The sequence below is a fragment of the Populus alba genome, chromosome 7, assembly GCF_005239225.2.
Source record: "Populus alba chromosome 7, ASM523922v2, whole genome shotgun sequence".
Lineage (NCBI taxonomy): Eukaryota > Viridiplantae > Streptophyta > Magnoliopsida > Malpighiales > Salicaceae > Populus > Populus alba.
In genome coordinates, this window is record NC_133290.1 from 12,754,724 (window position 1) to 12,868,142 (window position 113,419).

Here is a 113,419-nt window from a genome sequence, read left to right on the forward strand (position 1 = left end):
CAAACTGTCTAATAAAATTCTTTGGTATTACCTAAATAAACTACTAACTTTGCCTTTTGAAAAATATTTTCGGCTTATAAAACATTTTACAGAAAGAATTGAGATTCTCCTATGCTTATAGAATTGAAATTTTCAAAATCAAAATGATAGGATATGATTTTAGTATTTGTTGAAAGTGGCAAAAATAATTAAATGGATATAATTTTGCTTAATATTTTTTCTCTCTCACCTTATCCAATTTATGGCACCCCTGTGAAAATCTTACCTGCACTATATTCCAACTATTTCGATTACTATCATCACCTTGTGGTCATTGTTGTCCTGTCCTAAGAAACCCACCCCACCATTGCCTTTGCTTTTGCCACTGCTGTCACCATCCTACTATCACCACCACCACCATCACGTCTCCTCCTCTGCCACCAGCCTCACTGCTCAGCAGCACCATAATCACCCCACCAAAAAAAAATACAGTTGGATACAGATAGGCTATTTATTATCCGGGGACGAAATATGCCTTTAAACCTCGAGGTTGATAAATAACAGAGGGAAGAAGAACAGGGCAAGATGCGTGAGAATGAATCTGTGGCAGTAGGTTGGGTTCCTGAACAAGAAGGGCTAGAGCCTGAGCCGACAAGAGCGGAAACCTTATATATGGCTGATAAAGTTTGACAAAGATCATGTTGAGGGATGGCTTCAAAGTCTTAAAATTGGACAATAAGGCCTGCAGGTGTGCAAGTGGAAATGCTGGGTATGATTGCTTTTATGTGCATACAAATATAACCAATATGTAAGTAACCTTTTTTTTTTTTTTTTTATCAAATATAAAATACATGTTGATTGTGGAAATTCTTTTACATGGTAGTGCTAAAAGCTAAGGATAACCAGGCACTCCATGCAAAACGTTTCTACATTTTCATAAAGAGCAAGAGGAAACAACTAGGAGTAGAAATACTTTGACAATTGAAAGACCGTCTTCCATCTTTTGAAGCTTCCTGTTTCAGTTAATCCTTCTTGAGCAAATCATAGAAAGCCTGTGGTTTTCTGTACTCTGAGATGCACAGAGTCTGAAACCAAAAATACTTCACGGATCAGTCCCTATGCATAAATAACATGAACATCTTGTAAAAAGACTTTCAAATTTTAAGACAATCCGATTGCCTGGGAGCTTTGCAAAGACGATTCTTCCTTGAAACAATTAGCCAAATAGTTATCTTAAATGCTACATGGAAAACACCATCACTGGTGGTGGAAAAGATAATAATAGTAGCACATCATGCATATGGCTCGACATGAATACTTGGAATATCAAGTTTGCAAGCATTTTTAATATGCATCTTAAGAGTCAAATTGAAAGAAAAGGAGAGGAACATTATACAAATCTAAATCTTAAAACATGATAAATTGATAATATACCTGCATAGCATAAGCTATGTGGATTAATGTTGGTTCAGACCATGGCCTTCCAATAAATTGAAGGCCTATAGGCAACCCTTTTTTGTCATATCCAACCTGTGTTACATATTTCAGGTTAATAGAAGAAAACTAGCCAAATAAAATAATGAGCAGGAGCTAGCATTGAAGATCATTACCGGAACAGTAACTGCCGGTAATCCCAGAAAATTTCCTGCTATCTGATACCGAACTAGCGCAGCTGCAAAAGTAAAAGTGGGTCAACATGATTACGAAATTGTACTTTTATTTGACTTGTTGAAAGTTTATAGTGAAGCCATTTGAGGGTTCAAACATTTTCGTTGTACATTTTTTGTTAAAATCTTGCCATGCCATGAACTTCTTACCTCCATTTATGTAGTCCAGCTCACCAGTCTCGAGAGCATCATTCAAAATAGGGTATGCAGTTACGCTGTCGTATAAAATAGATGAACATCAGGCATAAGCGGGATGAAAGCGCATTTTGATGTCGAAGATAGTAGCTTCATACATGCAATACTGTCTACAGTATAGGATAGCAACTATAGAGTGCAATTTGAGCCCTTTGAAACAAATACGGGAGAGCATGCATCAGTAACATTTGAACAGGACAAATAAAAGGAGAAATCAATACCCTACTGTTGGTGTAACAATGACATCTGCTTTTGTAAATATATTCCTGTGAAATTGTATCTGGCGGTTCCTGCAAATGCATAGGATCTTGAATCATTAAATGTAGTCATGAAATGCAAACAACTAGATGAAGAATTATGTAGGAGTCAAAATGACAAGTGATTTGCTGTTAACTAACAAGTAAACTTCACCTACAGGCTATCTATTTCCCAAGGGGATTCGAAATGCTGATGATAAGTGAATGTCTAATTGAAGTTTAAATATGAGCTGGAATGAAAAATCAATGAAATTGACTTGTGAACTCATTGATAGAATTTATATGAAAGTATAATATCTTGAGAACCAGATACACTGCTAGAAATCAATCCAGAACACTAGCAGGGGATTGAAGGGAAATGATCTTAAGCTTCAAGAACTTTTGCGTGAATCCGCTACTTGTGTTTAGGAGCTCGAGACTTTTACCATTACATGAAACAATGGCCAGCTAAATAGTAGAGTTACTTTGCCATAGATAACTAAATATTGCTAGTTAGTACTGTGCAGATTTGGGGTGAAACAAAAGTTTTTGCCACTGATGTACTGAACACAAAGCTTCACCAATGAAATATTTGAAACTAGAAGTCATCACAAGATGAAAACCAGAAAAACTAAAATGAAATGCAGCATATGAAGGCTCATCATGTTGTTATGTATCTTCAAGTCAGATTTTCGGAATTTACTGACGCTGGAAGCTGGTATTCCATTTATGATCCACTTTAATTTCAACTGTCACCATGCCTTGTAATTTATATATAAAAAAACAAAGAAATGTAGCCAGTAATGTACCTAAGTTTCTGAGCCTTTATATAATCTTCACCACTGAAAGCACCATAAACACTAAGTGCTACCCTTACGTCCCATCCTGACTCTGCAATATCCCTTTTTTCAAGAGCACATAATATCACCATCCATGTTTAACAATATTTTATTGGAAAGAAAGATGAAAATGTGGTAGCCAGAGACAACTCACAACTTTTCTAGATAAGAACTAAGTGCAGCGGTGCACTCAGATCCAATTGTTAAATAATGTGCGAGGCGCATCGCCTCTATGTCTGGTATGGTAACATCTACAGTCTTGCATGCAAAAGACCATATAAAGCATTAGCAGACAATGTACAATGGCCAAGCTGGTCAAGAGCTTCCTTGAAAATTGAAGGCCTAAATTTCTTCAAAGAAACATGCAGAAAACTTCATCATTGCATCGTATTTTGCACAGGATGATATATTATCTATACCTTCCAACCATGCTTCTCAGAAAGCTTGTGCAATGCTAGGGAACAGCATGTTCTAATATCCTCACTGCAATCATTAAACCACTAATGGATCCATTTCGTGGTTCAATAATCAAAGGAAAGAATCAGAAGAATGATCTGGTACAGATAAATGGATTTTTCTGCATGATTATAATTCACTTGAAACAAGAATATATGTGAATCCAAGGTTGATAATTTACTAACCTCCCCGTATCTTGCCAGTGTGATGTCTGACACTGAATTTGTTGATTGTAGCATTGGGAAATACATCTTTGGCTAATAGTTTCAGAAACAGAGAAGGAAAGATTTGTGTTTTATCAGATGTTACTCTGAAGCAGTTAACAAGGCCACTTCCAAAGAGTGCTCAGAAGGTAGGAGTTTAAACTTAAAAGAAAGTTGCGGAGCAGGTTCTTACTGGTGGTATAACAGAGGTTTCATGGGATGGAACCGGGCCATTTATAGCTGCATAACTGGAGAAATAATGTACTTTGAACTCTATTCAAATTTATGAAAAAGGCATCGAAACATATAATTGTAACTCAGAAAAAAAGTTCAAATAAAGAGATGACACTGACACGATAAATGCATCCTCTATTGTGCCTGCTAACACTCCTACCATCCCCACTGTCCAGTTCAGAGGAAGAACACTGAAAAAATGGAAAATTTATCTTCACAATATTGAAATTTCATCTGCGTTGAGAAAACCAAATATTTCTGAAATAAAATCAAGATAGAAATGAGCTCTAACCCAGAGTGAGGTACACGCCCGAAAGTTGGTTTGAAACCAACAACACCGCAAAGAGCTGCAGGCATTCTCACGGATCCTAATTACATTATGATGAAAGGTGTGTATACTTAGATATTATTGACATGATACATGGTGATATGTTTCACAATTTTGCAGAATTTTCTGGATAAATGGCAGAACCTTCCTTCACAAATAAATTTATTAATTTGTTAAAAAAGTCTGTCTATATGATCTTGGCAAGCTGCAGAAAAAAATATTTATACAAGAATATTAAGATTTCTAGGGAAAGTAAAACAAGAATATTGGGGTTTTCTTAAATTATTGGTTCAAGTGAGAAAAAAAATATTTATATACTTATTCCATATACAAAAGCTAAAGTTATTATATTTTAGAGTTAAAGTTTATTTGTAAGTTCTTTCATTCTCTACATTTATTGGCTAGAGAGTGGTTGCTAAAGAGGAGAGAAAATGTGAGTTTTGGGTTACTTTAAGATATTGGATGAGAAAGCAATTTTGTGTGGCATTTTATAATTTTTTATTTTTTCATAGTGAATTTATTTGATCATCTCACTTGTGGAGTAGGTCTAAGTTGCTTAATCATATAAATTATTTGTATGTTTTTGTTAAATTGATTGTACTTGTTTTTTTATATTTCTTTAATTGTTAATTGGTTTGAGATTCTTGGGTTGTTTCCACAACAAACTAATATAAGAGCTTGCCTAGTTATCAATTGACTTTCATGATGATGACAAAAGTAAAATCAATAGTGAAGTCTGATATTGATAAATTTAATGGTAGGAATGACTTCAATTTATAGTGTATTAAGATGCATGCCTTGTTAGATCAACAAGGTTTATTTAAGGAACTGAAAGATGTAAATATTTTTTTTAAGGGAAGGGATGATGAGGAGAAAGAAAATCTCATGGAAAGGCTATTCAATTTTGTTTGTTTGATGAGGTTCTAAAAGAGGTTGTTGATGAGACTAAAGCTACTAGATTGTGAAAAAAGTTGAAAACTTTTTACATGACCAAATCCATGACGAATTGATTGTATCTTAAACATCGGTTATATACTCTTAAGATGAAAGAAGGTATGCCCATTAAAAACTATCTTTATAAATTCAATAAAATAATTTTAGATTTGTGAAATGTTGATGTTAAGGTTGAAGATGAGGATCAAACTTTGATTTTATTATGTTTGTTACCTTCATCTTATGATTATTTTGTTGATACTTTGCTATATAGAAATAATAGTCTTAGTTTTGAATATGTAAAAACTTCTTTAAGCTCCAGGGAGTTGAGAAAATGAGTGTCAAAGATTTATAATAATGATTATGCAGAAGGCTTAATTGTGGGGTAGAAAAAATAATAAGGGTTCAGGTAGTGAAGATATGCCAGATCATAATCAAAGTCTGGAAAAAATAAGTGCTTTGAATGTCATGAAGTAGGAAACTTTAGGAAGAACTATTTTAAGCAAAAAGATAAGATAAATAAGTAAAAAAAAACCTTTGATGCTACAAATGTCACTAGTTAATGGAGAATTTCTTATGATGCTAAAAGTGTTTTGACTATGTTTATTGGTAACTCAAGTGATTAATAGATTCTTGATTTGGCACATTTTATATTGTCCTAATAGAAATTGGTTTGATATTTATAAAGTTATTAATGATATTGTTTTATTATGAAATAACAAAAGACTTTCTATTATTAGCACGTGCACAATTCTAAATGTGTACAATTCTAAATTCCAATTCAAATTAGAATGATATTTCTCATTTTAGAAATATCTGGTTTGACATTTCATCAATCTTTTATTACATTGGCTTTCACTCACTGCTAAACCTAAGTATATTAGATCTGGTATCTTGTTAGACTTGTATTACCTTGAATTCAACTAATGGTTGAATCTAGCATGGGTCTAGCATATCGCTAGATCCATGATACTTTGGGCTCGACTAGTGACTGATCCCAAGTATATTAGGTTTGACATCTTATCAAACCTATGTTTTCTTGAGTTCAACTAATTATCAAATCCAACCCCACCTTATTATAGAATTTCTCAAATCTTAAAAATATATATAATAAAAATAATTACCTTATCACCTTTCTACATGAGAGGCTGGCATGAAAGATTAAATAGGTGATGTTTTCAACATAGATAATGATAATAAGCAAATCTGGACTTAGTTTCCACAAATGCAAGAATAACATCTCTAGAGAATTCTAGTTCCAACTTTTCATTAATGTAAAAATAAATAAATAAAAAGATCTCTATACAATTCTTTCAACCGACTTAGTATGTATATTAAGTATTTGTGTTAGGGTCTGCAGCAAGTGAGAAGAATAGGTTTAGAAAAAAGTGGTGTGCGTGCTGTAAAATAAGAACTTGTGAGTGCAAGAGAGTGAGATTTAAGTGGTGTGTAGTGCCGCGACTGTGAGAAAAACAGTGGTGAGTGATAAAACAAGTATAGCTAGTGAGTGTCTAAGCTAGTTGTGGTTGCAAGTGTCTTTGTATAAATAAAATTCTTGTCTATTTTGCTTTAAATTCATCAGTTAATATCTTCCTCTTGGCGTGTCAGTGAAATTCATAAACTGGGAAATAACAACAGCAGATGTTATTTTTGTGTTTCTCAGCTTAGCTTCTGTATTCAGTTAATCTACATATAAAATCACAATACGATTACTGTTTAGTGAAGGATGAATTTAAAGTACCTCCCCCATCAACACCAAGGGCAACAGGGCAAAGTCCTGCAGCAACCACTGCAGCTGATCCACTAGAAGAACCTCCAGATATCCTGCCAGGATCGTATGGATTTCTAGTAGCCCTGCAACATTCATAATTGTGGAGATACCATCATTTTCTTAGACCTTTCTGAAGTTAAACAGAGAAGAATAAACTACATTTGAATTTACAGGAAAAAAAGAAGAGATTGTACTGTATTTTTGTTGTGGCTTCCAAGATTTCTAGCAGGATATTATCAAATTTATAAGAGGAGAAAAGCAGAGTGTTTGTACCCATAGTGAGGATTTATTCCACTTGTTCCAGCGCCAAGCTCATGCATATTGGTTTTTCCAATAATTACCACACCACATGATCTGAGGCGCAAAATGCAGAAGGCATCACCTTTGCAAGGTCTAAATTTGTGCAACCACTTAGTGCCACCTAGAAAAATCAATGTGATATATAGCATCAGTGAAAACAACAACAAGAAGGAAGTGTATACTAATAGAAGAATTAAGCAGAGAAATTTGTTAAACCAAAATGGTCAGCGATGAGTTACCTGTTGTTGGATAAGGGCTACAGTCTATTTCATCCTTGATTGCAACTGGAACTCCATCTAGAACTGATCTTGGCTCCCCTGGGTGTAACAGAACAAGTATGAGTTTTGTAGCATGTTCATAGCAACTACTTTAATATAGCGGGCTAGAAGAAAATAACAAGGTTCAGGAGACTACAAGAATGAGACCATCAATAAATTCAGACCCAATATTTTTCATAAAACATATAGTGCACTCTTGCTGGAAGGATGATTATCGAACTTGCAATATATTTTTTCATGTGCAAAGATTGACTCATGAGTTTCGATGAAGCCTACCTCTTTCATACCGAAGAGTTGATTCTTTAGCCTGCCTTAAAATATCTTCAGCATCATAATTAATAAAGAATGCCATGTCCAGTGGAGGACCGGAAGATTCATGGATTGCAGCTACTAGGCGTTCTGCAACCTGTGCTAAGTGGAATAACGTCAAGCACTTATGGGAAACAGCTTTGAATTTTTTTACACGAGAAGCTTGACGGCAACAAGAAAAGAGACTGAAAGAAAGCCTTTGAATCACGTAATTAGACTTTGAGGTTTCAAGTGTTTGTGCAAGTTACAGCTTCATTAACTTCAAACAACGACGGAAAAGAACATCTCATGAAAGAAATGACGTACCTTGTATGGAGTTATTTCTCCAGAGCTATATGCTTTAGAATAATCCATTATTGTCCAGCGACGGGAAGATGGCTTCAATTCATTAACAATCTTCTCTGAAGGTAGAGGCAGACAACCAATTGCCTGCTGAACTTGTTCAGATGGTGATAGATCAGAATTTACGTGTTTGACTTCTTTTTCATTGAGCTCTGCAGTGATGAACTGAAATCAAAATCTTTCTCATGGAACTCCAATGAAAGCAATATAAATGGCTGATCATGTTATAATTGTTTGAAATCCTGAAAGATCAGGGTTTTCTCTTCTAGACATGCTTGATGCTAACTTTTTTTGTAACTATAACCAATTTACAGACTGAATAGTACCAGAGATAGTAGAAGAGGTGGAAACTTAAAGGTAGTGAACCTACCTTCAAATGGATGCAAAGGGACATAGACAGGTGATTCCTCCAGCTCTGCATTTGTAACAAGCTGAAAGAGTTGCAGGCATTCGTGAGTCTTTGACATAGAATATCAGAAAGAAATGGTGTAATAAAGGTTGTTCTTTTTGTGATGTCAAAATGAGGCCTTAAAGCGTGACCTCATATACATATGACCAGCTTGCAAGATTTGTGAACGAGTAACAAGCCCTCCAATGACATGATGAAAAATCTGATATTTTAAATGTTCCACAACTTATCTTTGTTTTGCTACTTTCTAGCTCAAGCATATTTGAAACACATAACAATTAGAAAATCAAGTATTCTTTCCTGGATTTTATGAACATCAACTGATGAAAAATTGAATGGCTGAGGCTTCTTTCTGGTACCGGGAGTTTGGTTTTGACTTTATTTCTGAAACCTCAGGTGGCATGGATTTCGAATTATGGTTTATGAGTTCGTACCATTTCATATATTTGTTTTTCAGCTACCAGGAAGCTTGCATTTGTGCACATAAAAACTGCTCATGGCTGAATCATCCTATGCTTCATTTGTCATTCTCTAGTAATCCACAACTTTTGGTAGTCCAGTGAATCGGGATATTCAACAATGTTCCGTGATTTTTCATCGGAAACTGGATGCAATGCAGAGCAAATGGATCGCAACTTTATAATCTTTTTTTCTTTTCTGAGCTCTCATCATCATCACTATCACCAGCAATGCCGCAGCTGCCCCCACCATGATTATTACTATTGTTATTTTAGTATCAGTGGTGGGATTTTATATGAATCAATATTTGATGGAGGCTTTGAGATAAGAAATTGCATTTGCTAATGTTAATTAAGACATATTCTTGAAGTGTGAGTTTAGTCAACATCGTTCAGTTGATAATGCCACTATGTGTTTATGAGGAATTCTGCTGGGATATTTCGAAGGATCACAATAAAACAATCTTTAATGGCTGTCATTTCAACAGTTTCTTGCGAAGAAAACGAGGGCTTGCAGCTCTGCAAGTAGGCAAGACTAGGTATTTAAGAATTTGGCTGTGGAAGAGTCAGCAATATGGTTTGTGAAACAAAAACAACTATATACTCAACAATCCCAAAAGAAGATCAATGAAGTGAAGATGACGATATGCACTTTATCCTTTGGCCAGGTGGCCTTGCAGCTACCAAGCTCCAACGGTGCCTTTAACAATAAATAGCACCATTAAAAACCCTATGGCAAGATTGTAGAGTGGTCCTGTCCACACCAGTACAGCCATATGGGGACTATAGCCATTGAAGGAGCTTACTTTCATACCAAAATTAATGGCTAAAATCAGCTTAGGTGATGTATCAAGGGAGCACACCTAGTTTATACTGTGTCGCTGTCTAATCTCACTACCAAAAGAAAATCTAATTCAGCATTGTAGCATTGTACACAAATTTTGGTTATTCTGAATTTACTTTACATCTTGGTTAGTTTGTCAAACAACAATTTAAAAAAATATATATATAAGAAGAAAGAACAAAAAATGGGGTCATAAATTCAATGAACTATGCGTACATTCTGCATACTCATAACCTACCAATAACAACTACCTTGGACTATTACAAAAATATGGGCCCTCGTATAGTATTAGTCTTAAAGATGACAATTCAGAAAGAAGAAATTTGAGAAAGCTGCATACTTGGAAGGAACCAAAGCAGAGATGCTAATGATGTTTCTTGAAATGGTTTTGATTATAATCACTGATTAGTAAAAAAGCTCGACGCAAAAGGGAAAGGAGATGTTGACAATTAACTAGAAGGGAAATGTAACAGATCAACAGTTGCATAATTGATCATTCATAGGAGGATGAAAAAGATGCTAGGAACAGAGTTACAGTTTAAGATGACGAAGAAACGAAAAGACATACCTTGTGAATTAGATTGTTTCTCTTCAAGATGTACAGAAGGAATGGTCCGAAAATTCGCGACTCTAGAAACCAGGCGAAAATCTTGGCAAGAAATCCAGCCATGCGAGGAGCTTATGAAACAAACGCAAACTTTAGCATATAGTGCACGTACCATTTATCAACGAGATGAAAATAAACTCAAACACAAGTAAATGCGTTGATATAGGCAAGGATAGGCATATACACAAGGACATACGAGTGTTAATCAAGACCTCAAAATAGCATGCTTCTGCTTTTGGTAATTCTGCTTTTAATTAAATGATGAAGAAAGGACAGGAAGCGTAGTGAAACTAGTCTAGACTCTAATTAAGAGTATTTGATTTCACCATCACTGATTCCAGTCTTAAATTGCGAACATTGAATAATCAAACAAACAAAAGTACTTCAGAAAGTTGTATTCAAGCAACCTGTCTTGCCAGAATTTCGGTCTAAACAGAGCGATTAATTACTGTTCCAGACCAGACCAACAAATTAACAGTCAGAATCTTAACAGAAAAGGACATACAAACATGATTCACTTGATTGTTATGTTCCGTTGACTCAAAATTCTCTGCCTACAAAATGATATAACATTATATGAATCTCAATACTGAGACAACAAAACATTAAAACTCGTCTACAGATTCCCGTGTTAGCAGAAAACAGAAAGATCAATCATAGCAATCAAAAGGAAGAACATGAATGAAGATGGAAATGAAAACCTTTAACATTGGCTTTTATATAGGATTCATCACTATCAGGGCCAAGATTAACATTCTCAACAGGCTTGTAAACCACACCCTTAGCTCTGAACAACCCCATGAGAAAGTTGGTAGGTTTTAGGGAATGAAGCAGTACTGAATACTGACAGAGGTTAGCATGACAAAAAAGAAACCACCACCTCAAAAGGGTACATATAGACAAGAGCTGAGACCAAGAGGGCGGAGATGACAAGGAAAATGCTGTAGTTGTAACTTGATTGAAAGCTAATATTGAGCTGCTCCCTTCGTAGATAGGTATGGAAAGAAAGCTGTAGACAAAGAAGAGAGAGAGAGAGAGTCGTTTTCAGGTAAGGTAGGATATTAATATTGGGCTGAGAAAATCAAAGAAGTTGATGGACGTTAGCAAATTTTGTTTTCTTGGCGGGTTGTAACTGCCAGATGAACTCGTTTGGTTTCTTTCCTTCTTGTTCTTGCTAACTGCCTCTGTCGTGTTCTTTTCCTCCATCATATGACTATCTCAAGCTCTTCTGTGTTTCTTGTCTAATATTCTAATCTTGATATACTCCTTCACTCTTAACATAATAAAACATAGATAGTTATCTCACTCAACTTCGTATTCTACAAAGAACGAGTCATGAGGTTGTTGGATCAATACATATATAAAACAATATTTTTTTAATTTGTTATTATAATTTTCCGGTTTTAATTTGAATTGAGTTTATACATATCAATCAAGTCATGGGTAGATAAAATATAAGCAGATCAAAAATTAATTGAACTTGAAACACAAGTCAAACTCTGGTTAGAAATCTTTCAAGGTAGCCTACTAGATGTATAAGCTTGTTTGGAAATGTGATTGTGATTATTTTTTAAAATATTTTTCATGCTGAAATATATCAAAATAATATTTTTTTATTTTTTAAAATTAACGCATCAAAATGATTCAAAACATACAAAAAAAAAATTAATCTTTTACAAAAAAAAAAAATTTAAAAACATGGTTTACACCGTTTGAAGTTGATTAGCATAATTTCATGTAACTGATACTTAGAAAAATTGAATTCTGATTTAACAAAATCTCTAAGTTTGAAGTTGAATCTTGATTTTTTAAGTAAAAGATTTAGATTTGAGAATATTTGTTAGAAAAAAGACATTAATGGTAACTGAGCTTCATTAATGATAATTATTGAGCTACAATTCATTAACTAAATCTATATTTTTCAACTATGTATTAAATGCTTTTGCATCACACACTAATTGCAACCAAGTTCACTTATGACCAACTATTTATTAATTTCATTTATTAGAATTCAAAATTTGTCTTATTAGATAGCTCGAGTGATATTTTTAAAAGTTATTTTTGTTACGGAAATTATATAATTGCTACAGAGTCTTTATTTAAAAGATAGATATGCGAACAAGCTTTTCAACTGTTAATTCAACTTTTAGGTCATGTAATTGGGTATTGTCGTTTAATTATATTTTTAAAAAAATAATTAGTTTTAAATTATTATTTTTATATTTTTTGAATCCTTTTGATGTATTAATATTAAAAATAAATTTTTAAAAAATATATTATTTTGATATATTAAAAAAAAACACTTTGAAAAATAATTTTACCATGCTTTTAAACAAGCAAATAATTAACATTATTAGCCTTAAACTACGGTTATGTAAAAAGGAATAAAATAATCATAAACTTATAAATATATCTTCTTTTTTTTGGTAAAAACACAATACCATTACATTCACCACATAAGACTTGGTGCATTATGGTCCCAATCTATTTAATTAGGATAAAAGTTCGAGCCACGAGCCCTCACTCCTATATCAGTATAGGTTATTTATACCGAACTTAACGTGTGCGTCACGGAAAGTTTCTTTCGAACGCCCTCGAACTTGAACAATGTATCAAGGGAAGTAAAGTCAACACTCGACGGTCTTGTTAACTAATATCGTTTGATGGGACAGCATTAGATTGCTAATAATACAATAAGAAATGAGAAATGTGGTAAAACCCAGTCACAAGTTTCCGATGCAGAAGAGAAATTCTTCACCCCAGGGATATAGAAATAGTTCAAGATTCGACGTGTTTCCATGGTGGTTACAACCTTCACCAAGAACCGTGATCAAGAAGCGGCTTCTGCAACCTCACTCCGACCAGTTACCGGAGGGCGTTTAATTTGTTAGTTTCGAGTGCAAATCTTCCTGGCTTGGTGTTTAGGGCTTCAATTATGGCCACTGATAAAAAGTTTTCTTGTTCCATGGACTGCAAGAAATTGATCTGTGCACTCAACACTCCTTGTCTGTAGTCAGTTGCATGAAGTTATAAATCACTAGTTTGGAGGGAAAGTGGTATTCTCAGGCCATCTCTTTTACTTTCAGTTGGTGAGCAGTCTCCATTAAAGCAGATCTCACTACAGAGTTGTCTTAGATACAACCTCATTTCCAAACCCTTCACGTTTGTGGCGTTAGTTATCTATTCAGCGTTTAGAAGACGTTCAACAAATGACAAGACTTCTTTTCAAGGAGGAGAAAAGAACCATCATGTTGTTGAGTGACGAATGAATAGGATGCATGTGATCTTACTCTTGTATTGATGAGTCAACAATTCTTGTTATAGATTTTTGTAAATAAAAAATCTTACAAACAAAATGGATCCAACAAACATGTTAAACTTTAAGGACTTGAGCTTAATAATATTGATCTAATTCAAGGTAGTGTAAGTTTGACAAACATGTCAAACTCCAAGAATTTAGGTTTGGTAGTCAATGAGACCCAATATAACATGAATCTGATAATCATGATAAACTCAGAACATTTGAATTCAACCATTACCTAGTTTTAAGACTATAAATACATATATATATATATATATATGATCCTATACGATTTTCTAAATTAAAAGTATTGTAGGCATGATATCTCTCCATCTAGAACAATATGTAATGACTTTTATATACCCATAGATGCACACAAAATCTTTTAATAGACCTACATACTTATCATCTTATTAATAATATACAAGAGATATTTGTCCAATTTAAAACACTAAACAACCTATTATTTATATATTTTAGATTTTAAGACATCATCCATTATTAACTCGATTTTCTGGTAAAGTTGAAAGGAGCATGCCTATAGATTAGTAAATGAATTTGTGGCTTCAAGGGCACTAACATGCTCCCTGCTTAAGAAGTCTCCATGTCCCTTTGAAGTGAAGAAGAGAACCATTCTGAAGACATGCGAACAATATAACAATCAGGACCTACTTTTTATTTCGATCACATGAATGCACGTTGGTAAAATATAGCTTTCAATCTCAATCGCCAGACCCTCTGTGTTCTATGTCATTTTTATTTCCATAAATGTTCATTATTCCATTACTATATGAAAGTATGACATAAGAAAATAAAATATTTCGAGTGTAAACAGCATTACGTGCCAATGTTTATGACAATTAATTGCTTAATTGAAATGGGAGAGAGGATAAACAAACTCATCACACTGCTACTATTGCTTGATTTGTGTGACGACATCAATTTAGTTTGAGCTTGATTTTAAGCCTTCGATACAAAGATTTTTGCAACATTTTGGAGATCAAAATGGGGCTCGGGCCATGATTGCCGCTCACAACTTAACCAGACAGCTGTAGTATCCGATTGTTCCCATGCAAGCATCAGCAGAAGCCACAACAAAATGGAAGTCTAAAGCACAAGAACGATTCCATGTAGTTTACCTTTATGCGTTTTCGACTGATATTTTTGGCGTTGCGTGACTTGTAATTTGCTCCATTAAGAAGAGTCTTAAAATTGCATCAGTTTAACAATGATTCCTTGCTTCCACTTGTTTTGGATCATAAAATGGAAGTAAAGATCTTGTTAATGAAACTCACCATTCAGAATTTCATGTGTGATAACAAATCTAGATGTGGGAACTAGGAAGGACAGGGGATGGTGAGAAAGAAGAGGGTATGCAAACAACACGATATGTTTGGATGAATAGGGAAAAGGATGGATGAACAGAAATGGAGGGGAAGAGAAGAATGAGGTACTAACTCCATTTGGTTGGGTGACTAGATACCGAAATCTTGCAACAACAAAAATACCAAGGACTGAAAGGGAACAGTCTGCTGGCATTATAATGGCTTCCTTCTCTTTTCAAGTCTAATTTGATAATCGTCAACACTTCATTCTTCTCATAGTTTGAAACAAAATACGATACGAGGATGCAAATTAAGCTCATTGTTGCAAGGATATCCTCACATTGAGTAATGTATGGGATAAGTAAAAAAACATGCTCTGTAAAACCATGAGGCTTTTAAAGCTTGCTTTCGTAAATGATGTGAAAGAGTCTACGAGCCTGAGAGAACCTTACTGAGGGTGCTCTGTATTGATGCAACTGAATCTACAGCTGACTTTGTAAGCCAGCTAATTCCCACTTTAAGCCGGTGCTCATCTGTTGGTAATCTAATCAAATAGGCTATTTTCCTCGCTGCAACAATGGGAAATTTGTGGCTATAAATTAGGATAAACAAAAGAGACCAGAGATGTTCACCGCATTGAAATAGATTATTACCAGCGTGGCCAACAGGACCCTCTAAGGTTAGTCCTTCAATGAAACTCGGTGAAAGAGCAGCATCATTTCTTCCCAGAGTCATCATTTCACCTAGATTCTGAAACCTGGCAATCAAATACAAATGATGCAACTTCATGTAAATGATATTTCTGTAAGTAAGCTAGTTGAAGACATTCCATAAGACAGACTATAATCACAGAACCTAAATGGCAACAAAGGCCGGTCATTAATCGCTGCCCACAAATTCCAACCAGTAAAATCTGCCTGCTGGAAAGCAACCTGATAGGTGCAGCAGGAGTCAGTGAATGGGGGTCAGTGGTGTGGAAATTTTCATATTGAAAAATGGAAAAGAGAGCATTTTCTTCCCACGTCTAAGAAATTTAAATAATACAATACCTGAGCAGTTGCTGGAAGAATCCTTCCATTCATGTCCCTAAGAGCAGAAGAGTCACCAAGTGCAAATATGCGTGGATGGCCCTTGACACGGAGTGTTTCATCTGTCTCTGCTTGTCCCCGGCCATTTAGAGGAAGCTCATGGGTCTTATCATAGGGTTCCAATTGAGGAAGTGGGGGTTTAGACCCAACAGTCCATAACACTAGATCTGCCTCGAGAATCTGACTCTGTAATCCCCTTTCAGCAGGTTGAAGTTCCAAAATATATTTCTCAGAACCATGTTCTGCTAGTGATTTCGGAAATACCCCAGCATCTGTTGGCATTGCAGAACCTTCCAAGTCACTCTCTTTCCTGATACAGCGTACAAAATAACCCAATAGAAGCTGGACTTTCCTGGATGAAAGAACCTAGTTCCAAGAGCAAAAGCTACGTAAATTTCAGAGTGCTGATTGCAGGTAAACTTATAATTTAATCAAGGAAAAAATTAGAGCACCAGTGAGAATGATAAAAACTCCAGATTCCAAAAGCAAATAGATTGGAACAATCAAGGACTGAAAAATGAAAATGAACTCAGCAGCCTTTAACAGCATTTCAAGAAAATGAAAATTTTCTCAGCACTTTTTTTTATTTATTTGGAATTAAAGGTATTGCTGTCAATTAAAAATAAAATGAATATATCTGAAATTATGAGAGAGTAGTCAAGGAGGTATCACTAATTCATGTCCCTTTGAGCATGTAAAAGTGTAACTAAATATGCATGTAAAAGTGTAACTAAATATTGCACCAGTAAGATCTTTTTTTAAAAAAAAAAAAACATGTTTTCCTGATCCAAAATCTAGATATCTTACTTTAAGTGCAGCTTCCCTATTGCCAGGAGGGGCAGTTGGCAAGATAGTAGTGTTCACATTAATGGCTTGTACTAAACCTCTATCTTGTAGTCTCTCTGATACTGTAGCAGCCAACTCAACTCCAGAGTAACCACAGCCGACAACAGCCACACGAATCAGAGAGTCCTTGCCAAACTTCCTCCTCTCTAATTCTTTCAACTTATTGTCAACCTTCTGCAAAGATACCAACAAGTAAAGGCAGTGAATACAAATGTCCTCCCAATTGTGCAATGCATGAAGTCAAACAGCCAAACTCTTACACAGGCATCCTCAAGAGTGGAGAATGGAAATGCAAATTCTGCAGCACCTGGTACAGTATCAAGTTTAGCTTCAGCCCCCAAAGAAAGAACCAACCTGGCTGCCCAGGACAAAAGAAAGTAAAATCAGCAAGGAATTTGAGATTTGCTTAAAACGTAAGCAAGAGTCAATTTACTTCGAAACTGATCAACAGCACCATATAATGTCAACAAAGCTCCTAAGGTGCCAATGGACATTACATTTCATATTTTTTAGTGTGTATAAGAACATTAGCACATTATTGCTGATCCTTTTTTCTTCTACAATTATTTATAGATCAAATAAGTTTCTCCACATTATCAGAGCAGAGAAAGAGCCCATTTTCTTGAGGTTTTTTTTTTAATAATAAAAAGGAAGCTTGAATATACACAAAATTATGGCAGAGAGGATGAATGAAGCAGTACCAGTCATATTCAATAAGAAGGCCGCTTTCAAGCACCACAGTTCCAGAACAAGATCCTGTTGACCCATTCATGCCCAAGTGATCAGCAGGATGTAACATCTTTACTCTATCTTGGAAAAACTGTATGCCAGTGTTTGCAAGCAATTCTGAGAATCGGGGAGCAATTTCCCATGCATCCACCTCTGCATTAGATTTAATCACCCATTCACTTAGATAATGACATTTATAAGGAATTGTCACTAGCAATACACAATGAACAACATACCTCCAGATAGAAGCTCATACAACATTGGTTTGAAAACAAAACGTTCAGACTGATCGACAAGAAGAACCTAGGACCAGAATTTACAAACATAAAGCTGTTAATAACAGCACCGAGTTATGAATATACTTTATGTTCTTAAGTTCTCCCTTCTCTACTGTAAATTATAGTCAGAGATCATTGCAGCAATGAAAAAATCAGAATTATTTAAATGATCAAAAAAAGCATGCTTGTGTGTGCACATCAAAGCTATATTAATAAAATCTTACCTGAGGCTTCTTGTCGTCAGCCCAAATAAGTGACTCTAGTCTTAAAGCAGTATATAAGCCTCCAAATCCACCACCCAGTATACACACCTTTGGCTTCTGTAACCAAAACCACAATCTGTTATTTAAAACACATCATCTCTCAGAACTAAAACTTGTAAGATAGTTTCAAATTTGCAAAAAGACAAAAGGCCACATACTGTTTACACATCATCCAAGCATATGTGCGTGTGGAAGTATTGTCATACTCGAATAAAAAAGATATTCTCATACCTACTAAATTTGCGAGTTCAATTACATCAAAGCTCGTGACTTTATATTAAGACATTGAATTGATTTTACGGTTGAGAAACAAAAAAACATACATAAGAGAAAAAATGCATTTTTTGTTAACAAAAAGAAAAATATGCTGAAATTACAGTAAGTATATCAGAATTCAAGCCTTGACTTTAGACGAACTCCAGTTTAGCGCAAGTAGAACTAAAGAACTAATACAAGAAACTTTGAAGACCCTCTCGCTTAAATTTAACAAAAATCAAATCAAGAAGATTACACAATTCTACTGCACAAACAATCAAATGCAAATAAACCCATGAGAAACAACACCATTGGCACGGCCAGTGTGTTAAAAAAGCAACAAACTTTACAAAATGGAGAAGATCTTTTCACCACTAAGGAAAAGTCAAGAGATTTAAACTTCACAGATTCGCATAAATAATGACCAAACATTAAGAACTAGGGAAAAAATACTAATTAAATATGCAAATAAAAAAAAATGATAAAAGGATTGAAACTTTGACCTTATTATCAGGCCATGTATAAATTCTCTGGGGAGTTTCTTTTTGAGATATATCTTCATTGACTGGACTAGGAGAAGCAGCGGCAGCAATTCCATTTCGAAATCCAATTCCTCGCTTTTCAAATAATAAAGAGAAATTGATGCTATGTGAATTTCGAAATGATACCTTGTTCCATCTATTTGCATTTGGAATCCCTTTGCAGGCATAAAATTTAACAACTTTAGTGAGTGTAAGGATTTGCAGAGAAAGCACTGAACTGGGAAATGAGGAAAAAAGAAACGGTTGAGTATGAGATAAAGAAAACTTACGATTGAGAGGCAATAGAGCTGAAGCAGCTAAGGCCATCACAGAGAGAAGGGGTGAGGAACTGCGGAAGAGAGAGATGGGAGTAGCAAAACAGGATTTATCTTTTTGTGGAAACGGCTTTGAAGCGTGTAACAAGCAAATCCATATTTCGAATCTTTTTAATTTTTTTATGAACTGATTTTTCTTCTTTTTTTTCACCGGTAATGCTGTACAAATAAATTTTTTTTATAGAAACAATAATCTTTTTTCACATTTTGTTTTATTAACATGAATATCCAAACTTAATTATACAAACCTCAATTAATTTTATAAAATCTAAAATTAATAATTATATAAATCTTCATTATCCATCATATACATCAATTCTTTTTCCTTGCACGGTTGGTGGGCAAGATATTCCTAGGCATTGTTTTTCTTTTTCTTTCTTTTTTTGGGGAATTTCACAACTTATATGAGCATCAAAGAGTAAATAGGAAAATCATGAGATTTTCTTGATAAACTAACATTATTGTTTTGGAGTTTTATTTTTGTGAGCACTGTCAACAAAGTGTTTTTCTTTATTATTATTCCAATTATATTGTATGATTCCCAAAACTATAAAAGAAAAATTAAGCATGCCTGGGTCTTTTGAATTAAAGTATAAGTTAGACTATGCTTGATTTGATTTGGAATGGTTATCTTTAGGCCTCCCAGAAAATAAAAGCATGTTTCTTCCTTGAAAAGAATTCCTCTCACGTATTATTTTTTTTTTTAGGTAACCCGGGGTGTCCGGGCCAGCTTGCGCGCACCACAACTAATCCCCCGGCTCACTGAACATCCTGCAAGCTCAGTGAGCATGTAAGGCACCGCGGGGATGACAGGCGTACACAAGTAGAGCTTGAATCCTGGTGTGAAAGAAAAGAACAAGTCCCTCCAACCACTAGGCCACAACCCCATGTGTCCTCTCACGTATTATTTGGAGAATGGTTTAGGTGCCTCCCTGCGAGTAATGTTTCTCAGGTTTCTCTTTGGTTTTGGTCAGTCAATGGAAACAACAAGTTGAACGATGAAGAATCTACATGAACTATGAGGTTGTAACCTAGTGGTTGAAGGGACTTGTTCCCTTCTTCTACACTAGGGTTCAAGCCTCACTTGTGTACGCCTGTCACCCCCGCGGTGCCTTACATGCTCACTAGGCTTGCAGGATATTCAGTGAGCCCGGGGATTAGTTGTGGTGCGCGTAAGCTGGCCCGGACACTCCGGGTTACCAAAAAAAAAAAGAATCTACATGGACCAAGATGTTATAAGTGGTTCCCAAAGGGCATGGTGTGATGGCAAAGGGTTTGAGATCTGCACAACAGATCTCAAGTTCGAATCAGAGCGTGCACTTCTTGTGAGAGCTTGGGATAGCCCAGGTTTTACTCTCCCATCTAGATCCATAAAATATATTTTCCAAGGAGTGAGTTTCCTCGAATAAAAAAAAAAGATGTTATAAGTGGCAGATACATATGCCAGCCCTCCGTTCTGTTCCAAGATGAATGGATATTATTGATAAAACAGATTTGTAGATGTTGTACTTCTGGAGTCAGGGGACCCTCCATCAAGTTCAAGTTTCATTCTCTTGGTGGGTTTGAGATGTTAAATATGCATCAGCTGCCGGCACCTTCATTACAGGTTTGAAGACATGCAGCCACACCATTCTCCGGCAGTAGATCATCATGTGACTTTCAAAGGAACACGAGGACAATTTTGTGTTTTCAAAGGCTACATCATAAAGTGGAAGATGTAGCCTTGTATGGTTATGAATATGAATCAAGATCTTAAAGTGGAAGGTGCGGTCTTGCTTGATAGCGGTTGCCGGGGTCTCACAACAGTTCTGCCCTCCATTTCTGATTCCAGTGGCGTCTGAGAACTCTATCGATGCAGCTCCGCCTTCAAGGTGGCAAGACATTCTTGGTCAAGCATATTTGGCACTGCTCTACTCCAGGGAATACTCTGTGAGGTCGTGCTTTCTCTCCGACAGAACATATGCATATCCTTCAATTCCTTGTGCCAGAGTAAGGAAATGAATACAGAAGCTGCTAAAGCCTCGGAAATTCAAAGATCTTTCTGGTCATTATTGAATGGAAGTGGTTATTCACATAAAGAAATGAGACTTTCAAAAAGGGAATGGCTACTTTTGAGCTGCATCTTTCTCCACTAGTCTGTGTTTCAAGGGCCTGAGTCTCTTATACATGGGAGTGCAAATCATATTTCGCATCTCTCGTGGATGGGAGTGGATGGGAGGTAGATTGTGTTTTTTTTGGGTAAAAAACATGTTTTTTTAGTTTTTAAAAATGTGATTTATGTATAAAAATTACAGTATCTTTGCAAAAATGACACCATATCTCTTAACTAAACACACTTAAGTCTAGTGAAATTCTAATGCAGAAAAAATTCATCATCAGAATATATATATATATATATATATATATATATATATATATATATATATATATATATATATTAGGTTGTGTATTTTGTTTTCTTTTTCTTTGAAGAAAACCAAAAATAATCTTGATTAACAATTTGAATATCTAATGCAATAAAATTTGATTTTTCTTTCTTATATAATTATAGTTTCTTATATATCATGTTTTTATGAAAAATTTCCTTGAATCACCAAAAGAAAATTTAATTTCTTAAAAAAAATAAAAGATAAAAAAAATTGAAAACCCTATAAAAGGCTAAAAAATAAATCAAATAGAAAAAAAAATTTAAAAGTTTATAAAAAAAAAACAACAACAACAACAAAAACAAAAGAAATGAACCATGAAGAAAGCAAGATGGGAACCTGGACGACCAAAGTTCAATAGTTTTTCAGCCCTTCTCCTTAACTACTCAGCCACGTAGACATTTATTATTTATTTACGCCCAATTTATTTTTAACCTTAACCATATTGTGTTATTGAAAAAAGAAGAAGCAGGCTACGGGCGGCCTACTGCGGTAGATGAGTCTAGTTTTCTAGAAACTGGCCCCCAGGTCTGGTTTTTGTTTGGATTAAAATTTATGTTTAACTAAAAACATCTAATAAATAAAATATCTATTAAATACTTTTATAATCTTAAAAAACTTATTTTTTAACCAAAAAACCTCCAAAATGATTCATAAACAAAATATCAAATCAGTAAAGATTTTTCTTTCTTTACCCTCATCTATTTTTTTAGGTAAATTTAAGATTGAAAACAACCAACATTAAACTCTTTTTATTAAATGAAACTCATTAACACTAAAATTGATAATTTTTATAGTTAAAATTGATATCAACCAATTATTTTTCCTCTTTTCTATTGGAATATGGTGACTTTATCTCTCCTATCTCACTTATAGTGATTAAAATGTAAAAAAAAATAAATTTTGAGATCAAATTTGAAATTAAAAAACTTATAGGGACTATAAAAGTAGGAAAAAAATATTAGGATTAAAAAGAACTTATTCCTTTTAATTATATATTTGTCATGAGTTTTCTCTTTATTTTAAAAAATGGTTCCCTTTCATTAATTTTTTCTTCTCTTAACAATATTTGACAAATTAAAAATAAAAAGATGTAATTGAAAATAAATTGAAAGACCGAAATGAATTTATTTTTGGCAAGATTGTACATTGCTATAGTGTTTTAGTGAACCGAGTTAGTATATTTGGTAATATGTCATCCAATTCTCAATACAAAAATGTTCATCAATTGATATATATCCGAATTGTTTTAGATATTTTTCCCTTGATTCTCTTATCAATTTTTTTTCTAAGAATATGTTTTTTCCTAAAACTTAAAATATGTAGATTATATGTAAAGTATATATAAGAAAAAAGAACTCAATATACAAGTGATAAGGCTCAAAATCCAAGATATTTATGAACAAAGCTAATAAGTTAGATAATTGATTAATCTCTTAATTCAAGCAATTTAACCAATTCTTTATAATCAAGGTATTTAGCGAGTTGATATGAAAAGCTCAAAGGATTGGTAAGTGGTAGTGGGTGATGCCTGGCAAGTCAAGTGATCGGTAGCTTTGTTAGTAGCATGTAGTGTCTGGTAAGTCAAGTAACCGGTAACTGATATTTATAAAAGATTCTTTTTAATGTACGTGGAGACTCTCTAATAGTAAAGTTAGTAACTTTATTGAAAAAGAAAATGCAATGATATATTTGACTTTAAGGATTCATGATATATTTGGAACACATAAATCTTATCATTTTGTGGTGAGAAAAAGCTAAAGTGTAATTTTACGTTGTGATATTTTAAATTGTATTATATTCAAAATAATACGTATTGGATCAATATAAGATATGTATTGTTGATCCAAGCGTGTTGGACTCGGGGAGCGCTCCCGAGCCTGAGCACATTGGGCTCGGGTATAGAAGCCCAAGCCCGCGAGGGTGCTAGTTATGTCATGCCCACACCCGAGCTCACTTTCATTGGGCTCCCTGTTGTACTTCGGGCTTGGGATACTAAGCCCGAGCCTAATGGGTGTTCTTGTTAAGTATATTTTAGGGGATTTTTTTGGTCTATTTTTAAGAGATTTTTTGGGTCCATATTTTATTTGTATCCATCAACAAGTTAAAGAACTAAATTTAGATTTTCCATTGTTTAATCAAACACATAATGTTGTGAGGATGATAATCATCAGCATGTTGTGTTTATAAATTCGATCAACTTCTTAGCACAAGTCCATGAAGAAATAATTTTGAGAGCTTATTTTTTAACTAATCCATATCTACTTACCTTAAAGGTTTGAATTTAATCTATTTTTACATATTTATGCAAGTTGAGTTGAGATATCCCACTATAATAAACTGGCTTCGTTTGAGCCAAGGGTAATGGTGGTGACTTTTGGGCTTTCATCCTTGTTTGGTTAACTGTTGTGTGGAGATCATGTGATCCCATGCTTTCAATATTGGTAATGACTTCTATATCATATAGGAGTTAGGTGATTTGGTTTCGCTACCAACTTTTTACACATATATATATATATATTAAAAAATAAGATTTAAGAATGTTGGGTATATCTATAAATAAAAATTTAAAAGCCTTAGACCTAGCATTGCAGCCAGACCCAAAAACATTGGGTGTGGCAGTAACTTCTGGACTAAGAGCCTTGGATCTGGCTACAATTCCGAACCCAAGAGATCTATCAATAATATTTATAATATTAATAATAATATTTAACTTATCTAATCCAAGTTCTTATATTTTTTTTAATATCTTCAAAAACAATGTATGGTTTTTTTTCGATAGTAATACTTTTTTTTTTTCAAATTTATTAATAATAATAATAATAATAATTTTAAATTTTATCCTTCAAATCAAATTTATGATTGTTTTTCAATATTAATAATATTTTTAAAATTTTTTTGAATATCATATTAATTATAATAAAAATAATAATTATAATTAATATAATTATAGGGACGCATGACCCATTAGCTTTGAGTCCTGACGCCAAACCCATTAAACCTTGAGTCTGGAAACTCGACCCAAGAACCTTGAGTCTGGACAAAGGACCTATTAGCCTTGGATTCGGACGCCAGACTCAAGAGCCTTGGGTCTTAACATCGGACCTAAAGAGATGTAGGTCCGGATGCGGGACCCCATAGATTTGGGTCTTGATGCTGGACCCGAGAACCTTAGGTCAGACATGGCTGCACAACCCAAGTGACTTAAGTCGGACACCCCTTTCCAGGCCTAAGTTACTCGGGGACATATCAATTATTTTTTTTAAATGTAAAAAAAATATTAAGAGTATAGATATGTTTTAAACCCCTTAGGTTTGATGGTCATGGCAGACCCAAGAGACCTGGATTTGTCGACCATGCAAGACCAAGCAATTTCTTGAATAAAAAATAGAAAAGACAACACCCCCTCATGCTCCTTTTAACAACTACAATGTGGTTCACAGTGCAAGTACTTTATGTACATAATACCAGCACAATGATTTTTCAACGCGTTTTAAAGTATAATTTAATATATTTTTATATATTTTTTCATCATTAAAAGAGCTTTAACCTAAGTCTTCAGAAGTGTTATAACTATTATTTTTAAAAATATTTTTTTGTTAAAAAATATATTAAAATAATTTATTTTATTTTTAAAAATTTATTTTTATCATCAATATATTAAAATAATATAAAAATATATAAAAATATTTTTTTTTTCCAAGCATCATGTAAACCGCCATCCCAACATGTGCGCGCTTAGAAACTCGAAACTCTGGCGCATTAAAAAGCTTATATCACTATGGCTATGGTGAGGTATTGTACTGTCCCCCGGCCGTCATGGCTGTAGTTGGGCAACTTGTCTGAAGATAACATTGAAAAGAGCCAATCACCTGCGCGCATGGCACGCTTGTGGTGCCGTAAAAAGTAGGCGTCAGCATAAACAGTAGGCGTCGGCATATTTTAGAAATGTCCTAAAATATGGAACAATTAGTGCCTTTGTGGTGGAGTTTTCGGATTATTCTTATCTCAAATATTAAAAATAACATCATTTATCATATCTTATAATTGATTTTAAAATTATTGATTTGATTTTCTTATAAAAAATAATTATTTATTTTAAAATGATTCTAATCTTACACTAATTTGGCGACGTAATGATTCATATTTGAAGTAATAAAAATAATTTTAATTCATTTTATGTAAGGAAAAAAAAAGGTTAAATTAAGATATAATTCGTTCTTGTTTAAATTATTAGCCATGGAAAAGTGAAAAAAAATAAGTATTTTATTTAGTTTATTTGCTTTTGTATTTTAAAAATAAAAAAGTAACATTGAGTGTTGAGGAGTGTGGTTGTGATTGTTTTTTAAAATTTTTTCTACTTAAAAATATATTAAATTAATTTTGTTTATTTTTTAAATTTTATTTTTGATATTAGCACGTTAAAAAAAAACTAAAAAAATTATTTAAAATATTTTTTTTTAAAAAAATATTTTTTAAAAAAATATAAAAATAAACATTGTTTAGTTTTTCCTTGCCGGAAAAAATAAAGGTCTGGTGTCAGACATTGTCTTTCCCAAGGAACAACTTGCAATGTGGAGACCGCTGGCAGCTGCTTTCTGGCTGTGATGTCAAAGTTAAGATCTGAACTTTATTGATTTCATTCGCTCTTATCTTCTGATATTTAAATAAAGGGTAAATTAAGCGGACACACGAATTAAACAACTATTTTTATTAGATCACAATCTTAGTTTTTCACGTAATAAAACATATTTAAATAGTAGATAATTATTTAATATTTTTATTAAATTGTCTTGTTGAATCAGTCTTAAAATTTTCTAATTTAATTTCTTTTCTAAGCTAAATTTAAAATTGAACGGTATGAGAATCGTTTTAATATAATCCAATTAACATGGTCAGTTTGAAAAAAATTTAATTATCTAATTAAAAAATTTAAAAATAAAATTAAAAAAAAATGTGAGATTGACATAAAAAAACTCCTGATGTAATTTCTTAGTTAGCCTAATTTTAAAATTAAAACTTGTGATGATCTAGTTGACCTGTGTTTTAAAAGTAACCTAATCTTCTATTTTTAAAAAAAATTAAAGATAAAAAAAAAATAAAAAAAAATAAAACTAACAGAAATTTTTTTTTTTGACTTAATTTCTTATTTAGCTTTAGTTTAAAGTTAAATTTTGTAAAAATTACTTTAATGTAATTTAGTTAACTTTGTCTATATAAATTCCATTTAGACAACTGTTAAAAGATAATTTAAAGATAAATTTGAGAAAATAAATGATAAGATTTAAAAATAAAAAAAATAAAAGGAGGTAAATTAAAAAGAAAAAAAGAAAAGAAAAAATAGCTTTACTGCTGTTCGTATGACAATAAAGCTGCATGATTATATTAATGTAGAAGTAATATGAATTCAAGAAACGAAGGAAGAAAATAAGTTTTCTTAACCACAAAGTAAACTCTCTGTGGATTTTTCTGACACCAATAAGGACAAATATAATTTAATCTTAAAAAAGTTTTTAAATGGAAATGAAATTAAAACCTACAAAAGTTCCCGGGTGTACAAATTGCAGCCACTAAAAACAGAGATTTTGGAGCCTCTGAATTCCAGCCACTAAAAAACTGTCCAGCCCGTGACCTCACCTTAAAAAAAAAAAAAAAAAAAAAAAACATAGGTGATTTGTGTCTGAAAGCCTGGGCTCATGCCTCTCTTTTTTTGAACCATTTTTTTTATTTTTTTTTCTTTTTAAATCTGGAGTCAGGTCACTTGCAGTAGATAATCATGAGCAGTATCGGAGAATCCACCGGCCTTGCTAACTGTTGTAAGGCTGTTTGGCAACCAGCTGGCTGGCTTTTTCATCTTTTCTTTTCCAAGAAAAACATGGCTAAGGTTTTTGGGGCATGACCACTCCGATATTTGGGTCCGTCAGTTTCTTTTATATATAAAAGCAACGTTTGAAGCATTTAATCCACAAACTGCATCTTTAATTTTCTTTATTTGTGTGGGCTATCGACTAAATTCTTGAATTTTGTTTTAATTGATAGAGTAGGCATACATATGTTTGACATTTATCTTGGTTTGTTTGGGGTATGATTGTAAATGCTTTTTAAAATATTTTTCACTTGAAAATATATTAAAATAATATTTTTTTATTTTTTAAAAAATTATTTTTAATATCAGTACATCAAAATAATTTAAAAATACCAAAAAAAATATTAATTTGAAGCAAATAAAATTTTAATTCTTTTAAAAACGCTTTTGAAACGCAAAAACAAATGGAGTCACTTTTGAAGGATGCAAGTTGTAATTAAAAAAATATATATTTAATTAATATTTTAAAGATTTTTCTAATAATTTTAATGTGTCGGTAATAAAATTATAAAAATTTAAAAAAACTTTATTTTAATATATTTTTAATTAAAAAAATATTTTTGAAAAACATTTTACACTATACTATCAAGTATACACAAAGTATAAGGAATGATATAAATTAATGTTCAACTTATAGGTTTTTTTTTCTTTTTCAAAGATAGGAAATATTATTGATGAAAGCTGAATATAAAAGGATTTTGTAGTTTTAAATGTGCATCTATGACAAATAAAAGAGCACTATATCATTGATTTGCACTATGTTATAGGTCGGATTATTTTTTAAAAAAAATTTGTAAAAAAATATTTAGATATTGTTAATGTTTTTTCTAGATGGGATAGTGACCTGGTCAATTTAAAGGGTCTAAAATAACTCAAATGATCAATAAAAATATAGTTTGACTAAAAAATATTTAAGATGATATTTTAAAAAATATATTGAAATGACAACATGTTAGATCAACTTGAGTTTAACATGTCAAATTTACAATCCAAGTCATAAGATTATGATAATTTTATAAAAAATAAATTATAAAATTTAATTTTCAACTAATCTAATGTTCAAGGATACAATTGAAGACAAGAAAAAAAACCCCGAGTCAATCCAAATTAATGTATTAAACCCATGACATGGACCATAAAATCAAGATAACATCGTAGAAAGCAAATTAAAAAAACGATTAAAGTCAACATTGTTTAACCCATCAAACTTGTGACTCTTGATATTACTATATAGAAAGTAAATCAAAAGAAATTACAAAGCACAATTTCCAATCAAACAAATATTAAAAGATAAAAATGATTTAAAAAAAAAACTAAAAAAATGACTCAAGTTGACTTGTTAGACTCATGACTTGGGTCGTGAGATCAAGATAATCTTATACAAAGTAAACCAAAACAAATTATAAAGCTGGATTTTTAATCAATAAAATATTAAAAGATAAAATTAAAAAAAAACTCCAGTTAAACAGATTAATTCACCAAACTCGTGGTCTTAGTCATGAGGTTATCTTAGTGTTCCAGTTGTCAAGTTGGTGTTTTTTCTAACTTTGATTGGATTATGATCTAAAATAATTTTATGTTGAATTATATTAAAATAATATTTTATTATTTTTTAAAATTATTTTTAATATTAACCTTTTTCAAATGATTGAAAACATAAAAAAAAAAAGTATTTTTTAAAATTTAAAAGAACACGGTTTGGACGCGTTCCTGAACATGTCAGTTTCGTCGATCTATATAAAGCGCGCATGCAGACCTGGGAGTTGCTTCCATTATCTTGCACACACTACTAGGTGGCTAACTATCGAGCACAATCATGTCCAAGCTGGCAAGTAGTGCTGCATTCCTTGTCTCCACCTCGACAAACGGCTCTCCTTCCCGTGAAACGTTTCGCAAATTCTTCGAGTGCTGGCTTGGAGAGCAAAACAATTACCTCGAACAACTCATCTCAACCTGTAAAGATTATGATCACAACAGAAAAAACTCCCCCCAGTCATCTCAGGCAACCCTCCAGCCTCTTATCAACCGTGTTCTTGAGCATTATGAACATTATTATAGATCCAAGTCAAGATGGGCCAAAGATGATGTGTTATCCATGCTCTCTCCTTCATGGACTAGTACTCTCGAGCATGCTTTTCTTTGGATCGGTGGGTGGCGGCCCACTGTGGCTTTTCACTTGCTCTACTCAAAGTCAGGTCATCAGCTTGAGGCTCAACTCCATGAGTTGATTTGTGGGTTGGGGACAGGTGACTTGGGTGACCTTTCAGCTAGTCAACTCACCCGAGTTGATCAGTTGCAGAGGAAGACTGTCAGGGAAGAGAACGAGCTGACTGAGAAGCTTGCAAAGCATCAAGAAACTGTAGCAGACTCGTCTATGGTGGAGTTAGCACATGAGGTGAGTTATTTCTTTATTATTAATTCTTTGTGTTCTTTTTTAAACTTGCACGATGCATGACACCCAGGAAGGCGTGTTCAGGTGACTGAGTTATTGAGGAGTGAGAACACGGGTGATGAAGTGGAGGAAGAGCGAGTTGAGTCAACTCTGGCACCTAAAAAGGATGGATTGCAGGAAATCCTGCAGATGGCTGATGATCTACGGCTGAGAACTATTAAAAGTGTTATCGAGATTTTGACTCCAATCCAAGCCGTTCATTTCTTGATAGCAGCGGCTGAGTTGCACTTGCGCCTTCATGACTGGGGCAAGAAGGGTGATTGGGCACGCCGCGTCCACCACTGACATGCGATTTATTAGTGGATAATCATCCATGAATTACACCCATATTTGCTGTTATGTTGACATAATTAAGAAATGGGGAGACTGATTTTGGTTTTAGAGGCAGGATAAGCAAGATGCGCAGTAATGTTTAATTATATTTTCAGATTGAATCTATGTTTACTATGTATTATCAATCAGGTGCTTTGAGTCCTCAAGCTCTGGCATTTTAGTTTAATATATGATGCTGCGAGTTAATTTCTCCAACTTGGCTTTGGCTATAATTGAAGTTGTTTCGTGAGATCGAATTAATTTCACTAACGACTTGTGATTCTCTTTGGATTTTATTTTTGTCCATTGGTCTTTTGATGAGTGAGAAAAAATATTGAAAAATCAATTAAATTGAAGAAATTTAATTTTTTTTTAAAAACAGATAAATTTAATTTTATAAGTTTGAAATAAAAAAATCAAATTAAACTTAGATTGAAAAAAATTAAGTTAAATAAGAAAAAAATTGAACCAAATAAAAAAAATCAAGTCAAATTGGTTTAAACTGGTTTTTGTTTAAAAAAATTAAATTGAAATCAGTTGGTTTTAATTGGTTTTATTTTTTTTTAAATTTAGTTTAATTATTATTTTTAGATAAAAATTTATCCAAAATGAAAATAATTAACTTTATGCATTCGAAAAATAAAAAAGAAGAAGAAGAAGCAGCAGCCATTCACCTCATTATTTTATAGCACGTGCTTTCGGTATTCTGATTTACTCTTAAAGTTTTCAAATTCTCCAGACAGAAGCTCTTTCAAGTGTGTATATATAGAAAAAGGGAGAAAACATTGGAAACTAACACATCATTAATATTTTCTTTAATTATACAATTTCTATAGCTGGAGTATATTTTCAATGTTAATGATTTTTAATTATTTTCAAGATGATTTTACATGATATTGTCAAATTATTTGCCCTTTCAAGTTTTTTTTCTTAAAAATAAATGATTTTTTTTTTTCCCATACAAAACGCCCAACTGATCTTGGACCGTATCAATTACAATGGGATAGCTTCTTTAATTTTCTTAAATCTCAAATCCTTTTCTTTGAGATTTTGAGTATATAAATATGTAATTGAAATTTCAAATCTGTCTTTTGATAGAGTTTTTCACACACACACACACACACACACACACATATATATATATATATATATATATTGTATGTGAGAGAGAGAGATGGAAAAAAGATATGTTTTTGAATAATTTTGAGATGAATTTATATGAATTTAAAACAGGATGGATAATGAAATGTTTTATCTATTTTCACCATCTCTGTTTCACTTTTATTATGATATAGTAACCAAATATACCATAATGTTTTTATAAATTTAGTTTTATTAATAACCAAAACCCATGTATCCTTTTAAATGATTTCTTACTGGTTTCATAGTAATTTTTATAATTTCCCTAAGCTATTTTTGGCTTCTTATCTTCTTTTTATGTTACGGGCACTAGACTTTTTATGGCCTTCACGTCATGTTTTTTTTTAAAAGGTCTAGAACTATTTTGTTAATAATCCATGCTAATTCAATTCGTTTACTATTTTGTTATAACTTTTTATTTTTATTTTTTTAATGATAAATATTCCCGTCAATTTACATACACCTAAATGAATTCTCTAAAACACTAATATTAATAAATATATAATTTTTTAATAATTTTAGATTCAAAAATCATAACATTTAAACTAAATACTTATTTTAAGTATTTCAAAAATATTTTTAAAAAATTTAATTTTTTAATTTTAAATTAATATGTTTTTAATATTTTTAAATCATTCTAATATACTAATATTAAAAATAATTTTTTAAAAATAAAAAAAATTATTAATATATTTTTTAAATAAAAAATATTTTAAAAAACAATAATAACTACGCTCCCAAACACACTATAATAATCACAACCAAAAGCAAGAGATATTTGAACTGTTTTCCTCATCACCATTTGTCATTGTCGTCCTCCTCCTCATCATCTTGTTCACCCCTGTTTTACTAAAGACAAGAACTGTCAAAACATAAAATAGCATCATCAATATGTTTGGTGCACCTACGAAAAGGCAACAATACAAGACAACCCATCTGTATCAAACTAGCTGAGTTCACTATGGAGACATCTGAGTGAAGATTGTGTGTGCTTTTTTATTTTGTATCATTGCTAAAGTGCACAGAACGCCATTTCTGACAGCCATAGCCGTGAGACAGAGCTTGAGCATGCTAAGACAGCAGGCACAAATCGCCAGTGTATCGACCCTCTCCTTTGCACCAGTCACGCAACCTTTCCTTGCAACCACCTCTTCAACATCTTTGATGCAGCTTTTGGCTGATCCATTGGATCCATTGTCTTACTTTTTTACCTTCAACAACGAATGGAACTGTGGGAGTTTGCTCCGATCGACGGCTTTCTTCCTAGATGATGCCAATGCAAGCACATCAATAATGTAATCACCATTAAAATACAAGGTTAATTAGACCAGATCTATGATAAAAAAAAAAAAAAAGATTTTTACGGGGAGAAAATGACTATAAAAATGAGAAAGTGATTGACATAAAAAGTTGAAATTACTTGCAGTTTTTTCATTTCTTAATTTAGTTACTCGGTTATTCTGCTCACCCTATTTACGAGGAGAAACTCATTCCTCTTGTGAGAACCGGTAATAAGTCTACCCACTAGAGCTCCAACTCAAAACTGAGTCAACTCGCTCACCCCCAAGACAAGGAAAAACAGCATGTTATATTTATCACTTTCTAACTACTATTCATGTAATATTTTTATCATTTTTATGTTATTTTTTCAATTTATCTCTAGTATCCAAGTGTTGGATCACCTTGAATTTTTTTGTAGTACCAGAGAAAAGACTGAAAGCTTGTTGTATATCTTAAGAGAAAAGATTCAAAATATTAACAATATACTGAGTTTAGGAATATACAATACAAGAGAAAATTTCAAGTAACGAAATTTAAATTTAGAATCATCTATTCATAAAAAAGAAAATTTAAGAAAAAACAAACAAACAAAAGAAATGATAGAAATCGAGTTTGGTAAATTGCATATGTAAATTCTTTATAAAATATAGAATCAACAACAACAAAAACTATATATCAGAGATGGTGTTTTTAACCGGTTGTTTTCCTTTTTATCTCCAAAGAACCAAGAATCATGTGAGAAGTAAATCGACGCACTTTACAAGCACATGACACAACTTAACTACCATGCAACTATAGTTTTTCAGGCAAGGACGACGACGGCGACGGCGACGGCGACGACGACATAGACACTAGCAACCAATTAAAATATGGAGGACTAATTTATAACTGCTTTTAGAAATAGGGACTAAGAGAATGATTTGGTCTAAGGACTATACTAAAAAGAGAAAACAGGGCAAGGACAACTTTGACAAGTGGGGGACAGCATATTCTGTGGTGACATCCACTCCAACTCTCCAGCATAAAGCAAACCAGACAGACTGGAGATAAAAAACAAACTCTTTCTCTCACAGTGCCTGGAAAATTGTAGATCAAAGATCCATCGATCTATGGGAGTTGCACCTGATACCATTCTTCCCTTACTACTTCTTACTTCCCTTCAAGCCGAAACCAAGAAAGGTACTTTTTTTCCCTTTCTTTCAAGTTCCTTTCTTTTTGGGCACTTGTTGATGTTTCGAGTAATGACTTCATTAACTTAGTTCATCTGGGACAGGCTTGGATTTTTCGATTTGGCTATGTAGAATTGTGGATTGTTGTCAAATACTTAAGTTTGTGGGTTTTTGGTTATTTTTCCATCTCTGAGTTGAGCTTGTCTACTTTGATCTTTCCAATTTGGAAATGTTTTTTTTTTATCCTCGCCAGTTCAGTTCTTTATTTTGTCTAAGCCAATAAACGCTGTCAGCAATGTGTTTGACGATTTTTATTTTGCATGAATCCATCATTCATCAGCTTCTTGGATTGTTGTAGGTGTGAGTTGCCTGAGATTTTACGTTGGTATCATTATTGACGCTCGTGGCAGGTTAAGAATTGGTCTCATGAGTGACAATCAAGAAGAGAGAAGATTGTTTCTTGTTTACTTGTGTTTATAGTATTCTAGTTTTGAGCATCCCAAAACAAGCTCATGGTAAAATTTTGCATCGTCTCACTGTGCTTCATCACCCATTCACATGCATTAGGGAGTTGAAAAGGTCTTTTTTTCTTCTTGCTTGGCCTGTGAAAGAACATCGTTTTGCTTGTGTTATGCGTAAACTGCTATCATGCTCTTTGTATTTTTGTAATTTTTTGTTCTGTTCTTCAACTGGATACTGCCAAATGCCTTGTCTTAGTTGTTTGTGCTTCGCTGTTGTTTTCACTCATCAATGCATAATGATTGTGCCATGAAGAATTGATCATGCCTCGATTCTAATAAGAATTATTTTTCAGTTTCCAGTTATACACTGTGGTTGAATTGGTAGCATAGTGGCGAAGAGAAAGGAAGGTATTCTCTATGCCTTTGCATGTGGAAAGGGTTTCATCTGAGAGCACAGCCCATTGCCTTAAGATAGTGCTGAAAGTCTGCGCTGTCTTCAATAGAAATTTGCAATGGAGAAGTTGGCTATGGGCTTGAGTAAAGGAAATTAATATAAAAAGTTGCAGGAGTCCAAACTATGAAGTTGTTTTAAATGCAAGCCTCAAGCTAGTGTAATGGGTAAGGAAAATTTATCACAACCAATCAGTGGTGGAATCATGAATAATGGTCACTCACCTGGGAAGAGTGAAGATTCAGGGACTGACTCACGTTGCAGTCTAGATGCAGGTATGCCAACATGCCGTGTGTGCCAATGTGCTGAATCTGACAAAAGGGGAGATGTTGCTTTGGGATTTTTGGGCATTGTTCCTCCATTGCAAGAAGCACGTAAAAGTAATGGAGCAGTAAACCCTGAAAGCAGAGAAGTCCCCTTGGACGCTGAAGCTGGTCAGTTTCATAGCAAAAATACTGGAAGAGAATCAGGGCTGGTTGAGTTCATCGGTCCTGGAGGGGAGGTTTTCATTTGTAATACGGATACAGATTTAGAAGCGGGTTTATGTTGCCAGCAAGACTTGTTAATTGAACTTGGCTGCTCATGCAAAAATGATCTTGCCTTAGTACACTATGCATGTGCACTCAAGTGGTTCGTCAATCATGGATCCACTGTTTGTGAAATCTGTGGACATGTTGCAATTAATATCAGAACTTTGGACTTTAAAAAGGTTATGGTTGCTTTGAAGGATTACGAAGCATTGAGGGAAAGGACTGCCACTGGAGATCCTAATCCTGCTCAGGTGCATACTAGTGCAGGTGTAGATCCTGATGCTGTTGCTGCTGTTAGAAGGCAACGGCTAAGTGAAATTTCATTGTGGTTTAGTCCACACAATAATCACAACAATAATTATAATAATAATAATAATAATTCTACTGCAGTTTCACAGGTTGTTTCTGAACAACCTCTGAATACTGTCATGGAAGATGTCCCTGCTGAGAATCCTGCAACTAAATGGGCTGTGGAAGCTACTGGTATTTTACTTGCTACAGGGCTTCTCACTGTTACTCTAGCATGGCTTATTGCTCCCCGTGTTGGAAAGGTATGCTGAGCTCAGCTTAATTGGGGTAAACTAAGACTCATGTATACATAGAATTGTTTTTCTATTTTTCAATGTTGGTATTTTAGTTCAATGTATTTTGTTACTGGGTTGTCTTACGTGCCACTGTTTCTATGAACAAGAAAATTTCACAAGTGCCTATGCCAATCCAGTACCAACATGGCAACTGGTAAAAGTAACAAGGACATCAGTGTGAAATTCATTAATTTTTGAATAAACCAAAGGAACATGTTTTCTTGTATTGCTGCATGTTGTTTGGCTGTGCATATATAAAGCTTTGTTTCCATTAGTTGGTCACTATTAGCTAAGACCTTGAATAGGAAACACAAAGCATCAAAGCAAAAGTAGCTAGACAATGGAACATTCTAGGATTCATCCAACAACCTCGTATGGGTGCGTTGTTTTCAAAGTTAACTTAGAAACTTTATTAAGACCTTCAGATATTACAAAGGAGATAGAAATTACAAGTAATAGACAATGCATTCGGAAATTATGCCTATATAGATTCTTAAGTTGGAAGGTTGGTTATGTTCTCAACTGCATTGCCTATCTGGCATAATGTCTGTGATCTGGTTCAATGACACACAATAAGTGTTGATGGTGACATTCCCTAGAATTTGAGATTTATCAAAGTAATCATAGGTGGTTGCTGGGTTTGTGAGCTAGCTTTAATTGAAGAAGGGGTCCAGGGGGGTGACATCAAGGGAAATAAGGGAACTGGATTAATAGTGAGCCTTCTACACTGTTTTAATGGGTTGGGGTCAGATGGAAGGGTGGCACGGAGAAGTTGCAGTATAGGCTTTTGGAGCATACTACTAATGCTGAGATTTGAGTACTTTTGGCGACAGACTGTCCTTGGAAGGACATCTGTTGCCCATGAGCTTCCCCAGAGTATAGCATCTTCCTTTAGGACTGCCAATGGTTAGAGGATTTGGCTTCTTATGGATGGATGAATAGAAAAAACATTGTTGTTATTGGTAAATGGGATGGAGAATTGGTGAATCCTTGAATGCTTCATTGTCCGGCTACTTTTGCTTTGATGCTCTGTGTTTCCTATTCAAGGTTGTTGAGTCTTTCCAAATTAGTATCTGCTGTTGTCTACTTGGCATGGATGTTGGTAGTTGGAATGATCGGCTTCTTTAGACAACTGACTCTTTGTGTCTGTTGATTATAGCTCTGTGCATTATCTTTGATGCTATGAAAAGGAAACCTAGAAAATCATGCCCGGGCCTTTTATGCATTTCTCTCTCTCTAAATTCTCAAGTGTTGGTGTTGAGATAAAATTGATAAAATTCTGATGTAGCACTTTGGGGGAAAGTGCGCTCTATTAAATAGATGAAATTGCATCACAGAGGGAACTTTGATAACATTTAATATAAGAGATTTGGATATTCTTATTTCTTGTTTTTCTCTTTCTTGTCGTGCCAATGAATGAATCACAATTACTTGAGGTTGCTATAGGAAGTTTTTTGATAAGGATGTATGCAGTGAAACATTGTTGTCATCAACGTTCACCATATGAAATTCCAATGGCTAACAGATTACCAAATTGGTAGCACAACTCTCGTTTGAAAGGGGGGCAGTCAGTTCAAATTCATCCTCGCTCCTTTGCTAAACTGTTAAATTATAAAAATTCTTCTATTCTTACTCTCATTTACATGAGAAGAAACAATAGTTACATCTAGTGATGATTCTTCTCTCTTGGCATTTTTGGAGCTATTTTATTGTCTAATTGGTTTGTTGCTCTAGATTCTTTGTATGTGCCCCTGCAAGTTATTTGATGTTTGTTTTGGTTGCAAGAGAATTGTAATGACTTTTGTTAGTTGTATTATGTGTTTTATGCAACTTATTCAGCTCCTGTGTTCAGAAAACTGCCAAAAGTGGTCTTCATATTCTCCTTGGAGGTGTTTGTGCTCTAACAGTGGTGGTCTTCTTTCGCTTTGTAAGTAACTTATTTTTATTCTTTCTGACTATGGATTATGGCATAACTGCACTTGATCTATGAATGCATATTCTTAGTGGTCTTATGAACCAAGTACCTTGGCAGATGGTAAGAATCATGATCCTCAGGTTTCACAGAAACCTGGGATTATAGAATGGCGGTCTTCTGTTCAATATAACAGCTTTGAGAGAGTGTGTTGATACACATGGCTGAATGAAACCTGAAATTGTTTGATAAAGTGGTGCAGACAGAAATGATTCAAGGAAAGTAAATTCAGATTTCTGAATTTCAAAGTTGCAGTCTAGGTTGGTCATTTGATATAGAGCTTTGTTGGAGCATCATAGTCTTACATGGTCCTAATATATCTTCATTCGGGTCAAGTAGTTGCTGCTCCTGTGTTTTTATAATTTTGGGTAATTTCCATTCGTTCTGAAAAGTAAAATCTGGTCATGGTTTCTTGTTAATGGTACGTTTTTTAATGGTCATAAGTCATAACTTGTGGCTTTTGCTGTGTATTTTAGAGTCAAAGCACTGAAGGGCATATTTAGAATTCCAAATCCAGAGAGGCATGGAAATGCTAATTGTCTAACAGAAAGATATACAAATTGTCAGTTTATGTTCAATAATAAATATTGAGAATTCCAGCAGCTTTATGCCCATTGCGAGGCTGTAATTTTGTTCTTCCTTCTTTGTGATGGTTTAGGACGAAACATTAGCTTGAAATTTAGATTCTTTGGAGTTCTGTAGCAGCAAGGACTTAGGCTTTCGTTTTTGAGCAATAGCAAACCATTTTAAGAAATTAGGTCTTGTAGCGTGCTTTTGGCAGTAATTGAATGTCAAGGCTGCAAAAATGCTCGGTGTGAAAGGGGTTTATAATGGTGAAGATGGTGGTTATATTATTGATTCGAGGACTAACATGTGATTTGCATTGTATGGCTTGAGTGTAAATATTTGAGAACAAACGCTTACCTAATATGCTTGTGCTCTAATTCTCTTTGTAAAATCTTGGTTCTATCCATTTCTTATTTTTCTTGGTTACTCTTACAGGAAAAAAAATAAAATTGTGCAAGATTCTGATACGTAAATGATCTGGACTGATGTTTATGCCCTTACAACTTGCAGATTGTGCTGACCAGAATCAAATATGGACCTGCTCGCTACTGGGCAATCTTATTTGTCTTCTGGTTTCTTGTGTTTGGCATATGGGCATCACGGACACATGATGCTCATACGACATAGTTTCTTGGAGATCATAAATGCATGGAAACTTCTCTTCCAGGTTGTGTTTTGGTCACCAAATGGAAAAATTTGAGCAGCAGCGGCCTTTAAGAACTTCATTATGATGCCATTCAAGACCTTGTAGATCATGTGTTCTGTAATTCATGTGAATAGACAAGACCAATACTTGCCATAGAATGTTGTTAGCACGAGCTGCCATATTAGAGAAACATGATTTTTATCTGATCGTTTTCATTGGCTGATTTGTTGTTAAACTTGTTCTGAGAGAACTTTACAATCCGAGATTCAGCTTCCTCAACCAGAGGCTTTCAGGGATGGTATTTTCATCGCCCAAATGGGTTTGCAAACTCTGTATCTGGTAGCATGAGTTGGAGCAAAAAGTGAGAACTCGGACTCTTTGTGCCCGGAATTTATATGGAGGAGACCTCTAGTTCCCCATTTGATTGTCACAATCTGTACCTTATGAAACAGAACATGGTGGATGAAAATAGAACTGTGTAGTGTTTTGCCAGAATTTGGGTCTGTACCACAATTGACCTACCTACAAACAGCCTAACATGAAAAGTCCTTGGCTGAATCATAGGCCTTCTGTCTGGCAATATTGTCGATTGATCCGTTCATCGGAGCTATGGCAGCTGGAAATGCTGTGGTATTAAAACCATTAGAAATTTCTCCGGCTACATCTCCACGGCTCTGAAAATTATTTGAGGAATACCTTTACACATCTGCTATAAGAGTTGTAGAGGGAACTGTTGCTGATAAGACTTCATTACTTGAGCAGAAGCAAGACAACATATTCTACCCATGCTCGACACTAGTAGATTTCATATTTTGAAATGCTCTGGCTACACGGGTTTATGCAGTTTGAAAAATTAAATTGAAATGGTTATTCTGGAAATAAGTTAGTTAGTTAATTAGGTTTTAAAGCCATTAGAGAGTGATGTTTTTACATTAATTAGGTTTTTCTATAAATATAGAATATCTTGCCCTCTACTTTTCTCAGCATTGTTAACAACACACCTATAAATTTATATTGGTAAAGAAAAAAAAAAACTACCCCTCAAATCATAGCAATTTCTTTCTTCTGAAAAGTTTAATAAATTTTTTATTTGATAATTCATATATATTATTATCAGAGGCCGATCAATTAGACAATAATCTTTGAAGAGTTCATAGAGCTCCAAAAAAATAAAAAAACTTATATTAAGTAATATTCTTACAAACCCAAATAAACTTATATTTTCTAATAAAATCAAAATAACTTTTTTAAAAAGCATTAAAATGACTGTTTCCGCAGTATTCATATCTGTTGAGAAACCCAACATACAAGACAAAACATGATTGCATGACTTGTCCTTCTATTGAGAAAGATTTCTCCAACCATGTTCTTGGAGACTCACAGATGATGCAGGAAGGGATATTTGGGCCATTCCGTCCTATCATCACTGTGAGACGATATGGGTCAAATTAAGATCATTTAATCTGTGATTTGATAAGATGAAAATGTTAAAGACAATATTTCTGATAAATTTGAAACCAAAGCACACTTGTTCAAAGACATGAATCTTTCATTGTTCAGTTAGGGTGGTTTTACAATCATTCTCATACATAACAAACAATAAAACTATAAAAGTAATGTCAGACACTCGATTGTCCACTGTCTTTTGGTTTTTGTTTTAAGAAACTGTTCTCAAAATTTTCACTAGCCATGCTGTAAACTTTCTTTTTGGCCATCATCCTGGAACTCTGATACAGACATCTATGTTGGAGCTCGAAACTTAAGATCTTTTCAAGGATGCTATGATGACGCATGAGGATGTAGATACGCCATCAACTCCTGGCTGCAATAGGAGAGATAATTCAAACTCTCAATCTCATGGATGATTGCTATATTAGGAGCTCACTTACTGCTATACCAGCCCGTTGTCTGCAGCTATACTTTAAACTGAAAAATTGCTTTCTTTTTTAGAGAATATTGGTGCATTTAAGATCTTCAACAGCTTCTTGCAGCGACCTTGTCTGATGGAGCCTTAACTGGACAGCCTGCACAGCAATAGAACTGTTTTAAAAGAGCTATCTATCAGCTTTGTGAATATTCCTCCCCAAGTACTGGCTATGTTATATTTCTTTGGTAGAATTTTCAGGGGTTGGAGATTTTATTAATATAGTTCCCTTAACACTCTCCATTCCACCACCTCTCACCAAATTGATCCATGAGATTAAATCATTCAAAATGAACAGCAGGGAAATAGGTAGCAAGGAGGCAATAACTTTTCCTTGAGTTAGACTATAAATAAAAAAGAAGTATGCGTATGCGTCTGTAACGAGCATGCTTTCATTTTTATTGGCGTAAAGAGGAGGGAGTGCTCAGGTTTATGCAGTTTCCTGTTACTTACCTCATGGTGCAAGCACGGAACTTGCCTACCAGAATTTCCAAGCAATCTTAGGACTCTCTTTTCTTATTTGTTGTTGAACCACCAACACTGAAACTGGACATGTGGTATCTTCCGAAGCTAGCAGGTCCCCTATAGGCCCAAGCTCTGGCAAATCAGTCCATTCTGATAGGCCCGATAAAGCTTCAGAATCAGTTCCATGGCTGCTGCGTCCTACCATTATAAGATCAAGATCTCCAACCATTGATTTAATTGTGGAAGATGTATCAGATCCATCTCTCACCTTCTTCTCAATGTAATTTATATTAGTACCCCCTGACATTTCAGATCTCAGCCTTCTCATAAGGTCTTCATCTATCATAAACTGCCACCTTTGATGGGCGTGATCATCGTGCCCGATGAAACGCACGACTGTTAGATGGACTTCGGGGCTTCTTGCCATCCTTAAGGCATACGCCAATGCCTCCCTGTCATCCGGGCCTCCAACAAATATTGTTGCCACTCTATATGTCGCTGATGTGTTAAAAATAGAAGATAAGCCATGTGTTCTAGTGCGATCGATAAGAATTCCTACAGAACAAGGGGCCAATTCCAATACTTTAATGTTCAAATTCCTCAAATCATTGTTGTTTGAAACCATTTTTCCTTTGCTGTTCCATTTCTTATGAAATGGGAGCACTATCAGGGAACAGGACTTGTTGAATGAGAGCCAACAAATGTCCTCGTGCATCTGTTTAAGCGGTGATATTGCAGTGAATACTTGCACTTGAACTGACTTCTTGTGTTCTGACTTCAAGTACCTGAAGATATCAACGATGGGTTGCGAGCGAGATCCTTTGGAAGAAGAGTTCTTCTGGCCTAATTGATGGTTTATTAAAAGAGGTGTAAAGCTGCTAACAAGTTCCTCTAGGCAGAGTCCATGAACGGACAAAGGACTTTCTTGTGTAGGATTTGAATATTCTAGTAGCTTGATTGCTGCAACGGCATCTTCCTGTCTATATGCACAGGTCAGTATCTTGAACTCTGCATCTCCTGAAGCATGTTCAACACTCATTTTCTTGTAGCTCAGGTAATGCTCTGCAGGATGGTAGAGCATTTTGACTAGTGGCTGAAGCGCTTGGAGCAAAAATATCAAGAAAATCCCACTGGTTGAGTGAATATCCTTAAAGGAGGGAGGGAGGGAAAGAGAGAGAGAGAGTTAGTGGTCTTGTTTAATGAGAGAAACAACAATTCCATGTTCACGCACACACATATATTAAAGATCTCTTTCATGGCAAGGAATGCACAAGCAATTAGGTGTTGATCCTTTCACCAGCAGAATGCGGAAGAATATTTAGACACAAATTAATAGAAAGTGATGATTAGTGAAAAAGAATCATCTTATACCCGAAAAGTGCTGTAGCTGCCTAACGTTCCTAGTTCATTGATCCCTTTGGCGTTCAAAATCAAAGCGAGGGCAACAGCATGTCTTGTAGGTATCTTGCAAAACTTCGCCAGGAAAAAAGTTGCTGCCACCTTCATTGTGAATCCAATCAACGAAATTTTAAAAATGAGAAGACTCTCAAACTCTTTCATGATTTGCCACAGATCCACTTTCGATGCATAAAGCATTGCCATGAGCGGTAGAAGAAACCCGGAAACAATTGTATCGAACTTTGCTATCAGGATTTCAGCTAACGGAGACCTTGCCGGCAGCACCAAGCCGAGTATCAAAGGGCCGACCAGGTAATTTAGCCCTATGCTGTCACCCCATGTCGAAATTAAAAATACCGTTGCCACCGTAACAGTTGCATAGATCTCCTTCACAGGCTGACCTTCTGGTGTTATTCTTACAACTACGAGCATGAGTCGCTTCATTAGGGTTAGAATTAACACGAGGAATATAAGGGAAAAAATAATGGTCTGAACTCCAGCCCGTTCGGAAACATTAAAGGTATAAAGGAAGCCGGACATCAATCCAAATGCCAGCCTTAACAGTTCATTGACCAGAGACGATGCCAGAGCAATGTGTCCAAGCTGTGAGTTTATCATCTTCAGCTGCATTAAAATGAAACTGACTCCAACAAATTGGGTCTGGATCATACAAGCCATATATATTCTTGCAAACATCGCCTTTGCGTTTTTCGCTCCACCAGTCTTCAATCCCTTAGGAAATAGGAACCCGGTAGACTCTAAGATTATGAAAGCAGTGACGGACGACAGAGACCCCAAAATGAGGGCTGTTCTTCCTGTTTTCCCAATCAAGGTTGGGTCCGTTCTTACACCAGCAAGGAACGCGAACAGCACGTATCCAAACTTTGATAATGAAATAATGATCTCCTCGTAGGGTGGGAATAATTTGCTTGATGCATTGTTAAAGTATTTTCCCATTATCGCTGGTCCCAATACTATACCTGTCTGGTAGACGATTGAACCAAAAAACACACCTCATTAGTCTGCTGCTCTCCTCCTTGCTGTCAGAATCAACAAGCATAATAAAAGAAAACAAATTCAAGATATTCTGTTGATAATATATACATCGATCGTGTTAATGATTACCAGGATTTCTGAGGTAAAACGGGATAAATGGAACCGACGGAGCACAAGGTGAAAGGAGCTGGAGAGGAGAAACATGGCAAGTAATTGAACATGGAAACGAACCAATGAATGCTGGAGAATAGTTTCTCCATGGGCTACATTCCATATTCCATTGGAGTAAGCAGGAACAATTTGACAGTTACCACTTACGTTCAGGAGGATTTTTGGGGTTTCCATCGATGAACTCTGTTGATTTCTTTTCTTTCAAGAAGCATTTTTTTAATCAATTTAAATATAGAAGGTAGCTTTGTCTCCTTCTTCTTCTTCTTTAACAAAAGAGCGGTTGGAACTTGATTTGAGGAGAGGAAGCATTAATGCCAGTCGAGCCACAGCTCATCACCATAGTTTCATTTTTAGACATGCCATATAAGAGATTCTTCCTTTTAGACTTTCAATTACGAGGCATTTTCACAGCTTAAATCGAAGTTTGGAGCTCCTTGACTCAAATTATCCTTGTATTTTATGAATATTTCCCAATTTATTATTACAAGTCTAATTAATTACTCTAATTTAGTTTCTAAATATTGGAATATTCTTTCATCTAGGCTTACGTATGTCAGGTTTTCTTATTTAAATTGATAAAAATTTCGGGAAAATAAATAGAACTCATGATGTTTCCTCCTCGTGTGTATGATTCGTCCAAAGACAAATGAAAATAAAATTTGTAATGGTGAGAATTATATTTAAGCAGAAATTATGAATGGAAATGAATATATACATAAACCTTGGATGATTATATTGGTTCAAAACTTAAATTTAGAAAGAGATTCTAATAATGAATAAATAGAATATAATATTTAAAATTCATGTTGATACAGAGAGGTTGCAAGAGTAATACAACAACATGATAGTGCAGTTAACTACAATGCTAGAAATTTTCTTACCTTTTTCTTTGCTTTTTATCAGCACAAATCAGAAGTTAAACAGACCTTTTCGGTTAAACTGTTTATTTCAATTGTTAATGTCGTCTTTTTTATTTTTTATGAAGTGGCTCATGTCTTTCTATTTATCACATTTTTTACTAATGTCTTACTTTTCTAAAATTTTCATGTAACATCACAATTTTTATTTCATCTTTTATATTTGTAGATCAGCCAAACAATTGATCTAGAGGTACACTGTAGGTGCTTTTCAATTTTCTTCTTATTTTTATTTTGATTCATGTTTTGCTTTCAATTTATTTATTTATTATTGATAAAATTGGCTCTCTCTTTTCTCTATATCTTTCTCATTGTTTCTGATTATATAATTTCTTTTTGTGTAAGAAGAGAAGCACAAACCTAAGTAAAGCGGATCATTTATTCTCGGTGCGAGGTGTATACAATGTTGTGAAGGATCCACTTTTAAGATTTAAAAAAAAAAAAGTGTTCGGTGTAAATATACAATAAAAATAAAAGGATAATTTTTAAAAATACATGATCTTATTATTCAGAAAAAATTAGTTCAACAATAAAAATAAAACCTAATTGATATCTTGAATTTTAATTGTCAATCAGAAAACAACAAAAGGAAATTAAAAATCCACTTTACTTAGGTTTGTGCTTCTCTTCTTACACAAAAAGAAATTATATAATTAGAAACAATGAGAAAGATATGGAGAAAAGAGAGAGCCACTTCATAAAAAATAAAAAAGACGACATTAACAATTGAAATAAACAGTTTAACCGAAAAAGTCTGTTTTACTTCTGATTTGTGCTGATAAAAAGCAAAGAAAAAGATAAGATAGAAAATTTCTAGCATTGTAGGCTTTTATTATATTATGAATCCACTTTAGCATATTAAAAAAAAAAATGGCTGATTAGCTCACCGATGACCAGATCTCCAGGTTCAAGGAAGCTTCATAAACAGATGAGAACATATATATATATATATAGAAAGATAAATCAATAAAGCTCCATGGTGCAACAAATATTTGGCGACGATAGCCAAATATTTTCACATTCACCGGGATGATAAGGTGAAACCATGAAAGCGACTGTAGTAAGAATAAATAACAAGAACGTCATCGGTATATATATAGATAATATTTTCACATTCACCGGGATGATAAAGTTCATGACAAGAGAATCCCTCCTGGCTAGCTAGGTGCTTAAATGGCTGCATGGACCGGAGATCCATAACCCACAATAGCTCCGAACACCTTCGTTGCTTTCTGCACTTTGATCTTATATATATATATATATATATATATATTTTCACATTCACCGGGATGATAAAGTTCATGACAAGAGAATCCCTCCTGGCTAGCTAGGTGCTTAAATGGCTGCGTGGACCGGAGATCCATAACCCACAATAGCTCCGAACACCTTCGTTGCTTTCTGCACTTTGATCTTATACTTGACTCCCGAAGGTCCGTCCTCATCATTGAGCTCCCTGTAAAAGAAGATCTTGTCACCAATGCCAAGATTCTTGCTCCGAGCAAATGCTACCCAGCTGCTAGAAATAACTGGCTTCAGGTATTTCTGCTTGCGAATGCTGCACCGCATGTTCCACACCTGCCCTCTCTCGTCCTCAACCTCCAGAACCACTGCATGGCATGCACCAGCTTGGAATTGAGGGAGATGGGGGAGCTTTTTAGTTGGGATTGACATTCTCTTCCTCACATCGGTCTTGGTGAGTTCCTTTGAGAAGACTAATATCTCTGATCTTGAGGCCATTTCAGGAGCAATTTTTAGCAAGAGATTTAATCGACTAGGGTTTTTGGTCTCCATCGGAGTCTTTTATAGGCATAGGACGACCACCACCAAATCGAAAGGTCATCAGAGGACGACCACCACCAAATCGAAAGGTCATCAGAGGACGACGACCACCGAATCGAAGGGTCATCAGAGAAATTTCTCACCCCGAGTCTGCAGTCGTAGACGTCAGAGAAACTTCAATGCAACTTTTAAACAAGTCACGTGTGATTGACTGCTTAAAGTTGGCGATTGACCAGGAGATGAATAAAATTCTCTGAGTGAACCGCGGGTTAAATGGTACTGTGCTGCGGGTTTTCCCCCCCCCTAATAAAGTATGGAGACTTATTTCTGGTCCATTTTTAAAGCTGTTAACTTCATTAATAATTCAAAGACTTATTTAAGAAAAATATCATTCTGATCTTAGGCTAGGAATATTCTGAAGATTATAATAAGTCAGAGTTAGAAATCAAATTGAACAGAACGGAAGGGTACTTTTCTATCATAACTTTAAGTAATTATATTTTATAGTAACTTCATCTAAGCAATTAATATGATTAAAAATAAATACTTGTTTACAATAGAATTAAACCAGCTTCATAATTAAAAAATTTTAAAAATTAAATATATCAACTAAATTTCATGAATGACATTTAAAATTATATGATTTTTTATAGTTTATTCTTAATACAACAACAACAACAATAAAATTAATTTTAATTCAAATATTATATTTTAACAACAGCAACAACAATATATTATTATTATTATTATTATTATTACCACCAGCAGCAGCACTATGTGCATAAAAATACTTATAATTTTAACAATTAAAAATCCTTTGTAATGTTATTTAAATATAAGTAACTTAAATTATTACAATAATAATAGTTGGTTTACACAATAATTGTTTTTAGCTATTTGTTAATATGATCACAGGGTTTTTGGGCATGCTAAACCTATAAACCAATGGTTTGTTTACATGAATTTTTTATTTATTTAATTATAATTTATTTTAATAAAATTAGTATTTCACGTTAGAACATTCTTATTAAAAATAATATTTAACTACTTTTAAAAATCTAGTGTTCCACTATTTCTCAATTTTTGTCTTGTCTTTGATAAGGACTTCTGAGTGGATTCTTTTTAATTTTTGTTTGACTGACTTGCATCTTTTTATAAGTGATACCAAATATACTATAATATTTGGATTCAAACCAGGTATATCTTTATAAATTTAGAAAAAAAAACATTTGTATATTCTTGTAGCAGGTTGATTAAAGTTTTCATTTTCAATTCTCTCTTAACCTACTCATTACCTATGCTTATGGTCTCAAACTCTTTTGTAGTGGGTTTTCAGGCTTGTTCATACTATATTAATTTCAAGAATTTTCTAATATTGTTTTCACCACATTCTTCTTCTTCTTCTACAAGTACTACATATTTATTAAAGTCTGACCATTCATTCTCGGTGCAAGGTATATGAAATGTTGTGAATGATCAACTTTTAGGATTCTTAAAAGAAGAAAGTGTTTGGTGTAAATATACAATAAAAATAAAGGGATAATTTTTGAAAATGCATGATCTTATTATTTTAAAAAAATTGGTTCAACAATAAAGATAAAGCTTAATTGACATCTTGAACCTTAATTGTCAATCAGGAAGCAACAAAAGGCTAACAAAAACACAGATAAAAACATTTTGAGACAATCAATATCGGTTAACATTTTAAACATCACTAGAGCTTCCTAGGTCACCTAGTTTTAAAACTTCTTGCCCTTAGCAAGCTTTCACACAAAGATCTTGACAAAGACTTTTTTTAAAGTATTAGTGATTAGAGCAACTTCATTCTTTATAGATTTTAGTTATCTTTGATAATGTGATTCTAGATGAGCTTTCTCTTCATTCTCCATTCATTCTCTTTGTACGGTGTAGTAGATCTTAGGTGGTCACAACCTTCAATGCATATGTCAATTTATAAGTGAATGTATGATTAAATACATGATCACGATGCATATGCCATTGCATAATTAAATGCGTGGTCATGATGCATTTTCCAATGTATATTGGATATAAATTTAGCATTTTCAAAAACGATTGATGGCCACCACTTTGTTTGCACAACAATCACAAATTATTTTGTCACATTTCTGTTGGGAGTAATTCAATTTTTCTTAAACATTCAATTTTGGATTTTCATTTTCAAATTTAATTTTCTAATTCAAGGGGCCTTCACCAATCCATATTGGACTGCCAATTTTTCCAGCCTTGTATATTTTGATCCCCCAACCATTCTTTAGAAAGTTTCTAAGCGTTCTTCGTGTTCTCTCCATTAATATATTTTTTCAATTTTTCATTTTCTGACTTTTTGGTTTTTTTCTCTTTTCTAATTTTTTGTACATTTATATGGAGCCTTAAAAAGGATAACAACAAAAGAAGAAACATAATTATATATCAGTGTCAATGATTCTAATTAATATCCAGTTTTAATTAAGTATTGATCATGAATATTTAGAAACAATGCTTTGATGTAATACAAATCTCATAATTATAAAAAATTTTATAATTTTTTTTGAAAAATATTTTTCTCCTATACATTAACAGGAAACGAACTAAATTTTATTGAAAATATATTTTTTAAAAAATCGTGTAAATATAAGAGGCCAATAATAAGTTATGACAATTGTCTTCTAGTCATGCCCATTTTTTTCATCTTAAAATTATTATTTGGATATTGTCATCATAAAGAATCTTTCAAACAAAGTTACCCCTAACTTTTCTCATTATAGCCATTTTTTTTCATATTTTATGGTAGCCATTAAAAGGCATATATGCATCATTATCAATATTTTTATTGAGAACTTTGCAATTTAGTGAAATAGGAATAGTTTGTTGCAAAATATTTTTTAAGGAATCAGCTATCATGTTTTGAGGCCAAACAACAAATTTTATTTATTATGTTCATGTAGGTCCTATTATTGAATTATAAATTATTATTTTCATGTAGTATTATCAAATGGATGTTTTGTTTTCTTTGGTCAAGAGTTTAAAGCATATCATTCAAACGCTATGATGAAATTTCGAATGTTTTTGTTAGTAAAGAAAAGGTTATTCTAAAATTTCTAGCTATTTTCAAGGGACAACTCATATGGATTTTTTTAATAAATAAAGGATTATTTTGAAAAGAAAAATTAGATTATATAAAAGAGTTTTGGCTTTCAAAAAAGGGAGCATCTTTTATTCAAATTAGTTATGTCAAAAATAAACCTTAGACCACCCACTCTCAATAAGCTTATATGGAATTGACATTAATCCACCTCAGGTTTTCTCATCACATCAAGAAAAGATAATTTTATATTTTTGAAAGCACATGGGAAAATTAAGGGTCGGTTATGATAGTTAAAATTACATTATATTATTTTATTTTAATAGTTTTTTTTTCTTAAAAGCAAATCAATAAACGAAAACTTAGCGAGACATAATTAGAGAGGTCTTTGTAATTTTAGAAAATTAGAAGTGAAGCTAAAATGGGGGAAAAAAAACTCAAGGAGTTAGTCCAATTGTTAGTGAGATTTGTTTCATTCCTTTAATTTTTTAGGTTTAAAACTTGAGAATAACACTTAAAAAAAAATTTATTAAATTTTTATGAATGCACAATAAAAATAAGAATAGTGCCTCTTTAAAATCATTTAGAAAGAGATTCAGTTTCATTGATGTGCAAGTTGATTTGAAAATACATTTATTATTGGGAAAAAAAATCATGAAGCAATACAAGGTTAGAGACAAGGTTGTCAAAAATATATTTTTTGATACAACGTAAACCCATATCATAAAATTATAAGTTTTTATTTACTATTATACATTGATAATTACAAGTGATAAATAACAACATAATATAATTAAAATAAAAGTGAAAATAAACAAGATAAATGTTCAAACACCTTAAAATACTTAGTTCAAATAAAAACTTATACATAGTTTAAATAATTTAAAAATATAATACAATTATATTAATAGAATTTCATTAACTAAAAAATAATCACTCTAAAACAATAATTTACTGGTAAAACCAATCTCATTGCTTTTAGCACGTCAACCCAGCTCCCACCTCCCGTAAGATTATTAATATTGTCTGGAAATTCACAAAGTTCAAACACATGTCAATCTTCATGTAAGTCAGTATAACTCACATTATAGTATTGGTTTTTATTTTTGAGAGAAAAGATTAAATAAAACAGGATCTTGAATCTTTTTAATTATACCAGTAAGAAACAAATTAAAAATCCGCTTTACTTAGGTTTGTGCTTCTCTTCTTACACATAAAGAAATTATATAATTAGAAACAATGAGAAAGATATGGAGAAAAGAGAGCCAATTTTATCAATAATAAATAAATAAATTGAAAGAAAAACATGAGTCAAAATAAAAATAAGGAGAAAAAATGAAAAGCACCAACAGTGTACCTCTAGATCAATTGTTTGCTGATCTGCAAATATAAAAGATGAAGTAAAAATTGCGATTTTACATGAAAATTTTAGAAAATTAAGGAGATAAATAGAAAGACATGAGCCACTTCACAAAAAAAGAAATGAAAAAAAGAAGCTGATATTAACTATTGAAATAAACAATTTAACCGAGAATTAAAGTCTATTTAGCTTTTGATTCGTGCTGATAAAAGGCAAAGAAAAAGGTAAGATAGAAAATTTTTAGCATTGTAGTTAACTGCACCATAGTTTTAAGATCCGGCTCGGTTCAAGGGTCAGGTTTTGAGTTTTAACTGGGTCATCAGATCAATTTTTTTAAAAAATCAAAATGACATCGTTTTAATATATATATAAAAAAATCAACGGGTTAGTGGCCGGGTCGCCGGGTCAACCAACCAGGTCAGTCGGGTCACGCCAGCTTTTTCCTTCATTTATTTTTTTTTCAACCCAGCCCGGTTCCAGCCTTGGGTTCCACCGGGTCCGGGTCGACTCGTCAGGTCGGCCGGGTTTCAAAACTATGAATTGCACTTTTGAGATTTTTTTAGTTTTAAATTAATTTTTTTAGTATTTTTAAATTGTGTTGATATGCTGATGTCTAAAATAAATTTTAAAAAATAAATAAATTTCAAACTCGGGTATAAAATCGTGATTTTAAACGATCTTGATTGAGTTTACTAATTATACACGAGTTAAGTTTGATTTTATTAATTTTTAAATTTTTAATTTGAGTTTGCGCATTAGATATATATTAACTCGTAAAATTATATGATTTTATATGAGAAACAAGAATAAATTAAAATTTAATCCCTGCTTGCTTATGATTTTAAAAGTTATTCTTTTTAGTTTCGAAATGTATAAGCTAATTGCTTGAGTAGAGTTGATTGTTAATTCATACACAGTATACCCTTTTAAAGGCATAAACGTTGACTAAAAATGAAGACATTTTAGAAAGGAAAAAAAAACACAATTAAAATATCATTAAAGTCTATTATTAAGGATGAAATTAAAAATAAATATATATAAATTGGATTTTTTAAACTAAAAGACTTATTAGTTATTTTACTGAAAATATAAGGACTGAATAACGGTTTGCTCATGAAACAAAAGAAAAGTCTCCATGATTCAATCCTCGCTTGGAAGTTGTCTCCATGACTCAATCCTCGAGCTTGGAAGTTGGAAGGCAAGCCATCATGGTGATCAAGACTACACCATTCCATTTTATTGGTTTGGCTTTGTTTCTAATGTCCCTCTCATGGACGTTTCCATGAAATTGCCATGATAATTCAGCTGAAACAGAGCATCTGAATATGCCTTGCCATTAATTATACACAACTGTGTTTGTGCTTGGATGAAAAGGCAGTTTATATACCTTAACTTGCTGCTAATTCTTTTAGTTGCCTTTACATTTATTCTCAAAAAAGAATTAGTTCTAAATCCACCAACACGATCCTCCTATCTCACTGGAGGAAAAGAATAAAAGAACCTTCAGCAAAACATCACATTTGAAGAAATCTCAATTTTTTAATTGGTAATTAAGTCAAGATTTCAAGAACCAAGCAATACCCATGAATCCTTAATCGTCAAGCAAAACTCCCCATGTCAATAAAAACAAATTTGGACTCATACGGGCTTCTCACAAATCAATCTTGGTTTTCTTTCAAACATTTATCAAATAAGTTGTAGTGCATTAATTAATCACCAGAAACAACTACTCGGTAACTGTCAAAACAGAGAGAAATGGGAAAAGAAAAGGTGGGTTTTTGGGTGGTGGGGGTGTTAGTGCTAGTTTTGATTTTAGGGTCATCAGCTGCTAGTGATGACAGACAGCAAAGATGGAGAAAGGCTATGATGTCAGGTGAAACAACGGGTTCATCAATGTTGATGAATAGAGTTCCATCATCCATTGTCTTACCACTTCACGGGAATGTTTATCCTACTGGGTAAGCGCATAACTGAAATGGGTTTGGACTTTATTGTTGTGTCGTGTTTTTTTTTTGCCAATATTTTATCGTAGGAGTTTATTTGTCTTTGATTCTTTTTAGTTGTATCAATTGAAATTTCATAACCTTCATGGATAGCTATGCAATGATTCATGGAGTTTTGTGTTCATCTGGAGTCCGGACTGTAACTGCATAACTCAATCGTTTGTTGCTAAAATTACAGAGTTTCATTGTGCAGGTTCTATAATGTGACCCTCAACATTGGCCAACCATCAAAACCTTACTTTCTCGATGTAGATACTGGAAGTGATCTTACATGGCTCCAATGTGGTGTTCCCCGTGCCCGATGCACAGAGGTAAAAATCATTATGACAGGTTTTCTCTGTCTTGTCCAACCAGTTTATTAACAGTTTATGAAAAAGAAAATTAATTTAGCATTCATTTCATGATGTTCATCACATGATCAAACGGTCAAACCTGCACGGTCACCATGGTGTCTAAGTATCTTGTCCTTGGGCTTAAGTTAAACCTGAAGGATGGAATTATTGTATAATGCTGCAACTTACAGATGACCCTCTAGTTATTTATCCAGATTTGATTGATGTGGTTAGTTTCAACATAGTTTTGTTACTTGTTTTATGGTAAATCTGTAAACTTCTGCTGCTCCGTCAAAGTCAAAAATTACTTTGCTCTATAGTTTGTCTTCGATCTTGCAACTAAAAGTCAAAAATTACTTTGCTCTATAGTTTGTCTTCGATCTTGCAACTATCATTGTATTTCAAACTTGCATGTGATTCTAAGTAGTTTCGATATCCTATGCTTGATTTTATGCTCTTTCAATAACCGAGTAACGTGATTACTTTTCATTTACAGGCTCCTCATCCATATTACATACCCAGTAACAATCTAGTGGATTCGAAGGACCCCATTTGTCAATCCTTGCACACCAGTGGTCACCAAAGACGTGAAAACCAAGGGCAGTGTCACTATAAGGTTGAGTATGCTGATGGTGGATCATCCAATGGCGTCCTTGTCAGGGATGCCTTTAATCTCAACTTTACAAGTGAAAAGCGCCAGAGTCCTCTTCTGGCCTTTGGGTTGTTTTCTTTGCTTTCTTTCTTTATTAAAACTTTACGAGACTCGATGCATTTTTCATTTGGTCGGCAGGCATGCATAATCTAAATCATTTGCTCTCTCTGTTCGTTTTCTCCTCGAACAGGTGTGGATATCACCAGGTTTCAGGTGGGACTTATCATCCCATAGACGGAGTGCTTGGTCTTGGCCGGGGAAAACCTAGCATTTTATCACAGCTTAGTGGTCTGGGTTTAGTGAGAAATGTGATTGGACACTGTTTGAGTGGGCGCGGTGGAGGATTCCTCTTCTTCGGGGATGATCTTTATGATTCATCTCGTGTAGCTTGGACACCAATTTCACCCAATGCGTAATTAGGCCTCATGAACTTCCTTTCATCTTCTCAAAGTTTAGCTTTTATAGTTCATATCTTCATATTCTAATGGTAAATCCTCATTGTGCATGGCAGGAAACACTATTCACCTGGAGTCGCCGAATTGACTTTTGATGGGAAAACTACTGGGTTCAAAAACCTGGACGTAGCTTTTGACAGCGGGGCCTCTTATACTTACCTTAATTCTCAGGCGTATCAAGGTCTAATTTCTCTGGTAAATGGAAAAAAATTCTCATAAAATAAGCCAAACATGGAGTAACATTAAGAACTAAGAGCCTGACATCTGCACTGGTGCAACTTGAGCAGAATATGTCAATCATCACCTCATCACCTTAATTTTGCACTACATTTCTCAATACCTGAAATCATTGCTCACTGAATTGGAAATTCGTTACATCTACGAGAAAAATATTCCTTAATTTTGCAATATATTTGTTTCCTTAATTTGCAGTTTAATTTCCCACTCAAACATCATCTTAATTGTCTAGATGACAGACGGATATCAGTTGTCCCATGCTTCAGATGCTTGAAACTAAATCATCACTCAATTTGGCTTCAAGCTCAGATTACTTCCAATGAAACCATCCATTAAAGCTGAATTTCATGCATTCATGCCTTGTTTCTTTCAGATGAAGAGAGAATTACCCGCGAAGCATTTGACAGAAGCGCTGGATGATCAGACGCTTCCGATTTGCTGGAAAGGACGGAAACCTTTCAAAAGCGTACGTGATGTCAAGAAATACTTCAAGACCTTTGCATTGAGCTTTAAGAATGACGGAAAATCTAAAACTCAGCTTGAATTCCCACCAGAAGCTTATCTTATAGTATCAGTAAGTCCACCCTCAACAGTTTTTCCACCTTTTGTTTTCAAGTTCAACCTCTGATGCAGTCATAATGAGCCTTTGTGTTTCTATGAACGCTGGCAAAATCTTTTCCAGTCCAAGGGAAACGCTTGCTTGGGAATTCTAAATGGTACAGAAGTAGGTCTGAATGATCTGAATGTCATCGGAGGTAATGTTTTCTGGATAATTTGGAGCATAGCTTGAAATATTGCTTAAAATTCCTTACAATTTCCTTTCTTTTGGCTTTATTAGACATATCAATGCAAGACAGAGTGGTGATTTATGACAATGAGAAGCAACTGATTGGATGGACACCTGGAAATTGCGACAGGCTTCCTAAATCCAGAAGCATTATCATTTGATGACAGGTGTTCTAAACGTTAAAAAAAACAATTGTCCTGTACAGAAAGCTGCTAAGCTGTAACACTGTATTCTTCCGCCATTACAGCAGATTCCTTGTAAAGTAATACTATGTATATGTGGTCCGGTGAATCAGACCCCACAATTATACTTGATGGGTTGTGAAAATTTAATAAAATAAGGAGCCATACAAATTATTTTCATTTCCCTTGTATCTTTAAACTCTGAATTGTGGAAATTCTTATCTGATAATACAATAATAATAAAAAACGACCCTTTTAATTTCTTAGCTTGATATAATTTTATTTACATTTCATATATAGTACTTTTTTCAGATGTTTTTCAAACTATATATTATTTGATTTTTAAAAATAAAAAAGATCTATATGATTATTCATCCAAGAACACTATACTTATCCTCTTTTTAATGCACATAGAACACACTCAACAACATGTCAGCATAGTTGGACTCACCTTCCATGTCATCACTGCGAGTCGAGTCGAGTCGAGTAGGAGCCGAGCCAAGCCAAGCCGAGCCGCGAGCCTAGGATAAGAATCTAGTGTAGCTGATCCTACGTTAACCGGATCTGAGATTGAATCAGAATTGTTTGATCAAATCTTAGCCATATGAAGTGCGATTTGGACGATTTCATACTTGTTTCCAACTAATTTGATCGTTCCGGATGCAATGGTGCGGTCCGATCATTGAGATTTGAGACCTAAAATAGCGATGGTTCTTTTGTGCGAGAAAAGGTGTGCTTTGATGACTCTGGTGATTGAAAGGTGTAGTAAGTACTTGTAAACTTGGCCGGAGACGCTCTCGGAATGATAAGCTTGGAAGAGCTGCAAGATGCAAACATGTGCTGAAGAAGCAAGAGGACAGTTGCCCCATATGAATGGCAAAGGGGGTGATTGTTGGGTTTGTTGCCATTAATGTGCAGCAACCATTAATGGACGGCACTGTCCATTGACAAATGCAGCTGTAGCTGGAGCTCCACCAACCATGTGCACCTATCCCAAATGTCAAAGGTTGACAGCCACCATTGTTGAAGAAGAGATGGAGCTGGTGGAACCATTCTTGCCTATGAATAGGCACCGAGAGAGAGTAGTAAAGTGAGAGAGCTGAGTGAGATAGTAGAGCCAAAGATGTGAGAAATATAGGAGAGAGTGGGCTGTCAAGGGCAGCCAGCAGTAGCTGCCATTGCAGCACTAAAAAGAGAGAAATAGAGTGAGGTTAAGAGTTGCTAAAGAGGGAATGATTCCTCCTCCTCTATTGTTATAAATCTTGTTCTCTCCCTATATAATCAAATGGCTTCTCTAGTGGATGTAGGCGGTTTGCTGAACCACATTAAATATTGTGTCAGTGTGCTTACCCTCTAATGAACAAATATTAATACATCACCGGTTCGGATTCCCCAACAAGAAGGCAAGCCATCGTGGTGGTGAAGACTACACCATTCCATTTTATTGATTTGGGTTTGTTTCTAATGTCCCTCTCATGGAAGTTTCCATGAAATTGCCATGATAATTCAACTGAAACAGAGCATCTGAATATGCCTTGCCATTAATTATACACAGCTGTGTTTGTGCTTGGATGAAAAGGCAATTTATATACCTTAACTTGCTGCTAATTCTTTTAGTTGCCTTTACATTTATTCTAGAAAAAGAATTAGTTCTAAATCCACCAACATGATCCTCCTATCTCACTGGAGGAAAAGAATAAAAGAACCTTTAACAAAACATCACATTTGAAGAAATCTCAATTTTTTAATTGGTAATTAAGTCAAGATTTCAAGAACCAAGCAATACCCATGAATCCTTAATCGTCAAGCAAAACTCCCCATGTCAATAAAAACAAATTCGGACTCATACGGGCTTCTCACAAATCAATCAATACAAGTGAATTGACCAAGTCTTGGTTTTCTTTCAGACATTTATCAAATAAGTTGTAGTGCATTAATTAATCACCAGAAACAACCACTCGGTAACTGTCAAAACAGAGAGAAATGGGAAAAGAAAAGGTGGGTTTTTGGGTGGTGGGGGTGTTAGTGCTAGTTTTGATTTTAGGGTCATCAGCTGCTAGTGATGACAGGCAGCAAAGATGGAGAAAGGCTATGATGTCAGGTGAAACAACGGGTTCATCAATGTTGATGAATAGAGTTCCATCATCCATTGTCTTACCACTTCACGGGAATGTCTATCCTACTGGGTAAGCGCATAACTGAAATGCGTTTTGACTTTTCTGTTTTTTTTTTTTTGCCAATATTTTATCGTAGGAGTTTATTTGTCTTTGATTCTTTTTAGTTGTATCAATTGAAATTTCATAACCTTCATGGATAGCTATGCAATGATTCATGGAGTTTTGTGTTCATCTGGAGTCCGGACTGTAACTGCATAACTCAATCGTTTGTTGCTAAAATTACAGAGTTTCATTGTGCAGGTTCTATAATGTGACCCTCAACATTGGCCAACCATCAAAACCTTACTTTCTCGATGTAGATACTGGAAGTGATCTTACATGGCTCCAATGTGATGCTCCCTGTGTCCACTGCACAGAGGTAAAAATCATTATGACAGGTTTTCTCTGTTTTTTCCAACCAGTTTATTAACAGTTTATGAAAAAAAAATTAATTTAGCATTCATTTCATGATGTTCATCACATGATCAAACGGTCAAACCTGCACGGTCACCATGGTGTCTAAGTGTCTTGTCCCTGGGCTTGAGTTAAACCTGAAGGATGGAATTATTGTATAATGCTGCAACTTACAGATGACCCTCTAGTTATTTATCCAGATTTGATTGATGTGGTTAGTTTCAACATAGTTTTGTTACTTGTTTTATGGTAAATCTGTAAACTTCTGCTGCTCCGTCAAAGTCAAAAATTACTTTGCTCTATAGTTTGTCTTCGATCTTGCAACTAAAAGTCAAAAATTACTTTGCTCTATAGTTTGTCTTCGATCTTGCAACTATCATTGTATTTCAAACTTGCATGTGATTCTAAGTAGTTTCGATATCCTATGCTTGATTTTATGCTCTTTCAATAACTGAGTAACGTGATTACTTTTCATTTACAGGCTCCTCATCCATATTACATACCCAGGAACAATCTAGTGGATTCGAAGGACCCCATTTGTCAATCCTTGCACACCAGTGGTGACCAAATAAGTGAAAACCCAGGGCAGTGTGACTATGAGGTTGAGTATGCTGATAGTGGATCATCCTATGGCGTCCTTGTCAGGGATGCCTTTAATCTCAACTTTACAAGTGAAAAGCGCCAGAGTCCTCTTCTGGCCCTTGGGTTGTTTTCTTTGCTTTCTTTCTTCATTAAAACTTTACGAGACTCGATGCATTTTTCATTTGGTCGGCAGGCATGCATAATCTAAATCATTTGCTCTCTCTGTTCGTTTTCTCCTCGAACAGGTGTGGATATGACCAGGTTTCAGGTGGGACTTATCATCCCATAGACGGAGTGCTTGGTCTTGGCCGGGGAAAACCTAGCATTGTATCACAGCTTAGTGGTCTGGGTTTAGTGAGAAATGTGATTGGACACTGTTTGAGTGGGCGCGGTGGAGGATTCCTCTTCTTCGGGGATGATCTTTATGATTCATCTCGTGTAGCTTGGACACCAATGTCACCCAATGCGTAATTAGGCCTCATGAATTTCCTTTCATCTTCTCAAAGTTTAGCTTTTATAGTTCATATCTTCATATTCTTATGGTAGATCCTCATTGTGCATGGCAGGAAACACTATTCACCTGGATTCGCCGAATTGACTTTTGATGGGAAAACTACTGGGTTCAAAAACATGATCGTAGCTTTTGACAGCGGGGCCTCTTATACTTACCTTAATTCTCAGGCGTATCAAGGTCTAATTTCTCAGGTAAGTGGAAAAAATTCTCATAAAATAAGCCAAACATGGAGTAACATTAAGAACTAAGAGCCTGACATTTGCACTGGTGCAACTTGAGCAGAGTATGTAATCATCACCTTAACTTTGCACTACATTTCTCAATACCTGAAATCATTGCTCACTGAATTGGAAATTCATTACATCTACGAGAAAAAAGATTCCTTAATTTTGCAATATATTTGTTTCCTTAATTTGCAGTTTAATTTCCCACTCAAACATCATCTTAATTGTCTAGATGACAGACAGATATCTGTTGTCGCATGCTTCAGATGCTTGAAACTAAATCCTCACTCAATTTGACTTGAGGCTCAGATTACTTCCAATGAAACCATCCATTAAAGCTGAATTTCATGCATTCATGCCATGTTTCTTTCAGATGAAGAGAGAAATACCCGCGAAGCATTTGACAGAAGCGCTGGATGATAAGACGCTTCCGATTTGCTGGAAAGGACGGAAACCTTTCAAAAGCTTACGTGATGTCAAGAAATACTTCAAGACCTTTGCATTGAGCTTTAAGAATGACGGAAAATCTAAAACTCAGCTTGAATTCCCACCAGAAGCTTATCTTATAGTATCAGTAAGTCCACCCTCAACAGTTTTTCCACCTTTTGATTTCAAGTTCAACCTCTGATGCAGTCATAATGAGCCTTTGTGTTTCTATGAACGCTGGCAAAATCTTTTCCAGTCCAAGGGAAACGCTTGCTTGGGAATTCTAAATGGTACAGAAGTAGGTCTGAATGATCTGAATGTCATTGGAGGTAAATGTTTTCTGGATAATTTGGAGCATACCTTGAAATATTGCTTAAAATTCCTTACAATTTCCTTTCTTTTGGCTTTATTAGACATATCAATGCAAGACAGAGTGGTGATTTATGACAATGAGAAGCAACTGATTGGATGGGCACCTGGAAATTGCGACAGGCTTCCTAAATCCAGAAGCAATATCATTTGATGACAGGTGTTCTAAACGTTAAAAAAAACAATTGTCCTGTACAGAAAGCTGCTAAGCTGTAACATTGTATTCTTCCGCCATTACAGCAGATTACTTGTAAAGTAAAACGATGTATATGTGGTCCGGTGAATCAGACCCCACAATTATACTTGATGGGTTGTGAAAATTTAATAAAATAACGAGCCATACAAATTATTTTCATTTCCCCTGTATCTTTAAATTCTGAATTGTGGAAATTCTTATCTGATAATACAATAATTAAAAAAAAAAGATTTTTTTAATTTCTTAGCTTGATATAATTTTATTTACTATTCATATATAGTATTTTTTTAAGATATTTTTTAGATATTTTAAAGATATTTTTGAAACTGTATATTATTGGATTTTTAAAAATAAAAAAGATCTAAATGATTATTCATCCAAGAACACCATACTTATCCTCTTTTCAATGTATATAAAACACACTCAACATGATATAGAGACCATATTAATTTATTTATTTTATAAAAATATTATTTTTATCATCTTGAATCTATATTTATTTATCGCTTGAAAAAAAAACTCAAATATTAACTTAAGAATCAAATCGAAATATCTCTTCTTCTAAGAGAATTATAAATACTATTTTAAAAATTGAAATATCTCGTCCTAAGAGAATTATAAATATTAATTTAAGAATCGTAGCTTGTTCCAGGAGAATTACAAGTACAACTTAGACTCATAACTCCTCAACCAGAGAAAAATCTATATTTTTCTATAAAGTCTTTCCAGATCTTCATCGTTATCCTTTCTGCACCCACCATCTACTTGTTTGTGTTGAAAATAGCAAGATAGTATTTCTTTTGGGTTAAAATTGACTAAACTGTCAACATGGACAGTTAAGATTATGGATGCACCAACCCCACAAACCAGTTTGCAGGGAGGCAATATCAACGATGGTTGTTCTTCTCTGGCCACAGTTTTCAAACCTTGCAAGTTACACAGAACCGTATGAATTAAGTGAAGTAAACGTTGAATTATCCGTCAAACTACATGAAAGCATATTTTTTGGCTTATTCTCCATGTTCATCCCCCTAAACCCGTCACCGTCACGTCACAGTAACTTGCATTCTCCTTGTTTTCTTTTTATCCTTTTCTTCGTTTTTTAAGCAGGACAAGAGATTAAAACAGCTGGACTAAAAACAATTAAAGGTCACTTGTAATATTCTTGACTAGATTCAATTTCACTAATTTTCGAATAATGCAATAAACTCTTGTACAGTCCTACAAGAATTTCCGATATGAATCATTACACTTGCATATTAGCAGAAAGAAGATCACTACTGTTAGATTAAAAACAACCACAGGCACAGAAGACTTTCTTGAATGTCACTAATTTTTAATTAATGAAGCAAATTCTTGTCCAATCCTACAAGAATGGTTACAATTACACATTAACATGAGCAATGCTGATTAATCCAACCATGTTCTATCACCCTTGATCAATCACCAGCTTCTTATAATACATCCCAGGCCACCCTGTACCTTCTCCTACACTGGCACTGGCAATAATCATCAAAAGGTAAAGGGGGTTTGAATCCATACTGCGATCAATTGAAAATCTCAAGTTGACACTCTTCCCTGTAATCTGGCTCTTGAAAGTGGCTGTGTAGCCCTGGGTTTCGTCCATGATATGTATGTATATATAAAAAAATATTTTCTGACACTGATCAATCCCCAAGATTTCCCACAAATGTTAAACTACATCTGCAGACTCCAGACGAAGATTGTCCTGGGCCACATGCAAGAATATAACAATGTTCTATATACTATTTCTACCTATGAAACTAAAATGCAATGGCCACCGGGCACACATCAAGAACCCTAGTCTTTCTTGTTTTGTAACTAAAATCAAAATGGCTTCTGTAAATACATGAACATGTCCTGCAAAGGTGAGAGCTGGTCCAATTGGAACTGATCTTGTGAAGCAAAAGGGTAATCTTGGAAACCATCATCAATGTAATTGAAGTTGAAATCAAAGGCATTATCTAGCTCATCATTCCATTTTGGCTGACTCTGAACCTCCTTCTCGCATGTGACCTCAGGTGACAGCACGTGCTCTGAACTACTTGAGTCTGTATTCAACCTTGGAATTGAATCAGATGTGTCCATCTGTAAGAAGTCATTGCTATTACTCATCATCATTGTCGGTGCTGCAATTTGTGCCATTCCATTATAGTAGCCAGACATTTCACTGATGTTGGGCTTCTGCTCTTCCATCTCTGAATACTTTGCTATTGATTTTCTTTCAGCAGGAAGATGCTTCTCTACGCTACCTTTCTTGTTGTATATTCTACATAATACCCAATCATCAAGCTGCAATAACACATGAGAAAACATCCATGTCAATTACACTAAATTATAATTAAAAAGACACTACTGACATCACCACCCCACATTCATGATCGTCCAATCTTAATTGTCCGAGCATGTTAAACGATAGTTCCTGGGGCATTGCATCAGAAGAAGACTCTGACCGCAGAAGATAAACGCAGGGATTATAACAAGAATTATAGAGAGAATAATGGAAAAGAGGAAGTACCCTTAGGTTATTTTTCTTCCCAGCAGTCCTATCGACATTAGCAAGGCGATATTCATGCATGATCCAATTGGTTTTGATTCCTTTAGGAGCTTTACCAGCATAAAATACAAGTGCTTTTTTTATGCCTAGTGCTTTGGGCCGGCCAATGGGTTTATCTGCTCCGGTTGCTTTCCAATACCCGGTTCCAGCCGCCCGGTTCGGCCTTGAACCGTTTGGATATTTTCTATCCCTTGGAGAAAAGAAGTACCATTCCTTCTCACCATATAGTGCCATTTCTGCACAAAAATAATTGCCGAGAAATTATTAGTCAACAAATAAAATTCAATAAAACCCATTTAACATTTTTCCCGTCCACTCGTTTAGATTAAAGATCTTGAAATAAAAAAAATATTAAACAAATTGATAAGCAACCGGAGAAAATAGTGAATGGCTGAGAAGATTTTGGAAATTTTCTGGGTTTATTATCTGTAAAATGTAATTGTATGAAGCTATAGGAATATCCATTTTACTATTTATCACTGGGAAAATGAATGGTAAAGAAGATCTCATCCAAAAAAACCTCTTTTTTATTAAAAATTGAATGAAAATCTTGAAGAATCAAGAAATCTGAACTAAACCCTTCTGTCCAAATCGAATCAATCACTCAAATCTAATCTCAAAATCAACAACTACAACTTCAAAAAAGAAAAATTACCTGGAAGCTGCCAAGGATCATACTTATAAAGATCAATCTCAGCAATAATAGGAACAGAAATTGATTGGCCTCCACATTTCTTAAGCAAGTAATGATTCACCAACTCATCATCTGTTGGATGAAATCTAAATCCAGCTGGTAACTCCAACTGATTTGCTGATCTATTTCCCTTCATTCCCAGCTTTGAAATCGTTCTTGGTGCTTTTCTTCCTTGTCTTGAATCTCTCTAAGAGAGCTTACTAGTTCTTTCTGCTGCTGCTGCTTCTGCTCTCCTTTTAGCTCTTGCTTTCTGAATTATGATACTCTCCAAGAGATAGACATGAGGAGGCTTATATAGGAAGGAAGACAGAGGACTCGAAAAAAATAAACCTCATTTTTTTTTAAGGACATGTGGGTCCTTGTCAAAACGTGGGAGTTTATCTGTCATGGTTTTGATTTATTTCCACCTTAGCTGACCGAAGCCTGTGATAGGTGACACGTGTGCCACTTTCTAATAAAAACTTGCCACGCGTTCCTGCTTATGTCATTGCTTCCGACACAGCTTTTGTCCTTACTTCGAAGTCGGCTGTTAACATTTTCGTTCGGCCCCGTTGACTCGTTTTCATTTTTTGGGTGTGGTCAAAACAACATCGTCTATACTCAAGCCTACCACACTCTTTCAAATCCAACCAATTGGATACTGCCATGTGAGACACATTTCCTTGGGGTGAAAGACTGGAGTTGTCAATGGATAGTCTAAATATTTGAGCGTAGGATTGGGTGTAGAGGATCGACAGGTCGTTCAAAGATGGATTTGAATACACGTCAGCTTCAAGAGAGCCCACGTCGGGAAAATGACGTCATGCTTCTTCTTTTTTTCCCTTCGGAGTGATTTATGGGTTTTGGATAATGTTGGTTACGTCAGCACTGACATAAAAATGAAATTAAAAAAAAAAAAAACGAAGAGAGAAGTCAGCATGGTTTGTAGCAGTAGTTGTGGCCTCGTGGGATGCATCTGGGGAGATAATATTTATGGATTGGACCGAATATCCTTGACCATATTTTAAATGATGATTTTTTATTTGCTTTTTCACTTACTGTTCATCGCATAAATAGAATCTTCCACTTCACGTATGGGGATTCATATCTGTTAATTTTTAGATCTTCCGTTAACGATTATAGAATATTCCGTTACCAGTTCTTGCATGTTGACATCAAGTTTTGTGCATGCACGTCATGTTTCTAGGGTTTTGGATGTCGTGGACACAGAATTATTTACTATTTGAGCTAATTCATGAAATCCCATTTATAAGAAATTATTTCCTACTGATCTAGACCCACAGAGCTGGTACTGATAAATAGTGTTTTAGGTTGAAACCTTTATAGATACATATAATAATGAACGGTGCGTGGTGGTTAATATAATAATTATTAGAAATTTATATAATTTTTAATTTTAAAATTTATAAAATTAATTAAAATATATATAAATTAATCTGGATATCCATATTAATAATAAAAAAATAATTGCTTGAAAGTTTTGTTGATATATCTCTTATAGTCTGCCGTGGACCAAGCTTAATTTGCTTGCTAAAAACGTTTTATACCAACTTGTTCAACAGAGATATTAATTGATTTCTCAATATTTGACAATAATTTCAAGTTTAGTTTATATAATTCAATGGGCACCCATTTTGTTTCTCATTATACTATTGAATTTGTTGATTTTTTCACAAATAAACTGGAAAAAAGAAAGGTATGCTTTAATGGAAAACAACTGAGCTGGAGAGTGTGTGTGTGTGTGTATCTCGTTTGTGTGTTGTGCATAAGGTATATATATATGGCCAAGGGAAAGGATATATTATTAAAAAAAAAACAAAAAAACCCTCTTTTTTCCCACTTTTTTCATTGAAAGTCCAGACTTGTTTTCATTTTAGATTGAAACAATGAAATGATGATTCTATCCCTCTAAACATTACACAAATAGCCTTGGGATCAGGGTACAATAGTCTTTTTATCATCATTTTTTCATAGTGAAAAACCACCATGTCGTTTGAGGAAACAATTAATACATTGACGGGCAATTAATGATACTTTCATCTTTTGCGTTTTAGTTACATAATAAAATTACTATACTATCCTTGAATCAAAATAGTCTTTTTTCTTGGATGAAGAGGTATTTTTATATTTTCATTTTTGTTTTTTATGGTTCACAAAGTATGTGTTGAACAATATTTGATTAAAAAAACGTGTGTTTTTTTTTCATTTATTTTTTGGGTGGGGGGAGCATGTTAATACAATAAGAAAAAATATAATATTGCCAGGTTGTATACATAAAAAACAAAATTAAGGTAAAAAAGTTATTTTACATTTTTTAAATCAAATTTATCTTGTTAATTTTGAAATCTTCTTATTTGATTCCCTTATCTGAACCTGGTTTAAAATTAAATTATATAGGAGTTTAACCCGGCACAATATATTTGACTTGGTCAATTCAAGGGCATCCTCACTAACTAGTAAAAAATATAAGTATAAAATTTTAAAAAATGATAAAATTAATAAAAAAAACCTCTCAACCTAACTTTTTACCTGACATGAGTTTAAGATTAAACCGTATAAATATTATTTTAATATAACCATGTTGACTTGGTTAGTCCAAAAACAAGTCAACTAGTAAAAAAGTTTGAGAATATAATTGAGAAAGAAAATGGATAAGATTGAAAAAAAAATATCTTGGCCTAACTCATTGCTTAGCTAGAATTTAAAATTACATCATGTAAGAGTTAATTTAACATGATCTAATTAATCTAGTTGATTCAAATGCAACTCAGATTTTTATTAAAAAAAAGGATGAAATTTGGAGATAAAAAAACAAAATCAAGATAAAAAAAAAATAAAAAAAAAAAATGGGGATGGGGGATTAAAAAGAAGAGGAGGGGCAGTTGAAAAATAAAAAAGGAAGCTTCATTAATTGTTGCAGCACGGACACCTGTTAAAAAAAGTTGGAGTATAAGATTGAAGAAAAAAAAGACAAATTAAAAAAAAAATGGAAAAAAAAAAATGGAGGCGGCAAATGAAAAGGAGGGACTTTTTTTTACTGCCAAGTCTTTTAATAAATCATTAAAACACTAAACAGTTGAGTAAGCTGATTAATTAGATCAAATTAATACAATTTACAGAAATTAATAATCCCATCATCTTCTTGAGGTTCTCTTTCTCTAAGTATCAAAATATTTTCAAATCGACTTTCACAAGTTAAAACTAAAACCAAATATGTCTCCCTGTAATTCCAATTAATTAGGTCATCAGCATCCACAGCTTCACTCCCATAAATTTATTTCTTATTTTTTACTATTAATAGAGATAAGATTAGAATTCAAGCTAGGGCTAGTTTAGTATTCCAAGGTTGACCGAGCACCATGCAAGCAGGCAAAAGGCTCGTGGAGGTTTACTTGGGACGCACGAAAGGGTCTTTTTCAATGTTAGAAAATTCCTTGTATCTGTTCAAAGCTATAACATAATGTCACTTGATCCCCCTCGAAAAGCCATGTCGACATTTCCACATCTCGAAGAGCCAAAAAGCAGCGTAAAAGGTGTGAAAGACCATATATTATGTCGGTATTGCATGACATATGTCCTTGGATAAGCCATTAATGCCTTTCGAAGTTACTAGGGAAGTTGCTGCCGGCCGACCACCTAGCTATGGTGGATTCCTACGATATACATTTTCCGAGGCGGTGGACCCATTTTATTAATTTATTCGATTCCTTTTCAAAACGACATGACTTCAATTTCAACATTTTTGTTCATGCATCTTGGTCTGACGTCGCCACATTTTATTGCCTGAACTAGCTCAATGACATTACTATATTATACTTCTTGGATCTGCTTCTGCATGTTCTTGTCTCTCTTTCCACTCTGACGATACTTCTGTCTTTGATTATATATTTTTTTTATAATTAATTGTATTATATGTATGTTTGGGAGTGTGTTGGAGATTATTTTTTAGATTTTTTAAATATATTAAAATAATAATTTTTTGAAAAAAATATTATTAACAAATTATTCTAAAATTTAAAAATTTTCAAAAAGGGATAAAAACCGCTATCCATCACTCTCTCATATACCGATTGTTAATGATTTTCTTTGTTCGATCATGGTATGTGCACTAAAGATTCATAGCATGGCCGCCGTTTTCCTTTCGTGTAGCTGAAAGATTTAATTTAATTATTAAAATAAACCGGAGCCAGTGGTCATCTTCATGCATGTTCATTTTATTTTTTAATTAGAGTATAAATGCATTTTGTGCTATTCTAATTGTCCGAACAAAGTTAAAAACATTGTTTGTTTTTTGTGTTTTAAATATATTTTTAAATTAGATATTTTTTATTTTAAATTAATATATTTTTTGTGTTTTTAGATAATTTTAATACCCTGATATTAAAATTAATTTTTAAAAATAAAAAAAATATTATTTTAATATATTTATAAATAAAAAAACATTTTAAAAAATAATCATAATCACATTTCTCAACAATCTCAAAAGCCGGGTCTTACATCTACTTGATTTATGTAAATAAATAAAAAAATTCTCCACCCTTCAATGTTTTGAGAAGAAGGTGAAGCAACTTTTCAAATTAGATATGCGAAGACACTTCAGAAACATGACATATTAAGTTATTGAATTTATAAAATATAATATTTTTTAAATATTATTTTTTAAACGTGTGAAATGGTTAAAATATGTTATTTTATGAAAGAAAATTCTATTTTATTTTATTTAAAAAACTGAATATAAACGGGAGCCATCAACTGTGAATGTTCCATGAAAACATCAGAATCAAGAGAGGGGTTGGGATTTATCTGTAATGGTAAAAGGATGGGAGACGTCCAGGTGAAATGAACATGATGTCACTATTTGTATTAACCTCTTTCTTCGAAGGTTCTTCAGCATCTTACAGGCTGTCAAAATTGACTAAGACCTGTCGGGTTTGTCTTCAGATAGGGCTGGATCTGGCCTCCAAATTGTCCTGGCGATAATAATATCCGGCAGTTAGTGCTTCTGACGTCAGCGCTTCCTTCAGGCTTGTGAATTCGCACGTCACTTCATGCCTTAGTTACTACGGTAAGATGGATGTAGTTGTGATTATTTTTGAAATATTTTATATAATAAAAAAATATTTTATATGTTTTAAAAAATTATTTTTTAAATTAATATATCAAAATAATTTAAAAATATATAAAAAAATTAAAAATTTATTTAAATTTTTAAAAAACACAAATTGACATACATTTATAAATTATTAGAAATCATAATTTATATGGCAATCTAGAAAGATCTTGCTCCCAGTCAATTCTTTTTATAAACAGAAAAATATTTTCTTAATTTTATTTTGTTTTTGTTTTTGTTTTTTTTATTATTATAAATATTTGGGTCAGTTTATATATATTTTAATTAATTTTATGTATTTTAAAATTAACAATTATATAAGTCTCCAATAAATATCAAAGAAACTCAAATTTATAATTATTAAAAAATAAAAAGTAAATCCAGAGTTAAATTATTTCTCGGTTTCTTTGCTTTTGTTCTTAATTTACACTCAATGGTACATGGTATAATAAAAATCACGAGATTAAAAGAAAGAATTTTACAAGTCCATCAATTTTGCCTTTTCTCGTATGGTCAAATGGTCAACAAGACTATTTTCGAGCATTGGCTGGCACACGCCTCAATCTTTTTTGTTTTATCCTTGTTTATTTATAAATCAGTCAAAATACTAATTTATTGCTGTATATTTTTCTCCTAGCTATTCAAGGGAGAATGAATAGTAAAACACACCTTAACACTAGGCCTCATAATTTTACATAGATTATATTTGGAAATACGTGTCACTGGTAATTTCGTAAATGAAAAAAATAAAGGTTGTCACAGGTTGAGAAATAAGATATATATATATATATCTTTGATGTTCTTATTACTTTCTGAAACTAATACTAAATTTTTATAATAAATAAAGTCTTAGGCATTGTGACCATTCATCTACTGAAAGAAAAAAAAAGAAGAAGAAGAAAAGAAGTCACTGCGACTGTAATTAATTTTAAATTTAAAATATAGTTACTAAATTCAATTTGATTGGATAAGTTGATCCGGAAATTAATTCCACGACGGCACTATAATTTTTAATTTTATAACACAATAATGCAATAAAAAAAAAATGGGTTAGCGAATATTACAGACAGAACCCTAGCCATAGTAAATGGGAATAATGGTTTCAATCCTGAGTTGGATTGAGTGAACTAGGATTTGGGAAATATTTAAAAAAAATAAATTTTTTATTTATTTCACATTAATACCTGATATTAAAAATAATTTTAAAAATTAAAAATATTATTTAAAAATATTTTTAAATAAAAAATAATTTAAAAAACAACTAGCAAGGGTGCTTTTACATTTACAAACAGAGATCTTGTCTCAAGAAATAAACGTGTTACCAGAAAATTTGTTGTTATAACTAATATTTGTTTATTTAATAAAAAAAAAATTAAAAGAATTATTTTAAATTAATTTTTTATGATTTTAATGTATTAATATTAAAAATAAATTTTAAAAAATAAAAAATAAATATTATTTCGATATATTTTTAAATAAAAAACATTTTAAAAGGTACCTATTATTACAATACCAAAAATACTTTTAATATATAAAAAATGGAATCTTTTTTATTGACACTAGTTGCTTCCAAAGTTTGTGTTGTACATTTCTTTTAAATGTGTAACCTAGTTATAAGACCTTGTTTAGCCTAGCGAGTTAATTTAAAGAGTAGTTTGGTTTGGGTTAATAGAAAAACCTGGAATTTTTTTTAACCAAAATAATATTATTTAAAGGTTTTAAAAATTAAAAAAAAAAATAAATAAACTAACACAGGTAAACCCTCTGCCAACCCATCTCATCCATGAACCAACCCTTTACCGGGTGGATCTTAGGTTTAGTCGTATAGCTTTTATGTATAATTGACATATTTTTTTGCAATATAAATTCGTCATTCTTTATTGGCGCAAGTTGAACCCTAGCTTCAAATCTCCCATCCAAGATATCATAAAATTCTCATAACAAATAACTACAACCAGGGGTATGATTCACTGTAGCTCCCCTCATTTTTTTAATGTAGTGACTTTTTTATCCTTCACATAAAAATTTATTTGTCTTTTAATACTCATGCCACAACATCGAGGCTGCTCGTGCACTTTGAACAACACGTGTAAGGGCTTGAGATGCTAAAAAATAAGCTTTTGCCGTCTCATGTTATTCCTCGTTTTCTCCTTTTTTATTTGGAGTGGCACATGACGTCCATATATTATCAGTTTATTACCGGTAACCAAGATTGATGATTTTCATGTTAACTAACTTTCTCTTTCTCATAGTAGCTAAAATGTAAAATAAATAAATTTTTGGATCAAATTTAAAATTATAAAAAACTATAGGTTCTATAAAGGTAGGAAAAGAAAAGAAAGAGAACTAAAAATAAGTTTTTCCCTCTAATTTTACCTTGGCCAAGGGATTCCTTCATGTTTTACAATTTAATTCTATTTCATTGAATTTTTCTTCTCTTGAGAATTTTTGACTAATTAAACATCAAATTGACTTTGAGGACCAAATTAAAAACAAATTCTAGTGTTAATGTAGATTGCTATAGTATTTTAGTGAAATGTTTTACTATATTTAATAATGTACAACCTATGCCGTGAATATTACATTTGTTTTTACATCTACACACATATAAAGAAACTCCTATCAAATCTACAAATATTATAATTTGAAGTTTAAGTTATTTTTTTAAAAAAAAATTAATGAGGTATAGATATATCAGTAAAAAAAAGAAGCTAATGCTATAACTTAAATATACAAATTCATATTAAGTTTTTTTTTTTTTTCCTTACCATCTCAACCAGTCATTTGAGAGTTCACTTTAAAAATATTTGAATATATTATATATATCATAAACTCACGGTGGAACAAATTTTGGAAGAACTTCATCAGCATATGTGACAAGAAGTTATTACGATCCACAGAACATTGATCCACAGATGCGATAGTTATTCATCAATTTTCAAAAGTCCAGGTTTAAATATTAGACAACCCATATGGGGTCAACTTCAGGAGATGCATGCTGCAATCATCAAGTCGATGAAATGATTGCATGATCGAATCATTGCATTATAACCTCCAAACCAGGTTTTGCTTTATGAGACAAAACTGACAGCAAGATTACAATTTTCAAGCCCCAATCTTTTGGTCTCATTAAGAACAGACTTAAACTGGAATGCATCCAACTCACTTAAACAATACCATAACGTGAAGAGACACCAATGTTAGGCAACAGTAACTAACTGCCATTTTCAAAAAAATTGCCTCCACCACTCTTTAAATCACCTTCGATTGCTTGATCCTAGCATAACAGTTAATCACAAGTCATTAGCCCTTTAATCTCTTCGATTTTGTTCTTAATTAATCCCATTTTTTCTTGATTCACCATGACTAACAACAATACTAACAAGGATGTTTCTGCTAGCCCTGCCAAGATCAATGTGTTGGGTTTTGAATGTCATACAAGTAGCGGAAACAATAAAACAAAGTTATTCTAGAGTTTATAAAATTTTGTTAGACAAATCTACAGTTGTTTAAGGATTTATTACTTAAAAATTTTATTTTCTTTGATTTTGAATAATTATTTAAAGATTGAATTATTGCAAACCATATATAAGTTGTTCAATTATTCAACCTGCATAATAATTCACATGAAATATCAGTAAAAAATCTCTTAAATCTTTTCTATTTAAGAGAGAGATAAATTATTATGTTTAGAGTGTTTACTCTTTATTTTATGACTTACATAATTTTTTTGTTTTAATAGACAAAAAAAAACACTCTGTGTTATAATACTAAACAATTAATTTTTTTTTCATTTCCTTGCTGGGAAAAAAGGGGTGGGGAGTATGAGCTCTAGATCCTTAAGAGCAATGGAACTCATTCAATGCCATGGTTAAAACTTCCAGCTATGGATTTTGTGTCAAGCATAAAATATAATAATGATTAATTTCGGGTTGGATTGATCGTTGTAAACACGTGGATTCAGAAGAAATGGCCTATATTAATTTCACCCTTTCTTTTTCTTCTCCTTGATCCATTCTACACTCTTGTTTTTCATTTTATTTATTTGTTCGAAGTTAGATTCTTTCATTTCAATTATAGTTTTTCTATTTTCAGTTTGTTAAGAACATACTTGATATAAATATTTCTATTTTGTAAATGAATCATAATGATAAAATCATGTTAGATTAAACTCATATGCATGCCAAGGTAACATCAAGTACTAAAAAGCTAAAATGTTCATGACATTACTCATAAAAATTACTCTAGTATTACAATAATGATTAGAAGAATCTATAGAAGATGAAAAAACTATGATTTGTTAGTGATCCCAGCAAAGAAAGATTAAATTGCATACATTTTTTTGTAGTCACTGTTTAAGATCTCAGTGTCCGAGACCAGAGAAACTGAGAATGAGCGTGACCTGCTCCCGAGTGATGATCTTCGAATATTCTTCATGTTTGAGGCCTCAATTCGATGTTTTATCACCCAGAAACACATTGTACCGAACGTTGTCGCCATTATAGATGCTCCTACAATGGAAACACCGATTGCCAACCATTTCTCACGTTCACCGACAACAACGAAAGACAGTGCTAGAAATGCGACCGAAACAAGGGTACAAGCTATCCACATCAATTTGTTTATGACTGCCATCATCTTTTTTTTGGCCTTGCTCTCTATGGCTACAACTGATGTTTGCACCACCACAACAGCCAGGGAGATGAAGAGGGCAGTAGAATCAAAGATGAAGAATATGATGAACGGAACTCTTGGAGCAATATTTGCTTCCCCTAAAGACTGTCCAGGGGGGATTTCGCTAGGGTCATCAACATATTCACCAGGGACGGTGTAGATGGCTGCAAAGGCAACTGAGGCGATGAGAACGGCAACAACGGTGGTGGAGTTGATTGCATTGTTAAGACCTTCAACGTGCATTTTGTTGAGACGTTTAGCGATTCCTTTCACACGCTTTCTGGTTTGACGTGTGTGTTCCAGTTGGTGGTGGACTTCGTGTTTCACGTCGCTTACTGTTTGTTTCAGCTCTCGCACCGGATTTATTTCCGGTGGCTGAATCGTTTTGGCACTTTGAACCCCATGCTCCTGCAGAATGACTGCAATTTCTGGATGTCCTGTTTTCTCAGCAGTATCGAGTGCAGTTTCAGTAGTCCTATTAACAGCCTTTACATCAGTTCTACAATGCCGAAGAAGCAACTTAACAATCTGAACCCAAAAATAAAAATATAAGACATCAGTTATACACTTTTCTATCCCCAATGCTCTTCAAGCTGAACTATATATATATATATATATATATATATATATAATCCACTTGGGGTATATGCCATTTAATGTTACCAAGAGTTCCAAATTCAACTAAATCACCTTTAACAATATTATAGTTTCCATAAGTCAGATACAGCCAAGTTGTCGAACATTTCAGGATTCTGTGTAGAAGTCAACTGCAGTTTGATTTGAAAACCAATGTTTAAAGTAGTGACTCGAATAAGATGCACCATCAAGGAATTTTTGTAAATAATTATTAAGGTGGATCTCTATAAAATATTTAAGAGGGTTTGACTAAATATTAATTAGGAAAATTAGTTGCTGATGGAAAAATCAAGTGCCATGGCCAACCGAGTTCATTAATGAACTATTCTAAGAAGGATAACTATCTAAACTCTTTAGATACAGTTTTTCTGTATCAAACTCTTTCTTGATTATCTTTCTCAATTCTATTATCTTTTTGTGAACTGCATATAGATTTTTAAATAGTGAAGCTTGCTTTGAATTCATTCTTGAATAGTAGTGTAAGATCAGCATGCGAAATGAAAAGATGACTTGGATTAGACAAAAAATCTCGACATAAGACTTTGAATCGTCCATAAAAATAGAATAATCTTTGATTTTAATCCTTGTTGATATGTTAGAAAGGTAGGGAATAAGGAGAAATTTGCCTGAGCTCGTCCTTTCCTGGTTGCTATATGTAAGGGTGTGTTGCCTTTAGTATCAATCCTGTTTACAGCTGAAGGATCTGCGAGAATCAGCTCCTCCGCCACCTCAATATTTTGTCCCTTCACTGCCATGTGAAGTGCTGTCTGTCCCTTCTTATCTATCCTTGTTGCTATCCCAGGCTCCATTGTCAAAAGTGCTCGGACAACTTCCACATGCCCATTTCTAGCTGCAGAATGCAAGGCAGTTTTTCCATTGCTTTTATCAATGGTTGATAGGCTACTCCCTGCATCCAACAAAAAATTCACAATTTCTATATGACCTTGTGTGGCAGCCGTGTGCAGAGCTGTGGTGTTTGATAAATCAACAGTCATCGACGATTCCGGATGGGCCTCCATTAGCACCCTCAGAATCTCTGCAGCAGTACAGACCAAAACTCAAACGTTGTTTCCTAAAATATAATGAACAAATGGTAAATTCCAAGATTGAGCCTTACCTGTATCCCCTTGCTTTGCAGCAACATGGAATGCATCAAACCCATTTCTTGCTTTGATACCAGCATCAGCAAGATCATAATACTTTATCATCTCTCTGACCACATCAACATAACCGTATTCTGCAGCAACATAAAGGGCAGTTTCTCCTGATTGGTTTTGCTTCTCTAACAATTCCTTCAATTCTTCTTCTCCAGTACCAGTTAAGATCTCCATTACAGCGCCTAAATTTCCAGCTCTGGCCGCAGAATGTAATGGTGTATCATCTCTTTTTCCTGTTAGCTGTTTGGTCATCTTTTTCCTAGGCACTGGAGAAGGCTGCCCGCCTGGTGGCTCCAATGGATCCATTAATCAAAAAGAAAAATCCTTTATAATTCTAATATTAATTCATGTCTTTTTTTCTTCTTTCCAGCAAAAACCCAGATCAAAATTTGCATCTTTTATCGTCAAGACTCATTATCTCTTTAAAGCAACCAAGATAATGATAATCTTTGGTAACTCTTTCCCAGAATGTTGGAACTTTGATTCTGACCTTGCATGTCTGGTTCTGCTCTCTCTTGCATCCTAAATTACAAGCATGCCAGCAACATAGATAGAGTATAGAGCAAAAACAAACAATCCCACAAAAAAAAAATTAAAACATTTTTTTCCATAACAAAAAACGGAGATCAAGAAAGGATAAATAATTAAGAGGAAAAAATCATATTATGTTTACTTGGGTTGGAAGGAAGGAGCTTCTTTTGCGCTCCTCTGTCAACAGGATAAAAACCCAAAGAATTTAAAGAGACTCAAAAACATTTGTAAGGCTGTAATTGATGTATCTATCTATATATAGTAAAGATGAAGTTTAGAGAAAGTTACAACAAAGGTTGTTAGACTAGAATTTTAATGACTGAAACTATAGAAAAGCACAAATGTTGCAGAGAAAGAGCGAGAATTTCTTTTCTTTTCTTTTGTTACCCATAGCTGAAGACTCTTCTTATATAAGTAATGTTTTAATCTCAACTCTTATAAGAAAGTTTTTCCACCGAAGAGTCACAATAATTCTATTGTTTTTTCCTTAAACTAATTGACATTTCATATAATAAGTCTTAATTTAATATATATATATATATATATATATATATATATATATATATATATATATAAAAGAGCATAGTCTTGATGCATGGATGGTGGGTCAACTTGTATCTATTTAAAAATAATGATTTTGAATAAAAAAGTTAAAAAAACAGAGAAAAAATGTAGTTTTGGATAAAATTGAAAAAAAAATTTATTGAAATTGATTTATTTGAGTATCATGAAGGTATGGTAGGTCATCAAGACTACCTAGAAAGCTAGATTGACTTATTAATGTTTGGTAGTGTGGTGATTTTTGTGGTTATAATTTTAAAAAAATATTTTATAAAAAGTATTTTGGTTAAGGTTGGTTTGGTATTTATATATATTTGGTTAAAACTGTGATTAAAATGAAGATTGAACAAAAAGTAGTTTAATGTATTTTGGTTAATAATATTTTTCAATTTGAGGTTATAAAATAACTAATATATATATTTGATGGTTTTTAATTTAATATTAACCATGAAATTAAGAACTACAGTTTTCATGAAGCAACAAATCAAGTAAAATATCATCAGGAACAAAATTGAGATTACGATCAAATTCTGTAAATGTTAACCTTCATGCAATCTCTTTCTAATTAATGCAGTATCATTAAATAATATTAAATACTAGTTTTTTAAATAAAACATAATAAAAAATTAAAAAAATATAGGTATTTTTACCTGATCGGATCCAATTCTATATATTTAAGTTCAGGCTGAATCTGGTGAATAGTGTGGAGTGGGTTATTATTCTACACATAGAGACAGAATGCGGGCAGAAGTAGCCATTTTTCGCTTTTGTTAAACTTTAGGCACAACCACATATATGAGGTTCCACCTAAAAAAGACTCTGTTTTTTAACTTAACCAAACATTAATATCTTTGATATATAATTAACCTCATCCGCAGACGCAGTATGAAACGGGAACTACAAAGATAGCAAAAGATTCAAGTGTAGCAGTAGACTAACCAAATTAGATTTAATAACTATAAGAGAGAATGTTTTTTAGAAAGTATATCTTTCAGGAAATTCTTTTACAGAGATTTATATCCGAAGGTACTTTGAAAATAATTTTTCATTGTATTTTAATTGATTTTTAAAAAAATATGTTAATATTTCATGTTAAAATTAATTGAATTTCATAGATTCCCTCCTTCAAGCTCCTTTTCTTCACCTTGGTGAGCTCTGCCTCTACTTGCACCAAAGATACTCGTGAACAAGTAAGTGCTTGAGCGTATGAGATCAGTTTGATTGTACTTGAAACATTCCCTATTTCCCCAGAAAGCACTTGCTTGCTGCGAGCAACCATAAAGAGAAGAACATAAAAAGTTGATTACATACAATGGACCAATAAGCTTTTTAGTTTGTGATCTTACTCTATTGTTTGAAGGGTTAGAAGGAATGCATGTTTAATTTATGTGTGAATGTTTCATTGATCAAAGAATTACATGTTTTTGAGTTCAATACTTATGATATCAGACATCAAATACACGTGATACTGGAAGTTCTAAAACATGTTTCTTGACAAGAGTTTGGAATCCAATAGAGCTACTCTGGACTATTTCTTCATTGTTTAACAGAGTATAATTATCTTCTTGTTCATAGACAACATGCACTCCACACTTCTTTACTTGAAAATCAGGTGTCACAGATGCTGAAACATTCACTTGATCCCCAACTTCCACTTGATCAGTACCAAACCTCCAATGGCTTAACCATAACATATCTTCACCAATTTGTGGTACCCCGTAGACTATTGGATTATAGCTCCATTTCAAAACCTTGGTTTTGTTGCTGATTTCAGCATCAGGTGGATATAGAGTAGCACATTTCTTATCTGTATTGCGTAATCCATATACAATGCATAAGTTTAATCCACGAATCTTGCGACTTGGAAGTGGAGGCACGGCAAACGATACTGAAGTGTTCTGCTTTTGATGGCTGTACCAACTTGGAACCTCTCTTCCAGGAAGAAAAATGCTAAATATGCCTTGTTCTTGCAATATCTGTGCCATTGGAATCATAAATTACAAAATGATTAAGGATGGAGAAGCATTGAAAGTCTTTTCTATTAAAGAAAACTCGTAATTTTGAAGCCAGAAAGGGTTATTACCTGGAGGCGAGTTATCCTCGATGTCTTTGTGATAGAATTGATCATTTCCACTTCAATGCTACCTAAAGATTCTATATTGAACAGGTGCAGGTTATAGATCATTTTGGCATCAAATTCTCTCATCATTTCTAAGTTGAACAAGCCTTGAACCTGAACTAGTCTTTTACAACCAATAAGATTAAGTCTCAAGGATCTCAACAAATTTGGCAAATTTGCAATTCTTTCCAACTTCGTACATTTTTCTGCCCTCAACTTCTTTAAGCTTGTTGGAAGTTTGGGAAGTGATCGGAGACTTCTGCAGTGGTTTAACAGAAGGTCCTGTAGCATAGAGAGGCTATTCATGCTTTCTGGTAGGGTTTGAATTGGGTTTTTACTCAGGTTTAAGTACTCCAAGGCAGGCAGGCTGCTAAGATCATCAGGAATAACATCATCTGTTATATTGCAATCAGCAAGACTTAACTTTACCAGAGAACATGGTAGAAAAGTGAACGAAAAGCTGGTGGATTGTAGACTTCTTCTTGGAAATAACCAAGACCACCAATTTAATTGCCATGACTGTAGCCGATTTATGGAAGTTTCATCAGCACGAAGCACCCTTAAGCATTGCAATGTTCGTAGCTCCTCAGGTAGCTCATCAAGTTTGGAGCATCCAGATAAAATAAGTTTGTCAAGTGATTTCAACAAACCAATGCTCCTAGGAAGCTTTATGAGATTTTTGCAGCCTTTCAGATTTAAGAGAAAAAGGCTTCCTAGATTTCCAATGGATTCGTGAACCTCAATCAAACTTATGCAATATTTAAGAATCAGCCTTTCAAGACTAGGCAGTCCTGATAGGTCGGAGGTATTTACTAGACCATGTGAATGACTGAGATCAAGAATTTTCAAATTTTCAAGAGCCTGTTTTGAAAGAGATGTCATTAGTTTATCTGAATACATAATCAATCTGATGGAGAAAGAATTGGAGTCATACCTGGGTTTTCCTCCAAACACGTTTTAGACTGCTCTTGTGCATATCAAGAACAATCAGATCTTCTAGGGAAAAATTATCTGGTATAAAATTCAAAGAGAATCCATGCCAGCGCATCCACACTAAACTCTTAGGAAAATCTGCATAACTTCCCTTAAGCTTTACATTATTGAGATCAAGCAGTTTTAAATTGCACATTTCTGCAAATGCCTTAGTTTGCAGGTCTGCATTATTTGCCAATGCCGTGCTTATCTTTTGTTGGTCGAGTATGAGGCTCTTAACAGCACGTGTACCCTGCTTAGAAGGTAACAACACAATCTTAAAATATAAAGGAGAATTAGAGAGCAAGCATTAAAAAATGTGCACTGAAATATACGGAGTAGGTTTCTCACAGTATTTTTTCTCAAAACACTGAATGAATCCTTGTGACGCCACAGTCTGCTACGTTTCCCAAGGTCATCGGGTGATTCTTGGCGAACAATTTCCCTTCCCATGTCTCTAAGTGATTGATGCATCATCAATATGTTGTCTTTGTCAATTGTTATTAGACATCTATCGACGAGTTTCTGAATTCCAAGTACCCTGTAGAAATCACAGCCTTCAACTATTCTATCTAAATAATCCTTATCCTTTCCAATGAAGAAACAAGCTATGTCAAGGAACAGATTTTTGTCGCGATCATCTTGTAGGGAGTCAAAGCTTCTTCTAAGAATCTTTTGAATCTTACCATCATCAATGGCTTCTGGTTCCTGTAATGCTCTTCTCCATAATTCCACAGGTTGACCATGTAAAGAAGAACCCAAAACTTGAAGAGCCAATGGAATTCCACCACAGTGATTCACCACATTCTCAGAGAACATCTCATAACCATGCAAAGGTTGATTTTGGCCAAAAGCATGCCAACTGAAAAGCTGAAGCGATTCATTCTCATTCAATTGCTGGACTTTGAACATTACACTAACTTCATCAGCCCTTAGTAAACGTTCATGCCTGGTTGTTATGATAATTTTACTTCCTAGGTATAACCATTGTCGCATTCCAATTATTGCACTAACTTGGTCCAAGTGATCGACATCATCTAGAATAAGAAGAACTCTTTTGCAACAAATAGCATCTTTGATCATAATGATCCCTTCATCTATACTGTGAAATTTACCTGCTTTTCTCTTTGTGACATCTGAAACAAGTTGCTTCTGCAAACGAACCAGACCATTAGGCTGCTCTGAAATTTCCCTAATATTAGCGAGAAAGCTACTTCCCTCAAAATTGTGGCAGTTTTGATTATATACTCTCTTCGCAATAGTTGTCTTTCCAATGCCCCCAATCCCATATATTGTTGCTATGCCAACATCATCTGATCCATCTCGTAACCACAAATTGATGAGTCTTACACGGGAATGTATTCCGACTAAATAGGGCTCAACATTTAGTATCTTGCGATTCAATCTATTTTCAACCTCTTTAACAACATTCTGAATAAATTTAGATTCATACCTACAAATCATGTATTAAATACATTAATGAATAATGATTAATTATGCTAGTACTGCACTATTCTAGCAGGCTGACAGCAGCATTTAGGACTAGAAAGTATAATCTTGAAGTCCTGGAGTTACTTGTTTGGAATTAAGAAAGTATTCTTGTAATTAATTAACACATTGAACCTTTCTTTTTGCTCCATTTGAAGACATTTATCTTAATCTTCTATCTATGGCATCAAGCTATCTCACATGAAGAATTTCTTAGAAACACAATTCTCAACCTATTTAGTCTAGCAAAATTCATAATAATATAAATCATGGATGCATAAGTTGATTTTAATTGCTTGAGATTCGATGCATCTAAATTTATTTTCTATTCTATGTGTTTGAAAAACAAAAACATGCAAGAAGGCAACTCTCATCAAAATACTCACAAATTATGTGGTTAAATTACATACCCATCTTGTAAAACCATCCCTCCAAGACCAGCAACTTCCTTCAGAGCCGTCCTCCAACCCTCCACTCTGTCCTCCTTTTTGAACCGCTCTTCATGCCTAACAAAAGCTTCAGCAAAACTCCCTGTCTGGTCCCCTACATGAGATGGATCCAAATCATAGAAAATTGGCAAAACAACATGCCAGCCACCAAGTTTTTTATGCTCCATGATCATCACTAGTTCATCGAGACACCATCTTGATGATGCATAATCTTTAGAGAAGACAATTATAGACATTCTTGACTCTTTTATTGCTTTTTGGATTTCTATCTCAATGTTCTCCCCTCTCTGAATTTCATCATCATCTCTAAATGTGTGAAATCCTGCTTGTACTAAAGCTGTGTGGAGGTGATCGGTAAAGTTCTTGCGGGTGTCTTCACCTCTAAAACTCAAGAACACTTGGTAAGCGCATCTACACTCTGAAGAAGAGGCTTCATCTTGGGGTGTTGCAGTAGCCATTCAAGAAACTGTACAGATCAAAATCTTTGGGTCAAAATAGATATAGATCAGGAATATCATCAAAAGAATCTTGTCGAGCAAAGAGGAAAGTTCCTAGAAGAGAGAGAGAATTTAAGCACCCCCACTCACCGGAATTCACTGTTTGCCGGCTCAAACTATTGTAAGGGATGACAACGGTATCATTGATGGAGTTTCTATTATATTTAAAAAATTTTGATATTTATATATTATTTATAGATTTTTTTAGTATTTACTTTATCAGTTGCCCGCGATATGCTGTAGTCGGAACAAATATTTTATAGCACAAAAAAAAAATTAGGTGTTTTTAAATCAAACGTTTGTTTTCCAGCGGGGATTTTAAATTTAATATATGTTGAATAATATTTTTTAAAAATATTGAGATTATGATATAAAAAAAAATATTTTTTTTTTTATTTTTATACAATAACATATTAGATTAATCTAGATTAATATGAAATAATCTGTTATATTTATGAGCGGGTCATAAGACCGCATTAATCTCATTGTAAGCAAATCAAAATAAACAATGAAACTCAATTTTCAATTAATAAAAAATTAGAATGATAAAATTGAAGAAATTAATATTTATTTTAAAAATATATTAAAAAAAAACTCGAATAAACTTGAATTAACCTTTCAACCTGTGTCTCGAGTCATAAGAAAGGAATCATCCAATGGAGAGTAAATTGAGAAAATTTACAAAGCTCAATTACTCACAAATCTAATGTTGAAATACAAAATTAGAAATAAAATCAATTTAAAAAGAAGGACAAAAAAAAACATGAGTCAACTTGAATTAACATGTCAAGCTCGTGACCTGGATCAACATGCCCTGAGTTATAAAATAAAAATAAATCCATATAAAATAAATTGAAAAACAAATAATGATCTCAATTCCCAACCAACTTAACATTGAAAGATGAATTTGAAAAAAGAATCAAATAATAAAAATAACTCAAATCAACACGGTTTAACCTACCAAACTCGTGACCCAAGTCACCATACCTAGATAACCCAACAATAAAAAAATTATGAAGCCCAATTCTCAATCAACCAAATATCAAAGGATAAAATTGAAAAAAAAATTAAAAATGATAAAAAAAAAAAAATCTTGAATCAACCCTAGGTTAACATGCAAAACTTACAACCTAGGTCACAACACCAATATAATCTCATACAAATCAAAACAAAAGGAATCACAAAGTTCAATTCTCAAACAATTCAATATTGAAGAATTGAATTTAAAAAATCAATTAAAAAGAAAAAAAAAAGTTAACATGAATTAATTTGTCAAACTCACAACCCAAATTATGATACTAATATAAAGTAATATAAAGCAAACTAAAAAAAATGCAATACTAAATTCCTAACCAACCCAAAATTTAATGATGAAATTAGATAAGAAAAATTCAAATATTTAGGACCAAAATTGACATCCAAAAGAAATTATAGATCACTTTATAGTTTTTGGAGAGTTAGGTGTGAAAATCGAGGGAGTGAGATAGAAAAGAGAGAGGATAAGAAAGAAAGCCAAACCAGACCTCCTCGTACACATATCGCCTTGGAATGAAAAGGATGTTGAAATAAATCTAACAATATCATGGAAGGCTATAAATAGAGATCCTAGACCGCTGCACATGCTACTAGAATGTGGCAGCCCTTCTCATATAGTAACGCGTGTGCTACACGCATCAACCACTTTCCCCTTAAACAATAATTTCAAATTTAAATTTGGTCTCTAAATCTTTAATTGTTTGAAATGAATGAAATCAAATTATATTTTGCCAAATCAAACATTATCGAAGTACAAGATTTTTTTCTTCAACACCTCGAGAATCCAATATGAAGTCAATTGAGTCAAACTAGCAAGTCGGATCCCAAAGCAACCAGATTTAAAAAGATAAAATTGAAGAGAAAAAAAAACTTGGGTGACAAAAAAAAATCATGACACCATTACTATCCATAAGTGTTTGAACAATGTTTTAGCTAAATGTTTTAGTTTTTTATAAGTACTATATTAATATTGGAGTGTATATATATGATGGATTAGTATGTTTTATACTTTTTTTCTTTGTTTAAAATCCATGTTCAAAAAACAAAAGTGAGGTGATAATTCAACATCTTTTGGCTCAATCCTTATTTATAGGCTTAGTCAAGCGCTGAGCTCGAGTACATACAGGTTTTACAAGTTATTAGACCTAAAATTCTCAGGCTCAACTGGTAGCTTTGGTAATTTTGTTAGGTTTCATGTTGGATCATAAGATTCTGATGAGTCAGGAATTTTTTTTTTCTTTAATGCATAAGAGATTAAACACTGCGAGAAAAATATGACTTTTAAGCTCTTTTTTGACCAAAAAATAATAATTATGGGCTATAAAATACCTATTGAATCTTTAAAAAAAGGATTTTAAATTTTCTTTTACAAATATTAACTAACACTAACTGGGCACTAATATATATTAGGTAAGGTTTGATAATATTATATTTATTATCCTTTGAATAGAATAATTATTTAAAAAGAAGTTGATTCACCCGGATGGTAATTCATCAAATTCAAGTTAAATTATCATCCACCTTATCACAAAACAAATCAAGAGTTAAAATACTTTATAAAAAAAAAAATACTTGAGTGAAAAAAAAGAAAGTTTATTAAGTACTCATATTATATTTCTTCGATTACATGCTAGTATTTGTTTTTCTAACTGAATATATTTTTAAAAGTATTTTTCAGATTGTATTTTTATTTAAAAATCATTTATATATATATATATATTATTCTAATATACTGATTATAAAAAATTAAAAATATTATTTTAATATATTTTTTAATTAAAAAGCATATTCCACCGCTACACGGATAAGTCTCCTGTAATGGCCTAGAAATGTGGAGGCAGTGGGGGCTAGGCCAAGCTGGGAGCGCGTGGGTAAGCTGATATTTGGGGGTAATGTGGGACCCAACAATTAAGACCTCGCATCTAGACTGTAGATATTATGTTGGGACCATGTTTCCGCGTGTCTTGACTATCTGATCAAGGATCTTTTGATTAATTAAACATATTTAATTTTATTATATACTTGATTTATCAAATCCAAATCAAGATTAATTAATTTATCTATTTGATATTCCTAACACGTGTTTGGCTAGAGGATTGTCTTCTGACAATATCCTTCCTTGTCGAGTTACCATGTTATTCTCATCTTTTTTTATTTGGATATTAAATGATTTACTGGTTGTTTCGACTTCGTGAATGAGTTTTACCGGTTTTACCCCTGGTTATTAAAAGGATGTTAATGATAACAAAAGTGATTTTTTTCTAAAATATTTTTTACTTGAAAATATATAAAAATAATATTTTATTTTTTAAAATTTATTTTTTATATCAATTCACCAAAATTATATAAAAAAATAATTTAAAATAAAAAATTTATTTTTTTAAAAAATCAAATTAAAACTCCTCCAACTCACCCCCTAAAACTAGCATAAATTCATGATATTAGGTTCAAATATGATATAATGACTAGCTAAATTTAGTAGGGTTAATATTTTAATAACTATTATTTTACTAAACAGTGGTTCTTGTAGTCTTTTCTGTTATTAGAGTCACCTATTTTTTTTTTGTGTTGATCGAATCTTTTTACTCTTTATTTTGTTCTATAAAAACCCCTCGATCATACTATTGCTATTTTTTACTCAGTGTGATATCTTTAGTAACTCTTTTATTTTCATATAAATAAATAAATAAAAATGCATTAAAATTAAATATTTCTAAAAATAATTTACTTTCTTTCAATCATTTAATTCTCATCTCAAAATGAAAAAAACAAAATTTTAAATGAAAGACTTATTGTGGATCCCACAAAAGAACAAGGGTGCAGCATTCATCTTAATACTCTAACACAAAGGCACTATATAAGCGTATTAACTAGCAATATTATAATACGGAGATCTCTACATAATAAAATAAAAGAGTAAAAGAATTCAATCAATACAAAAAAAGAATAAAAAAAATTAAAAGATTACAAGGCTCAGATTTTAGCCTAATGTTAATAATTTGAGTAACTTTTTATTATTGAAAAAAAGGTGTATAGATAGATTGACTAACACTAGATAAATAACATCAATTAAATTTTCCAAATTAAGATTGTGCGAAAAAATAATTTTAAACATATAGACAAGTGTTTATATAGGCAATCAATTGAGTCTAATATAATAATTATTATTAAATTTAGAGAGCTAATTTAATCTAAAAATCTTAAAATATACGAAAATATTTAATAAATATATGCAATTTAATTTCAACTTAAAGTTAATTCTTTGCAATTAGGAGTTTAAAGAGATGTTTGGATGTATGATAATAATTATTTTTTAAAGTATTTTTTTCGGAAATACATTAAAATAATATTTTTTTTATTTTTTAAAAATTATTTTTAATATCAATATATTAAAATAATATAAAAATAAATAATTTTTTTTTACCAACCACCTATTTAAAACGCAATACAAAACAATAGCAAGAAAAGGAAAAACTATCTCTTCAACTATTTGTGCTTTGTTCTCTCCAAGACACCATAAAAGCTTTAGAGTGTGTTTGACAGTATGGTAGCTGTTGTTTTTCAAATAATTTTTCATGTTGAAAATGCATGTCAATGATTTTTTTTTCTTTTTTTTAAAAAATTATTTTTAATATCACACATCAAAACGATTCAAAAAGTACAAACCACACTCAATTTTAACAAATAAAAAAAATTAAACTTTTTTAAAATTACAAGTTGAACCGCGTTCCCAAATTACCTCTTAGTAATTTGAAACATTTAGACACGAGGTTTTGACATGTCTAGACATCCCATATGAAATGACTAAACTCTTCATTGTACTTTCCCTTCATGTGGGGCCTTCCATATGGGGAAGAAGGTGCCTTGACCTCTACCATGCATATTTAATTAATTGGATAATTTTCAAACACGATCTAGCATGGATATTTTATCCTGTCTCTTTTTTTTTTTTCTTTTTCTTTTTTTGTGAAGCTATCGTGCTTGCTATTTAATGCAACTCATTTGAAAAAGATATGAAAAACTTTGCAAGAAAATTATTTCTTAGTAGTTGTTTACACGTGATGATGTTTTAAAATCTAATATGATGAAGATTAAAAGTTCTTTTAGTGTTTAAATAGATAGTAATTGTACATTCACATAAATATTTTTTTTATCTTGATAAAGTTGGTAATTGGTGATAGAAAATCTAACATTTACAGACATAGTTTTTTTTAGTGGAGTTTATGAATTATTTGATAATAAAGTCAATAATTTTTAATAAATAATTGAAATAAATGAAAAAAATAAGCTTTAAGTTCTAAAAATAAAAGTATTTGTTTTTATTTATGTAGAATAAATATTCTAAGAATAAGAATATGGATACTTAATAGAATAGAAAAAAAGTGAATATTTTTACCTAGGTAATTTAGAGGTACATATAATATTTGGACTTTGTCATGTTACTTAAATGAAGGGGGTTAGAATGTTATTTTCTCTTCACAACATTAACGAGAAATAAATATCTCTTACATAATATTAATATTGATGGAAATATAGCAGATCCTAAAAAGATTTTTATACCTAGAGACATAAAGAGATGATTATTTTTTACTTTTAATATTTTATGTTAAGAGCCATTATAATAAACAAACAAAATATCATGACCCAACATGTACTTGGCCTCAGCTCGTAGCTGAGAAGAATATGTCGAGTCTGACATCTCAAATCCACGTATATTTGAGTTTAATACGTAATTGAATTTAAAAATGGATCTGAAAGCAAGCCGAATTTATATCATCTGGGCTTAACATTCTACCAAGTTTAGATATGTTTGATTATTAACCTATTTTTAACCCTTTTAAAATATGGGCTTTAAGCAAAAATAATATATATAAAATACCGTTATCTATAACTATGAAACATAACGAGTATTATAGTTGCAAATGTATTAATTAATAATTGATATTTGTACTGTATATGTATATTTATCTTAGGCTGATGTACATGCAAATAAATAGTATAATCATCTCAACACAAAGAAGTACATATCATTTACTTCTAATGTTTTTGTAATCTCATAGTTTCGTAGCGTTTAATTATTGTTTTGAGATTTAAAAAAAAGAAAACAAGAGTATGGAAGACATGTTTTCTTATTTTTGAAGTATGAAAAATCACATGAACACTATTCTAAAATATATTTATTTTATATCCATGTCTTCAACTATACAAGCTTTTAACCTCACGGTATCTTATATTCCAAGAATGTAACATGAATATAAGCATTTCATAAGTGATAAGGTTGAAGCTTTAGCATCTATACAGGTTCAGAAGTTCTCCAATGCATATCTAACATGGGATTGGGGCAAAATGTGGTGAGATTCTAAGGAAATCCAAGTTTTTAATTATTTGTTGACTGCCATGCTGAAATTAAATCAAGTTCTTGGCTAACCAAATTGATATGTTTTTCGTTCATGATTAGCGTGGTTTAATCTTGTAAGAATTCACGGAGAAGAGATAGTTTTTCCTCTAAATGATCATATATTTCAGAAATAAAGGTGAGCCTCCATTTTCGATTTTGAATTTCTTGTAACAAAATAAAAGGAAAAGGGTTAGAGAAGGTGATGTGATCTCCCTTTCCTTGACGACAAAGGCAAGAATTGGACCCAATTTACCCCACTTGAAATAAAACACACACATCAACCACTAACCATCCATCTGTATTCAATTAAACCACCGCCACCGCCACCACCGCCACCACCTCCTCCCCCTCCTGCTGCTTCTTCTTCTTCTTCTTCTTCTTAGTTTTTACACATAATTTTGCAAGCTTTTTCACCATCTATAACAAACCCTTATAAACGAACGTCACAAGTCTTAATTATCCTGTTAAAAAAATAAAATTCTTATCTATCCACATGCATGGAGGTAATGTTTGGAATGTGGAGATTTATTTTTAAAATGTTTTTTGGTTGGAAATATATTAAATTATTTTTTTAAAAATTTATTTTTTAAAGTGTTTTTCGATTAAAAATACATCAAATTAATTTTTTTAAAATGTATTTTTCATATCAGCATATCAAAATAATTTAAAAATATAAAAGATTTCATTTAAAACAAAATAAAATTTATTTTTTTTAAAAACATGATTGGATCATAAAAACAAAAACTACCCTTTTAATTATGGCATTCAAATCCTGTGTTTATACCACATTTTGATCATACATGGTGTAATTCCTTATTATTGTTTTTATTTTTATGTTACACGATATGCCTTCTAATTTAAACTTAATGTTATCATATTTTGTTTGATAAAAAAATTTGAAAAATCACATGAAAATTTTAATTTGCAATTTTACTACTAAATTTTATTTTTTAAATAGTCAATGACTTATAACTCCTTAAATAAATTAAAAAATAGTTCAAATAAATTAAAAAAACACAATAATAAATAAAAAAATAATAAGAGCTTTAAGTAAATTAGAAAAAAAATTATTAAACATATTATTTAATCTTTTAATATGATTAAAAAAAAATTTAAATTTTTTTTCTTAAAAATCTTCCACGTCACCACAATTTGAGATTTGACTGATAAGGTGTCATCAAGCCAATCCAATTGACAGTTTAACACAATTTTTATAAAATTATATCTTTCAGCTAATAATTCAAGAGACAGCAAAACTTTTTTGACTTTAACTAGGCTCACCATATCAATGTAAAGTAGATCTACCAAAAATCTCTAAAACCCTCTTTACTCTCTGTCTCTCTCTCTCTCTCTAAAACCCTGCCATGTATGCTAAGCATGGGCTGGCAATGTTTGTCTGCTAGCTATCACTGAATGCTGATCCCAACACGCCTATAAAATGAACTACAACTCTTAACACTACACTAACACATGCTCTACCGTGTTGCGAACTCTTAACTAACAGCAAAACTGATAAAGAAACTGCCTTTGATGGCACTCGGTCTCATTTTCTTTTTCTCTCTGTGTTTCACATTGTGTTTTGCGGGCAATGTGAGCTATGATAGTAGGTCTTTGATCATCAATGGTGAAAGAAAGCTTCTTATTTCTGCTGCCATTCATTATCCTCGCAGTGTCCCTGCGGTCAGTGTCACTTTTCTTCAACTGGGTTTTCTGTTTTCTTGTTTTTTATTAAAGAAAATGCTGGAAAATAATATGGGAAAATGGAAAGGTTGTATGTTTACTTTGGGGATTTGTTTAACTGGTGATTTTCCTAACTGGGTTTGGAGAGTTTTGCTTTAAGAGCTTGTTGGATCGACTCTTTGTATTGCTTTACTGGGTTCTAAATGTTTGTTGAATTGTGTAGTGAATTGTTGTACTGTTTTTCTCTTCTAGAAGTGATGTGTATTTTAGGATGGTAATTGTGCATGGCTTCATTGTATTAGCAACGTGGATTCTAGATTGCTTTCTGCATTTTGGGTTTTGATAGTAAATTTTGTTAATGTGAATGGTGGTATGTGGCAGATGTGGCTAGAGCTGGTAAAAACAGCTAAGGAAGGAGGGGTGGATGTGATTGAAACATATGTATTTTGGAATGTTCATCAGCCTACTTCTCCTTCCGAGGTGAGTGGAACGACAATGTCTAGTCATTTGGCTGTAAAAGTTCTCCATTTTTATCTTTGTAGTTCAATATTGACTCTTTCTATTTCTTTGGTTGTAATTGGGAAATTGTAGTATCATTTCGATGGAAGATTCGATCTGGTCAAGTTTATAAATATTGTCCAGCAGGCTGGGATGTATTTAATCCTTCGGATTGGCCCATTCGTTGCAGCTGAATGGAATTTTGGGTATGATTGTAGCCGTCTTAGATTATACAGCTTTTTGAATGATAATGGATTTTTCCTTTCACTTATATCTTAAAAACATTTCACATTTTTTTTTCATAAGTACTTTTTATTCGTTTCTCGTCACTTTCCTTACTTTCAATCGTGTACAAATAGGGGTATACCAGTCTGGTTGCATTACGTTAATGGAACTGTCTTCCGGACTGATAATTATAATTTCAAGGTATGACAGTGGGATCTCAGGAGTCTCATTAGTAAGAGGATCTTTAGATTCCTGTTCCTGAATCTTCATTCACATGTGATTGAAATATTGATGTTTTCTGATGTTTTTTTTTTTCTTTTTCTTTTTCCCAACTCTTTGGTGTTTAGTACTACATGGAGGAATTCACGACATACATAGTTAAGCTAATGAAGAAAGAAAAGCTCTTTGCATCGCAGGGGGGTCCCATAATTTTGTCTCAGGCAAGTATAACTATGATCTCTGTTTCTAATATTTATCAATTTTCGATTCAACATTCAATAAAATCAAGAAGAATTGTCATTTGTTTTCCTTACTTTGATTTCAACCATTTGGTTTGCACTTTTGCAATATGGAGGATTGTGGCTCTTTCAGGTGATGAGCCTTGATTTTTTGAACATTCCCTTAACAGAGTATACCATCCAAATGGCTTTTAGTTATTGAATATGTCTCCTTTAGTACATATAAATGTGGCTTGTACTATTAGAGGTAATTGTGCTACTTTTATGAACTGATCTCACTGAACGTTTCGCTACCTTCAAATGATGTCAGAATCTTAGATAGTTCTTTTTCAAGAGAGGCTTATTAAATGATGCAAATTTTTGAAGCACTTCCTGAGTTTTTTCCGTGCATAATTGAACTAACTATGGCCCACTCTTTTGTTCTGTTTCTTTTGTCATTTTCATGTCATCTTCCTTTTACTGAGATTGGGCTTCTTTGCCTTTACATAACCAATGCACCTGGTTTCAATTGCAGGTTGAAAATGAATATGGATACTATGAAGGTGCTTATGGAGAAGGTGGAAAGCGATATGCTGCATGGGCAGCACAAATGGCTGTTTCTCAAAATACAGGTGTGCCTTGGATAATGTGCCAGCAGTTCGACGCTCCTCCCTCTGTGGTGAGAGTTTATAACATCCCTAAAATCTAGGTATCTCAAAAACTGGCTAAATGGGACTGCTGGATACAAGCTAGTGCATTATTATACTTGAAGAGGAGTTTTTTTTAACCCTGTACTACATTTGGCTGAATTTTTTTAGTTGGAACTAAGGCTACATTAAGTTTTGAGTTGACATACCATTTTGTATGTGTTGCATCTGCATGCTGTACGACTATTAGTGATTGGTTTTTAATTGATAAGTTGAGGGTCGTTGTGATAACTGTATTAATAGAAGGGTCATAAAACACTTGGTATCGTATATATTAGCCCTGCGTAAAAATTGTATAATTGTTTTTACTCATTTCTTCTTCCATCCTTGTTGGTGCAGATAAATACTTGTAATTCCTTCTACTGTGATCAGTTTAAACCTATTTTTCCAGACAAGCCTAAAATTTGGACTGAGAATTGGCCTGGATGGTAATGTTTAATTCCTGTTCTTGCCCCTATTTGCTATGTATAATCTTCGCCAGCTTATGAAAATTTGTTAACAACCGTGATTTAGCCATCCATATGCTTTAGTTCTAGTGAGACCATGCTACAGTAGTACTTGAATTTCATATATGGTAGGTTAATGCTGTAAATCATCCCATGCTTACTAATTACACACCAGGTGGTGAACAATTTCAATGAATTAGAGAGTAGTGAAACGTTAAGCAGAAAGAACCTATGTGTACAAAATATGATTTTTTAACTACCTAGTTACATATCTCTAACTCTTTGTAACTACTGAAAGTAATCAACACGTGTAAAGTAGCTCTTTGAGAAATTGAAGAATTGTCTCTGCATAAAAGTCATTATATCTGGACCCTGAAGGCATAAAGGTCTTATTTAGATTTGTAATCAGACAGAATTTAGTCATATCATTCCTGTGCTTCCTTGAGAGATTCTGTAGTCTAAAACTGCTTATCAATCTTTTGGTTCAGTTGTTATTGTCGTTATCTATTCTGCTTAGCATCTCATAATGGGTGATCACTCCTATTCAAGGAGGCCTCCACTGGAGAGGTGGTCTGTTTTGATCCATCTGGATCGATTCACTGGCTCTTGCATTGTAGCCTTATTGGGTCTAGTATGAAATGTACAGTAACTTCCAAAGCATTTAAGCGGGACCAACACTGTCTTTTTCAGGTTTCAGACATTTGGGGCCCCTAATCCTCACAGGCCAGCTGAAGATGTTGCTTTCTCTGTTGCTCGCTTTTTCCAGAAAGGTGGCAGTGTACAAAATTATTACATGGTAATTTACTTGATATTCTGTCTTGAATTCTCTAGTTGATTTTCACTTTTTCACATATAGTGTATTTGATCCACAGTTAGAGTGCTATACTTCTTTGATTCTTAAATCGTGCTGATCAGAGTCAGTTTAAAGTTTCTGTTAATGTATGATGATTTCTATAATTAACATATCACTGCTGCTTGGTCCTCTGTGGTTTAGTATCATGGAGGAACAAATTTTGGTCGCACTGCAGGTGGACCGTTCATCACAACAAGTTATGATTATGAGGCACCAATTGATGAATATGGTGAATACTTTACATTTTCACCTTCTAATTGTCACGTGCTCATGTTCTGCATCTGCAATGTGAAATTGAGCATGTGCATAATGTCAATTTTATGAGTTCTGACTTTGCTGATAGGTTTGCCTAGGCTACCAAAGTGGGGACACCTGAAGGAACTTCATAAAGCTATAAAGTTATGTGAGCATGTCCTACTGAACAGCAAGCCAGTTAATTTATCACTGGGTCCTTCCCAAGAGGTGCCTTTCTGCTCTTCCTAACTCAGGCACATGCAAAATTTTACATATTTATTTTCCCAATTTACTTTTTACTAGTTTGGCTTCCATATTTAGCTGTAGATAAATCCAAAGCATTTCATTATATAAATTGATGGATGCCTTATTTCCCTCATGATACTCTGTTTTCTCTTTTCTCTTCTAGTTTCTACAAAATTTCCTGATGAAGCCATCAAGAGATGGATTCTTGACTTTGCTTTGTGTACTACACAAAATGATGTTATTGAAACTTGCAATATGGGTAGTATTACTGCAAAGTCAAATTTGTTTTTGTTGCCTCACTTTCTTTTGGATCAGTGTTTGGTTTGATTGTACCGAATGACAACAATATGAAAATCAGACTTCAGAATGGGATTATCTTTGCTGTCTGCATATCATCTGTAGAGTTGTGAGCAATCTGTCATTTGGCCATATGTCTAGAACTGCGACATAAATTCTAACATTTGTTGTCATTTAGTACAATTAGGTATTGAAATTTCAGATTGCATGATTGGTGGATGTGAATTCCAGCGCTGTACTGGTCATATTGATGTTATGTTTATGCAATTCCTATTTGGGCTGTGTTTTATGCTGGTGTTCCCTGAAACTATACATTCATTGTACTGATCACTTATTGCAGGCCGACGTCTATGCTGATGCATCAGGTGGTTGTGTTGCTTTCCTTGCTAACATAGATGATAAAAATGACAAGACAGTTGAATTTCAGAATGTGTCATATAAGCTGCCAGCCTGGTCGGTTAGCATTCTGCCTGACTGCAAGAATGTAGTCTATAACACTGCAAAGGTAATGTCTTCATATAATGAAATTCAAGCATTCTGATAAACTTACTACTACCAAATATGATTTACACCAGAGTGCAGAAATTTTAGTGCATCACGAGGTATAAGATCTTTTCATAAGGGTTAAGTACCCACAAAATAAGAGTCATGATAATTTTCAGCCTATGAGCTATGCATCAAACCTAGTTGAAATTAAATGCGTACAATGACCCATATATGGTTTGCTCCTGTATTCTTATCCTTTCAATTGTTTGAGTCTGTATGTGACAATGATATTTCTACAGTGTTCATCATCCCACTGAAAAATAAATTCAGCCATTGCTATCACTGCAAAAAATAAATGAAAATATTACATGGAAAAGTTTTTGGTAAGGCTGAGATACTGAGAATGAAAGTTTCTCCTTGTGGTGAGGAAGTAGTTGGTATGGCTCACTGCAAAGCTTAGAAAAGGACGGATTACAAAACTAAAAACATCAAGCATCCATCCTATCATAAGACTAGAAAACTCCAGTAACTCTTTCCTAATAGCAGATTAATATCAGGCAGTTAGTCTGTTGTAATGAAATTGGCTTGTCCTATATTCTATCACACAATTCTTGTTCTGAATTAGGCTCTGCACTTGTGCGTGAAATTTTCAACAGGTAACTTCCCAGACTGCTTTAGTTGAAATGGTACCTGACAATTTACAGCAAAAGGATGGCTCAAAAGCTCTTAAATGGGAAGTATTCATGGAGAAAGCTGGGATTTGGGGAGAACCTGACTTAATGAAAAATGGTTTTGTGGATCATATCAACACCACAAAAGATACCACGGACTACCTCTGGTACACAACAAGGTTGGTGTTGCTCTACTAAAACTAATTGCCTGGATTAGTATTTGGATGTTTACTCTGCTATTCTAATGTTATCGATTTCCGCATGGTTTTATGATTAATTGGACATGATAAAAAAATGTAAATTAAAACACATTGTATGTGTGTGTTTATTTTTTTATCCTCAAGGAAATAGAATTCTTTCATGTAATTTCCATATCCATAGATCAGACACTTTAGTAAGTCTAGTGAGTGCTATGCTTAGAATGCATATTCTGACTGAAAAATGAATTAAATGTTCAACCAGCATTTTGATGGGCAAAATTATTATTTATTTATTTTTTATGATGGTCTTGGGTGCTTCATCTCACTCCAGTTCTTTGTACCTTAACAAGTGGTTCCCTTTGATCTTTCTCTGGAGTCTTGTCTTCTTCTCCTAATCTTCAAATCTTGTACCCTACTCAATATTTAAGAATCAATTTAAACCATCATTGCTATCTTGCTACCTATTTTCTAAATATGACATGTGCAATTGATGTTGCATAATAATTCCATGATTTATATGTGAGCTTATATATTTATGCTTAAAAAATGAGGAAAAGAAATTATTAACCGTGTCCATCTGTAGCACTGGATTATTCCTACTTAAATGTGATTTGTATAAAAATGATTTTTTATTTATAGAAGAGGTCTATTGTACTTTAAGATTGGTTTTGAACTTAATAGAATTCTTCAATGGCAGTATTGTTGTTGGTGAAAATGAAGAGTTCTTGAAAGAGGGAAGACATCCAGTTCTTCTTATTGAATCAATGGGTCATGCTCTTCATGCTTTTGTGAATCAGGAACTTCAAGGTTATTATCTGGTTCATTCCTTTTAGGAGCAAATTTATTTTATTATGATTCTCTTGAAACTTGTCTGGTCAATTTTGAAATATGCAATTAATATTCTTTTCCCCCCTCTTACCACTATATTTTGCGTTTGCACTATTTTTATATTCAAAGCTAGTCAAGTGTGATAGCTTGCTATGAAGTCTTAGCACATAGGTTCCTCAATGTTGTACGTGGTTACTCTCTAAGTTTCTTTGCCTATTATTGGGTATACATAGTTTAAGAACCAAAATTTCTAGCTCCTTCTATTGGTCTACCGGAAGGCTACAATCTTTTGTCCATCAAGATTCTTGATGGGAGGATTTTTGAAAAAGTTGTGAATTGAGCTATGATAATTATTGATTCCCAGACATTCTTTAACATTTGTGAAATATCACACTTATCCTGCTCAGTTCCTCAATCTGATATTCTGATTGGTGAATTTGGAGATTTCTCCTTGATAGCACACGATAGAATAAGACAGTCTTTTCAGGAAACTAGAGCCCACTCTAGCTTTTATTTACTTAGCTGTACTTGATGCAGCAAGGATGGACAAACAAGAAACTAGATAGAAGATGCCTATACATCTTCGGAGACATTAAGAAGTTCTAATCACAGAACTCTTGTTCTATGAAGCATTCAAGGAACTTATGCAGGAACAAACCGCTGTTTTCTCAAAATATATCATCTGAAGGAGACCTGGCAGTTCTTAGGGTTAAGATTATGAAGATTTGTTATGCTTGCTAGGTTTTACTGCACCATGGTTGCATTACATCATATATAATTTTTTTTTTTTTGAGGAAGCTGCGTTAAATAGATAATACAATGTTCTTCTTGGTATCTCTTTGACAAATTATATTTATACAAGCTACAGCTTGCAATTATATTACTATATCTAATTGCCAATATTCAGGTAGTGCATCTGGAAATGGCTCGCATTCACCCTTCAAATTTAAGAATCCCATATCTCTCAAGGCAGGGAAGAATGAAATTGCTCTCCTAAGCATGACTGTTGGCCTACAAGTGAGCTACTTTTATTATTTTCATCTTTTTATTTAATTACCAATTTACATTTTCTGAAGCCTTTAGGTTTTATTTCAACTTTCATGCTGATAATTTTGTGTCTGTGATGAAGACCAACTTTGACTAGCTGTTTTTGTAACAATACTGCTTGGATTTCAATTTCAACATCAGTATTGATCTCTAGATGTTAATTGCATTATCTACCAAGTTGCTTTCAAAAGTATGAAAAATTTCATCCCGTGGAATGGTCTTTTATCCTAGTGATGGATTTATGAATTATTTATCTAGTAGTTTGAAGGATATTGCCAAATGTTTATGGTCTTACCTAGGCCCAATCTATGCTTCATTTAAAACCTGTCCAGTTTAATGTGATATCCAAAAATATTGGCAGGTGTAAAAATTGTGTGGAAGCCATATGATGTTGTGACATTGTCTTAAAATTCTTATGTTTGTAGTATTATCTAGAATCTAGGTCATCATCAGAATGGGCTCCAATCAAAGTATCACATATTTTCCCCTTTATAGATTCATCTTGTGTTTGACTGATGAAAAAGTTTGTCTGGGGGCTTTATACGCTTTGAGAGAATGTAGAACCTAGTTATAGAGTATTCATTCTCTGTTACGTGCACTTTCGGGGAAGCCATCTGTAAAACTTTCTTCCACAGAACATCAAACATTGGCTGGCACTAAAAGCTGGAACATATTCCACTTCTTTGAAGTTATTTGTGATGTCATGCTTTATCTTGTCATGTGTTTGGTTTCGTAAAATGCAACAAATTGAAAAGACTCAACACTCCTTTTTGTTGCTTTCAGAATGCAGGCTCATTTTACGAATGGGTAGGAGCTGGACTAACAAGTGTTAAGATTGAAGGATTCAACAATGGCACTGTTGACTTGTCTCATTTTAACTGGATCTATAAGGTATTCTTCTTTGTGAATATTGACTGTGCATGCTGTCAGACAAAAGGAGTAATAATGTCTGTTTTAAGATAAGGTTTTTTCCCTTTGGTTGAGAGAGCAAAATTTTCTCCCTTTCCGTTGCTTTAGTCTAAGGTAAATTAGTTTTCCTTGAAAATCTTCACTGCAAACCTGTATGTGAAGTAATACTGTATACAAAATCACAGTAAAAATGAATATGAAGTAACGCTGTCTAAAAATTGCATTACGACTCCTTAATTACTGCTGTGATAATCAATTTCTGTTGAGAATATTTTATGCAATTTGCCTTGGAAAATAATGAAAGACAAGTTCCCAATTAAATAACATCTAGTCATTTTTGTGTTGTTTTTTAATGGTTTTTTTCCTGGAAAACAAGTAATTGATTGTTTTGCAATGACAGATTCACTTTTGGATTTTCCTCTTGAAATTTATTTTGGATACATTGGATAGAAGTTGTAAAACGGGTTTGGTTGTACAAAAACAAGGTAGCATGAGGTTCATAATTACAAAGGGCTCGTGAATCCTAATGCTGTACAGAATTTAAGGTCCCAATCCTTCAAAATTTAAAACATGAGAATTAGCAATATGATGTGACAGATGGGGGACTCCATGGCCCATTGACTGTATCATGTTTCTTCAGCAGGAAGCAGCGTTTGAGGGATGCAGAATTTGAAATAGCCAAATTCGGATTGATATTCATGACTAATGTGTGGCATTTTAAATTTTACAAAGCCTTGACTCTTTTTTCAATCCTGTTTCTCCCAGATTGGGTTGCAAGGAGAAAAGCTTGGTATATACAAGCCTGAGGGAGTGAATAGTGTAAGTTGGGTTACAACATCAGAACCACCAAAGAAGCAACCTTTGACATGGTACAAGGTAAGCATTTAGTGAAGATCTCTTTCAGCTATGCTATATACTGTACTTATATCCTTTGGAGGTGAACGTCGCCACTGCATTCCAAGCATTTAATGCATATGACTAATTAATTTTTAAATTCATAGGTTGTTCTGGACCCACCAGCAGGGAATGAACCTGTTGGGCTGGATATGCTTCATATGGGAAAGGGTCTAGCATGGTTGAATGGAGAAGAAATTGGAAGATACTGGCCCAGGAAAAGTTCTGTTCATGAAAAGTGTGTTACAGAATGCGACTACAGAGGCAAATTCATGCCAGACAAATGCTTTACTGGGTGTGGTCAACCAACACAAAGATGGTAAACGGAAAACTGATAAATTTTTGATGAGATCGTTGAATGTTTTTTGTCTCTCTTAATTGCTTCACTGCATCCAAATGGATATCAGTAGAACTCAAATGATTAACCACTGCATCGTTGCAGGAGTCTATGCATCAAAATTACAAAATTTTGGAAGTTTTTTTCGTAACTATCTACATGATGAATGTATATAATTTTCTAACTATACCTAGTTTCCAAAGGATTGATGGTTTGCTGATAATCAGCTTTTGGAAATAAATAGATGATGCTGTAGATCTTAAGTTATCTGCCAGCCTTAAGCCTATTGATTCAGCTAAGGGGCTTTTGTGCATATTTCTAAGTAAAATCTGAATTTTATGCAACCACAATTGTTAATATTTGTGGAATAATTCGCAAGGCTTCACAATGCACCCTGCTATTCGACCTAGTTGGTCCTCATGAAAATTTATCAGTTATTTTGTTTCCATTTTCTGTTTCTGGTGGAAAACAACAATATCATACATGCATGACCAAGTAATTAATTTTGTTGTTGCAATATCAGAAAGTTTGCATTCTGTGTGTGTCAGGTACCATGTTCCACGTTCTTGGTTCAAGCCATCTGGAAACTTGCTGGTGATTTTTGAGGAGAAAGGTGGAGATCCAGAAAAAATTACGTTCTCGAGACGAAAAACGTCCAGCATATGTGCTCTCATCGCCGAGGATTACCCCTCAGCTGATCAAAAATCATTGCAGGAAGCTGGAAGCAAGAACTCCAATTCCAAGGCCTCTGTCCATTTGGGGTGCCCCCAAAATGCCGTTATATCAGCTGTAAAATTTGCCAGTTTTGGAACTCCTACTGGAAAATGCGGATCTTACAGCGAGGGAGAATGCCACGACCCCAATTCCATTTCTGTTGTTGAAAAGGTAGGAAACATAATTCCTTCGTACTTCACTCTAGCCTTTTCCTTGCGTTAAAATGTTTCTTTGCTTCATCCTAATCCAAAAATGAAAATAAAAGAATGCATAAACAATGGTTTTTTTTACTGATAATACTGCACTGGAAATATTGCAGGCCTGTCTAAACAAAACCGAGTGCGCTATAGAACTAACAGAGGAGAACTTCAACAAGGGTTTGTGTCCAGACTTCACCAGGAGACTTGCTGTTGAAGCAGTATGCAGCTGAAATCAGCAGCACCAGCAGCAAGAAGATCCAACCACATAGCATACAAATTCACATGCTTAGCTAGAAAGAACAAAAAAAACAAAAAAAGGGGGGAGATTATATTACCCTCCACTATAAGGTTTTTCCCCTCAATCTTCCTCTGAGTTATAGGGAGAAACTGTAGTGTTTTGTATGAGGTACTGTAATTTGTATTGGGAAATAGGCAGAAAGCCAATGCTTATTTATTTGAGGCATTCAATGTCAATCAATTCAATATATTTCTGCAAAATAAATCCTATCAAGTGAGATTTTGTTCTTTTTTCTATTGTCTTCAAGCTGTTGATTGGTTTATGACATGTGAGAAGCAAGAAAAAAGAAAAAGAAAAAAAAAAACTTTAACACGGCCTAATTCCCCCCCAGATTTCCAATTATGATTTACCCATTATATTGGTTTTTCTCTTGAATTTAAATTTTCTAAATGTACATTCCGAATTTAAGAGGAAAACAAAATTTCTGAGACGGTTGTACAAGAGTCAAGGAACTAATTTATATGTTTTTCAAAATTTAGGGGCTAAGTAATAATGAGGTTAAAAATACAGGGACCAAATAAAACAATTTACTGTTTGGAATTTGCAGCCAAATAAATATCCTTCTTCCTCTACCGCCCCAACCCACGATGCAGTGGAGGTGGTAAAGTTTGCAAACAGCTAGCCACAGATTTGTGTTGCCTCTGCTTAGAAGCTAGGACGGTGACTCAGTGAGTTGAGTTGTAGCTGAGCCGGAAGGAGAGACTAGAACAAACACTCATTAATGGCCACCTTATCCATCTCCACAGCTCTTCAAAAACTCACTCCCTTCCCTTCTTCTTTTTCTTCTAGTAAGAAACAAAACACATTTGTCTCATTTCCAATCTCAATCCAAAACCCTAACTCTATTAGACTCCCCATTTGTCATGCCACCGCCAAGTCCCAAACTGGACCCGTCAAGAAACGCTCCTCCTCTTCTTCTACAGCTTCGCCTAATACTAACAAGAAGAAGAAAAGAAGAAGTAAGGGTGGCAGTGGTGATAATTTGAATTTGAGGGATGTCGAGATTGTTAAAGATGATGGCGGTCTTGCTGATGTCCAGGTTGATGACGACGACGACGATGATAGTGATGATAGCTTTTATTCGGATTCGGTTTCAAGAAAAGTATCTACCCATCCAAATATGCCTCTGCCTAAACCACCAGCTGGGTTTGTTGTGGATGATAGTGGAAGGGTTCTCTTGGCTTCTACTAAGCGGATTGTCACCATGGTGATTTCTTTTCTTCTGCTTTCTATTGGTTTTTTTTCTTCTAATTTATAACTTTTTTTCTGCTTCAGTGCTCTTTGAGTTTCTGTTATTTCTGTGTTTTGCTGCTCCTTTCGGGTGCTCTTTGCCGTGTTTTTTTTTTTTGTTGGGTTTTTCTTTCTAGTTTCATTGCCTTGAAAAAAACGAAAAAGAAAAAAAATGGGAAGATTTGATACGTTAGGGAAATGTTTATTTTCCCATTCAACAATTCAGAAGATTCTGAAGATTTACTGACAGGTTGATCCCACGAATAATTATCCATTGGAGTGTGTTATAAGGAGAATATTTAGAAGTTCACGAGGGGATGAATGCATGCTGCTATGTCCAGCTGACACGTGAGTGACTTTGCTGCAATATATGTGATGGAATACTTGTTGGTGTATTAAATAGATTCATTTTTGCAGGCCTGTTCAGATATTGAAGAGTGTAAATATTGACGGTTGGTCTGCGGTATGTTTCTCTGCTCTTCAATTATGAAACATTAAATGATTGAGTTTTGGCACTGACACTGTTTCTTAATCGTTCGATATCATGCAATGTTTGGTTTCAAATTTGGTATTTCTTGAATGGAACATTGGAAGGGAAAAATTCATCTTTGAAAGATACCTCTTTCTTCCTTTTGCTGAAGGATTCATGGACACAAAAGCACACATTCTGTCATTTTCCCGTCTGCAGCATTGAGGAAATGCCTTCTTTTTTGCAAATAGTAACCAACCCTAGTAGTCTATAATTTTCTATGTTTTATAGGTCAGTGATGGAGAAGTTGAATCTATTCTTCCAGCTGCTGCATATGCTCTGGCCAAGATACACATGCATTTAGTGCATAGCGGGTATAATTGAATTTTTAGGTGGACAGAAAATATCATGAATCATTTTTTAAAAGTTTGTTCCTGTTCGCATTTCCTACCGTTTGGATTTTTTCTTATCAGACTCTGTTATACGGCAAGAGGAGGGTTTTGTTACTCAGAGGATGACATATTTGATTTCCGGACAGGTATGACCCACCCTTTGATATTTAAACTCCTTAAGATTTTGATATTTTTTCGCAGCTATAATTAATTATATAAATATCTCAGTGGCCAACTTTTGTTGTGGTATTTCTTAAGTAAAATGTCGTGTCTCTATTGGCATAGTATTCCTGAGAGGTTTCACATGAGTAGTTGCACATACTGGAGCATTCTTAAGACAATGTTTTTGGGAAATTCTTAAAAAAATCATGGTGGATTACTATCATTAATCTTCCATTGCTTATTGGAATTGCCCAATAATAGATGCTCTTCAGCATGCATAATGGGTGCATCCCATCACCATATGCAATATGCTATGTCATTTACGATTATGTTTACTACATATGTTATGAAGATGGGCACCTGGGAATTTTGTTATCTTTGTTGTTGATACTTCCTTTATATGCTCAACTAGAATTTTTTTTGACTTGATTGATTCTTCTGTTTTCAGAACCTGTATGAAGTCCTCTCTTTTTTACCCCTTTTCTCTCTTCCTTACCTACTGACACCCTCTTGCATATATTTCGTGTATTGGGTTTCTCCAAAAATATTGATGGATAAATATGACAGCTGATATAAGTTATTTTCTTCATGAGATATTTTGCTAAAATGCTGCAGATGATGGGGAAGATATAGATGGTTTGCCAAATGAAGGTGTGGAAATTACATGCTTCCATCTGGTAATGATAATAGCCTTAGGTTCTGAGTATATATGTGTAGTCTTAAATTTGATTTTTTTTTTTTTTTTTGAGGACAAGCTTCTCCATGTATGTGTGTGCACGCGTGCTTCTAATATAATCTGCAAGCTACTGAGTATCAGTTGATGGCATGAAACAATCGCAAGTTGCATTTGCAAGAGAGCACAAGGATTTGAAGGAAATCTTGGTTGCTGTAAAAACCATTTTTGACAACTTTGCTACTGAACTCCTCCAACTGCACTAGCAAACTCTTCTTTGGCCATATCATAAAATAGTATCTATAGCATCCTTATTTGGGTGTGCACTCTGTTCTTCTTCAGTTTGATGCAAATTATTGTGGTTTTGCAGTTATGTTCACAAAGAATTCATATGCCTGGACTTGGGAATCCAAACTCTATATTTTATCTTGTTTTCTTGAAGTGAATATTAACTGGAAGGTCCTAAATGAAGAATTGTTTGAGTTTATCACATATATAGATTGAAGACTATTACTAAGTTATCCTGTGAAGGAAACTGTAAAGATATTCCGCTAGGCTTTAAACAAGCAACCTCTTGGTTTTCATGCCCAACAAACTTTTACCATTGCAATGGACAATTCACCATTACATCACATTAATTGTGGATTGCACTCCCTTCAAATGTTTAGTTTGTTTTTTCTTTACCTTTTTTTTGTCTTGCAGGATGGCGCCCATTATATGATTTATACACCATCCGATCCACTTCTTTTTGTCGCTGTTAAGGTACTGTTTTTAATCTGTTCTTCTTATAAATGAAGAGATCTAAGGAGAAGAGGATGTTAGATCCTTAATAAACCTGAAAATGTAGTCCCATGGATAACAATTTAAAGCTCTTTACAGGAGTCCACATGCTTTACTCAATTAGCATCAATGAAACAACAATAATGCTCTGCTATGGTATTGAATTTTGTTGGCTGGAAGGGTTGGATATTTGTATGAAATTCTAGTTTTATCCAAACTTAATGAAAACCAGTTCTATTTTTTATTTTCAAGGCTTGATTTCATGTTGTTTGTTGTGAAAAACTGCCAGAAGTCGATTAAATGAAAGGAGAATTACCAGTCAAGAGAGAGAGAGAGAAGTAAAAGAAAGAAATTAAGAAAACTTCAATTAGAAGTTTTTGGCTCAAGAACAGGGAGACTCGAGCGAACCATGGAATAGAAATGGAACTTACCGAAGTTGAATTTTGTTTGTGCAGGATCAGGATGGGCAGTTGCAAATAGCTGATGATGTAAGCAACATAAGTTTCATGATGGAGCTTGTTTACCTTTTCCTTTTGTTTCCATATTGTTCCATTTCCTTTTGCATTAAGGATTATTTTCATATTTTAAATCTTCGCTTCAAACACACACACACACACACTCTCATGAGCAGTAGAAAGTAGTACTATAAAAAGACTTGCTGAATTTTTTGTCCCAGAACTGCAATTTGTCTTTTGTAGCATGTAGCAATATTGTTTCTAATCCTACCTTAATGGAATAGGTTAATTGGACTTGCAATTTTACGCCATGCAAGCAAAGTTATGCAAAATAGGTGGCACTTTCCAAATATCATAGATACCCATGGTTGCTGCCTACTAATATTTGTGTCCATGCACATGTGATCAAATTAGCTACCGTGATTTTATCACTCAAGAAGTGTCCAGTTCTTTTTCACTCTCATTTACCAGGAATAGTAATTCCATGCATTGCAGAGGCACATAATGGGATCTTAGCATGGCCTTTGCTTTTGTCGCCCATGGTTAGACCTGTTTGTTCCTTTCCCAAAAACTTGACTCTATGTACTTTATAGCTCCCAACCCTTAGTCAAAAAAAGGTTCCTTCTCAGTAGGCTAAGCATTTACTTGAAGTTGTTGATATAAAAACAAGATAGGGTTAGGGAAGTTATGGATTTGAGTTTCTCACCAGAATCAAGATTTGAAGGAATAATGGTGGCCAGTCTGTATCTTGAGAGTAATTACCTGCACAAGGAGGCTCTTCTTGATGAGATTGTTTAAGCATTTCATTGATGTTTCTTATCAAAGTGATGATTTTCTTCATTTAAAGTTAAGTATAACCACTTGATTTAGCTCTTATACTCTCTGATTATTGTAACAGGATCTCTTAGAGGACCCAGCTATCATAAGTGCCATAGACGAGGAGACCGAATTCAATGCCCTTGTGGTAAGTAGGTGCTCTCTCTCTCTTTACACAAGCCACCCAATTCCTCAGTGATTAGAGTTTCTTCACACTTTTTTGCAGGAAGAAGAGGCTGCTCTTCTGGAATCGCTGATGGGTGAAAGATGACCATGGAGTTCGCATCAACTTTTGTAAACATGAAACACTCCACTTCCAAGGAAGCGGCTTTTATTTGTTTCTGCTTCAAGATATTTCTCGTGGGAAAGAGAGGCACAAGACCCCACTAATTTCTTTTTTGCATCTTTTCTGTATATATAAAAAATTTTGTTTGATGTTAAAAATGTTTAAATTATATTTATTAGATCTTGACATGTTGGATCCAGAGCTTCACTTTTTTTGAATTGGATTATCCATTACCATAAAAACATGAACAAAAATTAGATGAGAAAAGGAAAAGACTACAATGACACGAGACGAGATAAATTGGACGTGAATCAACAGCGCATGTCACGATAAGGGAGACATCGATTAAAAAAAACTTGATTTTGATTTTGATTTTGTTTTTAATTTGATCGAAGAGATAATGTTATAACTTGAGAAAAGAGTGTCCCATTTGTTATTTGTTTGATTTTCTCCTTTATTATATATTAAAGTAATTTAATTTACTTATTTTATCTCATTTAAAAAATTTTCGTTTAACCAATAATGTAAAATATAATTTCTAAAAAAATTGAGATAAAAAAAAAAAAAAAAGAAGGTAAACTAGAGGATATTTTTTTTATAATCAATCCTCATAATCGGTAATTGAGGATCGGGCTGTCACGACGACGGAAACAAGTCTTCGGGCAAAACAATCAAGTAGTTAATTTGGGCCGGACCGGGCAATCTCCTCTATAGTTTGAAATACAGAAGCCCAAAACCCAACTACAATTTATTTTACGAAATTACAATTAGTTCTTCCTCTTCTCTCTTCTTCTTTCCTCTCTCTTCTCTCACTCTCTCCCTCTCTCCAATGAAGCCCCTCGCTCCCTTCATCCTTTCCCTCCTCTTCCTCACCTCCCAAACAGTCCTTTCCTTCAAACGAGAAGAATTCCGCAACTGCCACCAAACTCCCTTCTGCAAACGCGCTCGTTCTCGCTCCCCCGGCGCGTGCACTCTAACCCCTCACAGCATCTCCATCTCCAACGGCGACTTAACCGCTACACTACTCTCTAAAACTGATGAACAAATCCGACCCTTGATTCTCTCCCTCTCCGTCTACCAAGATGGAATCCTACGTCTCAAAATCGACGAAGATTACAACCACCCGGACCCACCTGCTCCTAAACGACGGTTTCAGGTCCCTGATGTCGTCCTTCCAGAGTTCGAATCTAATAAGCTCTGGCTCCAACGACTCTCAACAGAAACTGTTGACGGCGAATCCTCTCCATCAACGGTTGTTTACTTATCTGATGGGTACGACGCCGTTCTCCGTCACGATCCATTTGAGATCTACATTCGTGATAAGAAGTCGGGTAATCAGAAATTAATTTCGCTAAACTCTCATCAGTTATTTGATTTCGAGCAATTGAGAGTGAAACAAGAAAAGCAAGATAGCGACAATAATGAGGATAGTGGTAGTGATGATAATTGGGAGGAGAGGTTTAGGTCTCATACTGATACGAGACCTTATGGGCCACAATCGATTAGCTTTGATGTTTCATTTTATAATGCTGAATTTGTTTCGGGGATTCCGGAACACGCAACGAGTTTGGCGTTGAAGCCGACTAGAGGGCCGGGAGTTGAGAAAGATTCGGAGCCATATAGGCTGTTTAATTTGGATGTGTTTGAGTATTTGAACGAGTCTCCATTTGGATTGTATGGGTCGATTCCTTTGATGATTTCGCATGGCAAAGAAGGGAGGAGTGCGGGGTTCTTTTGGTTGAATGCTGCGGAAATGCAGATTGATGTGTTAGGAGATGGGTGGGATGCGGAGTATGGGATCGAGTTGGTTAAGCAGAAGAGTATTGATACGTTTTGGATGAGTGAGGCGGGGATTGTGGATGCGTTTTTCTTTGTTGGTCCGGGACCAAAAGATGTTGTGAAACAGTATACGAGTGTAACAGGGAGACCTTCGATGCCACAGTTGTTTTCCATTGCGTATCATCAATGTAGGTGGAATTATAGGGATGAAGAGGATGTGGAGAATGTGGATGCAAAATTTGATGAGCATGATATTCCATATGATGTTTTGTGGCTTGATATTGAGCATACAGATGGTAAAAGGTATTTTACATGGGATCCAGTGTTGTTTCCAAACCCAGAGGAGATGCAAAAGAAGTTGGCAGCCAAAGGGAGGCATATGGTGACTATTGTGGATCCTCATATTAAGAGGGATGATTCCTTTAGGGTGCACAAGGAGGCTACTGAGAAAGGGTATTATGTGAGGGATGCAAGTGGAAAGGATTTTGATGGGTGGTGCTGGCCTGGTTCATCTTCTTATTTGGATATGGTTAATCCAGAGATTAGGTCGTGGTGGGGTGATAAGTTCTCGTATGAAAATTATGTTGGTTCAACTCCTTCATTATATATTTGGAATGATATGAATGAGCCTTCTGTCTTCAATGGTCCAGAGGTATGCTTCTTGGTTACTGAATAATATTTCTTTCCTTTTTATTCTTTCATTTATTATATTTTCTAATTTCCTTATATAAGTTGGTAGATGATAGCATGCCACAAGTTTTATGTTCTTACTAGTTTTTGCCAGAAAGACTTAGAATTTAAATGTTAATGATGAACGAGCCTTGTGCTCACTAGGAGAATGCAGGCGTGGTCTGTGGATAGATTTCAGCTTCCACTTGATTTCCTAATATTAGATAAAGACATGTTGAGAATTGAAATCTAGTGTAAAAATCAAAGTAAGCCATTAGCATTGCAATTTGTAGATAGGTTTATTAACAATACTGGATGATGTCTATTGCATATTCTGTCTTCAGATAATATGGTCCGATAGATTAAATCAATTTTGGTTTGATTATAAGTTTAAATCTTGGAGTGAATGTGCGTACCCTAAGATGTAGCATGCTTGTATAGAAAACCAGGAATTTATTTGATGGCTTAGCTACTTGTAAGAGGCGTTTAAAATGCTGCTTGTCTATGAACTTGAGAACCTAAAGGATGGAAAAAATAATTTCATCGCGGCTACATTTCCCATTCTGTCTATTATGATTGGCAATAGCATAAGATTTTGGGCAGAGGCTGTCAAAGAAGTTTAACCCCCAAGAGTTTCTTGGTTTTACAACCCCTCCCCTTCCTCCTCCTCCTGATGCAAATCAGGAGACAGGGAAGAAACTAAAGCTGTTATAAGCTTATTAGCTGTTAGTTATATTATCCTTGTTAGCTGGTAGTTTCCTATTCAGATTAGTATTAGGTCTTAATTACGTATTATATTGTAATTCCTTGGCTGGTATTTAAGAGGGGAACAGAACAAAAGATGGGGAGTTTTTTTGTATGCTTGCCAATTGCTTTTCTTTAAACATAAATTGGAGTGATTCCTCTACAGAGAGATTCTGTGTTATTACTTATTGTTCTTATTAGAGTCAATGAGAGGTTGCACCTGAGAGTATTTACATTCCCCCCCCCCTCCTGCTACAGAGAGAATTCTGAACTAGGACTTACGATAAATTCTACCATTTATTATTTTTTAAAATGGAGTAACAGAGATGAAAGGGTTTAATGAACTCAATATGTGTTGTAACCAGGTCTCAATGCCAAGAGATGCTTTACACCATGGAGACATTGAACACCGGGAGTTGCATAACGCCTATGGCTACTACTTCCACATGGCAACATCTAATGGTCTTCTAAAACGTGGGGTTGGGAATGACAGGCCTTTTGTTTTGTCAAGAGCCTTCTTCCCAGGGAGTCAAAGATATGGATCTGTTTGGACAGGAGATAACACAGCAGATTGGGATCATCTGAGGGTTTCAGTTCCAATGATCTTGACACTTGGTCTCTCTGGAATTTCATTCTCTGGTAAATGCAATTCTTTTTTTTCCTAATCATTTGTATTGTTTTGTCAGATGATTACATTTAATCATTTTGTTATTTCTTCAAAACCCGTCTTCTAGGTGCGGATGTTGGTGGGTTCTTTGGCAACCCAGAGCCTGAGTTATTAGTTCGCTGGTATCAACTTGGTGCCTTCTATCCTTTCTTCAGGGCCCATGCCCATCAGGACACCAAAAGACGAGAACCTTGGTTATTTGGGTATAACTTTTCTATTTATTCCATTCAACTATGTTTGGCCCTTTTTTTATATATATTTGGGCATGAAGGCATTGAGCAGGGAGGGCACTCGTGATTGATAGTGGCGTTCTACGTTGTTCTTGTGTATTTTTCTTACTCTTCTTCCCTTGTTCAATCTAGGCATATCCATTATTCCAGTCTATATAGAGATTAAACTTTATTCTGACCTTGTGGTTGTGGTATAAATGACAGCATGATAGCTTTTGCTTGGTTATCATTTCCCCTCCATACCTATGGGATTTAAGTATATGCTTTAGCGTTTTTTTTCTTCTTATTATTATTATCTTGCTGAGATAGCTAGATTAGGTATTCTTTATGACATTATTGGTCTTGAATGTGTTAAAAATTGCCCTAGAATCTATTAATAAATAACCAATTTGAGGACAATTTGTGATTCTGGTCCCTGACTTTTGATAACGCTCTTTGATGAGTGGACACTTAACTTACCTATCCTGGCCAGCTTTTGTCTGTAAAACAAGTGTAGCTGGCAGCTTTCGCATCTGCCAACTGAAAATGCTCACTTGGCTATACTAACAGTTTATATTCTTTGCCTTGATCTTGTGAGCATGAGATCATGTCAATGAGATAGTTCACTTGCATCATATGGGAGGGTTTGATTCATAAAGTGAGCTGTAGCATAGTGTTTCTGAGTAGTTTTGTCTTGGAGCATAAATTCAAGTGATACTGTTGATGGTCTTGAACTCCAATGTATGACATGCAAAAGTTTCCAGACAGAAGAACCGGACTTTATACAGATACTGAGTGAAGAAAAGAAGTTTGATGATATTTGAAATCTGGTCTTTGTAAATCTGCAAAAAATTGTGGTTGCATGTGCTGCAAGTCTGGGATAAATTGAAACTTAATGAATTGTTATTCTCTTGCAATAACCTATATCCTCCCAGTGTTTTCTTTTATTCTATTCTTCCACTGTTCATTTTAAATTATGTTCAGTATCTGATAAGTTTGGTAAATGGATGCTCTTTAAATGATTGCAGAGAGAAAAACACACGGCTAATAAGAGAGGCCATACATGTTCGTTACATGTTGCTCCCTTATTTCTACACATTATTTAGAGAGGCAAACACTACTGGCATTCCTGTCATGCGCCCCTTGTGGATGGAATTTCCTTCTGATGAAATTACTTTCAGCAATGATGAGGCTTTCATGGTTGGAAGTAGTCTCCTGGTGCAAGGAATCTACACTGAGGTGCTACTGCAACCAAATTTTTTTACATATTTTGCAATGGATTTCGTTGTTTGCCCTTTATTTAATATAGTTTCTCCTCTTCTTTTGTTTAACAAATTTAAATTTGTGGTTTCATCCATCCAGCGAGCAAAATACGCATCTGTTTACCTGCCTGGGAAAGAATTATGGTATGACATTAGAACTGGAGCTGCATACAAGGGAGGCAAAACCCACAAGCTGGAGGCTAAAGAGGAAAGTGTTCCCGCTTTTCAAAGGGCTGGAACTATTATACCCAGGAAAGACCGGCTTCGTCGAAGCTCCACGCAGATGGTGAACGATCCTTATACACTGGTATGTAGCTAACAGCCTGATGCTCATTCGGACATGCCAGTCTCAACTGCTCTTAACTTTTTAGATTTTGGAATCAGTATATTTTGTTCTCGAGTTTCTTTTAACTTGCCCCTGCAATGTAACTTTTGATCCTACTGAGGTGGTTGGTATATAGAACCTGAATTTGCTTGCAATTCTTGCGGCTGCGGCTGTGCCTTCTTATGGTATACAGACGAGCATGTGCATGCATGTCAAGGCGGATTTTTTTACTTTTTTGAAGTCAACAAAATAACTGTAATTCCATTACATTTTCTATTTAAAAAAAAAAAAACTCATCTAGGTTTGATGCCTATGATTTTGATATATATATTTTTTCTATAATTGCCTTTGATAACTCACTCTTAAATGCTGTTGAAATCATGAGTGATTGATCATATCTCTGGTGGAACAGGTGATAGCTCTAAACAGTTCTCAAGCAGCTGAAGGCGAGCTATACATCGATGATGGAAAAAGCTATGAATTTTTGCAAGGGGCTTACATCCATCGCCGTTTTGTCTTTGCTAATGGAAAGCTTACATCCATAAATCTGGCCCCCTCCAGCAGTAGCAAATCCCAATTTTCATCAAAGAGCATCCTCGAAAGGATTATACTGCTAGGTTACTCTCCTGGACCAAAGAATGCTCTCATTGAGCCGGCAAATCAGAAGACTGAAGTTGAACTCGGGCCCCTCATGCTTCAAGGGGGGCGTGGATCTTCTGTAGTAACCATCCGCAAACCAGCTGTCCAGGTTTCCGATGACTGGACAATAAAAATTTTGTAAGAATAATTCAAGTTCCACAAAACCTCCCTGGAGGATAGAAAAATTCCCCCAGTTGTTAGAATATTGTAGTGAACTGCTAGATTGGACTAATATTCATAAATTCAGCTGTCGTGAGAAATATACAAGCATGCTAATTTGTTCGTCTTGTGGAATTTTTACTTTATCATATGAAACATGCTACTCTAGCCTCTACACTATGACTGCACACTAAACCTTTTGTTCATTCTCTGCAAGCTATTTCCTCACCACCTACCTGCTCAGATGTGAGCCTTTCCTCGGGTGGATTGATTCTGCCTACAGGGAAGCAGTTTCTAGCCACTGCCTCCCTTTAAAGGCTAGTTCTTACGCGTAACTTACCTGTCTGCAACTTGGAACATTACTTCCCAATGATTCTCATGCTAACCTCATAATGAGGTACTGTAGAAGAAAAAACATGCAAAATCCAATTCAATGTATTGTAACTAGTTTGATTTTTTTTTTTTTTCTAGATCCCGGTACTTAGAAGTTCATTGGACCTAATGATTGAGTCGGAACGGCTCACTAAAAGGTAAAGTTTTTTCAATAATAGAATATTTTATTAACTAATTTGATTGAGTCGGAACGGGCTCATTAAGAGGTAAAGTTTTTCCAATAATAGAATATTTTATTAACAAGAGTCGAATTTAAAATCTTGTTTAAAAAAAAATAGGTGACGGATCACTTGAACCAAAATATCATTGATAACTAATTTGATTTCATTTTACTTTGTGGAATGTAGGGATTTTTTTTTCAATTGCAAAAAGAGTTGCGGGGTTAATATTTTTTGTT

The 113,419-nt window shown here is 33.8% G+C and overlaps 13 protein-coding genes across 15 annotated transcripts; 7 read left to right on the forward strand and 6 right to left on the reverse strand.

The window, feature by feature from the left end:
- Positions 1-763: 763 nt before the first annotated feature.
- LOC118043454 (fatty acid amide hydrolase) lies at positions 764-11,614 on the reverse strand. Its single transcript, XM_035051432.2, has 20 exons — positions 11,090-11,614; positions 10,350-10,459; positions 8,441-8,501; positions 8,035-8,222; positions 7,696-7,825; positions 7,381-7,458; positions 7,115-7,262; positions 6,812-6,924; positions 4,102-4,177; positions 3,929-4,000; positions 3,769-3,823; positions 3,558-3,629; positions 3,336-3,416; positions 3,071-3,174; positions 2,887-2,979; positions 2,063-2,131; positions 1,797-1,861; positions 1,590-1,651; positions 1,414-1,509; positions 764-1,064 (listed from the first exon to the last, which is right to left on the reverse strand). The coding sequence occupies exons 1-20, from the start codon at positions 11,187-11,189 to the stop codon at positions 1,002-1,004; spliced, it is 1,836 nt and encodes a 611-aa protein (XP_034907323.1). The 5' UTR covers positions 11,190-11,614; the 3' UTR covers positions 764-1,001.
- Positions 11,615-15,222: 3,608 nt separating this feature from the next.
- On the reverse strand, positions 15,223-19,449 carry LOC118043455 (alternative NAD(P)H-ubiquinone oxidoreductase C1, chloroplastic/mitochondrial). The gene is made up of 11 exons (XM_035051433.2): positions 19,285-19,449; positions 18,977-19,170; positions 18,180-18,275; positions 17,914-17,980; positions 17,650-17,830; positions 17,209-17,302; positions 16,910-17,122; positions 16,064-16,468; positions 15,870-15,946; positions 15,668-15,771; positions 15,223-15,583 (listed from the first exon to the last, which is right to left on the reverse strand). Exons 1-11 carry the CDS (start codon positions 19,319-19,321, stop codon positions 15,444-15,446), a joined length of 1,608 nt encoding a protein of 535 aa, XP_034907324.1. The 5' UTR covers positions 19,322-19,449; the 3' UTR covers positions 15,223-15,443.
- A 9,904-nt stretch (positions 19,450-29,353) lies between these two features.
- LOC118043458 (protein DOG1-like 4) lies at positions 29,354-30,601 on the forward strand. The gene is made up of 2 exons (XM_035051437.2): positions 29,354-30,016; positions 30,098-30,601. Exons 1-2 carry the CDS (start codon positions 29,438-29,440, stop codon positions 30,356-30,358), a joined length of 840 nt encoding a protein of 279 aa, XP_034907328.1. The 5' UTR covers positions 29,354-29,437; the 3' UTR covers positions 30,359-30,601.
- A 3,208-nt stretch (positions 30,602-33,809) lies between these two features.
- On the forward strand, positions 33,810-39,482 carry LOC118043456 (uncharacterized). 2 transcript variants are annotated; one of them, XM_073410398.1, is made up of 5 exons: positions 33,810-33,985; positions 34,334-34,490; positions 34,790-35,968; positions 37,854-37,928; positions 39,051-39,482. In XM_073410398.1, exons 3-5 carry the CDS (start codon positions 35,051-35,053, stop codon positions 39,165-39,167), a joined length of 1,110 nt encoding a protein of 369 aa, XP_073266499.1. In that variant the 5' UTR covers positions 33,810-33,985; positions 34,334-34,490; positions 34,790-35,050; the 3' UTR covers positions 39,168-39,482. The 2 variants fall into 2 exon arrangements, with proteins under 2 accessions (XP_073266499.1, XP_034907325.1); XM_035051434.2 differs by lacking the exon at positions 34,334-34,490.
- A 1,341-nt stretch (positions 39,483-40,823) lies between these two features.
- Positions 40,824-43,930, reverse strand: LOC118043525 (cation/H(+) antiporter 4). Its single transcript, XM_035051538.1, has 2 exons — positions 42,947-43,930; positions 40,824-42,722 (listed from the first exon to the last, which is right to left on the reverse strand). The coding sequence occupies exons 1-2, from the start codon at positions 43,928-43,930 to the stop codon at positions 41,589-41,591; spliced, it is 2,118 nt and encodes a 705-aa protein (XP_034907429.1). The 3' UTR covers positions 40,824-41,588.
- Positions 43,931-52,865: 8,935 nt separating this feature from the next.
- Positions 52,866-56,106, forward strand: LOC118043459 (aspartic proteinase Asp1-like). The gene is made up of 8 exons (XM_035051438.2): positions 52,866-53,236; positions 53,475-53,592; positions 54,110-54,333; positions 54,456-54,677; positions 54,777-54,915; positions 55,331-55,531; positions 55,640-55,712; positions 55,796-56,106. The coding sequence occupies exons 1-8, from the start codon at positions 53,034-53,036 to the stop codon at positions 55,903-55,905; spliced, it is 1,290 nt and encodes a 429-aa protein (XP_034907329.1). The 5' UTR covers positions 52,866-53,033; the 3' UTR covers positions 55,906-56,106.
- Positions 56,107-57,739: 1,633 nt separating this feature from the next.
- On the forward strand, positions 57,740-60,970 carry LOC118043460 (aspartic proteinase Asp1-like). Its single transcript, XM_035051440.2, has 8 exons — positions 57,740-58,112; positions 58,344-58,461; positions 58,978-59,201; positions 59,324-59,545; positions 59,645-59,783; positions 60,190-60,390; positions 60,499-60,571; positions 60,656-60,970. The coding sequence occupies exons 1-8, from the start codon at positions 57,910-57,912 to the stop codon at positions 60,763-60,765; spliced, it is 1,290 nt and encodes a 429-aa protein (XP_034907331.1). The 5' UTR covers positions 57,740-57,909; the 3' UTR covers positions 60,766-60,970.
- Positions 60,971-62,122: 1,152 nt separating this feature from the next.
- On the reverse strand, positions 62,123-64,346 carry LOC118043461 (NAC domain-containing protein 2). Its single transcript, XM_035051441.2, has 3 exons — positions 64,041-64,346; positions 63,347-63,621; positions 62,123-63,120 (listed from the first exon to the last, which is right to left on the reverse strand). The coding sequence occupies exons 1-3, from the start codon at positions 64,213-64,215 to the stop codon at positions 62,656-62,658; spliced, it is 915 nt and encodes a 304-aa protein (XP_034907332.1). The 5' UTR covers positions 64,216-64,346; the 3' UTR covers positions 62,123-62,655.
- A 9,151-nt stretch (positions 64,347-73,497) lies between these two features.
- On the reverse strand, positions 73,498-76,558 carry LOC118043462 (ankyrin repeat-containing protein At5g02620). Its single transcript, XM_035051442.2, has 3 exons — positions 75,617-76,558; positions 75,126-75,535; positions 73,498-74,430 (listed from the first exon to the last, which is right to left on the reverse strand). Exons 1-3 carry the CDS (start codon positions 75,960-75,962, stop codon positions 73,513-73,515), a joined length of 1,674 nt encoding a protein of 557 aa, XP_034907333.1. The 5' UTR covers positions 75,963-76,558; the 3' UTR covers positions 73,498-73,512.
- A 1,566-nt stretch (positions 76,559-78,124) lies between these two features.
- Positions 78,125-82,494, reverse strand: LOC118043463 (disease resistance protein RPV1). 2 transcript variants are annotated; one of them, XM_035051443.2, is made up of 6 exons: positions 82,364-82,494; positions 81,738-82,242; positions 80,191-81,292; positions 79,802-80,092; positions 78,832-79,728; positions 78,125-78,724 (listed from the first exon to the last, which is right to left on the reverse strand). In XM_035051443.2, exons 2-6 carry the CDS (start codon positions 82,232-82,234, stop codon positions 78,194-78,196), a joined length of 3,318 nt encoding a protein of 1,105 aa, XP_034907334.1. In that variant the 5' UTR covers positions 82,235-82,242; positions 82,364-82,494; the 3' UTR covers positions 78,125-78,193. The 2 variants fall into 2 exon arrangements, with proteins under 2 accessions (XP_034907334.1, XP_034907335.1); XM_035051444.2 differs by lacking the exon at positions 82,364-82,494 and having other exon boundaries at positions 81,738-82,357.
- A 7,497-nt stretch (positions 82,495-89,991) lies between these two features.
- LOC118043464 (beta-galactosidase 10) lies at positions 89,992-101,120 on the forward strand. The gene is made up of 19 exons (XM_035051445.2): positions 89,992-90,386; positions 90,768-90,866; positions 90,978-91,090; positions 91,244-91,310; positions 91,457-91,549; positions 92,082-92,225; positions 92,593-92,681; positions 93,390-93,495; positions 93,694-93,781; positions 93,896-94,014; positions 94,670-94,834; positions 95,472-95,665; positions 96,384-96,493; positions 97,422-97,531; positions 98,345-98,452; positions 99,236-99,346; positions 99,472-99,683; positions 100,250-100,586; positions 100,735-101,120. Exons 1-19 carry the CDS (start codon positions 90,237-90,239, stop codon positions 100,843-100,845), a joined length of 2,526 nt encoding a protein of 841 aa, XP_034907336.1. The 5' UTR covers positions 89,992-90,236; the 3' UTR covers positions 100,846-101,120.
- Positions 101,121-101,482: 362 nt separating this feature from the next.
- LOC118043465 (uncharacterized) lies at positions 101,483-106,394 on the forward strand. The gene is made up of 10 exons (XM_035051446.2): positions 101,483-102,120; positions 102,394-102,491; positions 102,561-102,606; positions 102,904-102,986; positions 103,086-103,150; positions 103,782-103,843; positions 104,542-104,601; positions 105,075-105,107; positions 105,973-106,038; positions 106,117-106,394. Exons 1-10 carry the CDS (start codon positions 101,635-101,637, stop codon positions 106,159-106,161), a joined length of 1,044 nt encoding a protein of 347 aa, XP_034907337.1. The 5' UTR covers positions 101,483-101,634; the 3' UTR covers positions 106,162-106,394.
- Positions 106,395-106,948: 554 nt separating this feature from the next.
- On the forward strand, positions 106,949-112,804 carry LOC118043467 (probable glucan 1,3-alpha-glucosidase). The gene is made up of 6 exons (XM_035051447.2): positions 106,949-108,607; positions 109,734-110,007; positions 110,103-110,238; positions 111,273-111,483; positions 111,607-111,813; positions 112,244-112,804. Exons 1-6 carry the CDS (start codon positions 107,006-107,008, stop codon positions 112,610-112,612), a joined length of 2,799 nt encoding a protein of 932 aa, XP_034907338.1. The 5' UTR covers positions 106,949-107,005; the 3' UTR covers positions 112,613-112,804.
- The last annotated feature ends 615 nt before the right edge of the window (positions 112,805-113,419 follow it).

Bases quoted from the DNA above. Each gene is read 5' to 3' on its own strand.
- LOC118043454 (XM_035051432.2), bottom strand. From the start codon at position 11,189: ATGGGGTTGTTCAGAGCTAAGGGTGTGGTTTACAAGCCTGTTGAGAAT. The intron at 8,502-10,349 runs GTATGTCTTTTC...CAACTCTTTCAG, and splicing joins GAAACAATCTAATTCACAAG to CTTGTTACAAATGCAGAGCT. The intron at 2,132-2,886 runs GTACATTACTGG...ATGCATTTGCAG, and splicing joins ATAAAGGCTCAGAAACTTAG to GAACCGCCAGATACAATTTC.
- LOC118043455 (XM_035051433.2), bottom strand. From the start codon at position 19,321: ATGGCCTTAGCTGCTTCAGCTCTATTGCCTCTCAATC. The intron at 17,981-18,179 runs GTAAGATTTTAT...TTCTGGTCCTAG, and splicing joins CTGACGACAAGAAGCCTCAG to GTTCTTCTTGTCGATCAGTC. The intron at 15,947-16,063 runs GTATTGTATTAT...TGCACCTATCAG, and splicing joins TTCTTCCAGCAACTGCTCAG to GTTGCTTTCCAGCAGGCAGA.
- LOC118043458 (XM_035051437.2), top strand. From the start codon at position 29,438: ATGTCCAAGCTGGCAAGTAGTGCTGCATTCCTTGTCTCCACCTCGACA. The intron at 30,017-30,097 runs GTGAGTTATTTC...AGGCGTGTTCAG, and splicing joins TGGTGGAGTTAGCACATGAG to GTGACTGAGTTATTGAGGAG.
- LOC118043456 (XM_073410398.1), top strand. From the start codon at position 35,051: ATGGGTAAGGAAAATTTATCACAACCAATCAGTGGTGGAATCATGAAT. The intron at 35,969-37,853 runs GTATGCTGAGCT...TCCTGTGTTCAG, and splicing joins TTGCTCCCCGTGTTGGAAAG to AAAACTGCCAAAAGTGGTCT. The intron at 37,929-39,050 runs GTAAGTAACTTA...TACAACTTGCAG, and splicing joins TGGTGGTCTTCTTTCGCTTT to ATTGTGCTGACCAGAATCAA.
- LOC118043525 (XM_035051538.1), bottom strand. From the start codon at position 43,930: ATGGGAAAATACTTTAACAATGCATCAAGCAAATTATTCCCACCCTAC. The intron at 42,723-42,946 runs GTATAAGATGAT...CCCTCCTTTAAG, and splicing joins GCAGCTACAGCACTTTTCGG to GATATTCACTCAACCAGTGG.
- LOC118043459 (XM_035051438.2), top strand. From the start codon at position 53,034: ATGGGAAAAGAAAAGGTGGGTTTTTGGGTGGTGGGGGTGTTAGTGCTA. The intron at 54,334-54,455 runs GTTGTTTTCTTT...CTCCTCGAACAG, and splicing joins AGTCCTCTTCTGGCCTTTGG to GTGTGGATATCACCAGGTTT. The intron at 55,532-55,639 runs GTAAGTCCACCC...AATCTTTTCCAG, and splicing joins AAGCTTATCTTATAGTATCA to TCCAAGGGAAACGCTTGCTT.
- LOC118043460 (XM_035051440.2), top strand. From the start codon at position 57,910: ATGGGAAAAGAAAAGGTGGGTTTTTGGGTGGTGGGGGTGTTAGTGCTA. The intron at 59,546-59,644 runs GTAATTAGGCCT...TGTGCATGGCAG, and splicing joins ACACCAATGTCACCCAATGC to GAAACACTATTCACCTGGAT. The intron at 59,784-60,189 runs GTAAGTGGAAAA...TGTTTCTTTCAG, and splicing joins ATCAAGGTCTAATTTCTCAG to ATGAAGAGAGAAATACCCGC.
- LOC118043461 (XM_035051441.2), bottom strand. From the start codon at position 64,215: ATGAAGGGAAATAGATCAGCAAATCAGTTGGAGTTACCAGCTGGATTT. The intron at 63,622-64,040 runs GTAATTTTTCTT...ATTTTTGTGCAG, and splicing joins TGATCCTTGGCAGCTTCCAG to AAATGGCACTATATGGTGAG. The intron at 63,121-63,346 runs GTACTTCCTCTT...GTGTTATTGCAG, and splicing joins GGAAGAAAAATAACCTAAGG to CTTGATGATTGGGTATTATG.
- LOC118043462 (XM_035051442.2), bottom strand. From the start codon at position 75,962: ATGGATCCATTGGAGCCACCAGGCGGGCAGCCTTCTCCAGTGCCTAGG. The intron at 75,536-75,616 runs GTAAGGCTCAAT...GTACTGCTGCAG, and splicing joins TGCAAAGCAAGGGGATACAG to AGATTCTGAGGGTGCTAATG. The intron at 74,431-75,125 runs GCAAATTTCTCC...GGGATAGAAAAG, and splicing joins CCAGGAAAGGACGAGCTCAG to TGTATAACTGATGTCTTATA.
- LOC118043463 (XM_035051443.2), bottom strand. From the start codon at position 82,234: ATGGCTACTGCAACACCCCAAGATGAAGCCTCTTCTTCAGAGTGTAGA. The intron at 81,293-81,737 runs GTATGTAATTTA...CATGATTTGTAG, and splicing joins GGGATGGTTTTACAAGATGG to GTATGAATCTAAATTTATTC. The intron at 80,093-80,190 runs GTGAGAAACCTA...CCTTCTAAGCAG, and splicing joins GTGTTTTGAGAAAAAATACT to GGTACACGTGCTGTTAAGAG.
- LOC118043464 (XM_035051445.2), top strand. From the start codon at position 90,237: ATGGCACTCGGTCTCATTTTCTTTTTCTCTCTGTGTTTCACATTGTGT. The intron at 93,496-93,693 runs GTAATTTACTTG...TCTGTGGTTTAG, and splicing joins GTGTACAAAATTATTACATG to TATCATGGAGGAACAAATTT. The intron at 95,666-96,383 runs GTTGGTGTTGCT...CTTCAATGGCAG, and splicing joins TACCTCTGGTACACAACAAG to TATTGTTGTTGGTGAAAATG.
- LOC118043465 (XM_035051446.2), top strand. From the start codon at position 101,635: ATGGCCACCTTATCCATCTCCACAGCTCTTCAAAAACTCACTCCCTTC. The intron at 103,151-103,781 runs GTATGACCCACC...AAAATGCTGCAG, and splicing joins CATATTTGATTTCCGGACAG to ATGATGGGGAAGATATAGAT. The intron at 104,602-105,074 runs GTACTGTTTTTA...TTGTTTGTGCAG, and splicing joins TTCTTTTTGTCGCTGTTAAG to GATCAGGATGGGCAGTTGCA.
- LOC118043467 (XM_035051447.2), top strand. From the start codon at position 107,006: ATGAAGCCCCTCGCTCCCTTCATCCTTTCCCTCCTCTTCCTCACCTCC. The intron at 108,608-109,733 runs GTATGCTTCTTG...TGTTGTAACCAG, and splicing joins CTGTCTTCAATGGTCCAGAG to GTCTCAATGCCAAGAGATGC. The intron at 110,239-111,272 runs GTATAACTTTTC...AAATGATTGCAG, and splicing joins CGAGAACCTTGGTTATTTGG to AGAGAAAAACACACGGCTAA.